This window comes from Schistocerca piceifrons, chromosome 5 (assembly GCF_021461385.2).
Source record: "Schistocerca piceifrons isolate TAMUIC-IGC-003096 chromosome 5, iqSchPice1.1, whole genome shotgun sequence".
NCBI lineage: Eukaryota > Metazoa > Arthropoda > Insecta > Orthoptera > Acrididae > Schistocerca > Schistocerca piceifrons.
The window spans coordinates 134,233,404-134,377,582 of NC_060142.1; the positions used below are offsets into that span (position 1 = coordinate 134,233,404).

The window sequence follows — 144,179 nt, forward strand, 5'->3', positions numbered from 1 at the left end:
CATTCAGTTGTAATGACTGCAAAAAAGGTGTCGGGATTTTCCAGAAGAATTTTGAACAACACTCCTTAAAACGACTACAACGCATGCAGCGTTTTCACGTGATAATGATACAGACATTTAGGGTATATATATTCTCTACTGGTTTCATTTGCAACAATCTCCACAAGAAAAAAAACTGTATACAACAAAGGATTAAAAATACATTTTCGTCAAATACGACATGCCAATTGTGGAACATTCATTGACGTTTACTGTTTCTCGCCTGTGAATATGGTTGTTATAACTGAAAATGGTAGAGAGTAAAGATGAAATTGTACACCTGATGGTGCAAATGCACTCTTTTCAGTAGTCAATAGCCGTAGACAGACACCGGTTAAAAGTTTCATAAACGTTTAGGGGTTGTGGAGTATGATAAATATGCCAGTATGATTTAGCGATAGGTGATCTGTTTAACGACAGAATCCAGATTTGTAAGAGAAGACGAGGAAACTCCCTTCCATCCAGTACTTCTTCTTACGTGTGTACCGTGAAATCGCATAAAGATGTCTCCCGTTACGTGACATGAAGTGAACAGCAGAAACGTGATAACTGCTACGATAATGCCTTGCTACTTTACCTGAATGCAAATGCTCCGCAGGACCGCAGCACTTGGGGCTCTGGAGATATCATTCCACTGTCACGACTCCACTCGCTGTGTTGCCTGAAGCAAAATTCGCTGCGTGTTATCAACGGGGATACCACTCGAAATGACTCGTTCGATAATTACCTGTGATCAGTGAGACAATCGATAGCATGGTGAAATATGTTTGTCCTCCAGTTAATGTAGATTTGGTTCACATTTACTACACACAGATTTCTGGCAGTAGCTCCTGCTATTATTCCTGACTTTCACTTTGTACAGCGTATATTTTATCCTTCCTTTTTTCCGAGGCCGGCCGCTGTGACTGAGCGGTTCTGGGCGCTTCAGTCCGGAACCGCGCTGCTGCTACAGTCGCTGGTTCGAATCCTGCCACTGGCAAGGTTAGTTAGGTTTAAGTAGTTCTAAGTCTAGGGAATGATGACCTCAGATGTTAAGTCCCACAGTGCTTAGAGCCATTTGAACCATTTTTTCCGAAGGAGCACCATACTAGCCTATGAATTTAATGTAAATGTTTCGTCATTACCTCGTTCCCACGTGGCACGGGTTTTTTCATCAGCACATATACAATAGTTGTGAGCACTGGACAAACCTGCTCCAGCTGTATGGTTACTTTATTTAACAAGCACGACCGGTTTCGTAACGTTAGTTACGTCGTCGCGTGAAGGCAGTTACAACACGATGCTGGAGTGCAATTGCTATTAATCTTTCCCCCGATTACTAGAAGGCGCTTGGTCGCCACCTGCTGTGAACACGTCTGAACTCAGGTGACAGCTGCACATGAACCACATCCGCAGCTTCACGTGCGGCTATCACCGGCCCGTAGCTTAAGTTCACAGTGTGAGCAGCCACGCGCCTCATTGTTCTTGTACACCCAAAGATGGGCTTATAACTGTGCGAAACCAGCCATGATTTTGAACCCGTAACACTATTTGCAACTGACGTGGTTAATTATCTGACTCTACAGAAAAAACATAAAAATACAGTAAATGAAGTGAGCAAATGTGGATGCTGACGGTTGGAAAATTAGACCGATAGAAAATGCAAAATGGCAAAGCAGGGATGCATAGAAGACACATGCAAGGCTGTAGGGGTATTGAAGCGATCTTTCGAGAAAACAGAAGAGACCGAATGAATATGCAGCGCTTAGATGCCAAGCCAGTACTAAGCAAATAAAGGAAAGCTGAAAGGTGTAAGGGATATATGCAAGGTCTTTACAAGGTAAATGATTTTGGAGACACTCTTATAGAAAGGAAAGAGAAAATATATGAGGATAGGATGGAAGATACGATACTGCGAAAAGAATCTAACAGGGCACTGAGACTCTAGGTGGAAACAGGACTCCTGGAGTAGATGACTTTCAGTCAGAATTATCGAGATCCTTGGGAGAGCTAGCCGTAACGAAACTATGCCAACTCACATGCAAGATATATGACATATGAGAAATACCTCCGCCTTCAGTAAGAGAGTGTCAATTGCAGTTTCAAAGACGTCAGGCACCAACTGTTATGAATATTACCAAGTTACAAGTTAGAATTTCATTCTAGAAACATCCCCCAGGCTGTGGCTAAGCCATGTCTCCGCAATATCCTTTGTTTCAGGAGTGCTAGTTCTGCTAGGTTCGCAGGAGAGCTTCTGTAAAGTTTGGAAGGTAGGAGACGAGGTACTGGCAGAAGTAAAGCTGTGAGGACGGGGCGTGGGTCGTGCTTGGGTAGCTCAGTGATGCCCGCACGGTAGCTCAGCGTGTTCGCTCAGAGGGTTAGCTGCCCTCTGTAATAAAGAAACTTAGTTAATCGATCAACATCGAACTTAAACTGATGTCTTACGACGTCCGCCCCGACCAGATGTAACGAACATAAGCGAACAACATGAGATTTAACAAAAAAAACAAAAAAAAAGTGGTAGAGCAGTTGCCCGCGAAAGGCAAAAGTCCCGAGTTCGAGTCTCGGTCCGGCACACAGTTTTAATCTGCCAGGAAGTTTCAAGTTACAAGATGCTTAAGCAGTAGTGCAGTCATTGATATTGTAAATTATCGATATTTTATTCCTTATTTATCGCTGGCTTCAGGACTTTTGAAGCTGAGCGCGCCTTTTCTCTGAGAGAGAACTGTTTTGCTGTATAACGCTTTTGCGCATAGCCCCATCGCTGACAAGCAGTATGAAGGAATTAGTAGAAAGTGTAATTAAGAGTTAATGTGTTACGTCATTTCGTAGAATATAGGTGCTCGGGTAATTCAGTTGTTCCGGGAAGAGGCGCGCGGGATTAATAATAAGATTTATGACTACAAGAGTGTCGTGTCTGAGAAAAAGTAATTTTCGTGGGGAAACACATTGATAGTAGAACGTAAATTAAAAGGCTTCGTGATCAGTTGTTACCTGCATAATCTGAGTGAAAATGCAATGTAGAAATTGTTGCTTCAGTGTGAATATTGAACAAGCATAATTGTTAACAAGAGACTCGATGGGCGTAGGCACGGTTAGTGAAGTGCGTTGCGTGACAAAGGGAAAATGAAACGAAGAAATTTTATTTGTACTGTTATTATTGAAAATTACATTTTCCTTTTTAGAACTGAACAACTTTAATATTTAAAAAGTTCACCGAAGTGACGAAGGTTGTGGGATACCTCCTAATATCGTGTCGAATCTTCCTTCGCCCGGCATAGTGCAGCACCTCGACGTGGCATAGACCCAACAAGTCGTTGGAAGTCCCCTGCAGAAATATTGGTCCATGATACCTCTATAGCGGCCCATAATCGCGAAAGCGTTGCTGGTGCGGGATTTTGTGCACGAACGGACCTGTCGATTATGTCCCACAAATGTTCGATGGAATTCATGTCGGGCTATCTGGGAGGTCATCTCATTCGCTCGAGTTGTCCAGAATGTTCTTCAAACCAATTGCGAACAGTTGTGACCCGTTGTCATGGCGCATTGTCATTCATAAAATTCCATCGTTGTTTGGGAACACGAACCCCATGAATGCCTACAAATGGTCTCCAAGTTGCCTAACATAGCAATTTCCCTTCAATGATAGGTTCAGTTGGACCAGAGGACCCAGTCCATTTCACATAAACACAGCCTACACCATTATGGAGCCGCTACCAGCTTGCAAAGTGCCTTGTTGACAATTTGGGCCCACAGCTTCGTAGGGTCTACACTACATTTGAACACTACCATCAGCTCTTACCAACTGTTACGACTTCTGCACCACTTGTTGGCAGCAGACACAGTGGCTCCGCCAAAGACTGAGACGGCGTGGAGTTTTACAATTAATTATTTAACTTTCTTTACAATTTCTCCCTCGTCGTCGCCGCCCAGGCCTGCGGATCCCTCCGCCTGGCTGCTGCTGTGTAGATTCTCCGACAATGCGCGCAACGCGCGCTGCTGATCACACTCGGGAGCCTCAGGCCACCAGTGCTCCGCTGAAGCCAGGACGCCCTGTGGTTGAGATGAACTCGTCGCCGCCCAGCGCCCCAGTACGGGCACGCCCACGGAGCCACGTCGCCGTGAGGTCAGCTGCCGACGCCTGCTGCACCGGCGGCTCCGAAACCGTCAGCCACGATGTCCGCGAAGTCCCGTCATGGACGGACCACGCGCCGTGGGGCCGGGTTGCCGTGAAGTCCGGGCGTCAGTCCCCGGCAGCGCCTGTGATCGAGACCGCGCTGCGGCCGGTCCTGCTGGAAGTTCTCGCTGTAGTTAGTCAGCCACGGTGCCGACCGAACTCGGACCGACCTCCAGAGCTGAAGTTGACATCTGGCGGCGAACGGATGACTCCTGCGAGCTGCAACAGACTTCTGGAATCGTCACCTACGAAGACTGAACATTCGGACAAGGACCAAGTCCGTCCTCAGATCCGAACTCCTTCCTAATGGCTTCTGTCTGTTGCTGCCTGTGCTCCACTATTTATATCCAGCAAGAGGCCCTTTTTACCCTCGGTTGTAGCTTTTTGTTATTACTCCTGCAGTATATTGCAGCGTAACTTAACGTGCTGACCTCACTTCCCCTTACTCAGCTCTCTCCAGGCTTGAGCCGGCCGAAGTGGCCGTGCGGTTAAAGGCGCTGCAGTCTGGAACCGCAAGACCGCTACGGTCGCAGGTTCGAATCCTGCCTCGGGTATGGATGTTTGTGATGTCCTTAGGTTAGTTAGGTTTAACTAGTTCTAAGTTCTAGGGGACTAATGACCTCGGCAGTTGAGTCCCATAGTGCTCAGAGCCATTTGAACCATTTTTTTCTCCAGGCTTTGCTTGGCGCTCGGTCTGTGTGCGTCCTTACGTCAGTCTGTTGGTAGACTGGTGTTGTCAGGAAGGCTATCTGTGCTTGCCTACTTCGCAACGCCTTGACCGCCGGCATGCCCCTGTTTTGCCATTTTTCACTGTGTGAGGCAACACTTACTACATGGGGCCGCAACACAACGGAAATCGGGACTTACATGACCACGGCTTCCCACTCCCAGTAGTCTAGGGCATAACCCATATCGTCACGAGCCCAGGAGATGCGCAGCAGTCAATGTCGTGCTGTAAGTAAAGCCACTCGCACGCCCAACCGACTAGCCGCGCCGTCTGACGCGCTGCTTCCCGAGCGGGAAGGCGTGCCGGTCCCCGGCACGAATCCGCCCGGCGGATTAATGTCGAGGTCCGGTGTGCCGGCCAGCCTGTGTATGATTTCTAAGGCGGTTTTCCATCTGCCTCGGCGAATGTGGGCCGGTTCCCCTTATTCCGCCTCAGTTATACTATGTCGGCGATTGCTGTGCAAACACTGTCTCCGCGTACGCGTACTCTGTAATTACTCTACCATGCAAATATTTGGGGTTACACTCGTCTGGTATGGGACGTTCCTGGCGGATCCATTGGGAGACAAACCACACAATAACCTGGATTCGGTGTGGGGCGGTGGTGTGGGTGGAATGCTGTGGCCTGTTGTGGGGTTGTGGACCACTGAGGGCTACGGCAGGGACGAAGCCTCTCCGTCGTTTCTAGATCCCCAGTTTAATATACAAAGGCACTCGCGTCGGTCGTCTGCTGCCACAACCTATTAACGCCAAAATACGCTGTTCTGTCTTGATGGATACAATCATCGTACGTCCAACACTGGTTTCTGTGGTTATTTCACGCAGTGTTGCTTGCCTGCTAGCACTGACAACTCCACTCAAACGCCGCGTCTTTCGGTCATTATGTGAGGGCCGTCAGCCACTGCGTTGTCCGTGGTGAGATGTAATAACTGAAATTTGGTATTCTCTGCACGCTCTTGACACTGTGGATCTTGGAACACTGAATTCCCTAAGGTTTCTGAAATGAAATGTACCACACGTCTATCACCAAATACTATTCCCCGTTCAAGGTCCACTGATTATGAAACGTCCCCTTAATACGATTATACAGGACTGTCCTTAAACTGACATACAATATTTTTAGCGCAACGCAATCTGACTTTCAAAACTCCCTACTAAAGAATGGCCCTGACACACATTAAACTATACCTTTCACAAATCACTTACCTCACAAAAATCTTCGCTGCTCAAGCTACTGCAATACAGCGAGCGCCACTACTGCCAGCTAAATAAAAGATTCAAACTACTGAAGGCACTAACTACTGATAGGGGTAGTTAGCAAATGAAAGATATTAATAGAGAGCAAACAATGTATTTACCTTAATATCATCACAAATCATAATATATATATCAGTTCATGACAAATTACAAACCTCCGCCATCTCTCTCCCCACATCCACCACTGCTGGCGGCTCACCTCCAACTGCGCAACGCTACGCGCTGTTCACATCCAGCTGCCTAACACTACAATGGCAAGTATTACAACAATGCAAAGCAGCCACAGACTGCACACAGCACAGCCAGTGATTTTCATATTGAGTGCTACGTAACGTTGCCAATAAGAAAACATAAACAGCCTACTTACATAGAGAAAACATAAACAGCCTACTTACATAGAGAAAACATAAACAGCCTACTTACATAGCCCCCATGCTCCCCACAAAAAATTTTTACAAATGGTGTTGGGCACTGGCCAATACAGATTTGACAAAAATTTTTCATAATTACAATAACAAAGAAATCAAATGCACACACTTATTGATACAATGTTGGTCAAAAGCTAAAATTTTCTCACAGTCCATAAAGATAGTCCTGATCATTCATTACAGTAGAATATCAGTGTTTTTCTCAAAGTCTGAGCAGTAAAAGAAAATGCACACGGAAGTAGTGGATTTCCATGCAGTCTTGAAGAAGTAGTGTTGTCCTTCCAACGGAAAGACAGTGCTGACTCTCGACATGCAGACAAGTATTGGGTCACAACAGAGCAAACCCACTGCAGAGTCATTCGAAGTTTTGAAGAGTATTGGTAGGTAAGTCATCACAGAGCGGACCCACTGTAGTCCTGGTAGAGAGTATGGTATTGGTGGGCCACCAGAGGTGCAGACCCACTGCAGTCCTTGTAGAAATAATGGTATTGATGGATCATCGAAGATGTAGACCCACTGTAGTCCTTGAAGAGATGGCCAGCAGCCATCTGTTGTGACTGTGCAGGTGCACAATCACCATTGAAGAGTCTTGCGGATAATATAGCAAGTCCATAAACCACCACTTGTGCACTCACAAAGTTTTTGAAATTGTCCTTAGAACCAGCAATGCTGTTATCCAGTCCCTTGCTGAGTTATTAACACACGTGCAAACACTAACAGTCCCTACTTCTCACATATTGTCCACATACTATGACCAACAGAAACGTGTGCAGTGAAATGTAACTAACAAGTTAATAATGTCATGAACTGGTGACAATTACAATTTTATAACATAAGAATACAATTACAAAGGTACAAAATACATCATTAAAAACATAACAATACAGATAACATTTGTAGTAAAACAGGCGTTACAAAAGAATAGAAATAAACATATACATCAGTGTTACAAAAATAGTGACATAAGTACGTACATAAAATAATGAGAATAGTTTTCGAAACATTAATTTCACACATGAACATTGAAACAGAACAGAATTGTAAACAACTTTACAAAGAAAATAACATATTATTAATGCAACTTATATTTGAGGATAACAGTATTCCTCCTCATAGTGAATATAGCTTAGTATTAGAAGAGAAAAAAAATTCTATGAAACAGTACACAGAGACAGGAAGAAAACAAATACTCAAGGGTACACAAACACATAGTGGGATAACACCAGTAGGAAAGGACAGGGTTCGTTTTCAGTGTAACATTTGGTACTGCAGTCCAACCCAAAACTTCATATATCTGTCCTCTTATTTCATCCTTTGTTTCCACCAAAAAAATTCTATCTAAGCATGCTTTCTGTATTTATATGTTCACACGTTTCTCACCTCAACATTTCTTTCCAAGAAAATCCTACCTAAACCTGTTTTCTCAATGCATTTCTTCCAATTCATCGCAACTCATTCTCTTAGAGGCTACCCCCTCTTAAGCTAACTTAAATCTACTGAGCTCAGATGCTAAACTAAAGAACGAGGCAATGCAGCAGCACATAAAACAGTTAATATAAACAGCAATAAAAAAACGCAGATTTGCGAAGCAAGCAGCATTAAGAAATTAGCAAAAGTCAAATTCAATAACACTATGCCTGGCAAACAGCAGCAGAAATAACTTATATCTAAACATGACATAGCTCAAGCAGAAAAAATATTACACTAAACAACAATGCAGATAAGGGAAATGTATATTCACATCTTAATGTCTATGTAATTAAAGTGGTGCACCACAAGAAGTTATTCTACCAAAAAGTTACCAATTACTTGAAAAGAAAATTATGAATGCAGTTACTAGTTCCTTCTTATTGTTCTTTCCTGTCCAAGTGCTCCTTTTTTAAAGAATGTGGATCATAAAATAATTATTTAATAGATCTGTTGACAGAAAGTGTTCACATTAGCAAATGCATTTCATTTTATAAAACCAATGCTGCAACACAGCTGGAAACCAGATATCAAATGAAATAAGCAATTACGCAAACCAAAGCATAAAAACATCATTCAATAGCTATGTGGCATTTCGTAAGTCAGTAGCTCTCAATTCTCGTAGAAAGACACTTGTCATTATCAGGTTTGCAGATGTAAGAATATTTCCAAGGATAATGGCCTCCCCTTTTTTTTTGTGCTACCTGTGCCGCTGAAAAGGGCTCGCAATAATGGCTTTTTCTCCAGGCGTCTGACACAGCTGGGTGCCCGCGACGCATTACGTGCAGGTGGTCACTTAACTTTCGTACGGAAATATTTACGACAGGAGATTCTGCTACCGTGGTAGTCTCATATAAAAATATTTCACAGGTCAAGAATTAGCGTTGCAAATCTGTAGAAACAAAATCCTATGAATATAACAGTGTCCAAAAAAATTTTCAGTGGCATTGTGATACATTCATGCATATACACACACATTTCATAACTCTTAAAGTACGATTCTTGGTTTCCAACAACCTTTTCATAAATCAGAGTCCCTAACCCCTACTCCTTATTCCTTACCTTATTACACATATACATATTCATATTCATCAACACGTCTTCAATATTTCATCATAATAGCTACATAGCATAATCAGATTCCTCATATAGCATCAGCTTATTTATCATAAACATACCTCAACAGCATAGTACACATCGTCGTCGTAATAATAACATCATAACACTTCAGTCAAATCTTAAAATCGTCGTAACTTCCTCCAATAATTTCAAAACGTAAAAAAAATTCTCTGCTCATTTCAATAGTGTCATCTACCTCAAACATACTTTAAAATCATGATCCCATACCAAATATCTCAAAGCTCTCATAGTATCACAATGAATCCGAAAAAATATGAACATTTCACAAAGTACAGACAAATACAGTTTCATAAGTGTGAAGTTATCCAACTGTAATTGCGTAAACATCTGTCACTGATGTAGTAAAAAACATGTTTATCTCTCAGTTAAATGATCAGATAGCTGTGTAATTTGTGTGTTAGAGAAATATGGTACCGATGTGTAAAGTTGTATAAGCAAATACCATATTAGCTAGGGCTCCTTGTGCTTGCCAAACACATGGTACACAAAGTAAGCGTGTACCCCCCTGAGGATTAATGCAATTATACCCTCAGGTGTTACAGATTACACCAATGGAATGAAATATATCACGGAAAACTTTCTTTGTAATTCAAAAATCTTTAAAAATAAATGTTTTAAGTACAAAATTAATCACTGAAATGCGTGTCCTGTAGCGCTAAATGTGCGTCTTGTTGCAACATAATCTGTGTAGAAGTGTCGTAGTTATCGTCCTCCGAAAGCTAAGTTCTGCAGAAGCCAATGTACTTACCTCATGATAAACAAAAGTGAAATGCTTTGCGTATAGATATCGTAGTTATAATGCTTATTGGCGTGATGAAGAAAGTACTGTACAGTAACGTAATGTTGTGCCACGAAAAAGGCTGTCTCATTGTTGCTATACCACAAAAGTTACTACTAAAACATGTTTTTCTTTCCAGAAGAATTTAGAAAACTGTGCAGATATAAAACAGATACACCGCAAAAGCAACATTGTAAATTGTCACTCATTAGTAGCGTCGTGATAAAATCGTGTAGCTGTCACATAAACTAACTATTGTCTCATCTGGTATCTCACAGAAAGTACTTTAAATCCGGAATGTATTTTCAAGTAAACCAAAATGTTGCATTAAAATCTCATTAGCAGTACTGGTAAATGTTCTAAGTATGTGAGCTTTATAGTCGTTACGTAATCGTGCAACTAACAAGCAAGAATGTACACACACAATAACACTGTGTCTCCTGTTCACTATAACAATGCATTCGTAATTTCTGTTTAAAAATGTTCCCTAGGTTCTAGACTGGATATTTAACTTCAAACATTGTTGCATGTTAACAGATTCTAAGTCTGACAAAGCATACTAGAAATGTGAAGTGAAAAGTTTTATGGCAAAGACAAAGTTAAAAAGCAGATTATCTTTCAATAAACGGTTTTACATGTGAAATATGGTGTAAACCTTTACTCTTCCTAGTATGCAGAATTTCAACTTGAATGCAATTATCATGCGGTATTCGTCCGTAAAGAATACTGGAATTTTGCTCAAGGTTAGCGTCAATGTTATTTTTCTCTGAGCCAGCCGGCGCACGCGGCTGCCTGCGGTGTGAGTCATTGTCTGTTTCTTTGTTGGCGCGCGTCGTTACTGGGATTAGGAGGTCTAACTTCCACAAATTCACTTTGACGGGAAGGCCCTGCCCTGTTTGAAGCTCGCCAGTTCTGATGGAATTCACGTCTGTCGTTTTGTCGGTAGTTTACACAGCTTCTTTCTTGTCGGCCACATGGTGGAGAATTTCTCCCTGAATCGTAACTGCGCGCTGGACCGTTGCGTCTAAAGTTATTCTGTCTCCCTTGATAATAATTGTTTTGGTTCCCATATTGTCTGTTTCTCTGATTGTCTCTGTGATAGTCATTACCACGGAGAGGTGATCTTTCCCTGTAATTATTACTACTCTGCCAACGGTTGTCATACGGGTGGTGTCTGTTTTGGTCACGATATGTGTTGTGAGAATAGCCTTGTCGTGTCCGGTTATTATTTCTTTCATCGTGGAATTGTGACAGATGTGACCTGTAATTATTGTGCTCCTGTTTCCGCGTTCCCCGATTGTCAGTGTCAATTTCCAATTCTTGTAACAGACCCTGAAATGCTTCAATGTCATCTTCGCAACGTCCTGCTAAAATAATATGTCGTAAATGTTCAGGCAATTTGAGTAAGCAAATGCGGATGAGTTCTGAGGGGCTGTATGGGTTTGAAAGATATTGATTCTTATGCAACATGTCTTCAAAATATTTGACAAGACTGGAAAATTCAGATTGTTCAAAGTGTTTCATCATCATGATGCTATGTTTTACACGGTCTTGTGTAGCTTGAGACCAATATGCTGAGAGGAAGGCATGGTAAAACTCTCCTTCACTGTGGCAATCGTGAATTACCGATCGCATTCTTACAGCTGGTTCATTCTCTAAGTAGCCATACATAAATTCTAATCTGTGTTCCAACGACCAGTTGGGAGGAAAACAATGAGAGAATTGATGGAGCCATGCTTGTGGATGAATGTCGTTGCCAGAATTCTTAAATGTTTTGAATTTACGTGTAGTAATAAACAGCTTATAGTCAAAATCATCATGTCGGCGAGTCGCATATCGGTCATTGTTAGGTCGTGTCGGCCGTTCCATCTCAAAATTCGGTGCACATTCCCAATTTCTTTCATTACTTCCGAAATGCCCTGTGTTATTATTTTGCAGCTTTTCCGTGTTTCTAAGTCCCTCTTCCCGTGTTGGAGCGCGAGTGTTCTCTGAAATACGTAATTCTTGTATTACCTGTGTCAGCTGACCTTGTACTTCCCGGATTTCTCTTTGGTGTTGTGTATTAATTCGATTCTGATTTTGTTTGAATTTCCTAATTTGTTCATACTCTTCTGTGTCAGTGAAGGCTACAGGTGTTGTGTCATTCAGATCATCATCTACCTTTGTAGATAAGTTAGTGAACTGATCTGAAAGTTCGGCTACTTTATCCGATAGTGTACTTATTTCCTCAGTGTGTTTTTCTGAACCAAGTTTCAGAGTGTCCATTTGTGTTGAAATCGTATCTACTGTGTCTTTTAAGTTTTCTTGACTTTTTGCAAGTTGCGTAACCGAATCGGTAGATGCAACTGCGTCAATTTTAGCTTGCAAGGTGTTGTGATTTTCATGAACAATAGTTTGCAGTTCTTTTATGGCTGCTTCGTGATTCTGTAATGCATTTTCATGACGCGAAAAAATAGGTTGAAAATGCTCACAAATTTGAGTTTTTACGTCGTTACAGACTTTTTGACATTTCGATTCAATGTTATGTAACTCAGCAGTTAAATCCTCACGTGTTTGTTCGAGAGTTTGTTCCAATGAGTCTAACTTTTTGAGATTTTGTTCCACTGTGTCTAACTGTTGCTGTGTTTGTCTCTGGTGTTGTTCCATTGTGTCTAACGTTTTAAGATTTTGTTCCACTGTGTCTAACTTTTGAAGCTTTTGCTGTGTCTGTCCCATTTGTTGTACTAATTGTAATAACAATGCATTAGTGTCTGGAATCTGTTCCTCTACTCTTTTCGGCAGTGCATTTGCACCGGCAACATTCACATTTTGACAAGCTGAAAATGTGTCTTGACTTATTTGAGAAAACGGTGAGGATCCAAAACCTGAATCTACAGTATTTGCGAGATCGTGTCGTGTCATTTCGGCTTCCTGAGGCGAGCTATTGCCGACCGGTCGATCGATAATGCTTCCCTCTTCACTAATTGTTTCACTGTCCACGCCATTGTTTGACGCCCGCTCCATTTCCCTGTGCACAGTTACCAAATTACTACTTTGAACATTAGTAAATTCATTACTCGGCGGCGCTGATAAGCTACGCTCGTCATCACTATTATTTCTCAGTTTAGTTTGGAGCCTAGTGTTACGTTTTTCACACGCCATTATTGTCACAGTATTTCACACGACAACACAGAAAAACACAATTTGAAGAGCAAAAATAAGAGAACACATTAACATAACACTGAAAATAATATCTAGTTAATTACAGCTGCGAAATACTTGGTGCAAATCTATATGCATGCCACAACTGTTTTACTGTACAACAATGAAAGACTGCAACTACAAAGGAGATTTTCTCTACAATTACGCGCTAGCAATAAACAAAATCTACACTAATTACACAAATTACAAGAAAAAATCAGAAGATTCCAGTGAGGTATCCTAGGCTAAGGGTCGACATATGAAACGTCCCCTTAATACGATTATACAGGACTGTCCTTAAACTGACATACAATATTTTTAGCGCAACGCAATCTGACTTTCAAAACTCCCTACTAAAGAATGGCCCTGACACACATTAAACTATACCTTTCACAAATCACTTACCTCACAAAAATCTTCGCTGCTCAAGCTACTGCAATACAGCGAGCGCCACTACTGCCAGCTAAATAAAAGATTCAAACTACTGAAGGCACTAACTACTGATAGGGGTAGTTAGCAAATGGAAGATATTAATAGAGAGCAAACAATGTATTTACCTTAATATCATCACAAATCATGATATATATATCAGTCCATGACAAATTACAAACCTCCGCCATCTCTCTCCCCACATCCACCACTGCTGGCGGCTCACCTCCAACTGCGCAACGCTACGCGCTGTTCACATCCAGCTGCCTAACACTACAATGGCAAGTATTACAACAATGCAAAGCAGCCACAGACTGCACACAGCACAGCCAGTGATTTTCATATTGAGTGCTACGTAACGTTGCCAATAAGAAAACATAAACAGCCTACTTACATAGAGAAAACATAAACAGCCTACTTACATAGAGAAAACATAAACAGCCTACTTACAATTATCGTCGTGCGGTCATTATCACATCGGAAACATTTTCACATGAATCACCTTGTAGGGTGTCAGGCAAATCCAACAGCTTCCATGAAAACCCTGACATGATAAGCAAATCCAGCAGTGCGTCACGGAGCTCCGAATAAATCCTGACATTAAATTAACCAAAGTAATACGATCAACGAGTGAGCAAATGGAATACCACAGACTAATACAAGAACGCCTAAATGCATGTCATACCTTCCCACCGTGAAACAGACGCAGTTCCGAGGGGAGAAACGAGAACAGAAGCCGAGAGCAGAGTCATGTAGGCTAGGAGGCCCTACGATAAGGGACGGACATCCACGTCGCCAGCCGACCGCCAAGACCACCCCCCAGCCCATGTTAAAAGATAGAGCGCATAAGGCTTCACTCTGAACTGCAGAAGTCTCATCTGTTACATCCCCTTTTTACGTAATACTAGTGTGGCTCGTCAATTAAACTTCGTGGTATTCACGTTTGCTATTGGAAGTTAAAAATCTGAAACGCTATGATTTTTCTTTTATATAATTATTGAGAAGCCACATCAGCCATTGTAATTTATGACAAGTTAAATAAGTAATTAACGATAATTGAGGGCCACTGTATACCATTTTCATAGTTTTCTCTTTTATGAAACTTAACTTAAATCTAGGTTATAGATGTGATATGGCATAGGTCATCCTTCGATCCATTGTAGAACTTGGAAACCCATTCAGGGAATATTCGTTCACATTTTCGTTGAACGCAGTTGGTTTTTATCATCCTGTATTAAAACATTTCCTTTTATCAGTAGTGCAATTTATAAACAATGTTTTGTGAGTAGAATAAAATTTCCAATTGTAAACTTAACTGCTTTTTCGACGTTATTTTACCACTTAACTAAAAATAGGAATGCCTTGAACCCCTTCCACTAAATTTAGTTAGTATTAAGATTCTTTTACAGGGAGTGCCGTGGAGCTGACGCTGAAATCATTAAGTATTTGATTATATCATCGCTAGTCTCACTGAACTCTTCTGAACTCTACATGTCATGTGTGGTCTGGCGTCTCCTTACCAGCAACGGGTCCCAGGTTCAAACTAGTCAATTCCCTAAAAAACAAGCCCAGAGCGTCGTTGCGCGAAAGTGGTAGGGAGACACGGCTTAGAACAAACTGACGCCACGCAGAATGTTAGAACCTGAGTACAAATGACAGCTCAGCTAATGCATTGCCCTCTTATACCTGTTGTGAGCGGTACCGCCGACATCTGTATGTGTGCATTTCGCTATCCCATGACTGTCGTCACCGCAGTGTTCTATAAAGACCAGTTACAGATGTCCCTCTAACCAAATATTTGAACAATTTGTTCAGCATCCCACTCGAAGTGTAACTGTTTGGGAAAAATCACTCGCAACAAACATTCCCAAGTAAATAGGGAGCTTTATGGCGGATACAGGGATTACTAACCACATAGCGAGACTGAATACCCACCTAAAATAAAAGCAATATGTATGTATTTAAAAAAGCAGATAAAAATATTAATTGGCGTCTTCCTATGAGACAGCCGCCTCCCCTTCTGAACTATGGAAGCGTAGGCCGTATGTGCCTTAAATTCAAAGAAATAGCATCTGAAGCAATGGACCGGCTTATACCAAATAAATTAATAAAAGTCGGAGCTGACTTGCCTTGGTACACTGTTGCAGAGTCAACGAAAAAAGCAAGATCCCTACAACGGGCGAAGTTTTATAAAAGTTCGAAATTTAGCGCTAATTTCAGTGCGATACACTTCTAATAGTTCCAACAACGATACTCTATCTAGAAATCTGATAGAAAATGCAAAGAGATTCTGGACGTGCAGTACACCAGCAGGAAGATAGAATCAGCACCTCCACTAAGGGGTAGTGACGGTAACGTTACAGATGAAGTGCCACTGAAGCGGAGGTACTAAATACAGTTTTCCGATGTTCGTTCACCAAAAAAGACGAAGTAATCAGTCCAGAATTCGAATTAAGAACTGCTACCAACACGATTAGCTTACAAGTAGATATCCTGAGTATAGCAAGCCAGTTTAAATCACTTACTGGCCGTGCGGTTCTAGGCGCTACAGTCTGGAGCCGAGCGACAACTCCGGTCGCAGGTTCGAATCCTGCCTCGGGCATGGATGTGTGTAATGTCCTTAGGTTAGTTAGGTTTAATTACTTCTAAGTTCTAGGGGACTGATAACCTCAGAAGTTAAGTCGCATAGTGATCAGAGCCATTTGAACCATTTAAATCACTTACTAAACGCAAGTCCAACAGCTTCGCACTTAATTACATAAATCTCTCGCTCGACGAAAGATTCTGTATTCAAGACCGGAAACTTGCACAGGTCACATCGATACTCAAGAATGAACGTAGGAGTAAGCCGATGAATTACAGACCCACATCACTCACGTCTATATGCTGTGGAGTTGTGCGATATCTACTGTAGTCGAACATTACGAATTATCTCGACGAAAATGATTTGTTGGCACACAGGCAGCGCGGATACAGAAAATATCGTTCTTTTGAAACACTGAAAGCTCTTTGTTCTCACGAAGTGATCTTGCTATCGCCAGGGAAACTCAAATTGATTCCATATTTCTAGATTTCCAAAAGACATTGGATGCTGCTCCTCATAATCGACATGTAATCAAACTTCGTTCCGATGTATTGTCTCAGTTATGCGACTTGATTCGTAATTTCCTGTCATAAAGGTCACAGTCTGTAGTAGAAGTGATCTCTGACGTTCCACAAAAGAGTGTTATAAGCCCACTGATACCTATATAAATGATTCCGGAGACAATCTGAGCAGCTATTTTAGATTGTTTTGGGATGATGCTGTCATTTACCATCTAGTAAAGTCATCAGAAGATCAGAATTAATTGAAAAATGATTGAGACATGGCATCTGTATGGTACGAAAGCATCAGTTCCCCATAAGTAATGAAAACCGTGAAATCATCCACATAAGAAAAGGAATCCGTTGAATTTCGGTAACACGATAAATCACACAAATCCCATAGCTTTCAATCCAATTACATACCTAAAAATTGCAGTTACAACAAATTGAAAAGCTCACTTGGATAATGCCGGTGGGAAGGCAAACCAGAGCCTGCGTTTCGTTGTCAGAATGCTTAGGAGATGCAGCACGTCTACAAAATAGACTGCCCACACAACCTTTGTTCGTCCTCTTCTGGAGCTTGCTACGCAGAGTGATCCGCACCTGATAGAACTGACAGAGGATATCCGAAAAGTTCGTAGAAGGGCAGCTCGTTTCGTATTAAAGCGAAATAGGGGAGAGAGTGTCACGGATATGATACGCGATTTGGTTCAAAAATGGTTCAAATGGCTCTGAGCACTATGGGACTCAATTTCTGAGGTCATCAGTCCCCTAGAACTTAGAACTACTTAAACCTAACTAACCTAAGGACATCACACACATCCATGCCCGAGGCAGGATTCGAACCTGCGGCCGTAGCGGTCGCGCGGTTTCCGACTGTAGCGCCTAGATCTGCTCGGCCACCCCGCCCGGCATACGCGATTAGGGGTGACAATCATTATATCAGGAGGACCATTCAGTAAGTAATGCAACATACTTTTTTCTTAAGAGTAGGTAGATTTAATTCGAGATTACAGTACACCGTATTCCCGACAAACCCTATTTTTTAAGAAAACACTATTCAACATAATTTCCGATCAGAGCGACGGCGATACGCCAGCTTACTGTGAGGACCCAAATGTGCACATCGTATCACTCTACTGGTCGATGTTCTAGCCAACAACTTTCTGAAGCAATAAACTCCCCATTCCCCACGTACTGCTTTCTGTGGAGTGCATTCTTCAATGGGCTAGGTGCGAGATCCAAGCTGTCGGCTGGATGAGGAAGAACAGTCGAATAAAGTTTTGTAAGCTCCTCTCTGGAGCGCAGACTTGTGTGAGGACCCGCGTTGTCATGGTGAAGGAGAATTTCGATTGCATTTTCGTGGAAACGAACACATGTCAGGAGTCACAGCTGTACGAGTATGCGGCCGGCCTGCACGCGGGAAATCGGGCGTATTTGAGAGACCTCGTTGTGATCACGACAGGCGTCTCGCCCAACGACTCACCGTGCTTTTGTTCACTGCCACGTCTCCATAGACCTTGTGCAAGGGCCTCTGAATATCTGCGATGCTCTGCTTTTCTACCAAAGGAAACTCACTGGCAGCTCTCTGCTTGAAACGCATCTCCGTTACAGTCGCCATTTTGAAGGCTACGTACAGCACTGCCACCTACTGGAAGTTCATGCATCTATAGGGGCTGAAGCGGGAACAACCTGCGATGTTCCACAAATTCCGCGTTTTCTCTTCCGGAACTGGGAGAAAAAAATATGTATCGCATTTATTATTGAACGCCCCTCGAACAAGATGCCCACCGGGAAACGGACGATTTTAGAATTAACGGCAAAATCTTGATGCTTAAGATAGAAGGTTTTAGTTATACAGAATCGAAGGTTAACATCTTCTGTTTGATTTATACTTTCACTTACTGATACGCTAATATTACAGTAGCAATAGGCTGCGGAATGGAAATCATCTGCGGACTTGGACGTTCAAATGCGTTTTAGCAGTCAGTACAACTTTTTTATAAAACAGAACTGAGCTCTTCTTTATACTCAAGAAATACTATAAGGAAACAATAAAACAATAAGCAAAAATAAAGCAACAACAATAAACATAATAAGGTGCTGAACTTCAGGCAAAGAAAAATTAGGAAAAGAATTAAAGGAAGGAAGTTTTAAGATATATACTTCAGCTGTTGTATACACGTATTTACTTTACACAGTTTCACATGTTTGGTGAATGTTGGTCATGTAGGCGAGTCTCAGAAGCTACAGATGCCAACATGTGTCAAGTTCTTGGGCACTTCCATACTTGAAAAACTGAATTTCATTTGACACATAGAAATAAAGCCGTTTCGGATAACATGCTCGACATTGTGTGGGAGTAAAGATGAAATACAGAGAGACACGAGTGCAATTTATTTAAGTATAAGGAAGTGGATACTTGAAGTAGTAAAGGAGTTTTCCTATTTGGGGAGCAAAATAACTGATGATGGTCGAAGTAGAGGATATAAAATGTAGACTGGCAATGGCAAGGAAAGCGTTTCTGAAGAAGGGGAAATTTGTTAACATCGAGTATAGATTTAAGTGTCAGAAAATCGTTTTTGAAAGTATTTGTATGGAGTGTAGCCATGTATGGAAGTGAAACATGGACAATAAATAGTTTGTACAAGAAGAGAATAGAAGCTTTCGAAATGTGGTGCTACAGAGGAATGTTGAAGATTAGGTGGGTAGATCACGTAACTAATGAGGAGGTATTGAATAGGATTGGGGAAAACAGAAGTTTGTGGCACAACGTGACTAGAAGAAGGGAAAGGTTGGTAGGACATGTCCTGAGGCATCAAGGGATCACAAATTTAGTATTGGAGGGCAGCGTGGAGGGTAAAAATCATAGAGGGAGACCAAGAGATGAATACACTAAGCAGATTCAGAAGGATGTAGGTTGCAGTAGGTACTGGGAGATAAAGAAGCTTGCACAGGATAGATCAGCATGGAGAGCTGCATCAAACCAGTCTCAGGACTGAAGACCACAACAACAACAACAACAACAAGGAAGTGGAATTAATGTAGAAGTATAGAAAGGCTTACTCATGCTAAAATGGTTCACCGCGTCTGCAGCTGAACTTAGACATTGATATTGCAACAAAGTAGGTTACAGAGATGCTTAGAACAGTGACAAAAGTAAAACAATTTTCTAAGATAACGCTGAAGTGGCAGTAATAAGAGATGCTTAGAACAGTGACAAAAGTAAAACAATTTTCTAAGATAACGCTGAAGTGGCAGTAATACAGATTAGAAGAAAATGAAATTGACAAGTTGCTGAGTAAAATGTTATATCATCAGATAAGAAAGAAAAAGTAACGTAATAGTTTTTGACAGGATAATATGTGTAAAAAAAGAATATGATAAAAATATAACTGGGACGGACAGGTAAAACACAATATCTGCAAAAGTGAAATCGTGCATGTAACTTGTAAGCCAGACAGTGCCAGATACATTGAGTAAAGAAATCATCGACAGTGAAGTGCCTAAACTGAAAGCACCTGTGTCGTAAACAGAACTTTATTTATTTCAATACTTTTCTTTGAATTAAAGAAAAACATTTAAGTATTACATTTGGACCACAGTAATCAAGGATAAAAGAACAGAATTATGTTTTGAAAACAAGAGCAAAGGGATAATGTTTCATAGACCGCCAAACACGTTAGTACGTAGTAGGAGAATAGTCACAGATGCAAAACTGCGAATATGAAATTAAGAGTCATCCTAAAATCAACGTGCGGACTATAAAAATGAATCTGTGGAAATCAGAAAGGAAACCAATATTATAACGGGTAGGCTCTCACTTACACACTGATCACCGTACTGAATACGTGTTTTGTACAATTCATGCAGAACTCTCTGTTGGACTTCCATATTTATACTGTAGTCAAAGAAAAGAGTCTATTTTATAATTCTAGAGATACTTTGATTTATGGAACATTTACGTCCAGATACATGGATTGCAAGGTCGTAAAATGAATATTTGTTCTTCTAGTTCACATCGTAAAAACACACTGAAGAGACAGACTGATTTGGGTAAGAGCTTCATTTCCATATTTTACATTTTACAGTTTTACAGAGCTTCGAAAACTCTACAAGTATCTATAATGTACGTGATCATCATGCCATATAACCTCGAACCTCATGTACCATCGTAGGTACTGAGAAATTGATATTGTTACTGTCGGTGAGCAGCCATACAGACATGAAGACTGTAATACGATCAAATATCAAATTATCACATGTCAAATTAATACTCGTTAAATTAACACAGTGTTTATAACTTCACTTTATAATGAGTTTTGACTAAGATGCTGACAAATTTGCAATAATGTTTGGTATACAAGATTCCTCTCCAGTTTCAAGAGAGACACCGTCGTTCTCCGTGTGGTTCCTCTTCATCGCTAACTCAAGTCTGGAATCATCTCTTTCGGCGGCACCAACGCACGACGCCCTCAATTAGCCAAGACGTCATGGCGACGAGCATCAACACAGTCAGCAGGTGAATACACAGTGGGTAGTCTCCTGTCTCGTCACGGACGTAACCTGAAAAGTGGAAGAGGGGTAAAGAATGTAATCACGACTCCACCTTCCTTAAACCAGTCACATCAGTGGGGAAAAAGCTAACCATAAAGCCCAGTTATATAATTTCCACCATACTTTTACAGCGCAGCGAATTTATTTGATACCCGCTAAAACTTCACTGATGCTTCTATCTTCACTTGAATGAAAATCGGCTCGTTTTTTTATAGAAAAAGTCGAAAGGTTCAAAAAATTAAATTAGTTACACATTATTATGAAATTAAAATAGAAACAAAGGAGAACTTGAGGAATCTGGTTGGATCTCTTCACATACGCAACTACCATCTTATCCAATGTCCCCGATTTATACAGCTTTCAACAACTTCACCATTCGACAACCAGCGTCCCAGGCGACTTCCTTCAACTCTGACCATATCGAAGGAAATATCTTTGTATGTACAGACTGAAATTTGACTCCCCGCGCTCGCATCATTCATTCAGCGTTAGATGTTTGAAAATTTTTGTCGGTTTACGCCATACCCATTTACAAACGTCTAAAGAGTGGGTGCGCCCATAGATAAGCTGCTTAGACTTCCTTAATTGCTTCTAAATTTTTACGGCTGAAAACGATGTAGAACTATACGTGCTTTGTCTGATTTGGCAATATACACTTCTATACGAATATATTTGTGCCAGAAGTGTATCGTTCGTCTCTAATACACAGTGGTTGTGCATTCACAAGGTGCGTGCAATAGATCCCTTGCTAGCGGTCAGGACATTGTTTCGGAAATAAGTTAATACGAATGCCGGTCTGTGAACACGGAATACATGAAGTTTGATTGTATTATATGAACTTACTTGCAAAACTATCAAGTAACTTCCGACTGTTAGGGTAACGCGTTTCTAAGACTTACGAAACGTTTACGGCTTTATCTCTCAAAAATTGCACTGCATTTCATAGTTTTTTTTAGTTATTTAAGAAGGAGGCTCGGTTTGTGAAATAAATAGGTTTCTTCATATGGTCCTGACTTCTGACTCAAGGTTAACTGTCGCAAGTTACTGTAATAACATTTTTACACTCATGGATAGTGAAAATTGGCAACGTATTATACGATGAACAGTAATGATCCTCTGTATGCAATAATTATTCTGCCACAACACAGGTAACGAATGGACAATCATATGTACTGGTATAACAGGAACAAAGGTTAGACACTTTTAGCCACACTCAACAGCGGCAAATTGGCTCTCACAAAACAACAATATTGGTGTCACAGGAAACGACTGATTTTTCTCCTCATTTAGCAACACTAATTAGTCTCGGACTTATGACCACAAGTATTTAATATTTACTAAAAATTTAAAAGTATCATGGGAGTTAAAAGTGTCACCAAAGAATGCTCACAAGTTTCGTTGTATCATAACGGCAAGGTAATGCCTTCGGGAGTTACAGCAGCAGTTACAAAGTTATTTCCGTCAGACTTACGAAGTTTTACAGGTTTAAGTGACAGATTTTGGTAGTTTCTGTTTTCCTTTGTCCTGGCGTGGCGGACTGTGCTCTAAGTTCAGCAAAGTCTAGTGGCATTCGAGACAATCGGACCGCATGACAATATAAATTTCCAGCCTCTCTGTTGCTTTTATTTTCAAAAATAGTCATCTATAACAAACGACAGTGTAATACAGGTACGAAAATGACACTGCAGATCATCATGTTGAGTACGATACGGCGTTAACATAATTCGCTAAATCACTCTATGCAAATGCTAATAAGCAACTGCTTAGGGTGTAGGCTACCCTCAAACTGTTTCCCACGACTAGCTTTCACGTGCGACTTATAGTCGTATGTCGTAGTTAGTCATAAGATAACGTTCAATTTGGCTCTATAGTTCTTAGGACACTGGAATAATCGGTGGAGTATGTTACTGAAATCATCAAAAGTAACGTACAAGTATTCGTTTTGGGAGTGGAAACATACCATGGTCCGGAACCGCGGGACTGCTACGGTCGCAGGTTCGAATCCTGCCTCGGGCATAGATGTGTGTGATGTCCTTAGGTTAGTTAGGTTTAATTAGTTCTAAGTTCTAGGCGACTGATGACCTCAGAAGTTAAGTCGCATAGTGCTCAGAGCCAATTTTGAAACATACCATGCTATTTGCTACATGTTATTTGGCCAAAGGTAATATTTTGTTGCTACCAGTCTCGAATCCTGTTCAGTCACAAAGTTTCATTTCGAACCGACAACTGGTAGGGGGGCTTTACGGAGGAGGAGGACATTAGTGTTTAACGTCCCGTCGACGACGAGGTCATTAGAGACGGAGCACAAGCTCGACCTAGAGAAGGCTGGAAAAGGAATGCGACCGTCCCCTTCCGAAGGAATCATCCCGGCATTTGTCTTAAACGATAGAGGGATATCGCGGAAAACTTAAATCAGGATGGTCGGACGCGGGTTTGAACCATCATCCTCCCGTAAGCGAAAAAGAAAATGGTTCAAATGGCTCTGAGCACTATGCGACTTAACAACTGAGGTCATCAGTCCCCTAGAACTTAGAACTACTTAAACCTAAGTAACCTGAGGACATCACACACATCCACACCCGAGGCAGGATTCGTATCTGCGACCGTAGCGGTCGCGTGGTTCCAGGCTGAAGCGTCTAGAACCGCTCGGCCACAACGGCCGGCCCCGAAAGCGAGTCCAGTGTGCTAACCATTGCCCCACCCCGCTCGTTGCGATTTTTACGGCTGAAGTTACAAAATAAAAAATAGCAAACATGTCGAATAATTCCACTAATCTCCACCATTTCCTTTTTCTCTAAAAGAAACTTATTGAAACACATCAAAGAAACAGCATAAATTGTTAACATTTTATTAAATAACTTTTTTTCAGTTTGTCTTTAAAATGCACACATTTTCTGCAAAAGAGAAGCGTTTTTACTAACCAGAGATGAAAATAGATATGTCGTTAGCGAACATTATTTTTTCCTCATAAAATTTGTGTCTTGTGTAATATGTACACTTTTCATTCTTGACCTACTAAAGAGACTGTTTCACAGTTCATCTTTTGTGGGAATGTCCTAATCTTCTTTTTCTGCATATCACAACCGTCTTCCAAATCTTACCACATTCGTAATGAGAACCATTTCGTATGGTGCATTCTTTGTTGAGGAATTCGCCGTTGATGGAATATCTCCTGAAGAAATTTTTCTACCGAAAGTTACCAAAGACGAGAAATTTATATTTATAAAAGAAGAAACTCACTTTGAATCAGACTGTACCTCTTCGTTTGATTGTTTTCTCCTTCATTTTCATCTTCGTCTGCTCCTAGAATAACTGTCATCACGTTTGTCTAATCTACTGTTAGAACATCATGCAAGGTTAGCCTAAATGACTCATCGGGATTCAAAGCACGGCTTATTTATAGCATTCGATGAAGAAAGACGAGCGATAAATGAAGTTTCTGGTACATTCTACCAATTTTCGATGTGTGCACCCACGGTCACCTTGCTCACATCCGAACGCTAATACAGTTCATTTCATACGTTCACTAACAGTTTTACTCTACAGCAGCAGTTGTCTTCACGGGGGTACATAAACTTTGTTCTTAATGTCACATGGCGTGACATCCGCCGACCTGTGCGACATGGCAAAACAGAGGAACATCACCTCAGAACAGAGCGCCACATCCATCGATGAGGCAGTTGCCAGCTAAGGAAGACGCGAAAAATTGTGCTCTTGTGAGATGGAGCTCCCTCCTGCTGAAAGATGGTAGTGAAGCGGTGAGCAATCAGTTCTGGCAACACCCACAGCTGCAATATGTCTACGGAGCGAGGTGGTGCCGTGGTTAGCACACTAGACTCGCATTTGGGAGGACGACTGTTCAATGCCGCGTCCGGCCATCCTGATTAAGGTTTTGCGTGATTTCCCTAAATCGCTCCAGGGAAATGCCGTGATGGTTCGTTTGAAAAGGCGCGGTCGACTTCCTCTCCATCCTTCCCTAATACGATGAGACTGATGACTTCGCTGCTTGTTGTCCTCCCCCAAACAACCCAACCCCAACCCTGCAACATGTCCAGCTACACAGAGCCTATCGTCGTCTGCTCGATGAAGTAAAGAAACCATACGCCCTTTTGTTGGATATTTCGTAGTGTGGCAAGAAGCTCAGTTGGCAGGTGAGTCAGTACTACCCCTATAGGACGACCTACGTTGAATAGCATTAGTGCTAAATATTTTTGTTGTAACTAACTGTACACTCAATGCTCTGTTTCTATTCTGTTTCAAAACGAGGAAAGGCACTACAACTTGCAGACGGCAACATCTTCAATGTCGCCGCCAATGACCGTGAGCTGGCCGTTGTTGCCCTTCGCTCAAAGTCCATCGTGGATGAGAAGATCCTATCGTCGGCTGTTATCGCCTTTCTACTAATATCAAATGAATGAATGAAATTAATCGTTGAAATGTTTTGTAATACGGGGGAGCTATGTTGGAAATACAAAAACACGACGTTGAAGAGCCGATCTTGTTTGAACTTGATAATAAGAATATCTGTGTTAGTATATGAATTCTGATGTGCAAATATACACTACTGGCCATTAAAATTACTACACCAACAAGAAATGCAGATGATAAACGGGTATTCATTGGACAAATATATTATAATATAACTGACATGTGACTACATTTTCACGCAATTTGGGTGCATAGATCCTGAGAAATCAGTACGCAGAACAACCACCTCTGGCCTTAATAACGTCCTTGATACGCCTGGGCATTGAGTCAATCAGAGCTTGGATGGCGTGTACAGGTACAGTTGCCCATGCATCTTCAACACGATACCACAGTTCATCAAGAGTAGTGACTGGCGTATTGTGACGAGCCAGTTGCTCGGCCACCATTGACCAAGTGTTTTCAATTGGTGAGAGATCTGGAGAATGTGCTGGCCAGGGCACCAGTAGAACATTTTCTGTATCCAGAAAGGCTCGTACAGGACCTGCAACATGTGCTCATGCATTATCCTGCTGAAATGTGGGGTTTCGCAGTGCTCGAATGAAGGGTAGAGCCACGGGTCGTAACACATCTGAAATGTAACGTTCACTGTTCAAAGTGCCGTCAATGCGAAGAAGAGGTGACCGAGACGTGTAACCAATGGCACCCCATACCATCACGCCGGGTGATATGCCAGTATGGCGATGACAAATACACGCTTCCAATGTGCGTTCGCCGCGATGTCCCCAAACACGGATGCGACCATCATGATGCTGTAAACAGAACCTGGATTCATCCGGAAAAATGTTATCCCATTCGTTTACCCAGGTTCGTCGTTGAGTACACCATCGCAGGAGCTCCTGTCTGTGATGCAGCGTCAAGGGTAACCGCAGCCATGGTCTCCGAGCTGATAGTCCATGCTGCTGCAAACGTCGTCGAACTGTCCGTGCAGATGGTTGTTGTCTTGCAAACGTCCCCATCTGTTGACTCAAGGATCGTGACGTGGCTGCACGATCCGTTACAGCCATGCGGATAAGACGCCTGTCATCTCGACTGCTAGTGACACTAGTCCGCTGGGATCCAGCACGGCGTTCCGTATTACCCTCCTGAACCCACCGATTCCTTATTCTTCTAACAGTCATTGGATCTCGACCAACGCGAGCAGCAATGTTGCGATACGATAAACTACAATTGCGACAGGCTACAATTCGACCTTTATCAAAGTCGGAAACGTGATGGTACGCATTTCTCCTCCTTACACGAGACATCACAGCAACGTTTCAGCCGCGCGGGATTAGCCTAACGGTCTAGGGCGCGGCAGCCATGGACTGTGCGGCTGGTCCCGGCGGAGGTTCGAGTCCTCCCTCAGGCATTGGTGTGTGTGTTTGTCCTTAGGATAATTTAATTTAAGTAGTGTGTAAGCGTAGGGACTGATCACCTTAACAGTTAAGTCCCATAAGAGTTCATATACATTTGAACATTTTGAACTACGTTTCACCAGGCAATGTCGGTCAACTGCTGTTTGTGTATGAGAAATCGGTTGGAAACTTTCCTCGTGTCAGCACGTTGTAGGTGTCGCCACCGGCGCCAACCTTGTGTGAATGCTCTGAAAAGCTAATCATTTGCATATGACAGCACCTTCTTCCTGTCGGTTAAATTTCGCGTCTGTAGCACGTCATCTTCGTGGTGTAGCAATTTTAATGCTCAGTAATGTACGTCGTTAACTATGAAAGTTGACGTGTTTCTCGGTCAAGAATGCTGATATATTGGAATAAGATAAAGATGTGTACGAACTTTTTTAGTCTGTCGTCATCATGTGACGATTGATTTGAGGATCGAATTTTATTGATGAATTTTGGAGGGTCATTGAATATTAAAGTGAGGTATCGATCGATGTATTGGGAGTTACCAGCAGAGATTTTAGGCATTTGGTGCAATTTGGGAAAAGCGAAGGCGTTTTATAAATGTTTGATGAGCAAAAAACTGGATCTTCGTGTCTCTCAACATCCGAACTTGTAGAAACTTAATCAAAGCAATCCTTTGACTTAATTCAATTTTCTTCGTGGCGACCCACTGGGAAAAAAGCCTGTTAAGGTCAAAATTTAGTGCTTTCCACATGTGATCGAAAGTGTTGATTACTGTAGCAAATATCGGTGTTATAACCTATTTAAAAAGGAGCGTTACGCCACAGTGTAACAGAAGACATTGACTTTTGGCGAATCCCTTTCCAACTTCACACGGACTTGCGGCACTTCAGTTTCCCACACTCTCACACTGTGACGATTCACGTTTTCCGGCGAATGGAAATCGCCACGGCAACGAATATCGATGTTCCTGCAAAGTCATCAACATCTTGCATAGCTTGCTGCGTTCGGGTACAGAACCCAATCCATGTGATTTTTAATCTTGGTGAGTGTGTCTCTCTCCTCATTAGTACCCGTGTTTGTACGATGTATACGTGTCGATAAACATTGCTTACAAACCCGATAAATCATTTAGGCTTAAGGTATCCCTGTGTAACGATAGTCACATACTCCGGTAGTGCTACAGACGATTAGAAATAATTTCATATAAGCCTTACAGTTTTTAGTATCAGGGTTCAGATAATTTATCTCTTGACTCATGACCAAGAAATAATGGTTGGGTGTATTAATTTCATATGATGAGACAAACTAGGCTTGTTGCTACATTCGGGTAAGGAAAACACCTATTGCTGTTAAGGAGTTCTTCTCCCACTGAGATAACTGAAATTGAACTTGAAAGAGAGGCTATCATGAACGTTGGGACTGCGTTTGACATCCACCTAATACGACTCACGGCTACTGGTATGCGAAACGATTGCCTGTTCTTCAGAATGCCGCTCCAAAATGCTCCATTGTCCTCTCTCTTTTGTTCTGATATCGAGAATTGGTGTTCAACAAATCTGTGTGGTAGAACTGGCGTCATCCGGCCCTTTCTGACGAATTGTGTACATTTTTCCTGTAAATCTTTTGGAAATAATCCACACTGTACCAGTCGTTAGACCATCAATGAGTGGAAACAGCTCTAAGACTAACTTAAAAATTTCGTGGCAGTAATGGGAGCGGAGTGGGGGAGGGGGAGGGGTTACAACAGATCACGATTAAATAATTTTTATTGATTTGTGCAGGGGCCATTTAGTCTGTCTATGTCGATTCCTATCACAAGCAAATGCCGGAATTTTGTCCGTTATGCTCTACTTACTCAGTTTTTGCTCTTCTTTTGAAGATGCTGAGGTTTCAAGAACTCCCAGATTTTTTTTTTCCTTCGTGAGGGACAGAAGTTGTGCAGAAATTTTTAAAAGAAATTTCCGCCGTTTGACTGAGGATCTGTATTCACATTTATTTCACACAATAAATGTAGGTATTCTCAAGGGCGATCTGGAATCTCAGAAGATGTTTTCTCGACTATGACATGTCATTTAGGCAATTCAAAAATATATTTTGAGGTTACAAATAGCACTTGAGTAAGATTATAGAGCTGAAATCATGATTCACTGAAATTGCTCCTTATATCCAAATGTTAGTATTATTGCCAGTATATCGCACTTTTAGGTAACTGTGAGTGCTGGGAGCAGCATAATAATAATTATTGCCAGTTGTTAGGTTCAGATTTGTGTCTCAATTCGCGATCTCACATTTTCCTAAATTTACTTTTGTGTCTTTGAAGAGAAGTAATATTTATAAGTTCGTGAAATCTTCTCGGGTGATCAGCCGAGTAAAGGCGTCGTCTTCTCGCAACTTTTCGAAGGGTTTCGTACCCATCATCTTCGCTTGAAGATGATGGGTACGAAATCCTTCGAAACGTTGCGAGAAGACGACGCCTTTACTCGGCTGATCACCCGAGAAGATTTCACGAATGGAATACGCCGAGAAAGTCTCAAATCACAATATTTGTAAGTGCATTCTATGCATCATGCCTCAAAGCTTTTTTAACAGGCATTAACATAGAAATATAATTTATGTAAATGATCTTGCAGTTATCAACTTATGAAATATCTGATGCAAAAATCAAGAAGTTCCTCAACGTGCTTGATGGAAATGATGCCAATCTTTGCTGAATGGTGAGAGATTTTTTTTACTGGAATGAGATTTTCACTCTGCAGCGGAGTGTGCGCTGATATGAAACTTCCTGGCAGATTAAAACTTTGTGCCGGACCGAGACTCGATCTCGGGACCTTTGACTTTTGAGAGCAAGTGCTCTGCCATCTATTTTTTTCTTTATTAAACAATCATATAAGCTCATAAGCATAAAAACAAAATAATGAAGTACCGGAGCTGTTTCAACACGAATTGTATCCCACAGTAGACTGAAGAACACATGTCAATATACTTAGTGCCATTTTTAAGCTTACAAAACATAACAAAATTTTTAAACTGACAATAGCATCTTCAGTCCAGACAGAGGCATAGAACCAAAACGCAAACATATTAAAGAGAAACACACAAAAAAATATATAATTGACTGTCCAAACTAGAATTGCAGCTCTGTCAGTTGATTCACAACCGTCCAAACTCTTCACAGAAAGTCATTTGGAGCAGACAAACGAAATACAAAGACATGCGTACACAACATTAATTAAGGAAAACGTCATAATGAAGTTAATAACACCCTTGAGAAGTCGGGAGCAGTCCGGGGAACCGGTGTAACCCCATATTCATTGTGTATTTTGTCCGGTACATCGTTGTGCACGTGATTTGTGTCCTTACCGATGTCGAGAATTACCCTACGCCTTGTTTTTCAAAAATAGATCTAATATGTTACTAAACATCGTCCTGAAATTTGGGTAACGTTTCATCTTCCAACGTGCCGTTCTCATATAAACTAATGAGATTATCTTCACTATTGTGGATGATGGTATATGTCACAAACTGTCCTAACATCCACATCACGGTGTTGTTCTTGGTAGCGGAAAAATGTTTCGTGTCCGGCCAGGGCAGGATGTCGGTGCAGTGGCTGGCTGGGGTGCTGCGTGTAATCAGGCCCAGCCTCTGCTGCACCCATTTCCAGTTAATGAGATGACCGCCAGAAGTGAAGCGATGGCGTAAGGTGTCGACCAGACCACAGCGGTCGCATTTATCACTGTCCCATATGCCGATTTCATTCAACCTTTCATTAGTGGGTATAACATCGTTTACCACATTATACCCTGTGGAAACCGCCTCAGCAGTGTGGACGGTTAAACTTATATAGTCCAAAACTGCCTTCCAGTGAACACTCGGGTATTTAAGTTCAATGGGATTCCAGACTATTGGAGATGTCCATCTTTTTAATAATAGGTGCGTCGTCGGTAAATCTTGCGTGAGATAGTTTCCAACTATATAGCTTACTTCAAGAAAAAACTGCTTGACATGTCGTAGTTTGTGATGCATTTTACATACATTAATGGGTGGGTGCACGTCGGTGGGTTGTAAGGTTCGGAAGAGCCAACTGGTTACGCTGAGAGGTTCCTTGTCCAACAAGTGGGTGACTCGTTTAATACATAACGCAGTACACTTTCAGTTAATGTCAGGCATGTTGAGTCCGCCGGCCTGTCTTAAAGACCTCAGCGTGGTGTATTTCACTTTAAACAGATGCCCTTGCACAGATAAATCTATTAGAGAGTTTCATCACGTGTTTGGCCTGCATCTTGGGGACTGGAAATATTTGCGCCGTATAGTACGTTTACTGAATATGTAACTGCTGAGGAATGCGTTGGAGAATGTCAACGGACCGCCAGTTGTTTACATAGATGGCATCTTGCATTTTATTGGTGACCTACTTCCAATTTTTTGCGTTCATTAATAGCGGTCATTTGTCGATAATCATCCACAGAGTGGTGTGGACTTCGACACGCTTCGCCCAAGGTACAATAACTGCGTCGAATCCTCGAATGTTGGCAAAGGTGCATTTATCGGCGATGATTTTAGCACCGGAAGCACGACAGTATTCGTCTATCCCGGTCTTGAGGGTTGATACGTCTCCGTTGATGCGCAGAAACACTCTGACGTCGTCGGCGTAAGCACGAACCACGAAGGATGTCCCGGTGATCGAAAGGCCTGCAAGTTTGTCATGAATGAAGCGTAAGAGCGGCTCGAGCGATATAAAATGGAGCGGAAGAGTGGCTCGAGCGATAAAACAAATAACGTAATGGAGAGAGGGCTACCCTGCGGCACTCCTCTTTGGATCTCGATGGCTTCAGTAAGCTGTCCATTTACTCTGACTTTCGTTGTAATGCCCGTGACGAAATGTTGCACGAAATTAATAGCCCGTTGATCAAAACCACACCGCTGCAGTAGCTGTAGGAGGTACTCGTGGCGGACGCCATCAAATGCCATACAAAAGTCGATAAACAGCAATGCGAGATTCACTTTAGTAACTGACGCTATGGCTATTACATCTCTATATTCCGAAAGGGGCGTCAAAATTGTGCGACTAGGGAAGCAAGATTGATGGTTGTTAATCACTTGCTTCATTAACGGAGACAATCTGCTGTTGAGTGCTCTGGCAAAGGTTTTGTAATCAAAATTGAGTAATGTAATCGGTTGGAAGTTATCTAACGTTTTTCGGTGTTTGCTTTTTGGTATCAATACAATTCGACCTTCCTTCATTTCGACCGGCACGTCACTCCCTCGCATCACTTCATTGAGAACATCCGTAAAAGAGTGTTCGATTATGGGCCAGAAACGCACATAAAATTGCAGTGGAAAACCATCAGGGCCAGGGGATTTATTCGATGGTGAGCCAGAAATTAGTTCATGGACTTCGTCTGGAGCAAAATCGCGTACGACCGGAGATTTCTCCGCAGGCGTTACTACGGTGGGCAGAGCACGCACGATATCGCCGCCACCATCACCATGTGCATCGCATTGCGAGTGCAGATCCGTGAAGTACCGGTAAACTGCAGTAAGAATATCACTCTGCCGGGTCAAACGGAGTCCATCATCTGTGTCCAGCTCCCCGATAAAAGCTCGCTTGCGACTGGCACCATATTTTATGAGGTGATACAGCGATACAGTTTCGTCCTCTTGAAGCGATTTTGCTTTAGAACTGATCTTCAGTCCTTCAAGCTGCGTTCGCTTTATGCCTCTAAACTTCGCCTTTATTTGTTTGATGGTCGTCAGTTGCGTGTTGGTTGGTGACGTAATCGCATGCAACTCTCGCAGAACTGTCTGGTAAAAATCAATCGTTCGTTTGACGTCTTGCGCCCGTTGCCAACTGTAGTTTCTTAAGGATAATCGCATTTCCTGTTTGACCATAACGTTCCACCAGGTTATCTTGCTCGGATATCTGCAGCATTGCTTGAGAGAATCCACCCATGTCGTGGAGATGACATCTTGTGGCGCGGCATCGGCGAGAATAGAAACATTTAAGCTCCACGGAATCCTATGCCATTCAGTTTGCTGTTTGGCCAGATTGATCGTGACACAGAGGGCGCAGTGGTCGGAGAAACTAGCCGGAATGACATCGGCGTCCAGAAAATGTTTACAAATGTTCTCAGAGATGTACAAACGGTCTAGACGGCTACATGCGGTGGAGCTCAGGTACGTGTACTTTACCGGGGTAGGAAATTTTAGTTTCCACGCATCCTTCTGCTGCAGGTGACGCACCAGATCACGTAGTTCCCTACAGTAATTAAAGAATGGCGATTGATCTTTCCTGTGGATCACACAGTTAAAATCAGCACTAATTATGAACTGGGTTGGGTTGCGGCGTAACAACTAGATGATGTTTTGTTTAAAGAAGCTAGCTCTTTCTGATTTTAGAGTCGTTCCAGATGGAGCATAGATATTAACGAAGGTGACGTCAAAAATTTGGCAAGCTATGCCTCTACCGGAGCCCAACATTTCGATACTCCTCACTGGGATTCCGTCTCGTGATAGAATGGCCGTACCTGTACCCCCGTCCGCCGCGGTGTTTACGATTGTTGCAAATCCTGATACATCAAAACTTAAGATGGGCACCTCCTGTAACAGAACTATATCACCTTCTAGCTCATAGATAAACTGCCGTAGCATTGCTAATTTTAAATCTATCCTAACTCTATTAATAAAAAAATGTTCAAATGTGTGTGAAATCTTATGGGACTTAACTGTTAAGGTCATCAGTCCCTAAGCTTACACACTACTTAACCTAAATTACCCTAAGGACAAACACACACACCCATGCCCGAGGGAGGACTCGAACCTCCGCCGGGACCAGCCGCACAGTCCTTGACTGCAGCGCCCCAGACCGCACGGCTAATCCTACGCGGCTAACTCTATTAATATTCAGGGACAAAAACTTATAAGCTTGACTCATAATCGTCAGAGACGTGTGGGTGTTGGAAAGCGTAGGAAGTCCAGTCCATCTCACCGTCGGACTTCGAAACTACATCCGCCGGTTTTGTACCAGTTTTTGCGCTGACTTTACTCTTTGACTAACTTCCAGCCACGGAGTCATTTGGTTTAACTTTATTTTGCCGTCGCACAGTCGTCCGAAGTTTCATAGAAGACGGCGTAGTCGGCGAGTCATGGCTGTAAGCAGTATGTGAAAGTCCTTGCTTCTGAACGGGTGACGGCAAGTCCGAAGACGCGGCTTCAGTAGGCTCACTGTGTTCGTTTGTAGCCGCACTGGCTGTTTGTATACAGCTTTCCGGTTCCTCGCGTTGTTTGGAAGCAGTTCCGAGGTGGCGGGTGTTTATGTTATGCTCTACACCGCATGCATCAACCTCTGTGTCTACTATTTGCCGTTGACTGACTTCCGCCTCTTGTGTGTTGACCACCAGTGGCGAGTCGAGAAGCAGCATAGGAACGTATTGCTGGAAACACTCGACTGCCCTCGTATTGACAGTTTCTGCGTCGGGAGTTTGAATGTGAATTTGGCGGGCCGTAACTGAGCCATCCGACATATGCGTGTCCTGTGTGGAGGCCCGTGACTCCGCGTCGTCGGTTTGATTTTTTACGGCCTGGTCACCGGAGCCACTACCGTCACTGGTACGGCGTCGTTTGTTACCGACAGATAATGCAACACCGGCGGCCAAGGGGTGACTGGCCACGGGTTTCCGAGGTAAAGGTGGGAAGGTGACATTACCGAGATCGTTGTCCTCTGACACAGATGCACTTGGTTGGGAGTCAATCACAGAAGGCGTCTGGTTTTGTGTTAGGACATCAGCCAGTGTTAATCTCTGTCGTTGTAGCAGCTTGTTTCTAAGTACGACAGAGGGCTGTGGGCAGTCATCTCGTCAATGGCCACTCGTGTTACAGATAAAACAAGTGCCTACTTGTCCACCGTAAATGACATGAGCCTTATAACCCCAAACCATTGTATAGGATGGGATATTAACTTTAACGGCCATGTCAATTGAGCCAACCCCACTATAACATTGGAGTTTGTGACGGCTCCACCATTTGTCGTTTCTAATCTGTCGGATGTCACCGTATTTGGCGAGGACATCTCTAAGAAAACAATTCTCAGCCTCAGGTGGCAAATTGAACCCTCGCACTTGTTTATATTAGATGTCAGCGTTAGTAATTGAAACTGTACTCACCGACTGATCACGAAGTCGGAACTGTTCTTTCCCACCAGTATTCACCAAAATTTTCTCCAGTTGTATCTGATCTAAAAACTTCTCAAAGAAACAGTATTCCGCCATGCCATAATATGCTGTGTGGATCTGGTCGGACGTGATTCCAATAATATTTACTATCCAGTCACGGATTTCTAGAGAACTCGGTTGCACATTCCTGGAAGATTTCTCAAATGCAAAACACAGGGTATTCTTACAGGTTACACTGGGAGCCTTAATTGCACTATATGAGCGGCCGAGACCTCTGTGACTTAATTAAGAAGCGTGTGTACGACGGTAGTGAAGAAGCACTTAGAATATCACAGGTCACAGTCACAGTCCAAGAATTTCTATAAACACGGATTGCGGCGCTACGACTACGCGGAAGTACCGTTACGTCCGGTCGCTGTCGCGTCCCTAGCGGAACTCTATCAAATGGCTCTGAGCACTATGCGACTTAACTTCTGAGGTCATCAGTCGCCTAGAACTCAGAACTAATTAAACCTAACTAACCTAAGGACATCACACACATCCATGCCCGAGGATTCAAACCTGCGACCGTAGCGGTCGCTCGGTTCCGGACTGTAGCACCTAGAACCGCACGGCCACTCCGGCCGGCGGAACTCTATCATCTGAGCTACCCAAGCACGACTCACGCTCCGTCCTCACAGCTCTAATTCCGCCAGTACCTCGTCTCCTACTTTCCAAACTTCACAGAATCTCTCCTACGAACTCTGCAAACTAGCAATCGTGGAAGAAAGGAGTGCTAGTTCTGCAAGGTTCGCAGGAGAGCTTCTGTGACGTTTGGAAAGTAGGAGACGAGGTACCGGCGGAAGTAAATCTCTGAGGACGGGGAGTGAGTCGTGCTTGGGTAGCTCAGATGGTAGAGCACTTGCCCGTCAAGGCAAAGGTCCCGCGTACGAGTCTCGGACCGGCACACAGTTTTAATCTGTCAGGAAGTTCCAGATTTTTTACTGTCTTCACCAGCGTCCCTGCTTTCCCTGGTTGATGTTGTATTACCCGTTTGTTCTGCACATGACTGATGTGTGGTGAAACGTTGTTATAAGGGCTCTTCAAAAGAAAAGGTACGGAACAACACTGTGGGTATACCTGAAGTCTTTAGTCAAAAGTAATCACCAGAGGCCTCAGCGTAACTCTCCCTCTACTCCAGGAGCCGAAGGATATCCTGTTCGCAAGGACCTTCTTCCATTTCGACATGGCCATTACACTTTGTGTGACCTCGGAGACGGGTAAAGGCGAGTTGTCTTGAAGCAGAATCACTATATCCATGAACAACCCATCCCGTTTGTTCTGGTTGGCCTTGCGTAGGCTACCGCATGCCTCACAGTACACGTCGCTGTTGATTGTTTTCCGTGCTTGAGGAATTCGATGGGTATCGGACCTCCGACGCGGAAAAAGACGGTGTTAGCAGCACAGCATTAAATTTTTTATGGGGAGACGATTCATGCGCACAACCACTTGGGAACTACCAGGTGATTAAAAAGTCACTATAAATTTGAATAAATCACGGAATAATGTAGATAGAGAGGTACAAATTAACACACATGCTTGGAATGACATGCGGTTTTAATAGAACCAAAAAAATACAAAAGTTCAAACAATATCCGACAGATGGCGCTTCATCTGATCAGAATAATTAGCATAACAAAATAAGACAAAGCAAAGATGATGTTCTTTACAGGCAATGCTCAATATGTCCACCATCATTCCTCAACAATAGCTGCAGTCGAGGAATAATGTTGTGAACAGCACTGTAAAGCATGTCCAGGGTTATGGTGACGCATTAGCGTCGGATGTTGCCTTACAGCATACCTAGAGATGTCAGTCGATCACGATACACTTGCGGCTTCAGGTAACCTCAAAGCCAACAAACGCACGGACTGAGGTCTGGGGACCTGGGAGGGCAAGCATGACGAAAGTGGCGGGTGAGCAAATGATCGTCACGAAACGACGCGAGCAAGAGATCTTTGATGCGCCATCTGTCTGACATTTTGAGAACTATGTTTTTTTTCTGTTCTAATAAAACCCCATGTCATTCCAAGCGTGTGTGTCAATTTTTACCTCTCTATCTACATTATTCTGTGTTTTATTAATTTTTCAAATTTATACTGACTTCTTGATCACCCTGTACATTTGCATCTCTAGATGTCTCACTACATTATCCCAAAGCGGCATGTGCTAACTTCAACCGGTTTGGTTGTTGCGACATTTCGTACTTTTCTATTTGTGAACATTTTCTTCTCGCAATTTCCATCCGAATACGAATCATAATCATTCTTCTCCGTGTTCTAGTTTTCGCTCCATACCAAGAACGGAAGTCGGTCATCCATTTAGAAATTTCAGCATTAGGTAATTCGTATCCGTGACTTTTTCGTCTGTTTCAGTGCACCTCACTAAGCTATGTCGAAGGGACCGTATATCATTTCCACAAAAAGATATTATGTCCAGTTTCCCGTCTCTGCAGTTCTTATCAAGTGTTTCCGTAAATCAGTGTTTCATCACATACTTTGAATATATTATCAGAGGCGTGATCAGTTCTTCTATAAGGAAAACATGTGTTTTACCAAAATCTGAAAGCTTTTTCAATCTCCAAGTCTGAGATGTCTTTTGTTCTAAACTTTAAGGCCGGTGGAGTGTAGAAGACAGTATAGTAGTATAATGCACTTCCACACCTGAAAGAAAAGTCCATCTTAGTTGTAAAATATACAAATGAAGCTCATAAAACTGTGAAAAGTACAGAAATTATAAAATACATTTATGAAATGATAATAATGAAACAGCAGTTCTAATGATAAAGTGATGTATTAATGATTATCAAAAATTGCAGAAAACATATAACATGAAGAGATAGGGGGTTACTTCAGAATACCTTGGCAACAATTAGCCACATGCATCTAAATACAGATATTGAATGCCAATTAGAATAAAGACAAGTCATAATGTTTTGCATTACTAGTGCTCAACAGTTGGTGCAAATCAATTATTTGAAAATATTTATCTGTAAAAATGACCTTACAGTTGAACATTTCAGAGGTTCATGGTCTTTGGGGCGTCATTTTGCAATTGTTTAATTGCACTTACGGAAAATTAGAAAGTAAGTACCATCCTATTCGTCACATGACAAATGTGGTGTAAATTACCAACAACAAAGAGCATGTGTACTGTTTCATAAGACAGGAGTCCGCGTCGGTAGCTGAGTGATCAGCATGACGGATTGCCGTCCTACGGGCCCGGGTTCGATTCCCGGTTGGGTTGGAGATTTTCTCCGCTGAGGGGCTGGGTGTTGTGTTGTCTGCATCATCATTTCATCCCCATCCAGCCCGCGGGTCGCCCAATGTGGCGTCGAATGTAATAAGACCTGCGATATGGCGGCCGGATCTGCCCAGCAAGGGGCCTCCCGGCCAATGACGCCAGACGCTCATTTCTTTTCCATAAGACAGGAGAAAAGTATTCGTAAAACATCTAAAGCAGCGTAGTCATAGTGAAACCTATGTCCATTTCACTACTCCTCAAGTCTTGAGTATCAAGTAGGTATTACGTAATATAACTATTATCTAAAATGCAATACATAATGTCAGTTAGAACTGACTAAGCCTGCATCCGGTGCGCTCGCACACACCACACACATTGATCGTGAGCGGGTCAAATATCTCACGATATAAGCGTCAAACGAAAAAGACTGCAACGAACGAAACTTGTCTAGCTTGAAGGGGGAAACCAGATGGCGCTATGGTTGGCCCGCTAGATGGCGCTGCCATAGGTAATGGATTCAACTGCGGTTTTTTTTTAAATAGGAACCCCAATTTTTTATTACATGTCCGTGTAGTACGTAAAGAAATATTAATGTTTTAGTTGCACCACTTTTTTCGCAGTGTGTGTGTGTGCGTGTGTGTACGTGAATATGTGCATGTGTGTGGACGCATTCGTGTGGTGTGTGATGATGATTTCCTTACCTATGGCAGGTCCGACAGTGAGTAGCAGGATACCGCAGGAGACCATGTTGAAGCCAATGCCGGCCGGCAGTTTGTGCTCGGGGCACACCTCGGCCACGCACAGGTTTGTGTTGATCATGGCGGCGCCTCGGGAGAAACCAGACAGAGCGTTCCATATGCACAGAGCCACCATGCCAGAAGACGTGGCTATCACTGCGGGAAAGGAGTAGCCAATAACAAAGAGGAGTCAGTGGCAGTAGTGCACAAAAGCGACGTTCCACCGGGTACAGTAGCAGAAGTAGAGTACCTGGTCCACATTATAAGATCACATACAGGTGCCAAAATACAGATGCAGGGCAATGAAATAGACGATGGACTAAACAAAAAGTGATCTCAGAAAATTCGAAAATCCAAGATTGCGGGATTAGCTCCGTTTTGCTTTACAAACCCCCTCCAATGCAACAATGCAAGGTAGCACTTGTATTAGCAGCAGTTAAATTGAAGCAGCCAGTCAGTATGAACCTCAAAACTACCATCTCGTCCACCTATGTCAAAAGGTATCCGACTGACCTGGGTTGTGTAAAGCAGCTTGATGTCCAGTAGTATACAAACAATGTGAATTGCATAGATTAGTGTAGCGTTGATAAGTATGCGAACTACCGGAACTATATTCCGATGTATCCTACAAACCGAATGGTATAAATTGGTGCCACGTTCAAAAGTATCCATGTGACCCAAATTCATAATTTAGCGCCATGTTGAAAATCATTACTTGCTCCCAAGTTCAAAACTATATGAACATCTTGAACAGCGTAAATTTGTACCAGAACCAAAAGTATCAAAATCTGAATTGCGTAAACTGGCACAGTCTTCAAAACTATCCAACTGAAAAACTTTTGTAAACTGGCGTCGTGTTCAGAAATATGTAAATGGCCTTAATTATGTATATCAGTACATGTTGCAGTAGTATCCGAATTATCTAAGTTGCATAAACGAAATAGTCAATCGACAACTTTGAAATGATAACTATCACTTTATGTTTGTTGCATTATTTTTCTGAAATTACAAAAATTTCTGCAGAAAAGAAAGGTTCTTCAAAACATGGAGAACTGTTTCAAAGTACACCCTGATCGTGTATCTAGGAACAAATATTCTATTTAATTTCTTGCAACCGAGAAAATCTTGTCAATTCAGTAATTAACAGCCTTTATATTACATTACTACTCTATTACACAACAAAAATCAGTAAGTGAAATACAATTAAAAGGAAATACTATGGACAACTGCAAGTCAAAAACATTTTGAACAGGAACTAATGGCAACTAATGCAAATTTCCATTTTCAAGGGAGGGAAAATATTAACGGAATAAAAAATCTCAGTTCGTTTTCAAATATTACATGTTCCATGATAGATGACCTGCTTCTATTTCAAGGAATACTATGGTGTATGACGAATGAAGTGCAGCTTACCTGTTTTATGTAACTGGTTCTAAGAAAATACAGAACTGAATCGCCACAAAACTGTGTAATTAAAGAATTAACAGTATCTTCCAAACAGGTTTCATACATTACACACCACTTAAATACGTAGAACTCGTAAATCTGTAAATGCTTCACCAAACATAACCTCCGTCTCACACTAAGAAAAACAGTAGAAGCTGACAGAACCTGCTTAAATCAGTTTCAAGTGCACTTTACTCTGCGTGATTCTAAAATCAGTCACTAGACTGAAACAACATCGAGGATATATAACGTGACCGTAGGTACACTTTCCTCCAGGTACAACATCCATCCCTATAATTATTTTGTTGCCCTTATCTTACGATGAAGTATGAAAGAAAGTACTGAAATAAAAAATTCAAAGTAGACGGCATGCGTTATGTATCTATCTGTGCCGAAGGAAACGTCATATCATCATCATCGTCATCATGATTATCATAGGCGATATTGTATACTACAGTATACAGACACTAAACAAGTCTGCCTCAAACAAAATCCTTCCTACTCTCGTATCACTTCCCATTTTTGCCCTTTTCTATCATATACAAGTTGTTTCCCCAGATTTTGACATATTCCTATAATCTTCGCAGCCTTATAATCTTCAATCTTCCCTCTGTGTCCTTCTAACAAAATCTAAGGTCTCTCATTTCTTTGGTATCCTTAAATTCTTCTTATTTGTCTCCATCTCTGGAGTTCTATTCATCAAGATACCTAATAGCCTTGAAATTGACTGTATGACTTTCCTTCATTGTCCATATTTCTATAGCATAAGACTAACTGACGTGTGACACTTTTCACTTTTAGGTAACTTCTGTATTCCAGATTTGGCTTCTTAGGCTTTTGAGAATAGTACCGTTTTTATACTTCTACTACCATCTTTTTGTTGCTGTCACTTTCCTCAGTCACACTGTCTACCTACTTGAACCTCTCCATATTTTCCTAGTGCCTCTCCAATGCAATATTGTTGTTTTTGTGGTCTTCAGTCCAGAGACTGGTTTGATGCAGCATTCCATACTACACTATAGTGCAAGCTTCTTCATCTGCCAGTACTTACTGCAACCTACATCCTTCTGAATCTGTTTAGTGTATTCATCTCTTGGTCTCCCTCTATGATTTTTACTCTCCACGCTGCCCTCCAACTGAAAATTGGTGATCCCTTAATGACTCAGAATATGCCCTACCACCCGATCCCTTCTTCTAGTCAAGATGCGCCATAAATTTCTCTTCTCTCCAATTCTATTCACAACCTCCTCATTAGTTATGTGATCTACCCATCTAATCTTGAGCATTATTCTGCAGCACCACGCTTCGAAAGCTTCTATTCTCTTCTTGTCTAAACTATTTATCGTCCACGTTTCATTTCCATACATGGCTACACTCCACACAAATACTTTCAGAAACGACTTTCTGTCACTTAAATCTATACTAGACGTAAACAAATTTCTCTTCTTCAGAAACGTTTTCCTTGCCATTGCCAGTCTACATTTTATATCCTCTCCACTTCGACCATCATCAGTTATTTTGCTCCCCAAATAGCAAAACTCATTTTCTACCTTAACGTGTTTCATTTCCTAATCTAATTCCCTCAGTACCACTCAATTTAATTCGACTATAGTCCATTATCCCCTTTTTGCTTTTGTTGATGTTCATCTTATATCCTCCTTTTAAGACGCTGTCAATTCCGTTCAGCTGCTCTTCCAGGTCCTTGCTGTCTCTGACAGAATTACAATGTCATCGGTGAACGTCAAAGTTTTTATTTCTTTCCCATGGATTTTTATTCTTACCCCGAATTTTTCTTTTGTTTCCTTTACTGCTTGTTCAATATAGAGATTGAATAACATCGGAGATAGGCTACAACCCTCTTTCACTCCCTTCCAAACCACTGCTTCCCTTTCACGCCCCTCGACTCTTAAAACTGCCATCTGGTTTCTGTACAAATTGTAAATAGCCTTTCGCTCCCTGCCACCTTCGGAATTTGAGCATTGTCAAAAACTTTCTCTAAGTCCACAAATGCGAGAAACGTAGGTTTGCCTTTCCTTAATCTATTTTCTAAGGTAAGTCGTAGAGTTAGTATTGCCTCACGTGTTCCAACATTTCTAAGGAATCGAAACTGATCTTCCCCGAGGTAGACCGAGCGAGGTGGCGCAGTGGTTAGCACACTGGACTCGCATTCGGGAGGACGACGGTTCAATCCCGTCCCCAGCCATCCTGATTTAGGTTTTCCGTGATTTCCCTAAATCGTTTCAGGCAAATGCCGGGATGGTTCCTTTGAAAGGGCACGGCCGATTTCCTTCCCCACCCTTCCCTAACCCGAACTTGCGCTCCGTCTCTAATGACCTCGTTGTCGACGGGACGTTAAACAACACTAACCTAACCTAACCTAACCTTCCCCGAGGTAGGCTTCTACCAGTTTCTCCATTAGTCTGTAAAGAATTCGTGTTAGTATTTTGCAGCCGTGGCTTATTAAACTGATAGTTCGATAATTTTCACATCTGTCAACACCTGCTTTCATTGGGATGGGAATTAGTATACTCTTCTTGAAGTCTGAGGGTATTTCGCCTGCCTCATACATCTTGCTCACCAGATGGTAGAGTTTTGTCAGGCCTGGCTCTCCCAAGGCTGTCAGTAGTTGAAATGGAATGTTGTCTACTCCTGTGGCCTTGTTTCGACTTAGGTCTTTCTGTGCTTTGTCAAACTCTTCACGCAATATCATATCTCCTATTTCATTTTCATCTACATTCTCTTCCATTTCCATCATATTGTCCTCAAGAACATCGCCCTTGTATAGACCCTCTATATACTCCTTCCACCTTTCTGCTTTCCCTTCTTTGGTTAGAACTGGGTTTCCATCTGAGAATTGTCTTACCAGGCAAAATAACCAGGTCATTCTGATTAGTTACCAGGCCAAAGCGTCGAAGGTGGGCACATTTGTGATATCCCTAAAAGAAAGGTACATTATCTGACAGAAACGACTATTCTTGCTTCTTACCTCGCTTGAATTAAGAGATAAAGAGAGACAAGAGATAAAAAAAATTCAAAAAAATTAATTGCACCTCATTTGTCGAAAACCTCTTTCTGTCGTTCTTCATTCACGAAATAAATGTGGTTCCATTTATAGATGATCTTCCCAGCATACGTGCACACACACGAGAGACCTTGAGTAATATGACAATGTTGCCGAAATTTCGCTGCTTACAGTCAGCATTGTTTAGCACGATATTCCTTCAGGGCTCAGTAGTTACTCTCGGTTCTATGACTCTACCCTGATCCCACAAAATACAATGTTTGATTTCGTCAGATATTTCTGTGAAAGGAATCTTAATAGAAATTCAGAAGTAATGTACATTTGTTGTTAGCGTTTTTAGCAAAGCCTGCTGTGCTGACCTGAGCGGGTGAGGCCACAGAAGACAGTACCGATGAAGAACGTGAGGCGCGGCTTGACCCTGAGGCGGTCAGTGAAGGAAGGCAGGGTTAGCCTGGCCATGAGGTCACCGGCAGCCATCATGGTGAGGCAGAGCGCCGTGTCGGACATGGAGAGCCGCAGGTGGCGCTGCAGGTACAAGGGCAGCAGCAGCGAGAAGTTGATGGCCGCCGTGATGGTGCACGCCGAGCCGAACATCACGTTCAGGTACACCTGGTTGCGCAGCAGGTCCAGGTCCATGAAGGCGATCACCCGACGCCACACTGGTTCCGGTTCTGAGAAGTCGAAAACAAAATGTGACTCAAGATTCGACATTATTCTGCCGAAAAAATCGCAATCATTGTTTCAAAGTGGTAAAAATTATGTTCAGTATTCGTAAGAGCTTAAGATGAATTGGTGTCGGGACTACGAGGAAAAGAAAGTCAATGAATACAACAGAAGAAATGAGTGAATTGGGCACTGGCAGGGCGTTTAGGTTAAAAATAGAGAAACTGAAATGTGTCTGCCTTTTTCTGGCTGACTATTTGCTGTAGATTAATTTTTTCCACCGCTTAAGATTATTTACGCCAGCTGATTCGGTATCGGAACGAGAATATATATGAAATATAACTCAAAGAACTGCAATCCAACAAGTAGCTAGCACATTATCCTGCCTCTTCTGTATAGATGTGCTTCCTTCTTGTGAGGAAGGGGTGTACGAGGTTCACTTACACCGAATTTCTGGGAGAGGCACTAACGAGCACGATCCCCTCTCATGTCGTAAGGTTTCAACAGGTCCAATGATTTGTTGACAGTACTTTAAATACGCTATAGTTTCCGCAGGGATGCTGGGAAGATAGAGAAGAAAAGTTGTTGGCACAAGGCATATAGACTCAATGAAGTCAGCACCTAGCCTGGATGAGCGCTTCTTCACCCCTATCGTTGACTTGGACCAGTAGTTTTAATCATGCTTAGTTTGATTTTAGTGTCCTCAGAGAAATGTTTGATTTGTGTAGTACCACGCCAGAGACTTTCTTTTCTTCGCAATTTGCGTTTGATCTTTATCTTAGCGAATCTTTGTGCACGTGCTTTAAGATGAATTGGTGTCAGGACTACGAGGAAAAGAAAGTCAATGAATACAACAGAAGGAATTAGTGAACTGGGTACTGGCAGGACGTTTAGGTTAAAAATAGAGAAACTGGAAAGATTCTGCCATTTTCTGGCTGTAGATTAATTTTTTCCACCGCTTAAGATTAATTACGCCAGCTGATTCGGTATCAGAACGAGAATATATAAAATATAACTCAAAGAACTACAATCCAACAAGTAGCTAGCACATTATCCTGCCTCTTCCTTCCTTCCTTTTTGTGAAGAAGGGAGCGGAGGAGGTTCGCTTACTTCGAATTAGTTGATTGATCATTACAATGCCAAATGCACGTTACTAACACCACTGCATGAGAGATTACCTCCCCACTCTCACGGTATGTTCAGTAGAACTGTATCTGCTGTTTCGGTGGGTGATTCCTGTAGAGATTATTTTTTGCAGTCCACTCGCATGTGTCTCGGAATACAGCTGCTGGGCATAGCGAGGCTGAACTAAGTGTGGGGGAGGCATCTATACCAATATATAATTTAAAGTCCCATGCCACGCTTTCCTGTCTGTATGTCTGTATGTAAAGCAAATATCAGGAACTACTGTACGGATTTTTATATGGTTTTCAGTAATAATGGACTTATACATCGGGGGTTTGTATATTTGGTTTATTTGTTTCTATATGAGGAAAGTTGTCTTGTTACATATACTTACAAGGGAAGTATCTAATGCGACATGTCGAAACCTGAGCTCAATTTTTTTATACAGGAAGAAACAGCGAAAGAAACCCTACGTCAAAATTTTTGTTGGTAAGACTCACTGCAAATATTTTTTTTTTAAGTTGAGAACTGGCAAATATGTAGCTTACGAGGTGGCTGCAGGGATGTACACCCCTGCCGTAGCTGAAGTCAAAAGGGCGTAGCCTTGGTTGACGGCAGAATGCTTAACAGATAACAAGGAACAACGCGATCGTAACATCTAAAGTGAATTTCAATCTCCATTGACAGTTTCTCTGACATAATATTTTTAGCAGTTACTATTCACTTGAATTTGCAACTCATTTAATTTATACAGTAATTAACAGGTGCCTTAGCGGAATCACTAGGTGTTAACAAAAGAGATAAAACTGAATTAATTTTCTTAGTGTATTTTCATATATGCTGGCTAACAGCATTTGTCTTTGGGCAGATTTCTGAGTTTCACAATAATGTAGAATCCAATTACCTTCAGATGAAATACACTGATCAGCCAGAACATAATGACCGTCGAACCACTATCGATATGAACCCATCCAGGCGATAGCAGCGTCATATGGCGAGGAGTGACTGTTAGTCAGAAACACGCACAGTGCGTGGAGTATCGGTGAGAGAGCTGTCCGTGTGTAGAATGGGGAAGGCGCGCGATCTACCTGAGTTTCACCGAGGGCTGATTCTGACGGCTCAGAGGTTCGGCACTAGCATTTCAGAAACTGCACAATTTGTCAGGTGTTCGAGAAGTGCTGTGGTGTATTCAACACACGTCGAAACCAAGGAGAAACCACATCCAGATATCGTGGGCTGGACCGCCACGCCTCATTAAAACTGTCGCACGTCTAGGCAAGGCAGACTGGTAAAACAGGACATGGGGTGAACTGTGGCCGAACTAATATCAGACTTTAATGCTGAGCGGAGTAGAAGTGTGTCTGGACACACAGTACATCCAACGACCCTAAAGCAGGGCCTCCGCAATCGACGACCCATGCATGTGCCAAAGTTAACACCACAAAACCGCCAACTACGACTGGAATGAGAATCTGACCATCAGCACTGGACGTTGGCGCAGTGTCAGAGCGTTGCATGCTCTGATCAACCCCGATATCATCGTCACGATGCCAATGCGAGGGCGTAAAGCCTTCATATTCCAGGGAACACCTCCTTGACACCTGTACTGTGGGACAGAGACAAGCTAGTGGCCGCTCCATTGTGTTCTGTGGAACATTTACATGAGCATCCATGAGTCCAGTGGATTTCATACAGGGCATCACGACGGCCAACAAAGGAGTTCCAATTGATGTGCTGGCCCGCCAAATCACCAGATCTGAGCCAGATTGTACACATCTGAGATGTGACTGAACGCAATGTCAGAACTCATCGCCCCCCTCCTCGGACTTTGTGAGAGTTACATGACTTGTGTATGCTGATGTGGTGTCGAATCCCTCCAGCGAGTTACCAAGGCCTCATTGCTCCCATGCCACGTTGCGTCGCCGCTGGTATCAGTGCCTAAGGACGACAGATCAGTCGTTAGGTAGGTGGTCACAATATTCTGACTGATCAGTGTATTAACAATGTGGTATTCAATCGAGATCATCACCTTCTACTGAAGACCTAGATATGTATTATTATTTATTAGCTAATGTCTTGGACATTCATCTGAAAGATGTCGACGTCTTGTTAGAAATAACGGAAATGTGAGAACGAACAGAAAATAATTGAAGATGCTGCGAATTGTGGGCCCCATGATGCTAATTAAAATCCAGAAAAAAAGGCAGAACCATCCCATCCCGAGGAAAACATGTATAGCAATAGCTTCTAGTGTCAAAAGAAAAGCTGGGGATTTTTTGTTAAGCGATGGAGAGAGAAAACACTTAAAGCCAGTTCCACGTCGTAAAATCTGAACGTAACTTGTTGAACAGTACAACGATTTACACGAAGTACGAAATACATGCCAAAATAAAACTCATACAATTTTGAAACGGAAGCTATTTAAAGATTTAGAACTGCTCACAAGGGTTAATGCACAGTTACCGACGGAGATTTACGTGACTGGGCCTTCTTAATTTGCTGAACGTTACTGATTATCAGGTTTCTTCGACCTAGCTAAACTGACGCAGGAAATTATAAGGGAAAGGAAGTCGCAAAATTACGTAGGTTACTTCAGGTAAAAGAGTAGAGGAATTGTGATTGATAACTAATACTGTAGAGAAATTCAGTCAGGTTTCGTGCAAGAGCTGCACTGTGTAGACCGCACTACATAATTTCAACTTAAACAAAAACAAAGTCACTTCTGCATTTCATGAACGTTATGATACCTTATTCTTTCCACAGCTTTATACGTGTGTTTAGGAACGTCGAGGTAAATCTTGTAATCGATGTACCAAATTCTCGAAAAGGTCATTTATTTTCTATATTACATCCGAAACGTCTTTTTACCAGATGCAGCAAATAATTCATTGCTTTTGTTGGATTCTTGCCCTGGGGATAACAGACATCTGTGTTTACGAGGATGATGGAAAGATTCAGCGTCTCGACAAAGAAATTTTTCGACACCGTAAAGAATTTTTGAGAAAATGGTGGCTGATAGCTCTTTGTCATTTCAGGTTTATCGGCGGTATAGTATTGTCTCAACTTCAGTCACTTGTACATCACCAAGTTCTACGGATCTGATCAAGTATGCCCGGTATGCAGCACAATAACAGAGCAACGGCCACGACCTTTTCTTAATCCATCCCATTTCTCTCTAAAACAAGCTATTAACTATTGTGACTTGCTCAAAATGATTAATTATCCTCTCCCAGGTGCGTCTGGTGTAAGTAATTTTTGTGACAATTACTTGTGATTATCAAGAAACTATTTCATTGTTTGTAAAATACACACTTTTCAAAAATGTCAAAATAGCTGTGCTAAAGAAATTGTTATAAAATATTTCAGGGCAACATGTAAAGCTTCTGGCTGATAGAAGTCATCTCTAATGTAACACCATACATTTTATCGATTTTCTTTCCTCTGGTAGTCAAGGGTGTAAGAATTGCATACTCAACAGTTTAGTTAACGTTGTGAGCTGGAATTATTAAAAAATTAATGATTAGAGACCGTTTTGGTACCGTAAAAGTGCTTAAATTTCGTCTTTTTGCAGTTTGCACTCCACGCTACGCAGCGTGACGTGATATTGCCACGATTGCGCCTGCTTATTCACCAATTCGAGCGCCAAGGAGTGTGGGCTGAACAAACCGGTTATAAGCCGTTCTCCGTGCGGCAAAAATGAGTTGCTTTAAAAATTTCTTTAAAACGATCTTGCTGTGCGCCTTAGCAACTAAAATTTTGACAGTGCATTTCTTTCGGTTTAATTCTCATATACGAAAAATTTCATGCTAGGTGTGTTAGGTTTCGACATGTCGCATTGGACCATTCCCTTGTTAGTGCCACCCATGCGAAGCCCGACGGGTCGTTAGAATTGTACAACATTTATTAATTTCGTGATGGTCCTTACTGACTGTATTATCTGATCTGTGACAACTACCTACCTTTGCTGCACTAGTACTGTTCCACAGGATATAACTAAACTTGTATATCGTTGACGTAAACCACAAAACTTCATACTGTAACTCACAGCTATAAACGAATCCAATACTCTCACGTCACTGCCTATACTGCATCGACAGTAAGAGTTTGTTATACCGTCACAGCTGCGTAGTACCTTAGGATACAACCTGGTTACACCAAACCAATTGATCAGAATTAATTCAAAGTGTCACGACACTATCACAGATTTAGCTCCACGCAGACTGCTTCACGTCTAAATAAATATACCTGCGAAATCGTTAGGTTGCTAGCTTTCCTCTTACAGTTAACTGGGATGTGCTACACAAAGCTCTCACATACACACTCACGTGCGCTCTTACAATTGTTGATCACGTATGGTTTTCAAGGCAATCTTAGACCATTCTTCCTGCAAAATATTGGTGTTTTCGGGTGAGGATGATGGAGAAAGATGGTGGTCAACGTATGCCGGTAATTCCCTCTAATGTAGACCACTAAGGCTCATTAATATTGATATTGGTGACAGTGATTCTCGTGCTCACAAAACCAGTCCAGGGCGATGAAGGCTGCGTGAACGGAGGCCCCTATCATCTTAGAAAACATTGTACAATGGGACGGACCTGATCTGCCAAAATAATCACATAATCCTTCGTAATAATGTGAACTTGCAGAGTGACAATGGGATCCATGGAATACTACGATATTGTTGGCCAAATCATAACCGAACCCCACCATGTTTCACTCTTGGGACTTAAACGTAGCGAGAAGATGGAAACAGTGTGAAACAAGACTCATCCGACCAGATGAAATTCTTTCATTGCTGCATAACACAGGTTTCATGGCTTTGGTATGACGTTTGCCTGTAAAGGGCATTTGCATAGATGATGAATGGTTTTGGAGCTCCATTTCCCCTTGCAACGACCCGCTTGCGGTGCTCCCTTCTTGTCGTTTTCGTGCTGACAGGGTTGACCAGTGAGATGTTCAGTTCTGCGTAGACTTTTGCAGCTAACGTTCTCTTATTTTTCGTCGCACTCATCTTCAGTGACCGTCTGTCGCGATCACTCAGCACAGACTTTGGTCCGCGTTGTCACTTTGCGGATACTGTCTTTCCGCTTTCTCTGTATGTGGTACAAATGTTCGATATGTTGCCTCTAGGAACACCAAGCTCGGCTGCCTTGGTTACGGAAGCACGCACCATAGGAGCACCAACAATTTTCCCTCGTTCTAACTCACTCTTAGCATAATGCACTCACTACTACACAGAACAGTGTCCTGACCGCAACCGAAACTTGCAATGTATCGACGACGTTGCAGAGGTGCGGCTCGTGGCGCAAATACAACAGCACAACCGGCATCCTTGGCTAGCATCTACATTTAAGTTGAAGGATCCACATCTCGCGGTTTTTCCACTTTTTTTGTCCAACTCCTTTACATATGACTTACATAAACATATGTCAGAAGGTCTGATGACAATTACTCAAATCTGTTAGTGAAAACAGCTATTCCGCCATTTACATCAATTATGCTTGATGTAGTATTATGAAAAGAGGAAGTGGAGGAATATGCACCACTGGCATGCATAGGCTGATCAGTACTGCGTAAGCTATTCAGATCAAAATTAAATGACAAAATACTGACTAATGAAAAAGCATCTAAGGTGGTGTGGTCTCCTGGCCTTCATTTCTTACATAATCCGTCCTCATAATCGTATTCTACACATCAAAACACTTCATTCGAACCCATACTCGATAAGGTAGATTCAATTTTGTATGAATTCATGTAAGTGAAATGCAAATCTAATAAATAAATAGCAAGTGCGCACAGAGGTTGAAAAAGTCGAGGCTGGTGTACACAACATGACGGCCACAGGAATTTTCGTTCTAAAAGAGGCAACCAGACCGCTGGGAGGCCAGTCCCTTCAGAGGGGTGAGTCAACACACAGCTACTTCATCCAGAGCGACCGCCCAGAGAGAGGACAGCTTTTGTCAGAGCGAAGGGATAACGACCCCCATGTTCGACTTAAAATCAAATTCTACTACATTGTGTGGGAGCGCCCAGAAGATGCATTTTTTGATGGACCAACTGCATAGTTACGGAGTTCTCACAGGAGGACAGTATATGCCTAACGGAGATGCTACATATTTCCTCATTGGTCGACTTAAACGAAACGTCATTCTCCCATTTAAAAGAGCAGCGCTGATTGGCGGAATATTTCTGATGCAAAGAGCCACAGAAGTGAGGGAAGACAGTGAATGATATACCCTTGCAATTTTTCCAGAAAAAGAGGCCATTTCGTTGTCACTCTTGGAGCAGGAACACGTAACAAGAGCGAATGTGCTCGTATGTGTATGCAAAGAGCGAGGAACAAAGTCTCTCCTCAGTACTTCACTGGGAGAGCACCTCTGTTGTTAGTGAATCGGAGCAATACTCTATATTGAGTCGCTCGATATTAAGCATTGTTCACTGTGTTGGCCGTCACACTTATTGTGTGGGGTGAACACGGACAGAGTACTAGTTAAATGCCTGCGAGAGAATATTGAGTGGCATCGCAGTGGACTGGTTATCTGACCAGTGTACCACACAGATAGGAGTCCCTGACTTCATCAAGGCATAGGGAGAGTTTTATTGGCGAAGGTTAATCCAGATAGAAAGAGATAGTTGTGTTATTTGTCAGCAGCGAGCGACGCAGGCAGCAGTCATAGCAACTCCATTACATTTCTCACACGACAGTCTTGACCGTACCTAGAAAAGTTATTCAAGTTGTGTAGGTGTGGCTCTCAGCCATTCTACTGAGTAAATAACATTCTTAAAGAAAAGGGAGAAAAGAACCTTTCCATATTTTTTAAAATAATAGCATTCCAATCCATAAGAGGCAATCTACTGTTCCGAAAAGAACCTGGAAATTTATTATATTATAAGAAAAAGTTTCACTTGATTTCTCAGAATTTTTTGCAATAAATAATATTTTTCGTTTGTTTAATGTTTTTCTTACACTAACTAGCAATACTCCAGTACCCAAGTATTCCACCAGTTACGTAAGAATATAGAATATTTTTGTGTCTTTTCCTTAGAGCGGACGACTCCAGAAGATATTTGTTGCTGAATGTTTTTCAAGCAGTTCTTGTTGGTACTTCAGGAGCGTCTGTCTGACTTCTGTAGTAGTGTGAGGTGGAAATTGTTTCTTGCGAGAGTCAAAGGGTACTTGTTGGATCAATCCATTAAGCAACTTGACAAAATAAAACGCACACACTCCCAAGCAGGTTGTGCATGAATGTGTAAATCTTGACAAGTATTAGATTTTTGCAGTTAATAACACAAATAACACAATTATAAAAGCACTTCTGAATAAAAACCTAAGATCAAAGCTGCTGGCAAACGGAAGTCATATTTTTGATAATTTCTATAGTAGGACCTGTTAAATATTGTCTTAACCTTTCTCTCTTAAGGAAAATTAATGGCGATCCTTTCAGTTTAAACCTCTAAAACGTTGAAAACAATGTGATAACTTACACACTCGCTCCAATATCTACCAAGTTTTGTTTAAACGGTATGGTTGCAAAGTCATACTGCAAGAGAGAGTCACATGTTGCTAATTTAATTAATTTTGCAATGAATTTCAGTAGTTACTTTTCTTAGGTGGTGCCAACACTGTCTACCTTTCCAAATTTATTTAGTAACTTGTCGAAATTCTACTTTCAGATCTGCAAAGCAGTTTTAAAACCGTTTTGTTGCAGGATTCGGGATTGGATTGTATCTGATAAATACTGCAAGTAGGTTTTACACTCTGAACAATGGCTACTGTGTGGTTATGCGTTTAAACACCGAATCATCTAACTATTACTCTCACTTTCACCAACACTATGTTTGGCCCTTACACAGACCAAGCTAACGTTCGAAGTAGTTCTTTGTTCAAGACGCAAAACAACTGCTGTCCTTCTCTGATCGTAACACAGTCCACGGAACGAGTAAAATTCGTAGTATCTTTCCTGCCCAACTGCTTGAAGCAATCATGATATATATTCGTTCTCTTGATGTGATTGCCTCCGGTTCTAGGCTGCTCGACGTACCCTCTGCTTCTTCTTCTCGGTATCTTATGCACTTTTCATAACTCTTCTCCCGGGCAATTCTTTTTTACTTCAAGGCTCTTCAGCTCTTGTAAAATCCTCTACTGCGTCGAGCTTAGGAACAAATTTTCTTGTCGAAATATTGGTAAGTTATTGCAGCAATGGCGACGCAATGATACTCTACAAGTTGTGAAGCCTTCTCATCTTTTCACGCTATAAATGCGTTTTCCTTCTACAAAAACTGTCCGAGATCGAAAGCTCTTTCACTTTCCACTGCTATTTTCCTTTTTATGCCCATCATTGTGATTTACGGTCTGTATGACTTCGGCCGTTCATTTACGCTAAAAATGAAACACTTGAAGCTGTCATTTTCATGTTATATTATTATATTGGAACCAGTTTCGGTGGATCAATACGTCATCTTCAGGCCTTAACTGACGCTGGCCAATGTCTATGAACTAGCTTCGTAGAGTACTGTAAAAGCAAGATTGTGTTTGCACCCATCAACTACCAACTGATTCACTCACAACACTGCAGACACAACATCGCCTTACAGTATTTTACGGAAGCCACTTCATAGATGTTGGCCACTGACAGTATCGAGTATACGATTGGTGTTCACCCTCTCAGCGTCAGTTAGAGCCTGAAGATGGCTTATTGAGCCACCGAAACTGGTTGCAATACAATGAAGTAGTATCAAAAGGACGGCTGCAGTTATTTCATTGTATTATGCTTCTAAACCTCGTCAGCCTTGCACGAAAAAATAATTTTCCACCAATTACGTCCGTCCTCACTCTCGTCCATTTAAACACATCTGAATCACGCCGTGACAAGACTTCATAGCAATATCTCAAATTCTCTTCTATAAATTTCACCTTACACTCGATACTTCCAAAAGAACTTTTCATTTTCACAAAATGTAACTGATTTTCCACTCATGACCAGACGAACCACGTCCATCCATCTGAATACAGCCGAGTCGCAGCGTAGGCTGACTACACATGTTTTTTAGTTCCCTGCCGACACCTTTGTTTATATAGACAAAAATTTTCATTCCTACCGAAAGATTCAAAGAATTCATGGAAATTACCTATAATCCACTGAAAAATTAACATTACAAATTTATATGACTTTTTTACATAAACCCAAGAAACAAATAAACGAAATTTGAAGGATTAATTAGGTACAACTTAATTATACGTAACTGCTAGGTATTACACTGAAGCGCCAAAGAAACTGGTATAGACCTGCGTATTCAAATACAGAGAGATTTAAAGAAGCAGAATAGGGCGCTACGGTCGGCAACGCCTTCATAAGGCAACAAGTGTCTTGCGCAGTTCTTAAATTGCTTACTGCTGCTACGATGGAACGTTATCAAGATTTAAGTTTGTTTCAACGTGGTGTTATAGTCGGCGCACGAGCGATGGGACACAGCATCTGTGAGGTAGCGATGAATAGGGGATTTTGCCATACAGCCATTTCTCGAGTGTACCGTGAATATCAGGAATCCGGTAAAATATCAAATCTCAGACATCGCTGCGGCCGGAAAAAGATCCTGCAAGAACGGGACCAACGACGACTCAAGAGAATAGTTCAACGTTACAGAAGCGCAACCCTTCCGGAAATTGCTGCAGATTGCTGGTGGAGGGTCTGTAATGGTGTGTGGTGTGTGCAGTTTGATTGATATGGGACCCTTGATACGTCTAGATACGACTTTGGCAGGCGACAGGTATGTAAGCATCCTTTCTGATCATCTGCATCCACTGATGTCCGTCGAGCATTCCGACGACACCCCACACGTCGATAATTTGCTACAAAGTGGCTCCAGGAACACTCTTCTGAGTTTAGACACTTCCGCTGCCCACCAAACTCCCCAGTCATGGATCTATTGACCATATCTGGGATGCTTTGCAACGAGCTGTTCAGAAGAGATCTCCACCTCCTCGTACTCTCACGTATTTATGGACAGCCCTTCAGGATTCATGGTGTCTGTTATCTCTAGCACTACTTAAGACCTTATTCGAGTCCATGCCATGTCGTGCTGCAGCACTTCTGCAAGCTCGCGGGGGCCCTACACGATAATAGGCAAATGTACCAGTTTCTTTGCTTCTTCAGTTTATACTGGGTTCAAATGGTTCAAATGGCTCTGAGCACTATGGGACTTCTGAGGTCATCAGTCCCCTAGAACTTAGAGCTACGTAAACCTAACTAACCTAAGGACACGACATCACACACATCCATGCCCGAGGCAGGATTCGAACCTGGGACCGTATTGGCCGCGCGGTTCCAGACTGTAGCGTCTAGAACCGCTCGGCCACCCAGGCCGGCGTATACTGGTGAGAGCCTGTCGTGAAATTCAGAGAGTGAGCTGAAAATATGACAGTTATAGACAGTACAAAATGTACAGTTTAGAAAATATCGTTGCCGTGAAACACAACTAGCTCTTTATTCACATGAAGTGCAGAGTGCTATAGACAAGGGATTTCAGATCGATTCCGTATTCCTGGATTTCCGGAAGGCTTTGGGCACTGTACCACTCAAGCGACAGGTAGTAAAATTACGTGATTATGGAATATCGTCTCAGTTATGCGACTGGATTTGCGATTTCCTGTCAGAGAGGTCACAGCTCGTAGTAATTGATGGAAAGTCATCTAGTAAAACAGAAGGTAGTGTTATAGACCCTTTGCTGTTCCTTATCTATATAAACGATTTTGGAGAGAATCTTCGGTTGTTTGCAGATGACGCTGTCGTTTATCGACTAATAAAGTCATCAGAAGACCAAAACAAACCTCAAAACGATTTAGAAAATATATCTGAATGGTGCGAAAAGTGGCAGTTGACCCTAAATAACGAAAAGTGTGAGGTCATCCACCTGAGTACTAAAAGGAACTCGTTAAACTTCGGTTACACGATAAACCAGTCTAATTTAAAAGCCGTAAATTCAACTAAATACCTAGGTATTTCAATTACGAACAACTTAAATTGAAAGAATACATAGAAAATCTTATGGGGAAGGCTAACCAAAGGCTGCGTTTTATTGGCAGGACACGTAGAAAATGTAACAGACCTACTAAGAAGACTGTCTACACTACGCTTGTCCGTCCTCTTTTAGAATCTTTACCAAGTAGGACTGACGGAGTACATCGAAAAAGTTCAAAGAAAGGCAGCACGTTTTTTATTATCGCGAAATATGAGAGAGAGTGTCACAGAAATGATACGGGATTTGGGCTGAAAATCATTAGAAGAAAGGCGTTTCTCGTTGCGACGGAATCTTCTCACGAAATTCCAATCACCAACTTTGTCCTCCGAATGAGAAAATATTTTGTTGACACGGACCTACATAGGGCGGAACGATCACCATGATAAAATAAGCTGCGCGGGATTAGTCGAGCGGTCTAGGGCGCTGCAGTCATGGACTGGACGTCTGACCCCGGGGGAGGTTCGAGTCCTCCCTCGAGTATGGGTGTGTGTGTTTGTCCTTAGGATAATTTAGGTTAAGTAAATTGTAAGCTTAGGGACTGATGACCTTAGCAGTTAAGTCCCATAAGATTTCACACACATTTGAACATTATTTTTATTTTTTTATTTTTTTTTAATAAAATAGGGGAAGTCAGAGCTCGTACGGAAAGATATAGGTGTTCATTGTTTGCGCACGCTATACGAGACTGGAATAATAGAGAATTGTTAAGGTGGTTCGATGAACCCTCTGCCAGGCACTTAAATGTGATTTGCAGAGCATCCATGTAGATGTAGATGTACTGTCGCCAGAATGGCTATGTTGGGAAGCGTTACCTATGGCTGCTGCTGACAAGCTGTTCTCTGCGAGAGCTCATGGAACTGCAATCACTGAATGAGACTGGATGCTCAAGAAAGTTCTAGTAATTCACAGGAATCTGTTCGGTGGTACTCACTCTGTCGAACTGAGCTCGTGTCCTCTTCGCTAGTGGTGGGCAGACGCTTGCTGTAATGGACAGGCACGGCTTCGTTCACGTCGCCCAGTTCGGAGTTGGCTAGTGACGTCACGGAGGTGAAATGCCTCGGTTGCCGCAGCTTAGTGTGATCCACATCCACTGTAGCGCCGTCCGTGGACCCGTCTGGCTCGCCCTTGAGCGGCTTCAGCTCGCTGGCGACTGGTCGGCGCTCGGCGTGCCATTCCAGCGGGTGGAAGAGGAGGCTGCCCATGGGACCGTGCATGGCCACGGCTCCCAGAACCATCATGGTGCCGGTGAAGCCGTAGTTCTCCAGCAGGAAACGCACCACGTGCGGCATCGCCATCTGGCCCATATTTCCACCCGACATGTACATGCCGACGGCACGCCCTCGTGCCTTCAAGAAGTACGTTTTCACTACCATGAAGCCGGACGGAGCGACCAGCCCAAAGCCGAGACCTGTCGAAAGTGACCTGAACATAAGTACGTTTCCCGAACCCTGTAGTCCCACCAATATCAAAAAACATTATTTACAAAATTTTGACATAATTAACGCTCATTATCATAGTAAGGATGGTCGAAGTAGAGAGGATATAAAATGTAGACTGGCAATGGCAAGGAATGCGTTTCTGACGAAGAAACATTTGTTAACATCGAGTATAGATTTAAATGTCAGGAAGTTGTTTCTGAAAGTATTTGTATGGAGTGTAGCCATGTATGGAAGTGAAACATGGACAATAAATAGTTTGGACAAGAAGAGAATAGAAGCTTTCGAAATGTGGTGCTACAGAAGAATGCTGAAGAATAGATGGGTAGATCACCTAACTAATGAGGAGGTATTGAATAGAATTGGGGAGGAGTTTGTGGCACAACTTGACTAGAAGAAGGGATCGGTTGGTAGGACATGTTCTGAGACATCGAGGGATAACCAGTTTAGTATTGGAGGGCATTGTGGAGGGTAAAAATCGTAGAGGGAGACCAAGAGATGAATACACTGAGCAGATTCAGAAGGATGCAGGCTGCAGTAGGTACTGGGAGATGAAGAAGCTTGCACAGGATAGAGTAGCATGGAGAGCTACATCAAACCAGTCTCAGGACTGAAGACCACAACAACAACATCATAGTAAGCAAACCATACAAGAAAGAATTGGTAAAACCTTAGCACTCAGTTGTTTTAAGTTGGTCATTTCATTTTGGAATATAATTTTAAAATTTATTTCTCAAAACTAATATTACCATAACGAACAAAGAATGTGAGATGAAACTGGCAAAAAGTAAACAATCAGTATATTTTAAGGAGGTGGTTTCACTTCAGAACCTCTGGGATATACAGTTCTGAACTACCCATCAATTCATGCTATACATTTGAAAGCATAATCTTCTTTTGCACAGACATAATTCCACATCTCGTGGGTGCCGTGAACTTATAATGCCTAAAACAAGTTATAGTCCAAAATAACAAGCAAAAATGGTTCTAAATTTTAAATAAATTGTCTGTCAAAACTATATACTGACCCAGTGGTTTCAAATCGAAACTACTCATAAGAGCAGTAGTGCATAATTAATATTACAATAGCTTTAGACATACTTGGCAACGACCTTACCACAGTGGATACACTGGTTCCCGTCAGATCACCGAAATTAAGCGCTGTCGGGCGTGGCCGGCACTTGGATGGGTGACCATCCGGGCCACCATGCACTGTTGCCATTTTTCGGGGTTCACTCGGCCTTGTGATGCCGATTGAGGAGCTACTCGACCGAACAGTAGCGGCTCCGGTCAAAGAAAACCATCATAACGACGGGAAGAACGGTGTGCTGACCACATGCCCCTCCTATCCGCATCCTCATCTGAGGATGACACGGCGTCGGATGGTCCCGATGGCCCAATTGTGGCCTGAAGACGGAGTGCTTTTTTTTAGACATAATTTCACTGTCAATGATCTCCTAAAATCATGAAGCACATTCTCTGAGCCGACCCTATAAGTGTCTCCCACAACACATTACGTTCATAAGAGTACCTCAGCGTACCACTGGATGTCTCTTTACTGCAACGGCGTCGGTGATTTCATGTTAAAGGCACGGGTACTTCAACAAAAAATGAAATGGAAGTTTCAAGCGAAAACCACTGGTATCCAAAGGGTAAACAATATCGCTACTTCAGGAGATGGAAGTAACTAATATTGATCTATTCTGTTTGCCATAAAAGATTTCATGAAAGCCTGAAACACAAAATCAGTCATGTTGTTTATAAAATTAAGAGCGAATAATCAGGATAAACGATTCAGTTGTTGTCAAAGAGCAAGAATTATATAAGAAGCTGACTAGCGCAGAAAAAAATGGCATTCATCGCTAAAAGTAGTCTACCGTATGTGAATAAGGGCTTCAGTCTACACTAACAAAAAAATTATAAAACCGTCGTATCTGTCTGTTTGTGTATTAGAATACGCTGATCCCCGAAATTAACTGACGAATTTTTGTGGGTTTTTTGCAGGTACCGTGAGAGTAATTTGGAACAGCATATATGCTTTATTTCATCAAAACTGGACTGCGAAAGCAGATACCGTGGTTTAAAATTGTATCTAAAAACATCATGTCTGTCTATTTGTCTGTTTGAACAAGCTAATTTCCAATAGTACTACTCGAATTTTCATGGGGTTTTCACAGTTAACGGGAGCTTAGCTTGAGGCAACACACAGGCTTTACTTCATCAAAATCGGATCACGCAAAAAAATATACATGAATGTGTGTTTGTTTGTGCCTATCGTGTCTAACCGCGGAAACGATTTTGATAAAACGTAGTACGGATGTTGCTTGAACACCGACGAAGATCATAGGCTACTTAAGAAAGCAGTATTGGGTATTTATTGATTTCTAGAATATTACACGAATTAGGTAAATATAGTTAATCTTTGGAAAAGCTATTTCTTCTTTCACTTTTGAACTTCATCATATTTGTGAAAACGCTTTTGATGATTGGTATGTGCTACACAGTAAGTTCCAATATAATGTATACAATACTTATCTGGCCTCAAGGTGTTTTATCCATACTTCCATACTATAAGAGGAAGACTGCACTGTAGTTCCGTCTCTAGGTTGTCGCACAGATGAAAAAATGGTAGATATCGAAATAGACGACAGAGGGATAGAGAAAAAATTAAAATCGCTCAAAAGATGAAAGGCCGCAGGACCTCATGGGATACCTGTTCGATTTTACATAGAGTACGCGAAGGAACTTGCACCCCTTCTTGCAGCGGTGTACCGTAGGTCTCTAGAGAGCGTAGCGTTCCAAAGGATTGGAAAAGGGCACAGGTCATCCCCGTTTTTAAGAAGGGACGTCGAACAGATGTGCAGAACTATAGACCTATATCCCTAACGTCAATCAGTTGTAGAATTTTGGATCACGTATTATGTTTGAGTATAATGACTTTTCTGGAGTCTAGAAATTTACTCTGTAGGAATCAGAATGAGTTTCGAAAAGGCGATCGTGTGAAACCCAGCTCGCGCTATTCGTCCACGAGACTCAGAGGGCCATAGACACGGGTTAACAGGTAGATGCCGTGTTTCTTGACTTCCGCAAGGCGTTCGATATAGTTCCCCACAGTCGTTTAATGAACAAACCTTCACCGAGGAGTCAAGCAGTATATTGCTCCCTCCTATGCATATCTCGCGAAGAGATTGCTTATTTGCTTACCATCACTCGTCATAAGAGTACTACTCATATGCGAGCATAGCTGCGAGTATTAGCTAGATACATATAATTTGAAACCTTTAGGAAACCCTCCTACATTTTCGCTATTCATGCCGCAAAACTTCAGCATCGGAAATGATTATTTAATTTAACTTAATTTATTATTTCTTTAGTACAAACTACATTCGCAGCACACTTTGGCCCAGTGACATGGTGCATTGTCATGCATCTACATCTACGTCTACATCTACGTGATTATTCTGCTATTCACAAAGTGCCTGGAAGAGGGTTCAATGAACCACCTTCATGCTGTCTCTCTACCGTTCCACTCTCGAACGGCACGCGGGAAAAACGAGCACTTAATTTTTTCCGTGCGAGCCCTGATTTCTCTTATTTTATAGTGATGATCATTTCTCCCTGTGTAGGTGGTTGTCAATAGAATGTTTTCGCAATCGGAGGAGAAAACTGGTGATTGAAATTTCATGAGAAGATCCCGTCGCAACGAAAAACACCTTTGTTTTAATGATTGCCACTCCAGTTCACATATCATGTCCGTGACACTGTCTCCCCTATTTCGCGATAATACAAAACGAGCTGCCCTTCTTTGTACTTTTTCCATGTCATCCGTCAGTCCCACCTGATAAGGATCCCACACCGCACAACAATACTCCAGAATAGGGCGGACAAGCGTAGTATAAGCAGTCTCTTTGGTAGACCTGTTGCACCTTCTAAGGATTCTGCCAATGAATCGCAGTCTTTGGTTTGCTCTACCCACAATATTATCTATGTGATCGTTCCAATTTAGGTTATTTGTAATCGTAATCCTTAAGTGTGTAGTTGAATTTACTGTCCTCAGTTTTGTGTGACTTATCGAATAATCGAAATTTAGTTGATTTCTTTTAGTAATCATGTGAATAACTTCACAATTTTCTTTATTCAGGGTCAATTGCCGCTTTTCGCACCATACAGATATCTTATCTAAATCATTTTGCAAGTCGTTTTCATCATCTGATGACTTTACAAGACGGTAAATGACTGCATCATCTGCAGACAATCTAAGACGGTTACTCAAATTGTCTCCTATGTCGTTAGTATAGATCAGGAACAATAGAGGGCCTATAACACTTCCTTGAGGGACGCCGGATGTTACTTCTGTTTCAATCGATGACTTTCCGTCTATTACTACGAACTGTGACCTTTCTGACAGGAAATCACGAATCCAGTCGCACAACTGAGGCGATACTCCCTAGGCACGCAGTTTGATTAGAAGACGCATGTGAGGAACGGTGTCGAAAGCCTTCTGGAAATCTAAAAATATGGAATCAATTTGACATCTTTTGTGGATAGCACTTATTACTTCATGAGTATAAAAAGCTAGTTGTGTTTCACAAGTAGGATATTTTCTGAATCCGTGCTGACTGCATGTCAATAAATCGTTTTCTTCGAGGTACTTCGTAATGTTCGAATACAGTATATGTTCTAAAACCCTACTGCAAATCGACGTTAGTGATATAGGCCTGTAATCCAGCGGATTACTCCTACTTGCATTTTTGGGTATTGGTGTGACTTGAGCAATTTTCCAGTCTTTAGGTACGTATCTTTCTGTGAGCGAGTTGTTGTATATAATTGCTAAATATGGAGCTATTTTATCAGCATACTCTGAGAGGAACCTGACTGGTATACAATCTGGACCGGAGGCCTTGCCTTCATTAAGTGATTTAAGCTGCTTTGTTACACCGAGGATATGTACTTTTATGTTTCTCATCTTGGCAGTTGTTCTTGATTGGAATTCAGGAATATTTACTTCGTCCTCTTTGGTGAAGGAGTTTCGTAAAACCGTGTTTAATAACTTAATAATAGTGGCACTGTCATCATTGACTTCTTCGTTGTTATCGCGCAGTGAAGGTATTGTGTCTTACCACTGGTGTGCTTTATGTATGACCAGAATCTCTCTGTGTTTTGGAGACAGAATTTCGTTGTGGAAATTGTTAAAAGCATCTCCCATTGAAGTACGCACCATATTTCGAACTTCTGTAAAACTTTGCCAATCTTCAGGAGTTTGCGTTCTTTAAAATTTGGCATGCTTTTGTCGTTGCTTCTGCAACTACGATCTGACCCGTTTTGTGTACCATTGGGGATCAGTACCATCACTTATTAATTCATGTGGTATATATCTGTCAGTTGCTGTTGATACTATCTCTTTGAAAATATTCCACAACTTTTCTACATTTTCATGATCAGATCGGAAGGAGTGATGAAGACTGTCTCTTAAAAAGGCATTAAGAGCATTTTCATCAGCTTTTTTAAATAGATATACTTTGCGTTTCTTTTTGATGGTTGTTGGTGTTACGGTATTCAGCCTAGCAGCAACTGCCTTGCGGTCGCTAATCCCTGTATTCGTCACAACACTCACTATTTGTCCAGGATTATTTGTTGCTAAGAGGTCAAGTATGCTTTCGCAACCATTTACGCTTCGAGTGGGCTCATGAACTAATTTTTTTCTGAGAAAGCATTAAGTACAATTTCGGATGATGTTTTATGCCTGCCGCCGGCTTTAAACGTATAATTTTTCCAGCATATCGAGGGTAGATTTGTAATGTCTCTTGCAGCGGTCTCTCCGCGATATTTTCAGAAATTTTATAAATTATATAACTCAGTACATATCTCGAAATATCTCTTCTTATCTTACCGATTATCAATGCAAAGTAGTTTCAAGCCCAATTATTCCTTGGAGCGTCCATTTACTCCATGGAATAGCTTCTCTGCTGTCTATGTTTTCTCTTATGAAAAGAATAAAAACTTCTTGCCGATTAGTCGTAAAAGAAGGATCTACATGTACGTATTGTTGAGCGAGTCGCCATCTTGATGAGATTCTGTATGAGAAGGAATTTAATACATGAACTAAACTAAAGTAAGTGTGTCTGCGTATTATTTAACGGATTATTATTATTGACAGTGTCTGCTTACTACGCTGTGTTGCACGGGATCAGTGGGGAACGTCTGATTTACACTGGACGAACCTGCCGTTTTGAATGCTCAAGATATCCAGTTACTTCAAATAAATAGGCTAACACGGTCTTACCAGCAGATCTCCGGTATTCCCCATGTGATCACCGAAAGATAATAATTATTACAAATGTTTCCATGAGATCGACTGACAATTTTCGTCGCACCGAGACTTCGAAATTGCTTCACTGCCTTATGGAATTTAAGTTAAGCTTAATTTAATCAGGACGGAACAGTATTGAACTGTGTGAATGTGATAAGCCTGCTTTGTCAATGAAAATTACCTTAATATACGCATGTTTTTACTATCCTGATCAGTGAAGCTAAATCAGGCCGGTGTGAGAGAGGTTCTTTAAATTTAAGAAATATTAAAGATTGAAATCACCACCGACTATAATTATATGAGTGGGGTACTTATTTGAAATGAGACTCAAGTTTCCTTTGAACTGTTCAGTAACTATGTCTTCTGAGTCGGGGGTCGGTAAAACGATTCAGTTAATAGTTTAGTTCGACAGTCAGGCATAACTTCTACCCATACTATTTCACATGAACTATCTACTTCAGTGTCGCTACAAGGCGAACTACCTCTGACAGCAATAAATACTCCACCACCAACTGTATTTAATCTATCCTTTCTGAACACTGTTAGATCGTTTGAAAAAATTTCGGCTGAACTTATTTCCTGCTTTAGCCAGCTCTCTGTACCTACAACTATTTGAGCTTCAGTGCTTTCTATTAGGGCTTGGAGCTCTGGTTCTTTCCCAACACAGCTACAGCAACTTACAAAACCAATCGTTTCTACAACTACCTTACTGTGTTTTACCTGCCCACTTTCTGACGGACGCCCCTTCTGTGGTTCCTTGAGGCCCTCTAACCTAAAAAACCGCCCAGTCCCTTGCACACCGCCCGCACTACACGTGTAGCCGCCTCCTGTGTGTAGTGGACTCCTGAACTATTAAGCGAAACCCGGAAACCCACCACCCGATGGCGCAAGTCAAGGAATCTGCAGCCTACACGGTCACAGAACCGCCTGAGTCTCAACTCGGCTCTGCACCAAAGGACCACAGTCAGTTCTATAGACGATGCTGCAGATGGTGAGCTCCGCCTTAATCTCGGAAACAAGACTGGCAGCCTTTACCATTTCCGCTAGCCGCCCGAAACCAGACAGAACCTGCCTCGATCCAAAGCGACACACGTCATTGGTACCGACATGAGCCACCACCTGCAGTTGGTTGCACCGTGTACTCTTCATAGCTCCGGGAAGCACCATATCCACATCCGGAATGACTGCCCCCGGAATGCACACAGAGTGCACACTGGCTGCCTTCCCTTTCTTGGCAGCCATGTTCCTAAGGGGCTCCATTACGCGCCTATCGTTGGAGCTCCCAATTACCAGCAAACCCACCCTCTGTGAATGCCCAGACCTTGGGGGCCGAGAAGCTTCCTCTGGAATGGGGTGGACGACTGCATCCGGCTCAGAGATATCGTGAGCCACAGCTAACGCCCGAAACCTGTTCGTCAAACGAACCGAGGAGGCCCCACGATCGGTCCCTCGGAAAGTATTTCGCTGCCTGCCAGACTTTGGAATGATCTCCCACTCGACCACGGGTGAGGGGTCAACCTCAGTGCAGGCAGTACCCGGGGACGTCACAGTAGTGGACCGATCGGAGGACACGTGGGACGTGCTCGACGTCCCTCGCATCCCCGCGTCCGAACCCCCAACAGTGACGCCCCTTGGCAACAGCCTCAAGCTGTGTGACGGAAGCCAACGCAGCCTGCAGCTGTGAGCGATGGGTCGCCGGCTCAGCTCGCATCTCTACACAACAATCACAGTTCCTATCCATTACTGCACTCCTCCTGTTTGAAGCTCGTAACAATATGTAACAAGCGAACGGTGTACTCGCCTTAGTAGTAGCAGGAACTAGCGATGCGATCTCGCTGACGGTCTAACTGACCATCTCGTCTGGGAATATTAAGGCCATGAATGGCTACAAATGGTCTCCAGACTGCCGCATGTAACCATTTCCAATCAATGAACGATTCACTTGGGCCAGAAGACAGAGTCCATGCAACTACAGCTCACACCATTATGGAGCCACCACCAGCTTGCACAGTGCCTTGTTGACAGGTCCATGGCTTCGTAGGGTCTGCGCCACACGTGAACCGTACCATCAGCTCTTACCAACCGAAATCGAAGTTCATCTGACCAGGACACGGTTTTCCAGTCGTCTAGTGTCAAACCGACCTTGTCACGAGCCCAAGAGAGGCGCGGCAGACGATGTCGTGCTGTCAGCAAAGGCACTGGCGTCGCTTGCCTGCTGCTATAGCGCATTAACGCCGAAAGTCGCCTCACTGTCCTAGCGGATACCTCTGTGGTACGTCCCACATTGATTCTTGTGGTTGTTTCACGCTGTGTTGACTGCTTGTTAGCACTGACAACTCTACACAAACGCCGCTGCACTCGGTCGTTAAGTGAAGGCCGTCGGCCACTTCGTCGTCCGTGGTGAGAGGAAACGCCTGAAATTTGGTGCTGTCGGCACACTTTTGACACAGTGGATCTTGGAATACTGAACTCCCTAACGACTTCAGAAATGGAACGTCCCATGCGTCTAGCTGCAACTACCATTCCGCTTGCAACTCCGCTAATTCGTCGTACGGCCGCAGTCACGTCGGAAACAATTTTACATGAATCACCTAAGTATAAATGGCAGCTCCGCCAATGCACAGACATCTCTACACGTTTCGTATTAGGCATATGGTCGTGTTTATTTCGTAACGAAGCGTTTTCCCTAAATAGAACTCATATAGAAGAGTCCGATAGGAGCAAAATAAATCAGAATATAAACCGAGAAGGCCTTTAATGGAGGTTTGCAGTTGGTTGCACAAACAATGACATGAATTACTTACAGAAGAATGGAAACAGACTACTCCACTGTAAAATGTAAATGTAAATGCCGTGTGACTAGGGCCTCCCTTCGGGTAGAGCGTTCACACGGTGCAAGTCGTTCGAGTTGACGTCACTTCGGCGACTTGCGTGTCGAGGGGATGAAATGATGATGATAAGGACAACACAACATCCATACCCTGAGCGGATAAAATCTCAGACCCAGCCGGGAATCGAACCCGGGCCGTTAGGTAAGAAATTCCATCGCGCTGACCAGCTACCAGGGGCGGACTACTACACTGTGATGAATATAATTAGAAATGTTGTGGTATAGAGGAACACTGAGGATTAGATGGGTAGATTTAGTAACTGACATGTAGTTACCGAACAGAATTGAGGAAAAAGAAATTTATGGTTTGTTGGATAGTACACCTGAGGCAAGGTATAATAGTAAATTTGGCAAAGGAGCGAAGTGTGTGGGTTAATAATGGTAGAAAGAAGTCGACACTCGATTACAGTGTGCAGATTCTATTGGACGTATGTATCAGTAGTTATGCTGAGATGAAGACTTGCACAGGATAGACTAACCTGGAAAGCAGCATCAAACCAGCTGAAAGTAACATACCTCATGCTGTCAATCCAAGACGGAACATCGTTTAGACTTGAGCCAAAAGACCTCACTTCTGAGAGAGATCATCGATCTAATAAATACGCATGTAATACTTAAGGCCCGTTATTGCTCTTATAATACTCTCTAAGCATCTAATCTTAAAAATCTGCAAACTAAAGCCAGTCTGAGAATGTCACATGACTACGAAGAACGCATTAGTAAAAGCAAATGGTGCCGAGGACATGTAGCTTAGGCCAATTACAATCCGAAAATACTAACGTGGCCCAGTGAGTCATCGTTCAACCTGTTTCCAACAACAGATGGGTCACATCTATCGCAGACGATCCAAATGAAAACTAAAGTTGGACGTGGCAGTGTCTTGGTGACGGTTACATGTCGGTCGAATTACAGCAAGAATTTTGTAGAGACCCAATCATCCATAGGTATCCAGCAGTAGTACTCACGTGATGGCTTGCGCAAATAATTTAGTTTAATTTTTATTGTATGGTTCTGGACTAGCCTTTCATTATGTCCAGTATGGTCGTCTCCCATAGGGTTAAATAACTCTTTTCGAAATAATACCACTGCTAAGGACTTGTAATATGCCTTGTTGTATTATATGCTTCGGGAGATATCAAGAAAAATTTTCTCTACTAAGCTTTTGATGTCGGAATTCACATATCTTCTTGTCGTCTAATGAACATGTGGTTGAAGTTAAACAGTGTCCCTGGCACTTTATTCACCAAATGCATCATTTTCGATGACTTTCAGTATCTTTTAGAGGATAAACTCCACTGCATTCATTTAGAATCATCTTTAAGCAAACAGACTACTCTACTGTGTGACGAATTACATGAAACTGGTGTTACTAATATATCCCGCAAGTGTATTTCAAATTTTTGACCGAGAAATGTATTCCAGATATCTGTCAAAATAAATGTGGATTAACATGTGAAAGACTAATAGTGGTCCAACACACTAAACCCTCGTAGATGGTAGTTTTACTTTAACAGTCATACGTAACTGACAGTAGTAAGATGAAAATCAAACATCCTTTTAGATATCAAATGAAGAGATTAACAGAAATTTCAGGACAGAGCAGGCAAACATCGATAGATTCGCGGAGACTGCAAACCTCAAACACACACACACACACACACATACACACACACACACACACACACACACACACACACCACTGTGGGAGAGAGGGGGGGGAAAGGGGGGGAGGAGAGAGAGAGAAGTACGGAAAGAGAAAGAGAGAGAACAGAAAGAAGCACAGAGGATGTTAAGTAAATAGAGAAAGGAAAATTGCATTCAAAGATCAACAATATAAGAAGGGACACAGAACTGTTGATAATGACAGAAAAATTACCATTCTTCCTCACAGAGACTCTGCAGCAAACGCAACGCAAAGTAGGTCAATATGAAAGAGATATCGGACCAAATTGATCTTATCTACAGCTCTCAGACATTAAAAATTTATAATAATAAAGCAGTTTCTACAGTTGTAATTTTTTTAAAAATATTCTTAGATTCAGTTGGCCACAAATCTTTTTTCCAAATTCTAAAAGAACGAAGCCTTTACTTGGAAACCTCTGTAGTTATCAGTGAAACACTACATGGCACAAAATGAAAGGTAAATTTTAGTTGGATAAATTTTAAAATTAAAAAAAAAGGAGCCAGCAAAGGCAGACTCTCTCCATTATTTTTCAGCACAATCTTAGAGAAGGTAGTCCAAGCGCCGGAGAAACTAAAATTAGAGATTAGAATCAACGAACGAATCGAATCACGAAATTTTATTAATTCATGAGACTGCTTGTCTCTTGAAAAAGATGCGGAGATCCTACGTCAAGACATTTCAAACAACACAAAAACAAATAGAAATTACTAATTGTAGTGTTGGCAGAAGAGCCAACACTGTTTTTCTAGAGGAGGCCGAAATGCACGCGTTTAATTACACGCTGACTGGCGTGAGGTCTGGAACAGGACAATATCTTGAGAATTGTAAGTAAAGTACGTAGATGATGTAATACTTAACTTTAATCCACAATTGTAGAACATCTCTCTTGACGGTACATGTTATAACCACAATATATATATATATATATATATATATATATATATATATATATATATAGCAAAGGATTATGGCGCCTTGCTAGGTCGTAGCAATTGACGTAGCTGAAGGCTATGCTAACTATCGTCTCGGCAAATGAGAGCGTATCGGTCAGTGTAGCTTCGCTAGCAAAGTCGGCTGTACAACTGGGGCGAGTGCCAGTACGTCTCTCTAGACCTGCCGTGTGGTGGCGCTCGGTCTGCTATCACTGACAGTGGCGACACGCGGGTCCGACGTATACTAATGGACCGCGGCCGATTTAAAGGCTACCACCTAGCAAGTGTGGTGTCTGGCGGTGACACCACACTAATGAAACGGCAAAAGAGTAGGTCTCAGTGTATCATTACGAGGATTGAATAAAAAGTAATGCCTCGATCTTCGTTAACTGGGGTTTGGATAGGAATATTTTAATAGATCAAACGCAGAAATAATCCTTAGAATGTGATCTTTAATTACCAATATTGACTTTTCCACATAATTCCCAGCTAATTGGATACATTTCTGCCAACGATGAACAAGGTTTCTGAAGCCGTCACGGAAGAAGTCGACACTTTGTTTCCGCAACCACAATCTCACAGTTCTCTCAACGTCTTCATGAGAAGAATAATGATGTCCCCGCAGATTGTCTTTCACTATCGGGAACATGTGGAAGTCAGACTGTGCTAAATCTGGACTGCATGGAGGATGCCCCAAGGTGTTGAGATTCAGTCTCTGAAGTTCTGCTGTGGTGGCACGTGAAGTGTGTGTTTTTGCATTGTCATGCTGCAGGAAAACATTTCCCTTTTCCTTTCGGCCCCTTGTTAGCCGTCGTTTCAGAGTTCGCAAAATTGTGATGTAACGCTCTGAATTTATTGTTGTTCCACGATCAAGGAAGTCAACATGGATAACACCATCTGCGTCCCAGAACACTGTGGCCATAATCTTTCCACCTGACGGCTGCATCTTGAATTTCTTTTTCTGGGGCGAGTCTTTGTGTCGATATTCCATAGACTGACGTTTCGTCTCCGAGTCGTAATAGTGAACCCACGTTTCGTCTCCTGTCACAATTGAATGGAGAAAGGCATCACCTTTATTCTCGTAATGTGAGAGGAGTTCGTTGCCAATTTCAAGTCTTTGCGCTTTCATTTCGGGAGTCAGCATCCGGGGTACCCATTGTGCACAGATCTCCCGATAACCAAGCAAAGCAATAATATGACCCCACACGTTCTTGTGGAATGCCGATTGTGCATGCAGTTTCTCTGTGAGTAATACGACGATCGTCGTGAATCAATATGTCAACATTTTGCTTGTGAAACTCGGTGATTGCTGTCACAGGACGTCCAACTGTTTGTTTGTCATGTCGTCCAACGACGCACAGAACTCAAATCAACAGAATCATCATAAACTGCTTTCATTCTCTGATGAATCTCCTTTGGGGTGACAACTTCTGCTGTCAAGAATTCAGTGACTGCACGTTGCTTAAATCGCATTGACCGACCATCTGCGCAGGGTTTCATACTTTACACTGTAACAACTGTTCCGTGATAAGGTTTCCCGCCAACTGGAACTGTAGAGAAGAGGCTATGGAACAAGCCAGTACCTGCCGCATACAATGCTGCCAACTTTCATTCAACCCTCGCTCGGCAGAGTGGCCTTTACTGCCGGAGTCCTGCTGTATGTCTGCCCCTGACGCGTCTTCACAGAAGGAACGTCTGGAGTGGAGTCATCGACATGGCACCTGGGCGGTCGAACAGCCTGATCGACGTGGTCCTTCAGATTCTCGACTCGGTTTAAATGTCGAGAGTTCGGTGACAGGGGAGTACCGTAAACGCATCCTGGTTCTCTCCAAACACCGCACGTATACTGGTAATGGTGTAACACATAGCACTTTCCTGCTGCTAGATGCCTTCGTGCTGAAGAAAAAAAACTGCATGTAGGGCTGAACATGGTCCCAAGGATACATACGCATTTTTGTTGCTCAGTTGCGACTTCCATAATGACGAGACCACCCAGGTAGTGCCACGAAAGCATTTCCCAGACGAAAATCTTGCATCCACTGACCTGGACCAGTTACGACAACTTTTGCAGAACCATGCTCGCCAACAGATATCTCTCTGAGTGTAAAACATGATTCAGGTAAAATGGCCGCAGTCAGCATGGGTGCATGAACCAGGCGCCTATTGTGGAGGTCCATACGCAGCAGTGTTCGTTGAGAAGTCAACGAACACTGCTGCGTATGGACCTCCACAATAGGCGCCTGGTTCATGCACCCATGCTGACTGCGGTTGACTGGCGACGAAGACTGGCATTTGCTCATTAATACCGTAACTGGACGTTCACTGAGTGGTGACATCTGGGTGGACTGTTAGTCAACAGTTGCACGTCTATTCGCCTGTACACACATCGTCGTTCACCCCTCAACGTGACCTGACGATGGTTTTGGATGGCGTCATTTTGCCATGCACGGTATATTTTAATCACAGTGGCACCCGAACTGTTTAGAAAGTTAGTCGTTTCAGAAATGCTTCCACCCTTGACCTGAAAGCCAATGATATGCCCCTTTGGGCGTTAGATAAATAGCCTCGTTTCCGCATTGCGACAACGGCTACACAATAACAAGAAGAAGAAGAAGAAAGAAAGAAAGAAGGAAAGGAGAGTGTTGCAGGGAAAGATTAACGGGACAGATCCAACTGCAAAGAACGAGAATAATCGTGGGAGAAGCGTATTGACAAAGTTGATAAGTCGAATCACTGACCTATGAAGATGCTGTAGGTGATAATGATGTGGATGAACGAATTGGCAAAACTGGTGAGAAGGAGCCCCGACACTATTAGACAGCCCCCGCTGAAAGCCACTTGACGTATACTGAATTTCTTCAGCAGCGGCCCCGTGAGAAGACCTGAAAAAGACGTACACAGTTTTTAGAAATTTGTGGACATGATTTCTCATTAAGTGACGACAGACGTAGTGAAATAGTAGTGAAATATGCTAATTAACCGACCGTAGCGGTCTCGCGGTTCCAGACTGTAGCGCCTAGAACCGCTCGGCCACCGCGGCAAGCCCGGGAACACAAGCAGGACGTTGTGGGGTTTCTTCATTTTACAAAATAAGAGTAACAGGTTACAGCGTTACAGTTAAACCAGGTAATAAGTTCCAGAAACCTGTTAATTATTTAAAAACTTTCTCGTAGTCCGTGAAACATGCTGTAACCTGCGAAACACCAAAGCAGAAAGCGAAAAATGTATGGATACTGAACAACGACTTCCTATTACAAGCGTCTCTTTGACCACAAATAACACGGACGGCACCAAAGTGAACACAAACAAACGTGCAGTAGGGAACGATAATTCTCTCTGGTGTAAATGCTTGGCGCGTGGTGTTCGGCCGTGCACGGGTCACATTCGCAAGTGTTCGCTTGTGATAGCTGTTCGTCGATTTTAGAGCGAACCATCGAAGGTAGTTCTCGTCCTTTCCGCTTCGGCGCTACCTTCGACGTTGGTTGTCGACTTTAGAGCGAACCATCGAAGGTGGTTCGCATCTTTTCCGCTTTGGCACTACCTTCGACGATAGACACAGTATACTCGCTCTGCTGCAGTGTGTCGTTTTCCCGCGCGAACTATTGTTGGTATTCTTTGGTGTAAGAGTTTTTTGTGTTGGTTGGAAGCGTACTTCTGTTGACAGAAAAGTGTAGATTCCACAGGTGCTTGTATGATTCTAAAGATCCCCTGTATAAAATACTCAACAAAAAATTTATGCTTGGCAAGAAACTGTCCAAGTTCTGGTAGCGTCAACAGGGCAAGTTAGGGAGGATATTAATTCACTGCTATCTTGTAGGTGTGAAAGGAGTAAACAACGTACAACATCGGGAATGGGTGTAGTGAAAAAAGATAAGTCTCTGTGGTGTGAAATATTCTTCCTCCACGTCCACATCTATAGATACTACATAAGTGACAGACAATGTGGTGCATAAACTTTAGCGTATCATCTATGTCCATTTATTTGTTTCACATAATACCTATAAGAGAGATAAATGTCATCAAAATAAATAGACAATTTAAATGTCGGAACAGAATAAATGAAAACCGTTTTTCTTCCGATAAAGATGTGGCTGTACTTCTGTATAGTTTTACATTACGTTACTCATTTACCTTCATAAATTACTGAAGTGTTTCTCACATGACACTAATTACTTGGGAAGAGATGCGATTGGTACACGAAATAGATATTTGAGGCTATTTTATCACCTGTTGCTAAGAATCGTAGTGTTAGTGCTCCCCTCTCTTCTGCTGATATGGATCGTCTGCAATTTGTATCTTGCTCTGAAATCTTCGGTTTCATTTGTTACTAGGAAAGGGCGAAAATAGTCAGTCAAGATGCGGATATAGTTTTGGAGTAAAGCAATCCGTGATTGCAGATGCAAATCACTAATCGGAGGCAAGCCACCAGGTCTTTCACGCCTGTGCAAAAATTCAGACACTCAGTTTTCTGTGACTACACCGTTTTGCTTCCACTACCAACAGCGTGCCTCCTATTCAAAATAAATCATGTTGTATGTGTATTTTCTCCATTCCGCTGTGCTGATTATAAGTTCAGCAACTTTGTATCACGGCAGCGTTTTTGCACCAGAAAACAAAGCACATTGTATACTATTCTCTTGCGTTCGCTCTAGTGTGAATGCTTATTCGCTAGTACAAGTCAACGATGGCGCCAGAAAGTGAACATCCTGCGCATTGTTTGCGAATGTGCATTCGCTTGTTTTCACTCGTGTTCGCTTCGACGTAAAGGGCGCTTACAAGTGATGAACGTTATCTGTCTGTGACAGTGCATTTCATAACATGTACCTCACAGTCGTTCTGAAACAAAATGTTTGATCACAGATGTGGAGATGTTGCGCAGTGCAAGTTTATTACATTCCTCTCCTACAGAAAAATATGCACAAAAGAACGCACATCACACTTGTTGCCGTAACGTGTCACTGATTGCGCTTTGGAACGGTGGTACTGCTTTTCCAGTGGAAGCACTTCGCATTCGACATTTACTATTACCCAAAGAACGAATATATTCCAGGCACTAGCTACATCCTCCCAGGGTGACGTATTAATGAAAAGGGTTGACAGAACGTTGAGAAGGAACGAATACGTTACAGGCACGCGAATAGCACCGTGACCGCACAGAGCTATCTGTGCATAAAAAGTTGCGAGATGGAACTCTAAAGCTATCTACTAGAGCAACAACGTACCAATAGAATTGATTTGTTTGAAATTACTGAAATTTTAGTAGCAAGAAGAGAAAAATTGTAATAAAAAGTAAATAATTTTCTCATTCTTATTCAGAAACAAGGTGAACAGCGAAATTCGCTTTTCTTCAGATGAACCCCAAAATATTAAAAATTTACCCTAAAATATTAAAAATTTAATAGGGTCCCGAGTGGAACGTATTAATTGATTAATAAGTGCGACTCACTAACGGTATTACTTTAACAGATTCGTTAATAATTCCACACCCTACCATGTTCGCAGTTCATAAATCTCTTCGCACGTCATTACTGCTAAGCAAACTCGATCCTGCTCTTCCCTAGATTATGCGCAAACTGCTACTAAGGCTGCGTTACATTGGCTGACTTTTGTTTTGTTCTGGCTCTGAAAGTATTCATCTTAGATACTCACGCCTGACAATCTAGCGTAAAATGGACTTGCGCATGATCGCAAGGTAAGTGCCCCACTAGTTACTCACGCGACGGGTATTTAAGTGCACACAGTGGGATACTACAATTTGACTCTGTGATTAATGCTCCATACTTGATTGTAATTAGGAGAAACCATTGCCCAGGGTTAGGTATGGTGTCAAAACACACAAGTCTGACCATTTAGTTCGAAATCGGGACACCTAATGTACGAGAACGTACTGGACACTCATCATTCAGATACAGAATCTGTGACAGTAGCGGAATGTAGACTTGCATCATAATACCATTGCAGAAGTTTCAGATGTGGAAGGGTAAAGGAAAATAATGGGAGTCAGACTTTCGAGTATATGGAAAATTTGTGCGACATACTTCTGGGAAGCATGCACTCTGTCCTACTTACGTCATCACAGTTCACAAAAGAAAAGTATGTTAGGTAAATTAATACAGTGCAAGCACAAATAATGGATTGAGAACTAATGAATACTACATGTAATTGACATACAGTGGCATGAGGAAAGTTCAATGGACATTCGGTACCAAATACACTTGACTATCGCTCAAGAGGACTTACCTACAGGGACAAACACGTGACATCACCATACCCCTTCCCTCTCCCAAAATACACCCCCGCTCCCATCTTCTTCACACCAGTCTTCTTGTGCCTCATATCGCCCTTTCACTTTACCTTCCCGTGACCTCTCCCACTGATGACCGCTCTTACTAGCAGTTGCATAATGTATGAAAGAACTGTCGCTAATACAGGTATGGACCACAAGCAAAACACTGAGATATGCAGCTCAATATATTATGAAAGACTTTGCTACATTCTCATAAAATAAAGAATAAGAAAGAAAGAGAGAGAGGGATGCTCGGCGGTATGGCAGGAACTGTAAATTGAAAACGCTCATTTAATAATACCTTTACATAAAAGGAATTTTATCACATTTTTTCCCAGTCGTATAATAGACGTTGACTTCTTGGGTCGCACTGATACTTGGCTTTGCACCGCGCCGCATGCGGACCACCGATTGTTCTAAAACCTATAAATCTATGATAATATGGGCTGGCTCTTAACATACTAATCCTATAGCTGTTTGAAAATTCAAACATTGAGACATTGCAAAGGGCTCAAAGAAAAATGTGTTCAACAGTCAGTTAGTTAGTCTGACGTTAAGTATTGTTGTTTGTTTGCATGAAACCAAGTTAAATGTTAATCGGTAATATCCAATACAATACCATACTGCCCTACTGCTTAGCACTGAAACAAATATTTAATTGATGTTTTATGTTACCGAGACACGTTATATCTAGAACAAGGCTACATCTGAAACAGAACTTCGATTGCAGTTGCAGTAGGTACTTTGACTTGTTGGAAATTAGATATTATCTACATCTACATGGATACGCTGCAAATCACATTTAAGTGCCTGGTAGAGGGTTCATCGAACCACCTTCACAATTCTCTATTATTCTAGTCTTGTATAGCGCGTGGAAAGAATGAACACCTACCGTATTTACTCGAATCCAAGCCGAACTTTTTTCCGGGTTTTTGTAATCCAAAAAACAGCCTGCAGCTTAGAATCGAGTGCAAAGTAAGCGGAAGTTCTGAAAAATTTTGGTAGGTGCCGCCATAACTACCTTCTGCCGTTGAATACATGTAGCGCTACACAGGCATGCTTTGCAGGCACAAAGATAAATACTGGCGCCAAAACCGCTGCGTCAGTAAATAAATTAAAAGAAAAGGTAGAAGAATGTAAACATTATGCTAAGCATTCTTTCGTGTTTGCTGTTATCTCATTTAAATCCTGTCTGCCTAATAAACTACGAAACTAGAGTGAGACAACAGCAAACGCAGAAGAATATACATATCATGTCATGTTTATATTCGTATTATTCTTATGCTGAATAGTGATAAAGGCAGAAATGAAGCACGGCAACAGACTAGATTTTTAAATCTCTAATTTCTGTGCAGAATGTAATGTACTAAAGATGCGTCTGCAAAGATTTTCAAACGGAGAAAAATGTTCACAAAACTCTCGTTCAGAACATCTTCTATCATACGCAGTCTATTATTTTGTTCTTGTTGACCATTATCAAAGAAAGCAGCAGTGTAAGTAACAACAAACAGCGGTCTCTTGCCATTGATTCGCTTATGAGACAATTCATCTCTTTTTTATATACAGGGTGTTACAAAAAGGTACGGCCAAACTTTCAGGAAACATTCCTCACACACAAATAAAGAAAAGATGTTATGTGGGCATGTGTCCGGAAACGCTTAATTTCCATGTTACAGCTCATTTTACGTTCGTCAGTATGCACTGTACTTCCTCGATTCACCCCCAGTTGGCCCAATTGAAGGAAGGTAATGTTGACTTCGGTGCTTGTGTTGACATGCGACTCATTGCTCTACAGTACTAGCATCAAGCACATCAGCACGTAGCATCAACATGTTAGTGTTCATCACGAACATGGTTTTGCAGTCAGTGCAATGTTTACAAATGCGGAGTTGGCAGATGCCCATTTGATGTATGGATTAGCACGGGGCAATAGCCGTGGCGCGGTACGTTTGTATCGAGACAGATTTCAAGAACGAAGGTGTCCCGACAGGAAGACGTTCGAAGCAATTGATCGGCGTCTTAAGGAGCACGGGGCATTCCAGCCTATGACTCGAGACTGGGGAAGACCTAGAACGACGAGGACACTTGCAATGGACGAGGCAATTCTTCGTGCAGTTGACGGTAACCCTAATGTCAGCGTCAGAGAAGTTGCTGCTGTACAAGGTAACGCTGACCACGTCACTGTATAGAGAGTGCTACGAGAGAACCAGTTGTTTCCGTACCATGTACAGCGTGTGCAGGCACTATCGGCAGCTGATTGGCATCCACGGGTACACGTCTGCGAATGGTTCATCAAGTAATGTGTCAATCCTCATACCTGTGCTGCTAGAACATGTGCCTTTACAAGTACAACACAATATGTGGTTCATGCACGATGGAGCTCCTGCACGTTTCAGTTGAAGTGTTCGTACGCTTCTCAACAACAGATTCGGTGACCGATGGATTGGTAGAGGCGGACCAATTCCATGGCCTCCACGCTCTCCTGACCTCAACGCTCTTGACCTTCATTTATGGGGGCATTTGAAAGCTCTTGTCTTCGCAACCCCGGTACCAAATGTAGAGACTCTAAGTGCCGTATTGTGGACGGCTGTGATACAATACGCCATTCTCCAGGGCTGCATCAGCGCATCAGGGATTCCATGCGACGGAGGGTGGATGCATGTATCCTCGCTAACGGAGGACGTTTTGAACATTTCCTGTTACAAAGTGTTTGAAGTCACGCTGGTACGTTCTGTTGCTGTGTGTTTCCATTCCATGATCAATGTGATTTGAAGAGAAGTAATAAAATGAGCTCTAACATGGAAAGTAAGCGTTTGCAGACACATGTCCACATAACATATTTTCTTTCTTTGTGTGTGAGGAATGTTTCCTGAAAGTTTAGCCGTACCTTTTTGTAACACCTTGTATATATATTGTAAGCCGCGGTAGCGCGCACAAAATCAAGCCATGCCGTGAGCGGCGACAGGTCGTAAACACTCACTATCAGAATGCAACAAACAATGCATGACACAGTACAATAATGCAGTTTCAGCTTAGAGTGACGTAAACACCTATAACAAAGAGGACGGCACTTATCAGATCAAATCAAAATAAGCAATCGATTCAAACCAGACGAACCACGTGAAAAAGGAAGGGTACCCGTACAAATCAGGACGGAGCGCCTGACACATAGCAATGGCTACTTGGTAGAGCTTAACTGTTAAGCTTATGACTCGAACCAAACTACTGTAGCTTTATCTTCATCCATTCGACCTAAATTGTGTCTCATGTTACAATGGACCGACTTTGTGTCGATTTGGAGGTGAGGTCTAAAAGTTTTCTCTCCCGTTGAATTTCGAGTCTCAAAGTTGAGGTGCGGCTTAGACTCGGGAAATTTATTTTTCCTTGATTTCGAGTTTCATTTTTCAGGTGCGCCTTAGATTTAGAAAGCACTGAGAACCTTAGATTTAGAAATTTAAGAACAATATGAATGGCCTGAGAAGCTAAGTATAACGTAAGAAAAAGAAAGTATAATTAATCTCTGCAAAAAATGTCAAATAAAAGGAAAATTATGAGAACTTTAAGGAGTAGAAGAAATGTAGATATACTGAAAGATAGCCTTGTGATCTGTTGCAAGTGCTTTGTATTTCAGAAATTATTGCTATATTAACAGCTAAGTATGAACGCTCGTTTAAATGAAACTATAATGCTTTTAAGAAATGCCTTTCGGTGGATCATATGTTAGATATGATTTTCATGAATGTAACGGCACCTACGCTTTTGGAATTCGACCCACTGCCGTAGGTGAATTCCTGGCAACATCACTTTCAGCCTTCCGGAAAATTTTGAAGGACAAGGTGAGTACCGCAATTTTAATTTTGCATCTGAAGCACTGCTGGGAACACAGCAGTATGTGATTAGTAATATAAAATGGCCTCCGACTGCAGGATGGTTTTTGTTACATGACAGATTTCGGGAATTCCACCACTATCTTGAGATGCACCTCAAGCACATGTATAATCGATGTTAGGTATTATTTTCCCAATCACAGTTACATGCCAATCGAAAGAAATCATGCAACTCCCACGTCCATGACGCCGCTTTGAAATGACATCTTACTGCTGGGCAACAGACTACCATAATGATAAATCACCGTGAGCTTGATAGACTTTTTGGATGTTCAAGGTTTTCTTCGCTAATGTAAGACGTATCAATAATCTGGTTAATCTGGTACCCTCATGACATCAAAACAATGCACCATTTCCGCAGGCAGAAATTTTAGTTGTAATCCCTTATATTACAGTGCAGCAGACACAGTACTCTAACACAGTCTGTGTAAATAGTGATTAATGTTCTACTCTGACTTCACACACACCAAATTGTAATTGTTCCATGTCTGTAATACGTTGGAATTTTATATTACAAATTTTCAGCATACCATCCCACGCTACAGCAGTTGAACTCACATAACGGGTTGGATCCAGTTCCTAAGTTTTGAGACAGATTGAGCGAAAATTTTCAACGGCCGCGGCCTGTAGCAAGTTATTGATTGTCAAATATAGGTTGGAATAGTTATTGGATTCAAATAATCACTGCACCTTGCGTGTTATTATTTATTCAAATTCTGTTATAATGGCTCTATCAGTCGTCAAGTTTCTGAACGTTTCAATTGACAGCGACTGTTCGTCCAACAATGCCGACCCTTCAGTAACATATTCATATGGAATCAAATCTTTCTCATTATTAAACTGTTCACTGGTGCGGAATTTTTTTCTTGTTATTCTCAGTTCACACACTTTTCTAGAGAACACGCCATATACTTCATGGAATTACAAACCGAAATTTTTTGTCGCAATTATATTACGCTGTGATACCTTGAGTAAACGAATTATACTTCTTCATGTTCGTTGCAATCACAGAAACATGGACTGGATTTATTTTGAACGTTCCATTACGCTCAGTTTCTTTCACATACTCACGTAAGTTCGTAATTAGAAAATTAACATCGTAATTCCTTACATTATGAAACGCAACTAGCATTGTAAAATTGGGTCCGTGATTTAAATAACAGTAAGCATGGGCAGTTCCTTGGAAACTGCAGCCAACATGATAATGATCTCTCTGTTTGAAATCAGTTTGCTTCCAGCATTCCTTGCAAATGCTGTAAATTTCTGGTGTTCGTAACGGTACTGCCTCTTTGAGCCTAGTATTTAGACCTTTGTTTCGTATCAAAAAATTTTTAAGCATTCAGCTACAGGATAAAGTTGCCTGTTAAGTAACTTTCCCATTCAATTAGCACCCTGCTGTAAAGCCTAGTGGTATAGCAGTAAGACGCGTGCCAGAAAACAGGGATATTGATGGACTGAATACCGATCGGGTCACTGAGATTTTCAGTCTGCTAATAATCTAGCTTCTACCTCTCAACTACTTTAGGAGTCGTCCAGAACGATAAGTGGCTCGAATTCCGTGTTAAATTGTAGGCCACCATTCCCCAGTTGGATAACCGCGTTCAATTAGGAACACACAGCTTTCTGAAATCATGTCCAATTGAAAGAATTGAAGACCACAACAACAACAACATTAAACCTACGATACTATTTACACCCCAGTAAAACTGAATCTCTCGATATATGTCACAGTGCAGTTCATGTAAAAACCAATATTATATTGTTCATGCACTTGAATATAGTCAATAGCACTTGGCTGTAATTTGCACTCAGTTCTGCATGTATGACAAACAGTAGCTTTAATACTGCCCATTAAAATTGCTACACCACGAAGATGCCGTGCTACAGACGCGAAATCTAACCGACAGGAAGAAGATGCTGTGATATGCAAATGATCAGCTTTTCAGAGCATTCACACAAGGTTGGCGCCGGTGGCGACACCTACAACATGCTGACATGTGGAAAGTTTCCAACCGATATCTCATACACAAACAGCACTTGACCAGCGTTGCCTGGTGAAACGTTGTTGTGATGCCTCGTGTAAGGAGGAGAAATGAGTACCATCACGTTTCCGACTTTGAGAAAGGTCGGACTGTAGCCTATCGTTATTGCGGTTTATCGTATCGCGACATTGCTGCTCGCGTTGGTCGAGATCCAATGACTGTAAGCAGAATATGGAATCGGTGGGTTCAGGAGGGTAATACGGAACGCCGTGCTGGATCCCAACGGCCTCGTATCACTAGCAGTCGAGATGACAGGCATCTTATCTGCATGGCTGTAACGGATCGTGCAGCTACGTCTCGATCCCTGAGTCAACAGATGGGGACGTTTGCAAGACAACAACCATCTGCACGAACAGTTCGACGACGTTTGCAGCAGCATGGGCTATCAGTTCGGAGGCCATGGCTGCGATTACCCTTGACGCTGCATCACAGATAGGAGTGCCTCCGATGGTTCACTCAAAGACGAACCTGGGTGCACGAATGGCAAAACGTCATTTTTTCGGATGAATCCAGGTTCTGTTTACAGCATCATGATGGTCGCATCCGTGTTTGGTGACATCGCGGTCAACGCACATTGGAAGCGTGTTGAAGCTGCATGGGCAGCTGTACGTGTACACCCCATCCAAACTCTGTTTGACTCAATGCCCAGGTGTATCAAGGCCGTTATTACGGCCAGAGGTGGTTGTTCTGGGTACTGATTTCTCAGGATCTATGCACCCAAATTGCGTGAAAATGTAATCACATGTCAGTTCTACTATAATGTATTTGTCAAATGAATACCCGTTTATCATCTGCATCTTGGTCTAGCAATTTTAATGGCCAGTAGTGTAGCTTACTACACCTGTCAAAATTTGTCTTGACATTAAACTATGGTCACGATACTGTTGTCTAGTTTTAGTTGCTAAAAATCAAATAGATGTGCAACCTACTTCCCTTTAGAATGAATGGGACTCAAACACAGCTCATAGGTCATTTGAAAGACGATGAGGAGTATTGTTACTACAAGGATGAGGAATATTGTTCTTACAAGGAAGTTTTGGCGTTTATTTAAATGCAGGAGATCAGAAGATTACCCTGGCCATTATTTGAAAACGAATAACTTGCTACTGGCCGATGTCTCTGAAAAATTCCGCATACTCTGTCCAAAACCGCTTGAACTGGATGTTATTTTTTACTGTTTTCAGAGGCATTCTGCTGAAAACAATAGGCAACAGCTTAATAGCTACTATAATGAAAATAACAGCCAATCGTTTGTTATATACCTCGACGTTAATCGTCTCTACAGCTAGACAATGAAGCAGCACATTCCGGTTTCTAATTGTGCGTTGCTGTCTGCAAAAATGGTGGACAGTTTCGATGTAATGAGCATACTAGGGATGACTCAGACATAGATTACATTTTAGAAGTAGACCGCGAGTATCCTAAAAATATCCATGAATTTCACTCTACCATTATGCCAAAAGAAATCAGAGTGTTCATAGACTCTTGAGCATGGCCAAAAATACTGCGAGTTATATCCTTTACGTAAGTTCTGGATGTATTCTTTGAATATAACGCAAATAAAAACCAGACTGTTTGAATTCTTCCGAGCATTGCGAAAAATACTGCAAATTATGCCCTTTATATAAATTTTGGTATACTTTTGAGCAACACACAGAAAAAAATTAAGAGCGATTGGATACTTTTGAGCATCCCTTCCAGTACTATCGAATATTGCAAGTTACCTCCTGCACGTTATTTTTTGGATAAATACGTGTCCATGTATTGATGCCACCAATATACGCAGGTAAGTTGAAACTTACATAAGTACATGGGACGAAAACATGAGAACATTGAAATACTTTTGCTACTTTGTGATTGACTTTTCATTTTAATGACATCTAAAATACTAAGCCGTGACGCTGATTTTAATAGTACACTGTGATTCGTCAAAGAGGAGAGGAGGGTAGGTAGGAAAGGGCACCGGATACATACCACAACTGCTGTAGTTCTGTCACCTTAATTTTTGATTTTCCATTAGGTAGTGTACTTAGTTTTAAAATTACACACTATGGCCGTCTGGAATATTTACAGTTTCTCACAATTGCCATCCTTCATTTTTTCAATTTCCCACCGTCTGCCATCTTGGATTTTTAAATCTCTCGCCATCCACCATCTTTATGTCACGTATTCAGTGCCACTGATGACGTCATGGCCCTTGGATACAGCCAACAATTATTTTTCTCCCGGGCACTAGGTATGTGGGAAGAGTTCCCATTAGTTCATAGAATATACTACTCAATGGCATCATCTCAAAAATCTGAGGAAGTTGGACAACTTTCACAGCTTTTTCACCAAGAACTCACTGTAACGCATTGACTCCATGGAATACAATATTCACTAATAAGAGTCATTTATCATAATATAACCTTCATTTATGTAGATCGAGAGTTTATGAGATTATATGATTGGTTTCTAATTTTTTAGCTATCATCTTCAGATCATAAAATATGGTTACAGAGTGTAATCTGTTACATGTTGTGCATCCTAGTAGCGACTTTATCTAACGACAATTTACTTGATTGTACAAGATGAGTCGGAGAATACCCCGTAACATTATTTTATAATCTGAAGACGACTGCTAGCACAATCGAAATAGGTCATATCGTTTTATGATAACACAATCTGTACAAATAGAGATATCATGGAAAGTGAAGTTTGCTTTTCCACATTACTGACCATGTTCATCAACGTAGATTAGTCAAATGCCTTTAGATTGACATTTCACATTTTCTCTTTTCAGATATCGCCGTAGTATCGTCAGTCTGGAGACTCAGTGAAACAGCTTTCCAAAATAATTACTGCCACTAAGTAACAATGGCTGCAGTGTTGGAAGCTGACTGCACACTCACCAGAGAACTGCATGACTGCCATCATAGTGTTCATGATGACGGCAGCGCTCGTTGTGTTGAATCCTAGGGCTAGCATCTTGTCTCCAAACAGTATGCTGAATATGGCGACCAGGCACTGACCAGTCATCTGGAAGAAAACAAGAAATATCATCTGGTTCTGAACATGACACGAATGTACATAGCCAAAGTTACTCAGATAATAAAGACCTAACGTTACAACAAGTAAGGATTATAGAGATGTAAATTGGAAGGGTAACTATCTCTGTAACTATCTGTGTGGGACACAGAGACCACCAGTCACAGAGTTTACAATCTCTTTCCTAATACTTTTCACTAGTATGAAAGCACTGTAATTAAAGAAAGTTACCAACATGAAGACGATAAAAATAAAAATTTATAACCATTTCCCATCAGTTCTGTGTGTTCGCTGTTCTTGTGCATTTTATACCCCAGGATGTATTCTGTTATATAACGTTCCAACCGAAAGAATTCCTATATACAATTACAATCAGTGATAACTTCACTGTTCCCGAAATTGTTACCTCAAATAATCGTGAATATCAATCCATCAAGAGAAATATTATATGGGCTACTGTTAATTTTCTGTGTGCTTATGGAAGATAAGGAGATGGACAATATTTAAGTCTATACTCATCCTTAGCATGACAGTGTATGGGCTGAAGGTAATGGTATACAGGATGTTACAAAAAGGTACGGCCAAACTTTCAGGAAACATTCCTCACACACAAATAAAGAAAAGATGTTATGTGGACATGTGTCCGGAAACGCTTAATTTCCATGTTAGAGCTCATTTTAGTTTCTTCCACCTACGCTCAATGGAGCACGTTATCATGATTTCATACGGGATACTCTACCTGTGCTGCTAGAACATGTGCCTTTACAAGTACGACACAACATGTGGTTCATGCACGATGGAGCTCCTGCACATTTCAATCGAAGTGTTCGTACGCTTCTGAACAACAGATTCGGTGACCGATGGATTGGTAGAGGCGGACCAATTCCATGGCCTCCACTCTCTCCTGACCTCAACCCTCCTGACTTTCATTTATGGGGGCATTTGAAAGCTCTTGTCTACGCAGCCCCGGTACCAAATGTAGAGACTCTTCATGCTCCTATTGTGGACGGCTGTGATACAATACGCCATTCTCCAGGGCTGCATCAGCGCATCAGGGATTCCATGCGACGGAGGGTGGATGCATGTATCCTCGCTAACGGAGGACATTTTGAACATTGCCTGTTACCAAGTGTTTGAAGTCACGCTGGTACGTTCTGTTGCTGTGTGTTTCCATTCCATGATTAATGTGATTTGAAGAGAAGTAATAAAATGAGCTCTAACATGGAAAGTAAGCGTTTCCGGACACATGTCCACGTAACATATCTTCTTTCTTTGCGTGTGAGGAAAGTTTCCTGGAAGTTTGGCCGTACCTTTTTGTAACACCCTGTAGTGGGCATCGGTCAAGCCAAAAGGAAAGAAGGCAACCATTTGTGGTCAGACGAATATAGAATACGAGGGTCGTTCGATAAGTAATTAATTTATTTTTGTTTAATTGACAGTACAGAGTAACCGACCGCCTTGAAATGTAAGGCGGGCCGGATGCTTCTGAATCCAACCGCAAAATCTCGTTTATGTATTTGGTTAAAACAAACTTGATTAAAATCAGGGGAGAGTGAGTCCTTCAGGTCAATCCAGTTCATCATTCCGAGGTACTGAGATAGTAGGTTTATGTGAAGAATTTCGTATAAGTATTTGGTTAAAACGATCTTGAATAAAGTCAAGAGAGTGTGTTTCGTATTTCCCCACAAAGGGAGGTTTTGTATCTCTTCCCTTCTTCTAACTACCGATTCGATTACTCTTAGATACTTTACGGTTATGGCTGAGCGCGGTTGCTAATAACTGATTGCGTAGTCAAACGACATACAGATTTTTTTTTTCCTTTCCTTATTTGTAGGCATTACGTTATTCTGTACGGGCGTGTTTTGTTTACTAGACGACGATGCATAACTGCACCAAAAGCTTTCTGGATGTCAAGAAACGTATAGATCCTAATTTGAGCGTACCTATGACGAAATAGGAGTCTTGAATGAAAGAAATTAGAGGTAACACGTATATGTGAGAAATTTTGCTGGTAAACTTTAAAAACCATGTATCCATAGATGTTTAACACATTATAATGAAGTGGGTGACGTCCGGCTGACCATCAACAGAAAATACTGGAAGGGAGAGCGGAAAACATAAGAAATGCACAATAAAAAGCAAACAGACGTGCGACGACTTTATCAGACAACCATTAGTTACAAGAAAGGATACTGCCAGAAGAAATTTGGGTACTTCGCAGCTTTGTAGCTTAAGTTAAAGCTTTAATGAAAACTAGGTGCTATAACAGAGAAGCAAACATAAAAAGCATGAATAGGACGGTCCCAGGCGGGAAATGTTAATGACATATAACAGAATACATTGTGAGGCGTAAAAATATGCAACAACAGTGTGTACGTAGATTGGAAACTGGTAATTAATTTCAGTTTTTATTACTTTTATGTTACTGTAAGGTAATAGATTAATTATGTTTGAATTTCGTTCGGATGCACTGATGCAGCCAGAATAGGAAACTTTCTGCAGCTTCTCAATTAGTTTTACTAGATAATACTAGGAAGGCAATAGCCACTTTGATCACGAGTGGAGGGCAATAGCGACTTCGATCACATTTGTCCATGACGTCTCCTCCTCCGTTCTACCTCCCCCAACCATGCCCTCCAGTCATCATTTCTCCCTCTATCTCACGTCTCCCCTTCTGCTGCATCACTTCTTCAGTCCCTATTTTATTTCTTAGAAACAAAATTGCAGAATTTCGTATGGCATGGAAAGCTAATTATGTAACTGTAGACCAGATATGGCTCACATTCAAAGATACAGTATCGACAGCAATAGATAGATTCAAACCGCATAAGTAAATAAGAGACGGGACTGATCCACCATGGTACACTAAACACGTCAGAACACTGTTGCAGAAGCAACGAAAAAAGCATGCCAATTTCAGAAGAACGTAAAATCCCCAAGACTGGTTAAGTTTCACGGCAGCTTGAAATTTGGTGCGGAAGTCAATGCGAGATGCTTTTAATAGTTTCCTCAATGAAACATTGTCTCAAAATGTGGTGGAAAACCCAAAGAGATTCTGGTCGTATCTAAAGTACACCAGTGGCAAAAAACAGTCAATACCGTCAGTGCGCGATAGCGATGGAAATGTTACCGATGATGCCGTCACTAAAGAGGAGTTACTAAATACAGTTTTCCGTAGTTTCTTCACGAAAGGATACGAGGAAAATATTCCTGAATTCGAAACCAGAGCAGCTGTAGCATTAGTTATATAAAAGTAGATACCTTAGGTGTTGCGAAGAAACTCAAATCACTTAAGAAAGGCAAGTCTTCCGGTCCAGATGGTATACCAATCAGGCTCCTTTCAGAGTATGCAGACACAATAGAGCCTTTTTTAGCAATCATATACAACCGTTCACTTGACGAAAGGTCTGTTCCTAAGGACTGGAGAGTAGCACAGGTCATACCAACACTCAAGAAAGGAAATAGGAGTAACCCATTGAATTACAGATCCATTTCACTGACCTCAATTTGCAGTAGGATTTTGGAGCATATACTGTACTCCAACATAATGAATCACCTTGAGGAAAATGATTTATTGATACATAACCAACACGGATTCAGAAAATATGGTTCTTGTGTAACGCAGCTATCTCTGTATTCCCATGAAGTAATGAGTGCTGTCGACAAGGAATCTCAGATTGATTCCATATTCCTAGATTTCCAGAAGGATTTTGATACCGTTCCTCACAAGCGACTGTTAATCAGATTGCTTGCATATGGAGTATCGTCTCAGTTGTGTGACTGGATTCGTGATTTCCTCTCAGAGAAGTCACAGTTCGTAATGATAGACAGTATATCATCGAGTAGAACAGAAATATCTGGCGTTCCGCAAGGTAGTGTCACAGGCCCTCTGCTGTTCCTGATTTATATAAATGGTCTAATTGATAATCTGAGTAGCCCCCTTAGGTTGTTTGCAGATGACGCTGTAATTTACCGTCAAGTAAAATCATCAGACCATCAGTTCCAATTACAAACTGATCTAGAGAGAATTTCTGAAGGGTGTGAAAAGTAGCAATTGGCACTAAACAAAGAAAAGTGCAAGGTCATCCACATGGGTACTAAATGTAATCAGATAAATTTTGGGTATACGATAAATCGCACCAATCTAAGGGATGTCAGTGGGACTGAATTCCTTGGAATTAAAATTACGAGCAACGTAAATTGGAAAGACCACATAGATAATATTGTGGGGAAGGTGAAACAAAGACTGTGCTTTCTTAGCAGAACACTTAGAAGATGCGACAAACCCACTAAAGAGACAGCCTACATTACACTTGTCCGTCCCCTGCTGGAATAATGCTACCCGGTGTGGAATCCTTACCAGGAGGACATCGAAAAAGTGCAAAGAAGGGCAGCTCGTTTCGTGTTATCGCGCAATAAGGGTGAGAGTGTCACTGATATGATACGCTAGTTGGGGTGGCAGTCACTGAAACCAAGCCGGTTTTCTTTGCGGCGAGATCTATTTATGAAATTTCAATCATCAACTTTCTTTTCCGAATGTGAAAATATTTTGTTGACACCCTCCTACGTAGGGAGAAATGATCATCAAAATAAAATAAGAGAAATCAGAGTTCAAACGGACAGATTTAGGTGTCCCTTTTTCCCACGCGCCATTTGAGAGTGGAATGGTAGAGAAGTAGTATGGAAGTGGTTCGATGAACTCTCTGCCAGACACTTAAGTGTGAATTGCAGAGTAACCATGTAGATGTAGATGTAGATGGTAACTCGTCCAAGTAGGCATCGCCAACGTTAGTTCGTTTTCAGTACGTGGGGGGGGGGGGGGGGGAGGAAGATACAAATGTAAAATATTATACTACGAGCAATTCTGAGTAAATATAATTGGCTGTTTGGCTGTTCTGCTAGATTTTCTCCTTTCGATAAAGCTGTTGTGAACAGCGTGTACCTAAGCATATGTATGTTGACAATGTAGGCGCCACAAACAGGTAGTAGGATTATTTCATATTTTGACGTTCGATGAAAAGAAGGTTTAGTCTTTAGTCCTGTCGACAGCTAAACCGATATTCTATTTGATTGCTTGAAACTGGTGCTATATCTGGAAGTGAATTTCAGATGTTTGTGAGAAAAATGTAAAACCGTTTGTTTACTTAGTATTTACTACAGTTATGTGATGTGAAGCCAATATATAACAAGTAAAACAGGCTGAATTTTGATCATTGTGTTGTCTACGATGTGGGCAGCATATGTTGTTGCAAATACTTATCAATAAACTGTGTGTACAGAAGTTGATCTAGCGTCGTATGACATTTTTAGAAACGTTTCAGGACTGATACCACTGCATCGACCAACATTTCAGATAGGAGATGGCAATGCATAATGTTCTACGTTAGTAACGTAATAGGTATTGTTGAATTGCTAACATAGCTTTTTATTTCGCAGGAGAACTTTTGTAAAGTTTAGAAGGTAGGAGATGAGCTACTGGCTGCAGTAAATCTGTGGTCACAGATCGTGAGTCGTACTTCTCCAGTTCCGGCACACAATTTTAATCTTCCAGGAAGATACATATTTGCGCACACTCCACTGAAGAGCGAAAATTTCATTCTGGAAATTTTTTGTTTGTTTCGGTCGTAGGTCTACTTGAGGTTAACATTTGTTCTTATATACCTGGTAAAAATTATTGAAGTAGCGACAGAGGAACAATAGTTGCTTATACTACCAATATTATTGCGGACGGTCACGCTTTTCTCATCCCTGACCTAAACAAATGCAAGAAATAAATCATCTAGTTCTTTAGCACAAGAAACGTATTAAAATTAAACAACAGTGTACTCAAGATCATGTAACTAAAAATCACTTTTTGTAGCTATAACTTCTGTAACATTTCTCCAGAAGCACATAAAACTAGTTAAGAAGCACAGAGATCTTGGTTAGATAATGAAATTACGAAGCAGTATGCAAAAAATTTGAAGCAGAAAACTATAGAACTTGCACTTGCAGATAGCAAAAAGGTTACAATCCAGTGGTGCATGTTAAATGAAACAGAACAGACACCTCAGAAAACAGAATAAACAGAAAACAAAAAAGACGAAATTCATTGTCCTCATGAGAAAAGTGCTGAAGGAGAACTATTTCACACACACATCCATATAGTCAAGACATATGACACTCACATTTTACCCAAGAACAATCAATCTCACTCACGCACTAATGTATGAAGTTGAAAAAAAAATACAGCAAGATATTAAATATTAAGAAGAATAAATTACCAAATGCTGAGGGAGAGGAAAAGTAGATAATGTAGCACAAGAATGAAAATATAATTGAGATTTAATCAGGAAACTGATAGAAAACAAGTAAATGGCATCATCAAAAGCAAGGAAACTCATAAAAACAAAGAGAGATAGTAAGAAAGCACTAGCGCTTATGTCATCACTGAAAGAAAAGTAAATAGTTGAGGAATGGCTACAAACGAAAGTAATACTCTGATACTCATTAGTATACAGGGGTATATGGATAAACCAACAGAGCTATTAAAAAAATGTTGAAGTACATCCTCTCAGAATCGCTCATAGTATAATGTTTCACCTTTTTTTCCAGCTCCCCCAGGGTATCGATAACGAACTAACATTGGCGATGGCGTGATGACAATATCCGATGCCATGCAGATAATACGCAATTCCCAGTACCACTGGACGAGGATGATATTGTCCTCACCGGTCCACGCCGTAGGAAGTTCTTTAATCCTGTTTCCTAGATATAAAATATCAAAGGGATGTTTTTTTCAAACAGCAGTTTTCAATAATCTGTACGTTACGCCACAGAGATTCCGCGTACAAGCAATGTGATCTTTGGTTGTCAGTATACTGTCGTTGCCTGTGCAGCATTCGCGAGTGTTAAGTGAGAGAGTCTGGTTTTGGTCACGCTGCTTAGCGGTCTGGGAATAACTTGCAGAAGACGGAGATGCAATCATAGAGGATGTTGATTTTTGGAATTAAGTTTTAGTAAAGACTGATTTCAGAAATGTGAAGATATTCAGGTAACGCTATCGCTGTATTGCTTGCTGCTTGCTCCTGCGTCATTTATGATAAGTTTGAGATAGGTAAATTTTTGGTGTGAATTTTCATTGTTGATTCAATACGGTTAGTTTGATTTTCGAGACGGGATTAGCTGCTCACGAATTAGCTGCTCACGCGGCTTGTACCACCCATAAGATATTTTAGAAGGGGGGAGGGCAAACCTATGGCTATGAAGTAGTATGAAGTACTTTTAATATTTGGGAAGAAAAATATCGACTTGTAAGTAACCATTAAAAAAACTCAGTTTTGACCCTGTTAAAAATTTTCGAAATACCAATTTTTAATTCATTTTCTTGAAAGAAAAAACACCTGATTGCAGTATATTTTCCCAATCCGTGAGAGCCAGGGGTGGGGAAAGGAGGGGGTATACGGCCTCCATTGCCTCTGGGTACGGGAGCCTTTGACTGTGAGCTTTAGATTCACCACTCCTACACCATTTCATTAACGAATTACATGACAGAGCTATATTTTTATTAGAAATGAATTTTGTAAGGTTTGTTGCAAATGATGAAAATCATTTTCATAATTTAGATTTTAAATGTTAGTCTTTTTATACCAATCTGAAGGTTCAACTTTTCATCATAACCTTACCAAATTTATTTTGTAATTCAGCGCCACGAAAGTTTATTAGGGCCATTTCAACATCATTGTTAGGACGTAATAAAATTATTTACCTTTCAGCATTGCATTATAACTCCTTTAGAATACAATTTTTGGTTTTATAATTATTTTTAATATAAGTTAACTGGAAATAGTAGCACAATTTCATATGAATTTGGCTATTTTTTTCATACGATGAAGTTTACGTAACCACGCCATTTGCATTATTCGGTTGAAAGCACGTTCACATTACAATACATACCCACATTAAAGTTAAGAATACAAAACAAACCAAAGAATCGTAAAATATTTCCTTTCCTCTTACTGTAGGTGCGTAATGACATATAGAAAATTATTAAAGTATTTGCTGCATCAAATCACTGCCAAAAATTGTCCCCGTGTGATACACGGTGTTATGTAGCATAGGATATGAGATGTAATAGAAGCAGCTATTACAGAGAGAACACGCTCTATGTTATAGATTCTGAAAATCGGTTATAAAAACCCTATTAATTAGATAAATACGAAATGTCACAACCATGATTGATGGGTTATTGCATTCCCATTAAACGCTTGCTTGTAAATTAATTGGCGCGGTTGGTTCAGATCCCTGCACACAAATACTTGCAGAAATTTAAATGGGTAACATTTGTTCGATTATTGTCAGTGAAGAGCAACATGCCTTAATGCAAGCAATTACGTAACAGTAATCCTCGTTATGAGTGACGAGTCATGGTTACACATGTCTGGGTGCATAAATTGCCAAATGAACCGGTATTGGTCGACAGAAAATCCACACGCGATCCACCAGGTACCCTTGCTTAACGAGAAGATTGGTGTTTGGTGTGTCATCTCCGACAAATGTGTTATGGGGCAACATTCTTTGAGATGACAGCGAACTGTGACCTCTGTTTGGGAATCGTGGAGGGGTTTATTTTAATTTTAACGGAATGTGAGTGTCAGTTATGTTAAGGGCCGGTTTTAAGTGCCACACCCTATACGATAGTCCCTGAGCTGTCTGCGGAATACACCGCACTGGACGGTTCTTAAGGAGATAATTATGCGTTAGAAATTTAGAACCGTAGCTAATAGTACTATTTAGGATTGGTTGCGTACGAGAGTGTAATATTTTCAAATCATGTGAAGTAATAGATCAATGAGATAACAGCGGTATGTATTTTCGATAATTTTGAAGAACATATAATAATTCCAGTTTAAGCAACACTTGGACCACCAGCCTATTTCTTTGACAGTTATTCATTTCGAGCCGGATTTGTTTAGTGCCTGGCTTAGTGCTGTGTTTGTAGACCTATTTTGCTTTGCTTTAAATAATTTAGATATCTGCCGCAATCTGCCTTTACAGTGCGTTTGTCTACAATTGATTCAAAGCATTACTCTAAAGTATTTATTCGTGTTTCAGCTTTTAACACTTTCAGATAATTCGGTGTGTTCAATCTCTCTCATTCCATGTCGCAGTGTTTGCTTTCCAGTTTTCGATGTTAAGAGCAATGTACACTAGTGGCCATTAAAATAGCTACACCAAGAAGAAATGCAGATGATAAACGGGTATTCATTGGACAAATATATTATACTAGAACTGACATGTGATTACATTTTGACGCAATTGGGGTGCACAGACCCTGAGAAATCAGTATCCAGAACAACCACCTCTGGCCGTAATAACGGCCTTGATACGCCTGCGCATTGAGTCAAACAGAGCTTGGATGGCGTGTACAGGTACAGCTGCCCATGCAGCTTCAACACGATACCACTGTTCATCAAGAGTAGTGACTGGCGTATTGTGACGAGCCAGTTGCTCGGCCACCATTGACCAGACGTTTTCAGTTGGTGAGAGATCTGGAGAATGTGCTGGCCTGGGCAGCAGTCGAACATTTCTTGCATCCAGACAGACCTGTACGGGACCTGCAACATGCGGTGGTGCATTATCCTGCTCAAATGTAGGGTTTCGCAGGGATCGAATGAAGGGCAGAGCCACGGGTCGTAACACATCTGAAATGTAACGTCCACTGTTCAAAGTGCCGTCAATGTGAACAAGAGAAGACCGAGACGTGTAACCAATCGCACCCTATACCATCACGCTGGTTGACACGCCAGTATGGCGATGACGCTTCCAATGTGCGTTCACTGCGATGTCCCCAAACACGGATGCGACCATCATGATGCTGTAAACAGAGCCTGGATTCATCCGAAAAAATGACGTTTTGCCATTCGTGCACCCAAGTTCGTCGTTGAGTACACCATCGCAGGTGTTCCTGTCTGTGATGCAGCGTCAAGGGTAACTGCAGCCATGGTCTCCGAGCTGATAGTCCATGCTGCTGCAAACGTCGTCGAACTGTTCGTGCAGGTGGTTGTTGTCTTGCAAACGTTTCGATCTGTTGACTCATGGATCGAGACGTGGTTGCACGATCCGTTACAGCCATGCGGATAAGATGCCTGTCATCTCGACTGCTAGTGATACGAGGCCGTTGGGATCCAGCACGGCGTTCCGTATTACCCTCCTGAACCCACCGATTCCATATTCTGCTAACAGTCATTGGATCTCGACCAACGCGAGCAGCATTGTCGCGATACGATAAACCGCAATCGCGATAGGCTACAGTCCGACCTATATCAAAGTCGGAAACGTGATAGTACTCATTTCTCCTCCTTACACGAGGCATCACAACAACGTTTCACCAAGCAACGCCGGTCAAGTGCTGTTTGTGTATGGGAAATCGGTTGGAAACTTTCCTCATGTCAGCACGATGTAGGTGTCGCCACCGGCGCCAACCTTGTGTGAATGCTCTGAGGAGGTAATGATTTGCATATCACAGCATCTTCTTCCTGTCGGTTAAATTGCGCGTCTGGAGCACGTCATCTTCGTGGTGTAGCAATTTTAATGGCCAGTAGTGTAGATCAGTGACAGAGTCATACGGAACATTTTGCGAAATTTTGCACACTCCAGAGATATAAACAAAATAAGTTTATAATAAAACACAATTAGCCTTACAACGTGGACTGTAACAGTTTACAGTAAGTTAAGAGACAAACAGTAGAAGGCAGCACCAGTGATAGCAGAAGTCTGTCGTTTGTGCTTGCCGATTATTCGAGCGATGATAAAAACTTGTAACAGCAGCTACCTTTCTTGTGTGCGTGAGATAATGATTCAAAGATGAAAGTATATAGCATCTGATAAGGCTTAAATTAGTGAACTGACTTTTTGCATTCATGTCATCCACCCGATCAGGTCTCGGAAGGCAAAAAGGTACAGTACGACCGCTATGTCATCCTCAGCCGATAGGCGTCTCGCGATACGGTTACATAGGGCATGTGGTCAGCACACCACTCTCCCGACCATTGTCAGTTTTCGTGACCTGGGCCGCTACTTCTCAGTCAAGTAGCTCCTCAATGCTCTTCACAAAGGCTGAGTGCTCTCCACTTGCCAAGAGACCCAGACGGTCACCCATCTGTGTGCTACCCAAAAACGACAGCGCTTAACGTCGGTGATCTGGTGGAGATCACCGAAGTTAAGCGCTGCCGTTTTTGGATGGCGAACGGTCTACCCGACGGGAGGCCCTAGCCACACGACATTTCATTTCATCTGGTGGAGATCGGTGTTACCACTGCAGCAAGGCCGTTGGTTTCACTTAGTATACACGAGAAAAATAACATATTTAAGGGATACGAGTATATACTGCTAAACAGGAGTCCAGGCCCTCCTTAAAGTGGGACTTTCCTGTTCATAACTTTTTCTGAAGAGTGGTTTATTATTTTCCTTTTAGCATCCCCCCCATCCCCCCCCCCCCTCCCTCCATCGGCTTCTACGTTCTGCATATGGGAGCAGCGTGGCATCCTTTCAGTTTCTGGGTGTATTATTATTATTATTGTCTGTATTTTGTTATTAATTTGCGGAAGGGAAGCGGCGGACGTAGAATGCAGCCTGCGGTGATTGTCTTGACTAGTGTACTGAAACGCAGTTCCAGCGTTCAGATAAAAGTAGTTTTCAAATGAAAAGTTTCGAAACGTAGTAACGTCCAAATCGGATGAAATTTGCGTCTGCCACTTTCGGATGACGTAGTTATACATCTAGAGATGCAACTGTGGTGTCGTCATCACCAACTGAAAAATCTGAAACTGTGCACTCAGGAGGCTAGGTGACGCTCCCCGTCTTTTTCCATGTCCAAGGTTCGATGCTCCTTGAGTCTCCGTAGCCTATGCAAGTCTATCAGGAGCAAACGGCTGGGCTGCACAAGGGAGGGGCGATTCTGCTCCACGATAACGCGCATCCACATGTCTCGAATGTCACACTTAGTGTAATGGTCAAGATCTAGAGGGAGCAGATTGAGCATCCACCAACAGTCCGGACATGTTTCCCTGAAACTTCAATCTGTTTCGTGAGCAAAAATAGAAGGAAAAAAGCCTGTAAATGAGAAGAGCTTCCAGTCGGACGAAGAACTGGACACTGTCGCGGACTGGCTCCTGTCACAGCCACGGGAAGTATGAGACCAGCCAATACTTCGGCTCATGAAACAGCAGGATAATTGTACACAGGTTTCTGGTGATTAATTTTGAATAAAGACTTCATCTGTTACCATAACGTTCTTCCGTGTCTCTTCCTTTGAGCACCCCTTACAATTTGCTGTAGAACACAGAATGTACTACAAATCAAGGGTTCTATACTTCTTGAGACATTAATCTAAATTGAGTGTGGAAGGCATCGTTCTTCGTGATATCAACTTGCTTCCAACTGCTTAAGGTCTCTGGCTGAAGGGAACGTAGATATCACGATATAATGCGAATTTTATCCATAATTTAGGTAGTTTATATCCGAAATTATGCTAGAGAAACTGCCGTATTAGGTTACTTCAGGCGACATTACACCATAATCTTTTGCTAATTGTCTCTGAAGAACAATTGGGATAATTAACGTCGCTACAAACTATTGGTTTGATCATGTACCGCTTGTACAATCATACTTCCTTCGCATCATGTCAGTTATATAAGTTTTTCTAAAAAAATTAACCCAAAACAATGGAAAAGTTGTCACTGGTGGACGGGTATGCAAATTGTTCAGGGAATGCCACGTTAAAAAAATTTCAACAGGTGTTGAGCATTTAGCTTTGAATTCCTTTACTCACATCTAGATCGGTAATATTTTGTAAAAACCTAGTAAAAATCTCCTCGGTAATATCTTGAGAAACTGACGATTCATATATTCTTGAAATTAAATGTCTTACGTTCCACTTGACGTCAGGAAACGACAATGTCATAAATGACGGAAAAAGTTAACTATAAAGAGGGTCTGTGTCACCCGATTACTGCCGAAGACCTGTCAGAGATCGATTAGCGGCAGTATACAAATTCCCATCGGTGGGATTGCTCCTATAATGAGAACACATGTCTTTTCGATGTTCACGCTTCTCATCTGGCCAAAAGAGATAAGTTTTCCATAGTTTCTAAAGCTTTGAAGCTACAAACCGTGAAAGTAATTCTGAAAATAATACGGGAGTACAGCCGATTTCCTTCCTCATCTTTTCCCCCGTCTCAGATTGCTACCCCTATATTGACCTCGTCGTCGACGGGACATTAAAGCCAAATCTTCATTCCCTCCTTCCTTCATCATCTAAGGGTTCACATCATTCCATAATTACCTTTTCTCAGCTGGAAGAAAACACAGTCGATTCAAGAAAATACTTCGTTTAATTTATGACTTTCCGCGGGAAGTCCTAAGGACAGTGAATTTTATAGTCATAGTAATTTCACTGTTGTACCTGAAGCAGCAGTTCACAAGATCAATTTGATAACTATTTATTTAGCGATAAAGCGAAAATATTCATTGTGGTTGTTTCAGGACATTTCTGGCAACCGTTGACGAACAGTAGTGGAAAGCTTAAGTTAAAACACAAAGGGTTTTTTAACCGGTCTCCTACAAATTACAACACTTTCGTATTGTTATAAACATAAATAACGACAGTTGTACACAAACTCTGGTTTATTAAATTGTTCGTATGTATTTACAACACATATTCGAACAGCCAGCCACGAGTCTCGTTACTCGCTTCATGTCCTCACATCAGTGACCGTCGCACTTCCGTCTTTCTCCAGCTTACACTCAATCTATATTGTGTTCATTTTATCTTGTAATTCTACACTTTCACAGGCAATGGGAATGACGTTAGCGCATCTTAACATTGATATCCTTTCGCCTTGAATTCAAAGCCCACTCTTAAACCATTCTTTTACTTCCGTCATTGCTTCTTCGATGTATAGATTGAACAGCAGGGGCGGAAGACACATCCCTGCCTTACGCCCTTTGTAACCAGTGCACTTCATTCTTGGTCTTCCACTCTTCTTGTTCCCTCTTGCTTGTGTTACATATTGTATATTAAATGTCTTTCCCTACAGGTTACCCCTATTTTTCTCAAGATTTCGAACATCTTGCACTATTTTACACTGCCGACCGCTTTTTCCAGGTCGGCAGATCCTATGAACGTGTCTTCATTTTTCTTCAGTCTTACTTCCAGTATCAACCGCAACGTCAAGACTGCCCCTCCGTGCTTTTATCTTTCCTAAAGCCAAATTGATCGTCATCTAACACATCTTCAATTTTCTTTTCCGCTCTTCTATGTAATATTCTTGTCAGCAGCTTGAATGCATGAGATGTTAAGTTGTTTGTGCGGTAATTCTCGCACTTGTCAGCTCTTGCAATTTTGGGAATAACGGAAATTGTGGGGATGATGATTTTCCGAAAGTCAGATGGTGTATATCGCCAATCCCATACATTCGACACACCATTGTGAATAATCGCATTTTTGCTATTATCCATACTGATTTTAGAAATTCCGATGGAATGTTATCTATCCTTTCTGCCTCATCTAATTTTCAGTCTTCCAAAGCTCTTCTAAATTCTGATTGTTATTAGTGGATCCCCTCTCTCTTCCCTACCATCTCTTTTTTCTTCTTCTATCATGTGACACGCTTCAGATATGTCCTTTACCTGACAGAAGAGCCTCTCAAAGTACACTTTCCACCTATCTGTTCTCTCCTCTGCATTTAAGAGGGAATTCCCGTTGCATTTTTAATATCACCATCCTTGCTAGTAATTTCACCGAAGGTTTCTCCGACTGTTGTATATGCTGAGTCGGTCCCTCTGACAATCATTTCTTTCTCGACTTCATAACACACAGCGATTTCGTCTTCTTCTGCTACCCGTGGTTTCTTTGCAGTTACCTTCCATCTGCGTTTGTTTTTTCTTCCCATTTCTGTGATTGCCCACTTTAGAGATGTCCATTCCTCTTCATCTGAACTGCCTAATGAGCTATTCACTATATCAGTATCTACAGCCTTAGAGAACTTCTTTCCTTAGTACTTTCGTATCCCAATTATTTGTGCATTGATTCTTCACTACTAGTCTGTTAAACCTCAGCCTGCTCTACATGATTACCAGATTGTGATCTGAATCTATATTTCCCCGTGGGTACGCCTTACAATCCAGTATTTGATTTCGAAATCTCTGCCTGATCATAATATAATCTAACTGGAATCTTTTTTGTATCTCCTTGCCTTTTCTGAGCATACCTCTTGCTCTTGTGGTTCTTGAACAGAGTATTCGCTATAACCATCTCGAATTTATTGTGGAACTCAATTGGTCTTTGTCCTCTCTCGTTTGTACTACGAATCCCGTAATCTCCTGTAACCATTTCTACCATTCCTTCCTTCTTCAATCGCATTTCAGTCCCCCACAACTATTATATTTTCATATCCCTTTATGTACTGACCTCCCCCCATGAACCATGGACCTTGCGTTGGTGGGGAGGCTTGCGTGCCTCAGTGATACAGATGGCCGTACCGTAGGTGCAACCACAACGGAGGGGTATCTGTTGAGAGGCCAGACAAACGTGTGGTTCCTGAAGAGGGGTAGCAGCCTTTTCAGTAGTTGCAGGGGCAACAGTCTGGATGATTGACTGATCTGGCCTTGTAACACTAACCAAAACAGCCTTGTTGTGCTGGTACTGTGAACGGCTGAAAGCAAGGGGAAACTACGGCCGTAATTTTTCCCGAGGGCATGCAGCTTTACTGTATAATTAAATGATGATGGCGTCCTCTTGGGTACAATATTCCGGAGGTAAAATAGTCCCCCATTCGGATCTCCGGGAGGGGACTACTCAAGAGGACGTCGTTATCAAGAGAAAGAAAACTGGCGTTCTACGGATCGGAGCGTGGAATGTCAGATCCCTTAATTGGGCAGGTAGGTTAGAAAATTTAAAAAGAGAAATGGATAGGTTAAAGTTAGATATAGTGGGAATTAGTGAAGTTCGGTGGCAGGGGGAACAAGATTTTTGGTCAGGTGAATACTGGGTTATAAATACAAAATCAAATAGGGGTAATGGAGGAGTAGGTTTAATAATGAATAAAAGAAATAGGAGTACGGGTAAGCTATTACAAACAGCACAGTGAAGGCACTATCGTGGCCTAGATAGACACGAAGCCCACACCTACTACAGTAGTAGAAGTTTATATGCTAACTGGCTCTGCAGATGATGGAGACGTTGATGAAATGTATGATGACATAAAAGATATTATTCAGGTAGTGAAGGGAGACGAAAATTTAATAGTCATGGGTGACTGGAATTAAAGAGTAGGAAAAGGGAGAGAAGGAAACATAGTAAGTGAATATGGATTGGGGCTAAGAAATGAAAGAGGAAGCCGCCTGGTAGAATTTTGCGCAGAGCGTAACTTAATCATAGCTAACACTTGGTTTAAGAATCATGAAAGAAGGTTGTATAAATGGAAGAACCCTGGAGATACTAAAAGCTATCAGATAGATTATATAATGGTAAGACAGAGATTTAGGAGACATGTTTTAAGTTATAAGACATTTCCAGGGGCAGATGTGGACTCTGACCACAATCTATTGGTTATGGACTGCAGAATAAAACTGAAGAAACTGCAAAAAGGTCGGAATTTAAGGAGATGGGACCTGGATAAACCGACGAAACCAGAGGTTGTACAGAGTTTTAGGGAGAGCATAAGGGAACAATTGACAAGAATGGGGGAAAGAAATACAGTACAAGAAGAATGGGTAGCTCTGAGGGATGAAGTAGTGAAGGCAGCAGAGGATCAAGTAGGTAAAAAGACGAGGGCTAGTGATATCCTTGGGTAACAGAAGAAATATTTAATTTAATTGATGAAAGGAGAAAATATAAAAATGCAGTAAATGAAGTACGCAAAAGGAGTACAAACGTCTGAAAAATCAGATCGACAGGAAGTGCAAAATGGCTAATCAGGGATGGCTAGAGGACAAATGTAAGGATGTAGAGGCTTATCTCACTAGGGGTAAGATAGATACTGCCTACAGGAAAATTAAAGAGACCTTTGGAGAAAAGAGAGCCACTTGTATGAATATCAAGAGCTCAGATGGAAACCCAGTTCTAAGCAAAGAGGGGAAAGCAGAAAGGTGGAAGGAGTATATAGAGGGTCTATACAAGGGCGCTGTACTTGAGGACAATATTATGGAAAAGGAAGAGGATGTACATGAAGATGAAGTGGGAGATATACTGCGTGAAGGGTCTGACAGGGCACTGAAAGACCTGAGTCGAAACAAGGCCCCCAGAGTAGACAACATTCCATTAGAACTACTGACAGCTTTGGAAGAGCCAGTCCTGACAAAATTCTACCATCTGGTGAGCAAGATGTATGAGACAGGCGAAATACCCTCAGACTTCAAGAAGAGTATACTAATTCCCATCCCAATGAAAGCAGGTGTTGACAGATGTGAAAATTACCGAACTATCAGTTTAATAAGCCACGGCTGCAAAATACTAACACGAATTCTTTACAGACTAATGGAGAAACTGGTAGAAGCCTACCTCGGGGAAGATCAGTTTCGATTCCGTAGAAATGTTGGAACACGTGAGGTAATACTGACCCTACGACTTATCTTAGAAGAAAGATTAAGGAAAGGCATACCTACGTTTCTAGCATTTGTAGACTTAGAGAAAGCTTTTGACAATGTTGACTGGAATGCTCTCTTTCAAATTATGAAGGTGGCAGGGGTAAATACAGGGAGCGAAAGGCTATTTACAATTTGTACAGAAACCAGATGGCAGTTATAAGAGTCGAGGGACATGAAAGGGAAGCAGTGGTTGGGAAGGGAGTGAGACAGGGTTGTAGCCTATCCCCGATGTTATTCAATCTGTTCCAGATCTGGGCACATATTTCTAAGAAGGCTTTCTGATAAAATGCTAGTGGTAACACGATTGTAACTTTTTCAGTATCAGTGCAGTAATTTTAACGTTGAGAGATCTTAGTTGGTGTATTGTGCCTGAACTCACTCATACTTGGATGCATCGCCTAACGACACACATCACCTTCAGGTTTGCGAATCAAAATTTTTTGCTACGTGGGAGAATACAAGCGCAGTGAATTTAAGAGTCAAGTCACAATACCCCAGTGAGCTTTTCTTGCGTGCTGTTGTAGTGATCGACAATGATGAAGGAAATAGGCAAAAACGAGAGAAACGAACTCCCAGTGTCATGCTAGCGTGTAATCGATGCGTTAAGAGTAAACAAAATACTAAACAAATTTAAACTGCTATTAATTGTGGTTTACTGAACAATGGCTTAAAGCAGGAAAGTCAAAATTTTGGCCTTCCTTCAGTAGGAAGGAAGCCTTCCGTGTGTGCGTGTGTGTGTGTGTGTGTGTGTGTGTGTGTGTGTGTGTGTGGGTGGGTGGGTGGGTGGGTGTGTAAATAAATTAGTCTTTCTCCTTAATTATCTGAATTAAAGAATCTTTCATAGTTGTCCCTTACAGACCTTGTCATGCAGTCTTAAAGTAAATCTATTTACTTACATTGGAGAGCGCTGCCCCTAAAACAATCATCCAGCCCCACCCTCCATCGGGTGGAACTAGTTCATATTCCACAGTGTCTGTTCCTGTCATCCCTGCATCTGAAACAAAAGAAAATAAATATCCACCAAACATTCCTAGGAGAGGACATACGTGGTTGAGCTCTGACTTCCTGAAATATCTGTTGCAGTCATTTGCATCCATTCTTCGCTGATCATTATGAAGTGGTAGAGAGCGTTATTCATTACATCATGTTTTAAAGTCTCTTGTTGTTCCATTTGCGGATGTAGTATGACAACAGTTACTTATAAGTATGCTCTACAACATCAGTCTGCGCGTATTAAAACCAGTGGTCGTTACACCACAGTTACATCCTAAAGAGTTTTCAGATTTACTGTTCAAGACCGATTGTGTACCTGTTTTAGTCTTTCACTGGAAGGTAGTTATAGATTATTAAAAAGAGGTAAAGTATCTCTGAAATCTGTAACAAAGCAATGACGTCTTTTAATAGGTGGAATAATGTAACTTCGTAGTTGATTATCGATTATTAGAGCAAATCCGATCGCGACCACTAGCAACAGACTCTTTGATGCTAAACTAATTTGATCATACGTAAACCCTATTTTTTTACACGTAAGACATGTTTATAACAATAGCACAGATGGGTAGTTGATTCCGTAGACACCATATAATACTTCTGAAATTGTATTTTAGGTTTTATGTAGAACTGAATTTATCGAATGTTGAAACCTGGCGTAGGCGGATAAATAAGATATTTGCAATGTCTGAGTTGTTCAGAAGTAAGACGCAATGCTCCTTCATGCATGCATGTCCGAAGCAACAAGCGCTGCGGTGACTACAGCCGTTATGAAATACACGAGATGTATTCGCAGTTGCGAATACGAACAACCACCAGCTGTATAAGGGAATAATGGCAATGGAAATTTGTACCGGGCCGGGAGCCGAACCCGGATTTCCAGCTTTACATGCACGAATGTTCAAGGAAAATTTCATCGTTCTTTTTAAGAACACAGGCACTCCAATATCATACAAGTCAAATTTGTTATTGCGCTGAGCATTCTTTTCATTGGTGCTACTTTTTTAAGCATGAATTTTTTTTGGAATGATGTGTGTTCAAAACCCATTTGTACTGACGACTCAGCCCAGCCCTGTCATTTTCCTGTTCCACTACACTACCGAATATAAATTTCAATGTTATGACTTCTTTTCGGAAGGTGTTTGCATGAAGGGTAGCGTTGTACGGAAGTGAAACGTGGACGATAAACGGTTCAGACAAGAAGAGAATAGAAACTTTTCGAATGCGGTGCTACAAAGGATTGCTGAATATTTGGTAGTTAAATTGGACAATTAGCGAGGAGGCGCTGAATGTAATTGTTGAAAAATGAAATATGTGGCCCAAGGACTCATTCTGAGGCATGATAGAATTTGGCATCTGTAACAAGTTCGGTGGGCGGTGGGATATAAACTCTAGACCAGGGGTCACCAAACTACGGCCTGCGGGCCAATACCGGCCCGCGAACACCATCAAACCGACCCGCGGTAATGGGCCAGATTTGCGTGGTATCCGGCCCGTCGTATTTTATTTTTTTATTACTTTCAAACCTTGCTTATCGAGCACATCCCATGACGAGTGATGAACACAACGAGCGAAAAAAAAGAAAGAAACTAACCTCCTTAACGAACATTACTTCGCATAAAGAATCTGTTTAGAGGTATTTTTTCAGTCTCGAATAATCATTTCAAAAACAACTTCCTGGCTTATACGTCTTGGAACATTACTTAGGAACAAGTGCAAATAACACAGGTTGGTGAAACATGTCATGTACATAAAAGCATTTAAGCAAATAAAAGAATCAAAAGATTCCAAGTTAAACAGCACACTTAAATTTGACATAATACACAAAGTGGGGATATCACAGTATTTGTTAATGGTTGATGAGATATAATTACAGACGTGAGTACACCGTGGTATTGATATATATGACTGTAATCCTGGTGCTATAAATCTTATTTACATGTTATAGTAGTGACATCATATTTATATGACGTAAAGATGACATACTAATGTTAACAACTGGATCAGCTACCACATATGAAAGCCATCTTAGGCAATATATAACACTGGTAAGTAAACTTTACAAATATGGATTGTTATACGATTATATCACTTGTTATGTATTTCACTGTTATTGTCTAACTTGCTTTCAGAAAACACTTGATAATGGCACTTTGAAGCCTAAATCATGATTGTGTAAGTGTAAATGTAACACTGTAAATAAACATCAGCCTAATCGCAGTGCTGACTTTAAAGAAATATGTCATGACTGTGGCTCTGCATTATGAAAAAAATTATATAGTATTTCTTTGTACCAATGTAACTGAAATGAACTAAGTCCACAGCTCAAGATCAAACAAAAAACAATTCACTGCGTAATGCCTACTTGCAGTGCCACTCAATATCAGCTCGTAAAGAATGGCAGAAGTGGTAAGCGCCACAAAAGCTTCTTAACTGTACCGCGAAGTTCCCAGCGGTACTGGGGTATCAGGCCACAAGAAAACTTAGACAAAATGCAGCTAGGCCACGGCTCTTGCAGCTTGGGAGAAAAGCCAGTGTGGCCCTTAGGCTCAAATGTTTGGAGACCCCTCTTCTAGACAGTAGAGGGAGGTTAAGGCTAGAACACAGTAAGTAGGTTCAAATGGTTGACGATTTCAACAGTTATGCAGAGGTGAAGAGACTTGCACAGGATAGCCTAGTGTTGAAACCAGCATGTAACCATTCTTTGGACTGCAAATCACAACTACAATAACCTTCGATTATGTGTCAGTATTTCTAGCCACTTTGCGATCAAAATGGCGCTGTCAAGTGGACAGTATTTCACCGTAGGTCGAACGAGTGTTTTGAAACAAGCTAGTTCTCAGTAATCTTGACGAACTGCCCATCTAGCAACCAAGCTTGTTTCGATTAACAACTGCCTGCCTGAAATTTCATGCATAGTTTTTCAAGTAGTTCCTGATGTTTTTGTGCGTCAAATTTAGCGTACTCTGCCACTTAGATACGCAACGAAAACATCTACACTACTGGCCATTAAAATTGCTACAGCGAGAAGAAATTCAGATGATAAACGGGTATTCTTTGGACAACTATATTATACTAGAACTGACATGTGATTACATTCTCACGCAAATTGGGTGCATAGATCCGGAGAAATCAGTACCCAGAACAACCACCTCTGGCCGTAATAACGGCCTTGATACGTTTGGGCATTGAGTCAAACAGAGCTTGGATGGCGTGTACAGGTACAGCTGCCCATGCAGCTTCAACACGATACCACAGTTCATCAAGAGCAGTTGGGATGGGCTGGGTTGTTGTGGGGCAGGAGACCAGACAACGAGGTCATCGGTCTCATCGGATTAGGGAAGGAAGGGGAAGGAAGTCGGCCGTACCCTTTCAAAGGAACCATCCCGGCATTTGCCTGGACCGATTTAGGGAAATCACGAAAACCTAAATCAGGATGGACGGACGCGGGATTGAACCGTTGTTCTCCCGAATGCATCAAGAATAGTGACTGGCGTATTGTGACAAGCCAGTTGCTCGGCCACCATTGACCACACGTTTTCAATTGGTGAGAGATCTGGAGAATGTGCTAGCAAGGGCAGCAGTAGAACATTTACTCTATCCAAAAAGGCCCCTACAGGACCTGTAACATGCGATCGTGCACTATCCTGCTGGAATGAAGGGTTTCGCAGGGATCGAATGAAGGGCAGAGCCACGGGTCGTAACACATCTCAAAGTTCCGTCAGTGAGAACGATAGCTGACTGAGACGTGTAACCAATGGCAACCCATACCATCACGCCGGGTGATACGCCAGTATGGCGATGACGAATACACGCTTCCAATGCGCGTTCACCGCGATGTCCCCACACACGGATGTGACCATAATGATGCTGTAAACAGAACCTGGAATCATCCCAAAAAACTACGTTTTGCCATTTGTGCATCCAGGTTCGTCGTTGAGTAAACCATCGCAGGCGCTCCTGTCTGTGATGCAGCGTCAAGGATAACCGCAGCCCTGGTCTCCGAGCTGATAGTCTGTGCCGCTGCAAGCTTCGTCGAACTGTTCGTGCAGATGGTTGTTGTCTTGCAAACGTCCCAATCTGTTGACTCAGGGATCGAGACGTGGTTGCACGATCCGTTATAACCATGCGGATAAAATGCCTGTCATCTCGTCTGCTAGTGATACGAGGCCGTTGGGATCCAGCACGGCGTTCCGTATTACCCCCCTGAACCCATCGATTCCATATTCTGCTAACTGTCACTGGATCTCGACCAACGGGAGCAGCAATGCCGCGATACGATAAACCGCAATCGCGATAGGCTAGAATCCGACCTTTATCAAATTCGGAAACGTGATGGTACGCATTTCTCCTCCTTACACGAGGCATCACAACAACGATTCACCAGGCAACGCTGGTCAACTGCTGTTTGTGTATGAGAAATCGGTTGGAAACTTTCCTCATGTCAGCACGTTGTAGGTGTCGCCACCGGTGCCAACCTTGTGTGAATGTTCTGAAAAGCTTATCATTTGCATATCACAGCATCTTCTTCCTGTCGGTTAAATTTCCCGTCTGTAGCACGTCATCTTCGTGGTGTAGCTATTTTAATGGCCAGTAGTGTAATATTATTCCGGGTTCTATAAGCTCCAGAAGAAGAGAGTTTTACAATGATCAAACGAGCACTTCACCACCCACATGTCTTGGAATGCGTTTTATTATTATTGTTATTATGTAAATCTCTTTCCCAATACTTGTGAACAGGACAACGCTTGCTGTGTGTAATGTTCAGTCTGTCGACGTGCCTTAGATCGTACACGCATTCTCAACTTACAAGGGGAGGCCGCCAATTGTGAAATTCAGATTCGATTCATACTGCGCATAATAAAAGCTCATGGCCAGAGGTGTAATGTGGCAAAGCACCAAGATGCACTTCTCAGCCGTTGTCGAGAAAATCGACAGTTAAAAGAAACCGTTGCAGTGAACTACTATCTACGATTAATAGTTTTCTACAGCGTCGTAGCGCAGCGGTAAGCGCTCGGGTTCGTAATCAGAAGGTCGCCGGATCGAATATTGCACCATGCAATTTTTTTTATTATTTGTTTCTTTGTAATTCAAATGTATACATATATATAATTCCCGGCAATCAGTTGCAACAATTATGCATATAATAAGTTGGTGAAAGTCTTTTGTCGTGGAAAAATAAAACTTTGAAATAAAACACAATATCACAAATGATATTCAAGTGGATACAATTTATTGATAAGTTCGGTATACACTCGCATATAATTAACAATTAGTGACCAGAAGTAGCTGGAGTATCGCACGAACCAGAGTGATAGTTATAGAAACATGGAAAGCAGAAAACAGCACGACATCGAGCACATCTGATAAACGATGCGTTTTTACAAGAACAATTATTTTTTAAATTATCTGTTGGGAAACACACCTGATTGACATTCTGAAAAATTGTTCCATCGTTCGTCAGGTTTGATGCATACCACGCGTATCGTATCATATCGGCAAAAATCGGAGAAGACAATTGGTGGTGGACGTTGGATTGGATTTATTTCAAGTATATATATATATATATATATATATATATATATATATATATATATATATATGTGTGTGTGTGTGTGTGTGTGTGTGTGTACATACATTTGAATTACAAAAAAAAACAAATAATAAAAAAAAGTAACAAGGCGCGAGATTCGATCCGGCGACCTTCGGATTACGAACCCGAGCACTTACCGCTGCGCCACAACGCTGCAGAAAACTAATAAGCGTAGAGAGTATTTCACAGCAACGGTTTCTTTTAACTCGATTTTCCCGACAACGGCTGAGAAGTGCATCTTGGTCATGAGCCATGAGCTTTTATTATGCACAGTATGAATCGAATCTGAATTTCACAATTGGCGGCCTCCCCTTGTTAGTACAAGAAGGGTCGTCTGCACGCAAAGTTGCCCGACGAATTGGCGAACACTACAGCGACGTCACATTATATCTTGAACGTTAATCTGAGACACATGACACTAGGGAAGAACATACACTCCTGGAAATTGAAATAAGAACACCGTGAATTCATTGTCCCAGGTAGGGGAAACTTTATTGACACATTCCTGGGGTCAGATACATCACATGATCACACTGACAGAACCACAGGCACAAGACACAGGCAACAGAGCATGCACAATGTCGGCACTAGTACAGTGTATATCCACCTTTCGCAGCAATGCAGGCTGCTATTCTCCCATGGAGACGATCGTAGAGATGCTGGATGTAGTCCTGTGGAACGGCTTGCCATGCCATTTCCACCTAGCGCCTCAGTTGGACCAGCGTTCGTGCTGGACGTGCAGACCGCGTGAGACGACGCTTCATCCAGTCCCAAACATGCTCAATGGGGGACAGATCCGGAGATCTTGCTGGCCAGGGTAGTTGACCTACACCTTCTAGAGCACGTTGGGTGGCACAGGATACATGCGGACGTGCATTGTCCTGTTGGAACAGCAAGTTCCCTTTCCGGTCTAGGAATGGTAGAACGATGGGTTCGATGACGGTTTGGATGTACCGTGCACTATTCAGTGTTCCCTCGACGATCACCAGTGGTGTACGGCCAGTGTAGGAGATCGCTCCCCACACCATGATGCCGGGTGTTGGCCCTGTGTGCCTCGGTCGTATGCAGTCCTGATTGTGGCGCTCACCTGCACGGCGCCAAACACGCATACGACCATCATTGGCACCAAGGCAGAAGCGACTCTCATCGCTGAAGACGACACGTCTCCATTCGTCCCTCCATTCACGCCTGTCGCGACACCACTGGAGGCGGGCTGCACGATGTTGGGGCGTGAGCGGAAGACGGCCTAACGGTGTGCGGGACCGTAGCCCAGCTTCATGGAGACGGTTGCGAATGGTCCTCGCCGATACCCCAGGAGCAACAGTGTCCCTAATTTGCTGGGAAGTGGCGGTGCGGTCCCCTACGGCACTGCGTAGGATCCTACGGTCTTGGCGTGCATCCGTGCGTCGCTGCGGCCCGGTCCCAGGTCGACGGGCACGTGCACCTTCCGCCGACCACTGGAGACAACATCGATGTACTGTGGAGACCTCACGCCCCACGTGTTGAGCAATTCGGCGGTACGTCCACCTGGCCTCCCGCATGCCCACTATACGCCCTCACTCAAAGTCCGTCAACTGCACATACGGTTCACGTCCACGCTGTCGCGGCATGCTACCAGTGTTAAAGACTGCGATGGAGCTCCGTATGCCACGGCAAACTGGCTGACACTGACGGCGGCGGTGCACAAATGCTGCGCAGCTAGCGCCATTCGACGGCCAACACCGCGGTTCCTGGTGTGTCCGCTGTGCCGTGCGTGTGATCATTGCTTGTACAGCCCTCTCGCAGTGTCCGGAGCAAGTATGGTGGGTCTGACACACCGGTGTCAATGTGTTCTTTTTTCCATTTCCAGGAGTGTATTTGTTAGCTGCAGAGATGACCGGTACCTGCAAAATACAGTATGTATAGGAAGCACAGCGAGAAATGCATATTTGAACATAAATGCAGATACTAGCCAAGACTGCACATTGCGCTGTTGTATTCGGCCATGTGTGGCACCTATGCAATGTCTTAAACACGTTGCAAGTGGCAGTCAGGGTCAGAATAGTTTTCCGCGTAGTTGTGGATCCGTTATGTCGGAGTCAAAGTAATTCGTACGTGGGCAAATAGTCGTTGCTCTTATGGTGGTTAGTTCTGTAACCAAGTTGGCCGAAGCGTTTGGTGATTCAAGAGGCACCGTAATCAAAGATTTCTACCGCATACAGGGAGAGCGGAGAAACACCATTTGCTACGTCACAACGCGTAAAAGTATGTGTATCCAGTGACAGCGATAGAGTACCACTGAATAGGATTGTTATGAAAAATACGAGGACGACAGCTACCGAAGTCACTGCAGAACTGTGTGTCCCACTCGCGAATCTTGTCAGCAACAAAAGAATTCATATCAGCGCACACCCCGCTGCAGAGTAAAAATCTCATTCTGGAAACATCCTCCAGGCTGTGGCTAAGCTATGTCTCCGTAATATCGCATTCGGGAGGACGACGGTTCAATCCCGCGTCCGGCCATCCTGATTTAGGTTTTCCGTGATTTCCCTAAATCACTCCAGGCAAATGCCGGGATGGTTCCTCTGAAAGGGCACGGCCGTCTTCCTTCCCCATCCTTCCCTAATCCGATGAGACCGATGACCACGCTGTCTGGTCTCCTTCCCCAAACCAACCAACCAACCATCTCCGTAATATTCTTTCTTCCAGGAGTTCTAGTTCTGAAAGGTTCGCAGAAGAGCTTCTGAGAGGTTTGGAAGGTAGGAGACGAGGTACTGGCGGAAGTAAAGCTGTAAGGACGGGGAGTGAGTAGTGCTTCGGTAGCTCAGGTGGTAGAGCAATTGCCCGCGAAAGGCAAAGGTCCCGAATTCGAGTCTCGGTGCGGCACACAGTTAACCTGCCAGGAAGTTTCACATCAGCGCACACTCCGCTGCAGAGTGGAAATCTCATTCTTGAATATGAGGGAGCTCCACAAGCAATGAACTGCAGGAGAACTGGAATCCAAAACTAGTTATTACTGATACTCAAGCCTGTAAAAGGAATCCGTAGTGCCCGGAAGCCATAAAACGTGAAGTATGGACCAGTGGAAGAATGTCATTTGATCGAATGTGTCTTGTTTCTCATTGTTTCAATCTTCTGGCCGAGTATACGTTTCAAGATTGAAACATTGTTGGGGTTCAGCGATGATTTGGGCAGCCATATGTTAATATTCGATTAGTGTCACGGTTACTCTGCATAATTTACTGCCCAGGTTTATGTGACCATTTTGGTTGATCAGTTCCATCCCTTGGTACAATGTTTGTTCAGCAATGTTGCAGCTGTGTTCCGGGACGACAGGGCCCCCATTCAGAAAACTAGTATCATTTGTAAGCAGGATGTAAGTATGCTGTTTAGGAAGTAGGCTGTTTAGGTTTTCATGTTGGTAATACTACGTAGTGCTGTGCATGAAAATCTCTGACTGCGCTGTGTGCAGTCTGTGGTTGGTTGGACTCATTGTTGGAATATTCGCTAGTGTATTGTTGGGCTGTTGGATGTGAACAGCGCACAGTGTTGGGCAGTTGGAGGTGAGCCACCAGCAATGGTTGATGTGGAGAGAGAGATGCCAGAGTTTTGAGAGGTTACTATAAGCGGACGATCTGGACGTGTCCTCCAGAAAAAGGAAATTCGTAAAGATAGATGTCATGAATTGGCAGTTATATATATGATGAGTTTTGAACATTATTAATGTAAAAAGATAGTCTGTTCCCTATCAAAATCTTTAATTTGCTAACTATGCCTATCAGTAGTTAGTGCCTTCAGTAGTTAGAATATTTTATTTAGCTGGCAGTATTGGCACTCGCTGCATTGCAGTAGTTCGAGTAACGTAGATTTTTGTGAAGCAAGTGATTCATGAAAGGTATAGGTTATTGTTAGTCAGGGCCATTCTTTTGTAGGGATTTTTGAAAGTCAGATTGCGTTGCGCTAAAAAATATTGTATGTCAGTTTAGTGATGATGAGAATAAGTAAAGAGAGAAATCTCTGAGTACGTTTAGTTTTACTCAGCTGTTTTTTTAGCACTGTCATTCATAATTGTTCAAAGGGGACGTTTCACATTCAGGACTGGTTTTGCGAGCACGGGGTGAATTGTCGCCAGCACCCTGGGCACCACAGTCATTAGCCCTCTGTACTGACTCGCTTATCTCGTCTACTTTGGAGAGAAGAGTGCGTGATCGCTATCCACTTCCATCATCTTTGCCTCAACGTGCCACCATTTTGCAGGAAAAATGGTATAAGATTCTGTTGAAAACCATACAGGACCTGTATTTATCCATTCAGTGACGACTTGAAGCTGTTTTGAAAGCAAACTGGTTCCCTACATCGTATTGGGTATGGTAATGTGACGTATTTTTGTCCACGACCTGTTGGTAATGAGGACACTGTAACAGAACTTTACGTTTTGGAGGAAAATGGAAGGACTGTGTGGATGCAATCGTGTCCACGTGATCAATGCTGTCATTGTCACCCCTTGGCGTCTACCACGTAGAACACGAGTGGGGCATAGCAACACCCGTACAAAAAAAATGAGGGCAATGAAATACCTTGAGTGGAAGCTGGATCAATGGTGTCCAGTTCTTATCACCGACGGAAGCGGGATATGTCTGACGCCTGATGATCGTTGTAGAGTAGTGTAGTGGCGGACACATACCACTGCATGTTTCGGGCATTCCGTCTCAAGGATTCAGTGTGGAGGTGGGACACCCATGTTTTGGGCCAGTAACATGTATTGATGTTGAACTTCTCGTATCACTGTCGAGATTACTTTGAAGGGTGAGTAGTACCCAGAAAGAAACTTCAACCTACTGTTCAGCACAGACGTCAACATTCTGGCAAAGGCTCTGTCTATCAAAACGAGCGCTCCGCCTCGAAGTCGTAAACAGATTTCTCCAGGAGCCAGACCCGACTGAGTATGTGTGGTATGAGTACTGTAAGACCTTCGGTACACACACCATCAGATTATTTGACTTGTTGCTCTAACAAAGTAGGCGAGTGTCAGCAATAGGTGGCGTGTTTATCTTCTGCCGTTAGGTCAGATGATAGAAATGCCACTTGCACGCTTAGAGTAGCAGATCGACGGTGGCCAACTTTAAACAGAACTTGATTAATTTTCACACACATTTATTAAAATAATAACAGGCATAAAAATAACTTAACTTGGTTCTGGATGCTATTTACAATTGACAGTCTGAAGTTCCTTTGGTCTTGGTACGTTAATCTTATTCTCACATATCTCTGATACTTGACAAAAGTGTTTATACATTTATCTTCATGGCTAGGTACAGGAATATGGTAATCTTATTAGGCACAGACTGAAACTTGACTATAGACTGGTACAGACAAATGCAGACTAATGCAGACTCGTACAGACTAATGCAGACTGACTAATCGGAGGTCTGTACACTCGTTATAATACCTCGTGCGTTCATGTATCACTGCGCGAGTGTGATCCGCGAGGAGAAAAGGTTCTACGTTAGCAGCAATCTCATTGGCTGCGTTACATATTAATACGCGGATCGGCGGAAGCAGAATTTGGTCCGTCTTTATGGCAGCGCCATCTCGTAGAGTGGAGACGCACGAGCGCTGCGCCTGCGCTGTTGTGCTTAGCGGGGCGCGCTCTAGTGGGAAAGTTGCGTACGCGCTGACTACGCGGAACTATGTACACAACAGTATGCTTGTCTTCAAATGAACTTCGTCGTGCGAACCCTCCTTACAGAATGAACGAACTAAGAAGGGCCGCCGCCGTCGACGAGTGAGACGTTTAGATGTCCGCCACATTCTACATAGCATCCTAAGGAGTATCCAAGCATGTTACGCGCACAAATCATGAGGAGTATCAACACGGCATTGATACTGTTTCACAATCATGGACTTTACAACAAAGTTTGTCATTTTATTGTAGACACCAGCACTTTTTATATTTCACTGTCACCTGTTATCAAATGTTGTCATATGATGAAGGAGATCATTTCGTTCTATGGATGAAAATGTGCGATAAAAGGTGAAGGTGATGTATAATAGATGTGGAAAAGTATAAAAACGTAGAATAAAACCACAAAACGTACCAATGATGCATGACAGAACAGATAAAAACGCTTAAATCCAAACGAGTTTCGGAATTAACGTAATTTCAGAATTAAACAGAGGTCTAGAGAAGATGAAGCAGGTATCGAAAATTTCTTTGGTAGATATGAAAGGAAATACATTGTCTCTTGCAGAATGCAGAGCTTGAAAACCCAAATGTTAATATTTATTTATGGAGTAGATCGATGTCCAGAGTAAATAATTTCGGATTAGATTTTAAATTTGCTTATCAGCTGTAGATAACCACTGGATTGACAGCAAAAACGTGAGATTGAAATTGGTGAGGAAGGTTTCGGTGAACGAAACTGAGTTTTTAATTAGGAGATTGGGATTTATTTTAAAAGCAAGTTTATAGTGGATATGTATTAACAGTTCTGAGTTACGGCGATCAAGGCTAACACGAAAAGCGTTAGAAGTTGAGCAATGGAGAGTTGCATGTTGGAAGATACTAGGAGCGCCGGACAACAAATAACTGCATCAGGAAAGAGACTGTGGTGAATGACATTGTTATGAATGTAATAAAAATCATGTGTATGGGATATGTAACCAAGAAAATTGTTCTTTGGTGGGTTCTAAGAGATTGAAACAGTTTGGCGGAAACTGAGTAAACGAAACTGTAAAGCATGCAGAAAAACATAACTGCGTGAAAGCAGTAAATCGTGGAGAAGTCTGGAGCAACCAGCTGGTCTACAATAATTGCGAAATGGCTGCCGGTCGTGGTGATTGTGCTCTAAATAGTCTCGTAATAGCGTGGGTAAATATCACTGCAAACCGTTGCGGCACGCTGTCTGTTACACGTGCTCTCAGACTTATCATTCAGGTGCTATTCAAAGTCTATAACGAGCCTCTCTTTTGGTGATCAGTCACCGGTAGCAGCTTATACAACTGCGATTACAGATAGTGATAAATTCATAATACGCTCCAACCTCAGAGAATCGAACTGCAGTGAGATCTGTGCATCGATGTTTTCTATCAGCTGTCGAGTACGCATTACACCAGAAGCTACTGCTGAGAATGTGCGTATTGTTTCTATCAAATCTGACATTGATGACAAAGTTTTCTACACAGTAAGTTTTCCTTCATTTCCACAGTTCGTCATAGATATTGCAATTTTCACAGCGTTAGTCTACAGCAGATGTCTCGTTACATGCAGGAAAGAACTACTACTGATAAGTCTTAATATCTTTAAACACTATCAGCCTTTTGGTAGATTAATCTTTTACTTCTACCTATTTTTCTGTCCTACTTGGCACGTGCAAAACGCAGTTTACGATCACTTAAACTGCCGGTGACGTAGAGACTGGTGGAACAAACAGGAGGTTCCTGTACTCAATGCTATCAGAGTTCTTGAATAGAACGGCTAGCCAGAAGCTAGTAATTGACCGCCAACAGGTCAGGGAGCAACCCGGATCGAAACCGTAATCACAGACAAGGTGAACCCTATCGGTGGGGTGTCACAAAGACTTTAGGAAGTAGCGGGATTTTATGGGCAAGTGTGGAGCCATGGACACAGTGGATGGGCCCACGTAACACGTTAGAAGAGGCAGCGGCACACTCTGCGGAAGCAAGTAATGGCTGCGTTTTGAATCACAACCATCTCCGAGCATTCCTCCATATCAACGCTCGGAATGAACGGGAAATCTGAATCACTGTCATATATTAACAGATACTAAATCCATCATCTGCTTGCGATAACAGACGTATTTTATCTAATTTTTCGTAGTGTCTCAGTCATTGATTTATTCTAGCAGAGTAAATAAGCTAAAAAAAAAAGACATATATACATATGCGGGCAAGCAAATGTTTGCAGTTTCAGGGACACTGGATGAGAAGTTATTGAAGAGAAAGACCTTCACAAATTTAACAACCCAATAACGCGTTCGTCCACCTCTGGCCCTTATGCAAGCAGTTATTTGGCTTGACGCTGAGTGGCAGAGTTGTTGGATATCCTCCTGAGAGGTATCGTGCCAAATTCTGTTCAATTGGCACGTCAGATCGGCAAAATCCCGAGCTGGTAGGAGAGGCTTGCCCATAAGGCTCCAAACATTCTTAATTGGAGACATATCTAACGATCTTTGTGGCGAGGGTACGGTTTGGCAAGCACGAAGACAAGTAGCAGAACATCTCGATGTAAGGAGGCGGGTACTATCGTGGTGAAACGTAAGTATGGTTTGCCATGAAGAACAACAAAACGGGGCGCAGAACGTCGTCGACTAACCGTTGTGCTGTAGGAGTGTAGCGGATGACAACCAAATGGTCCTGCCATGAAGTTAAATAGCAGGCCATCGTTCCTCGTTGTCGGGCCGTACGATGGGCGACAGTCTGGTTGGTATTCCACCACTGTTCAGGGAGTCTCCAGACACGAATCAACCCGGCACTTGTCTTAAACGATAGAGGGATATCGAGGAAAACCTAAATCAGGATGGTCGGACACGGGTTTGAACCATCATCCTCCCGAAAGCGAAAAAGAAAATGGTTCAAATGGCTCTGAGCACTATGTGACTTAAACATCTGGGGTCATCAGTCCCCTAGAACTTGGAACTGCTTAAACCTAACTAACCTAAGGACATCACACACATCCATGCCCGAGGCAGAATTCGAACCTGCGACCGTAGCAGCCGCGCGGTTCTGGACTGAAGTGCCTAGAACCGCTCGGCCACCGCGGCCGGCTCCAGACACGTCTTCGTTGGTCGGCGGGGCCTGGAATCTCTTTGACTTCAGTAGAATTGTCCTCAGTGTTCAATATCGCTTCGAACTTGGCCTGATGACCAACGAAGATGTGTCAGGGGATGCCCCGGACAGCAGAGGTATACTAACCTGAATTTTGCTCACCATACTGCCCAACAACCAGAAGCGATGTAGTAAAGAGTACAGGAGTCAGTAGCAATGATGTTTATTGCATATCCATACTTCGGTCAATGTGTGGTCTCCTGCAGTGCAGTAAATGTAAGTGACAAAAATCTGGATATGCAATAAACATCACTGCGACTGACTGCTGTACCCTTTCCTATTTGAAATGAATCCTGTCGCTAAGCCCAACGGTGTCCCGATAGAAAAAAAACATGATAAAACCAGGAGTGATGGTTTGGGGCGCAATTTTGTTTTGCTAGAAGGATCTCTATGATTGTTATCCGCAGCACCCTTACAGCACAACGATACGTCGATGATGTTCCACGTTCCGTTTTCTTCCCCTTCATCGCAGGTCATCTTGGGCTTACATTTCAGAGAGATAATGCCCACCGGCACACGATGAGAGTCTCTACTGCTTGTTTTCGTGCTTGCGAAACCCTATCGTGTCCAATAGTCTCGCCAGATCCCGCCCCGAATAACAACGTTTGAAGCGTTATGGTCAGGGCCTTCCAACCACCATTATCACGATCTATCACGCCAGTTGGACACATTTGGCATGATATCTCTTAGGAGAACATCCTACAAGTCTATCAATCAATGCCAAACTAAATAACTGCATGCATAATGGCCAAACGTGGGCCAACACGTTATTGAGTTCCTCAATTTCGGAATCTCTTTCTCTTGAATAAGTCATCCAATTTCCCTAAATCTGCAATCATTTCTTTGTGTGTAGAAGTACGTCACGCCTACCAGTTTGTTTCCATTTCGGGTAATTCCTTCGTGGTGCGTCGTTTTCTGATGTTTGAGTGTACTTTAACTGCGAAGTAAACTGTCGTCATCTATAAATCATGCTAATTTCACGAGATATATGTGGAACGATGTAATACGAGCTTCTCTGTTCTTGTTGCCGGCCGGGGTGGCCGAGCGGTTCTAGGCGCTACAGTCAGGAACCGCGCGATCGCTACGGTCGCAGGTTAGAATCCTGCCTCGGGCATGGATTTGTGTGCTGTCCTTAGGTTAGTTAGGTTTAAGTAGTTCTAAGTTCTAGGGGAATGGTGCCCTCAGAAGTTAAGTCCCATACTGCTCAGAGCCATTTGAACCTTTGAATTTGAATTTCATTAGCTAACAGCACTGTAATATGACATGCAGCACTTAAGGCGTCTGCCACTGTGGGATGATGACCACTTGTTTAATAGTTTCCCACTTGCTAAACGAACCATTGGCCTTGGATCTTCAGTGTCTCTTCCATTAATCCAACCCGATAAGTGCATCGGAGTGCAGACCAGTGCTCAAGAGTTGCTAGTATGAAATTACTTCGTCCGTGGCTAACCTACATTTGCTTTGGATATTGACCTATTGTGGCATGTGCCTTCCACTATAATTACCATTTTATAGCCGTACCACTCGTGCAACACGCGTAATCATACACATATTATGGTTTTGTCTGCTTCTAGTTATTTTAAGTGATCAGTATTAACCACAGTTATAAGGAGCATTAAAATGAAAATAAGACAGATGTAAAAAAATAAGTGAACTGTTTATTATTTCAAAATTAATCTGCGTAACTGTTACTGTCGTATATTTATCCGTCCGTGAGACAAGACTTCCGATGCCTTCATGGAAAAATGTTTGCACCTACCTACTGAACCATGAATGTACACGGGCGTGCACCTCTTCATGCGAAGCTATTTGACTGCCACGAATGTCTTTGTTCAGGGCTCCAAAAATATGGAAATCGCATGGGGAGAGATCGGGACCGTACGGAGAATGTGTAAGAGCTTCCGCAATGTAATCAATACAATCTTGACAATGTGGGCGGGCAATGCCGGCAACATTCCTGGGCATATGACCTTGGTGGCACGGTTCAGCTTTTGCAAAGAGAGCACCTACCTCTGTGCTTTAATTATGGCGTCGTGGTCCAAAACGTCAATGAGAAGCACGCCCTTGCAGTCAAAGAAGGTCATCATGACTTTCCCAGAGCTGCCGAGCCTATTGTTTTGACTGCGCTGCAGAAGTTCCGCTGGAAGCCCTTCCTTACGCATCCTCCAAACAGTTCCGACTCCGCACTAAGCAATATTAATTTATTTTTAGAGTCCTGAAGAAAGACATTGGCTGCCGTCGATGTGCAGCGGACGAAGAGTTGCTCACCTGGGTACAGTCCTGTTCGATAGGACGCAGAAAATATTTTTCCATTCAGAAGTTGGACGCCTCGTCTCAAAGTGGGATAAATGTATTAACAATTATGGCAAATATTGTTGAAATAACAAACATTTTACGATCTATTTTCATCTGTCTAGTTTTCATTTGACTGCTCATAGAATGATGATAATAATTCTTTCCTGCAATTTACGCACCGTTGTTTCATTTTCTGACCGATGGTCAACAGTGGCATGTATCGATCCTGTTCAGGGGGTCCCAAAATACATCACAGTTTTTTGGCTTTATGGTTTCCTTGTGTACATCATCCGTGAAAAGTGTGAAGGAGCTCCCAAAGATATAATTTAGATCGTTAAAATATATCGAGTACTATAGCGTTACTTCAAAAAAATGGCTCTGAGCACTATGGGACTCAACTGCTGTGGTCATAAGTCCCCTAGAACTTAGAACTACTTAAACCTAACTAACCTAAGGACATCACACACATCCATGCCCGAGGCAGGATTCGAACCTGCGACCGTAGCGGTCGTGCGGTTCCAGACTGTAGCGCCTTTAACCGCTCGGCCACTTCGGCCGGCTATAGCATTACTGTAACACATCAAAGATCCAGTCATGTACTACAGTCAGATCTTTTTCGTGTGAAAATTGGATAGCGAGTAATAAAAACAGATTGACTTTGCTAGATGTTTCACACTAAATTTCGCAGTACTATAATAAAACTTATGTACTCGCAATCATCAGTTTAGGAAACTCTAAGAACAAATAGGACGTGAAGAAGAAAAATAAAGGGAGGCTATCAAGGTCGTTATATATGGTACATAAAGTCGGTTGGACGAGGAAGGAGAGAAGAAACTGGTCATGGCGTTGAAGAAACCATCCCAGATTCCGTTGTAGTTACTGCGATAAACTTTGTGAGTTTTCAAACACTATTTTCCAGCTGACATTGTAACAATACCCCCTAAAACGAGTACAGGGCAATATCGTGGGGCCATGATAGTGGTACAGACATTTAAGTATGACGGAGACAGGTAAATATATGAGTTTAATGTCGGGAAGCGGGGTCTGATTAACGACAGACTCAAAATCTGTAATGTAAGACAAGACAATTTCTTCGCATCCAGTATCGTCTCTTTCTTCTGTGCCTTGAGCTGTCGCACAGATGTCAAGGGAAGACCATATAGTGCCTAGTGAAGGGAACAGCAAAAACGCTATAATTACGACGGTAATTCGTTGCCATCTTACCTGGAAGTAAATTTACAGCTGGCTACATCAGTGTGGGCTCTCGAGACGCCATTCCACTGTGATGACTCTGCTCACTTTGTTGCCTGAAGCAAAGTTCGCTGCGTGTTATCAACGCGGATTCCACTTGAAGTGACACGTTCGATAATTACCTTGGATCACTGAGAATAATCGATAGTACGGTGAAATTTCACTGTTCACAGTACATACCGTTTACGTAAGTTTACTTCACACATGCTACAGACAGATTGCACGAAGTAGGTCTCGTAGTTTTCCCTCACTTTCACCGAGGACAGCGTATAGCTGTATTCCTTCATGTTTAGAACGTGTAGTGTGGCAGCCTATAAATTTAATTGAAATGTTTCCAGTTTAACTCTTTCGTAGGGGAGTGGAGGTTCTTCGCCAGCCCATATGATTATGATAGTCGTTAGCGTTGGACACACCTTCACTGTTGAAGGTCGCTTCGTCAGTGAACGACAAAATCGCAGCGCAACGAGTTTGCATGGTGCCACACTCATAAAACTGCTGTCCAAATTCGACACTGGGAGAAAATTCGAGCATCATAGGATGAATCTTCCTGTATGTGACAACAATTAAATTCTCCAACCCATGGTCTCTACAACGTCTTCCATTATTCCATGCTCTTTGAAAACATTCGTTTCACTCAGACACTGTTGAGTAACGACCAGTGTACTGGGATATGGCCGATGCCTGTTTGCATACCTTCACCCACAGAGTTAGTTAGTTCGTTAAGTGTTCCACCGATAAATATAACGGTAACCGTTATGATGTGGAACGTGTCGGGTGCATAAGAAATGCACACATGAATCAAGATTTTTTTAAGCTTAAAATTTGTGTTACCTACCCCATTCCTTTAAATGGCATAGAATGCATATAATATACCTATAGATTCATTTATTCATATTCAAGAATTCATCTATGGTATAGAAGGAGTTGTCAAGGAGATATCATTTCAATTTATTTTTGAAACTATTACTGCTATCTATCAGATATTTTATTTCATCTAGTAATTTATCGAAAAGTTTTACAGCAGCTTATTTTATCCCTTTCTGTGCCAAAGCTAGCTTAAGTAGAGGATAGTGCCAGTCTTTCTTTCTTCTGGTATTATAATCATGAATGTCACTGTTGTTTTTAAACTGATCCATGCCGTTGAGAACAAATTTCATTACTGAGTAAATGTACTGTGAAGCTGTTGTAAGAATTCTTAACCCTTTAAACGGACATCTACAAGATGTGCGAATATGAGCTACACATATTATTCTTACCACTTTCTTTTGAGCAGTGAATACTTGCTGCCTAAATGTTGAGTTATCCCAAAATATTATTCAATATGACATCAGAGAATGAAAGTATGCAAAGTATTTTAGACTGCCAATTTCTGTATCCTCAAAATAGGGAATTATTCTGATTGCAAAAGTTGCTGAACCTTGTCACTTTAGGAGATCCAAAGTATGAATTTTCCAATTAAGATTCACTTCTATATATACACCCAAAAACTTAGTATGTTCTGCCCTGGATACTCACTTCTGTTGGTGTGTTACATTTATTGAAGGAAATTTACTTCTTGCGGTAGAAATTTGGATTTACTTTGTTTTTTCAAAGTTTAGAGCAAGCCCATTAGCAGAAAACTAACCAATAACTTTTCCAAAGACATTATTTGTATCATTTTCTGTTGGAGGTTCTTTCACTGGTTTAATAATGATGGCTGTATCATCAGCAAACAGTGTCAGTTTAGCTTCTTGTTTCAGATAAGAAGAGAGGTCATTCAAAAATATTAAGAACAGAAGGGGATCCGTGATAGAACCCTGTGGAACACCTAATGTAATTTCACCCCAGTTAGATGTTCAGACAAGCGTACCCATTTCGTCTCGTTTCACTATAAAATCTTAGTTCAATAGGCAAAATACTAGACGCTGTCCGCTATGGAGCGCTAGTATGAGACAGGTATTGGGCGGACATGTGAGTCTACACAGCTGACGGAAGAGGTGACGGTGACGTGTTGTGTATGTGCCAATCTGTCGTATGAACCAGCACTATCAATCAGACGAGTCGACGTGGAGATAAATAATAGAAGAAAGGACCTTCCGTGTGTAAGTAGGCTGTTTAGGTTTTTACACTGGTAACGCCACGTACCGCTCTCTATGAAAATCACTGGCTGTGCTGTGTCCAGTCTGTGGCTAGTTTGCATTGTTGTCTGCCATTGTAGTGTTGGGCAGTTGGCTGTTAACAGCGCGTAGCGTTGGGCAGTTGGAGGTGAGCCCCCAGCAGTGGTGGATGTGGGGAGAGAAATGGCGGAGTTTTAAAATTTGTAAGACTGGATGTCATGAACTGCTATGTATATTATGATTTTTTCAACACTATTAAGGTAGATACATGGTTTGTTCTCTATTAAAATCTTTCATTTACTGACTATGCCTATCAGTAGTTAGTGCCTTCCGTAGTTTGAATCTTTATTTAGCTGGCAGTAGTGGCGCTTGCTGTACTGCAGTAGTTCGAGTAAACAAGATTTTTGTGAGGTAAGTGATTTGTGAAACGTATAGGTTAATGTTAGTCAGGGCCATTCTTTTGTAGGGATTTTTGAAAGTCAGATTGCGTTGCGCTAAAAATATTATATGTCAGTTTAAGCACAGTCATGTATAATTTTTCTAAGGGGACGTTTCATATGTCGACCCTTAGCCGAGGATACCTCACTGGAATCTTTTGATTTTTTTCTTGTAGTTTGTGTAATAAGTGTAGCTATTGTTTATTGCTAGCGCGTAATTGTAGAGAGAATCTCCTTTGTAGTTGCAGTCTTTCATTGTTGTACAGTAAAACAGTTGTCGCATGCATGTAGATTTGCACCAAGTATTTCGCAGCTGCGCTTGCAATTAACTAGATATTATTTTCAGCGCTATGTTAATGTGTTCTCTTATTTTTGCTCTTCATATTGTGTTTTTCTGTGTTGTCGTGTGAAATATTGTGACAATAATGGCATGCGAAAAACGTAATACTAGGCTCCAAAGTAAACTGAGAAATGACAGTGAAGACAAAAGCAGTGTGTTAGCGCCACCATGTAATGAATTAACTAATGTTCAAAGTAGTAATTTGGTAATTGTGCATAGGGAAATGGAACGGGCTGCAAATAATGGTGTAGGCAGTGAAACAATTAGTGTACAGGGAAGCATTATCGATCGATCTGTCGGCAACAGCTCGCCTCAGGATTCCGAAATGACAGGACACAATCTTGCAAATACTGTAGATTCAGGTTTTGCGTCCTCACCGTTTCCTCAAATAAGTCAAGACACATTTTCTGCTTTTCAAAATGCGAATATTGCCGGTCCAAATGCATTGCCGAATAGCACTGAGGAACATGTTTCAGACACCAGTGCACTGTTATTACAGTTAATGCAACATATGGACAAAGGCTACAAAAGTTAGACACAACGCTTGAACAAAATCAGAAACAAATGGGACAAAATCTTCAAAAGTTAGACACAATAGAACAACACCAGTGACAAACACAGCAACAGTTAGACACAATGGAACAAAATCAGAGACAAACACAGCAAAAGCTTCAAAAGTTAGACACAATGGAACAAGTTAGACACCACACTTGAACAAACACGTGAAGATTTAACTAATGAGTTACATAACATTGAATCGAAATGTTAAAAAGTCTGTAATGACGTAAAAACGCAAATTTGTGAGCATTTCTAACCTATTTTTTCGCGTCATGAAAATGCATTACAGAATCACGAAGCAGCCATAAAAAAACCGCAAACTATTGTTCGTGAAAATCACGACACCTTGTAAGCTAAAATTGACTCAGTTGCATCTACCGATTCGGTTACGCAACTTTCAAAAACTCAAGAAAGCTTAAAGGACACAGTAGATACGATTTCAACACAAATGGACACTCTGAAACTTGGTTCAGAAAAACATACAGAGGAAATAATTTCACTATCGGATAAAGTAGCAGAACTTTCAGATCAGTTCACTAACTTATCTACAAAGGTAGATGATGATCTGAATGACACAAGACCTGTAGCCATCACTGACACAGAAGAGTATGAACAAATTAATAAATTCAAACAAAATCAGAATCAAATTAATTCGCAATACAAAAGAGAAATCCGGGAAGTACAAGATCAGTTGGCACAAATAATACAAAAATTACATATTTCAGAGGACACTCGCGCTCCACGGGCAGAGGAACTTAGAAATACGGAAAAGCCACAAAATAATAACACAGGGCATTTCGGAAATTATGAAAGAAATTGGCAAAGTGCACCGAATTTTGAGATGGAACTGCCGACATGACGTAACAATGACCGATATGCTACTCGCCGACACGATGATTTTGACTATAAGCTGTACATTACTACACGTAAATTCAAAACATTTAAGAATTCTGGCAACGACATTCATCCACAAGCGTGGCTCCATCAATTCTCTCATTGTTTTACTCCCAACTGGTCATTAGAGCTCAGATTAGAATTTATGTGTGGCTACTTAGAGAATGAACCAGCTGAAAGAATGCGATCGGTCATTCACGATTGCCACAGTGAAGGAGAATTTTATCATGCCTTCCTCTCAGCATATTGGTCTCAAGCTACACAAGACCGAGTAAAACATAACATCATAATGATGAAACATTTCGAACAACCTGAATTTTCAGTCTTGTCAAATATTTTGAAGACATGTTGCACAAGAATCAGTATCTTTCAAACCCATACAGCCCCTCAGTACTCATCCGCATTTGCTTAATCAAATTGCCTGAACATTTACGACATATTATTTTGGCAGGACGTGGCAAAGATGACACTGAAGCTTTTCAGGGACTGTTACAAGAATTGGAAATTGACGCTGACAATCGCGGAACGCGAAAACAGGAACACAACAATTACAGGTCACATCCGTCACAATTCTGCGATGAAAGTAATAATAACTGGACACGAAAAGACTATTCTCACAACACAAATCGTGACCAAAACAGACACCACACATATGACAACAATTGGCAGACTAGTAATAATTACAGGGAAAGATCACCTCTCCGCTGTAGTGACTATCACAGAGACAATCAGAGAAACAGACAATATGGGAACCAAAATAATTATTGTCAAGGGAGACAGAATAAATTTAGACGCAACGGTCCAGCCCGCAGTTACGATTCAGGGAGAAATTCTCCACCACCTGACCGACAAGAAAGAAACTATGGAATCTACCGACATGACGTCAGACGATTTGATCGTAACGACAGACCTGAATTGCATCAGAACTGGCGCAATTCAAACAGGGCGGGGCCCTCTCTACAAGGTGAATTTGTAGAAGTTAGGTCTCCAAATCCCAATAACGACGCGCGCCAACAAAGAGAAAATACGCAATGACTCACACCGCTGGCAGCCACAAAACGTACTTCTGAAACTGACGACACAGCTGCCGTAGCTAGCAATTACGTAAAAATGGAAGACATTATGGACATCTTACTCCAGGAACACGACGTAAAACATAACATCATTGCATATCCTGTGATTCACATTACAGTAAATGACGTAAAATTTACGGCAGTACTTTACCCTTGCAGTCCCATTTCAGTAATTAGTGAAACAGCCTTTATCAAATGCAACAAATCGAACGATTGTCCCACACTTCCGTTACGTAAGATTAAATTACAAGGTGCAATCTTTGGAAGAAGTGTAGATGTGCGCCAACAAACCAACTTAGAATTCTTCTCTATGAACTTTCTTATTGTTCCATTATTGTCGACGGAAATTATATTGGGAGTAGACTTTTTGAATGAATACAAAGCAATCTCATACTTTCACGATGCTGAAATAAGTTTAGAGAAAGAAAGTAAGTCAATAGCTGTGAAATTTGAAGATTGGCTCTCAAACCATGACGAAGAAATTAATCGGCTTTACCTTCTGTTAGACAACAATTCGGAATATTCGACGGAACTTGACACTAACAATCGCTCTGAAAGTACTGACAGGGATGATATCGACGGCACATTTGATACTAATGAGTTAATTCTGAATAAAATTCAAACAATTGAGAATTGTAATGACACTGATAGGCAAGACGTTTTTGAGATTTTACAAGCACATTCCACAGTTTTTACTCACAAAACAGGAACAATCAAGGGATTTCAATACCAATTTCGTGTTCGTGAGCATACTAAATTTTGTGTTAGACCACACGTAATTCCGGCGATTTATAGGGAGCGTGTTAGAACAGAAATACAATCTATGCTTCACGAGGGCATTATTGAGCCTGCAGTAAGCTCATACAACAATCCATTACATGTTGTTGAGAAGAAAAATGGATAGATCAGGCTTGTCTTAGATTCGAGACAAATCAAAACTATCATTATTCCTGAAACAGACAGGCCGCAAACGTTGGAAGAACTTGTTCAAAATTTTAATGGTGTAAAAGTGTTGTCTTCCATTGATCTGAGATCCAGCTTTTATCAGATCGAACTTCATCCAGAGTGTAGAAAATACACAGCTTTCGTTTGTTTCGGCGTTTGTTATCAGTTTCGGAAACTTCCTTTTGGTTTGAACATTTCTTCGACAGCATTCATTCGCGGACTAAATTCCATATTACCTAAGTTCTTAAAACGTCACATCACCTTATATGTGGATGATATTCTGATAACAGAAGCCTCATGGGAACACACAATCGCATCCACAACAGCATGTTACATATTTTTGCAGAATCTGGAATTTCACTCAACTTGGAAAAGTATGAATTCGGTAGGACAAAGGTGAAGCTTTTGGGTCATATTATTTCTTCTGAAGGCATTCAGCCGGATCCTGAAAAGTTAGAAGCAATCAGAGCCATTTCAGTTCCATCCACAAAAAAACAAGTCTGCAGTTTTCTAGGTCTCATAAATTTTTCCGTCGTTTTCTGAATATGCAAATTCTACTTACACCAAAACTTTGTTCTCTCACTGGATTAAATACTATTTGGAACTGGGACGAACAAGCACAGTTGGAATTCAATTCTTTGAAAGAAGCCTTACTTAACGCCCCAATACTAGCTCATCCAGATCTGTCACAAGATTTCTGCCTTAGCACGGATTCTTCTAAAGTCGGTCTTGGTGCCCATTAATTTCAAGAAGCCATAGGAAATGACACTACCGTTCAGAAAACCATTGCTTTTGCTAGCAGAGTGCTAACAAAATCTGAAAAAAAATTTTCATTACTTAATTAGAAGCTTTAGCTATCGTTTAGGCATTTAACAAATTTCTTTTATTTCTTTCTGGTAAGCACATAAAAGTATACAGTGATCATCGTGCATTACAATTTCTTATGTCTTCAAAATTAAATCATGACAGGTTAAAACGTTGGGCATTGTTTCTGCAAGAATTCCACTTCACAATAGTCTACATACCCGGCAAGGAGAACATTGTTGCGGACGCACTGTCACGTGCACCGGCTGGGCTTGAGAAAAGTAACGCAGAAGGCAACCTCGAGAAAAATTTTAGTATTCTTTACATTCAGAAAGTCGCCTTTGAAAACTTCATCTCCACATCTTTAAAGGCCATTGCTCATGAACAAGATAAAGATTCGATTTGGAAAGACATCAAAAGCAAATGGCATGAAAAGACACACACACAGATTCGGCATTATTATCTGGTTAGAAACAACATACACAGTGTCATTGTGTGTGTACATTCTTGCTTGTTAGTTGCACGATTACGTAACGTCTATAAGGCTCACATACTTAGAACATTTACCAGTACTGCTAATGAGATTGTAATGCAACATTTTGTTTTACTTGAAAATACATTCTGGATTTAAAGTACTTTCTGTGAGATACCAGATGACACAATGGTTAGTTTATGTGACAGCTACACGATTTTATCACGACGCTACTAATGAGTGACAGTTTACAATGTTGCTTTTGCGGTGTTTCTGTTTCATATCTGCACAGTTTTCTGAATTATTCTGGAAAGTAAAACATGTTTTAGTAGTAACTTTTGTGGTATAGCTACAATGTGACAGCCTTTTTCGTAGCACAACAATACGTTACAGCACAGTACTTTCTTCATCACGGCAATAAGCATAATAACTAAGATATCTATACGCAAAGCATTTCACTTTTGTTTATCATGAGGTAAGTACATTGACATCTGCAGCACTTAGTTTTCGGAGGACAATAACTACGACACTTCCACAGAGATTATCTTACAGCAACACGCACATTTAGCGCTACAGGACATTTATTTGAGTGATTAATTTTGTACTTAAACCATTTATTTTTAAAGATATTTGTACAATGATACAAAGGTTTTCCGTGATACATTTCATTCCATTGCTGTAATCTGTAACACCTTAGGGTATAATTACATTAATCCTCAGGGGGTACATGCTTATTTTGTGTACCATGTGTTTGGCAAGCACAAGGAGCCCTAGCTAATATGGTATTTGCTTATACAACTTTACACATCGGTACCATATTTCTCTAACACACAAATTACACAGCTATCTGATCATTTAACTGAGAGATAAACATTTTTTACTACATCAGTGACACATGTTTACGCAATTACACAGTTGGGTAACTTCACACTTATGAAATTGTATTTTGTCTGTACCTTGTGAACTGTTCATATTTTTTTGGAACCATTGTGATACTATGAGAGCTTTCAATGATGTATTTGGTAAGGGAGCATGATTTTAAAGTACATTTGAGGTAGATGACACTATTGAAATGAGCAGAGATTTTTTTTAGGTTTTGACATTATTGTGGAACGCTACAACGTTTTTGAGATTTGACTGAGGTGTTATGATGTTATTTTTATGATGACGATGTTTATTATGCTGTTGAGATATGTTTATGATCAATAAGAAGATGCTACCATATATGAGGAATTTGATTATGCTACGTATTTATTATGATGAAATATTGAAGAAGAGTCGACGAATACGTATATGAATAATGAGTAGTGGTTAGGGACTCTGATTTGTGGAATAGGATGTTGGAAACCAAGAATCGTGCTTTAAGAGTTATGAAATGCGTGTAAATGCGTGAATATATCACAATGCCGACGAAAACGTTTTGAATACTGTTACATTCATAGGATTTTGTTTCTACACATTTGCAACGCAAATTATCGACCTGTGAAATTTTTTGTATGATACTTTCACTCTAATGGAAACTGGTGTCGTAAATATTTCAGTAAGAAAGTTAAGTGACCACCTGCACGTAATGAGTTGTGGGCACCCAGCTGTGTGACAGTTGCCTGAAAAAAAGCCATTAGTGTGTGCCTTTCAGAGGCATAGGCAGAGAAAAAAAAGGGCCATTATCCTCGCTATTGACATTCCTTTGTAGAAAGGAAAACTTGAAAACATATGATAACACTGTGGAGCTCTTAATTTATGATATTTACTGAAATGCCTAATGAAATGACGAGAAATATTTTTATGTCTATACACCTGATTGTGACTACTGTCTTTCTAGTTGAGAGATTTTTTTTTACTACCTTATGAAATGCCATATGGCTAATGAATGATGTTTCATGCCTTCCTTTGTACATATTTGCTCATTTTCTTTAATATCTAGTTTCTAGCTGCACTGCAGCATTGGTTATTATAAAATTTAATAGATGTTCTAATATCACTATTTTATGTCTACAGACCCAGTAAAGAATACGTTTATGATATACTTTCTTAGAAAAGAGAGCACAAATAGACATTTCCCTTCACAGTAATTGCATAAATAATTTTTTTAATGACTTGGTAACTTTCTTGCAGAGTAAGTTTTTGCGATGCATCACTCTAGTGTTAAGATGTGACATAGGTATTAGACATGGCCATTTTTAGTGTAAAATTTTTTATGCTTGAGCTTTGTCATGTTTAGGTATAAGTTATTTCATTTGCTGCTGCTGTTTGCCAGGCATAGTGTTACTGAATTTGACTTTGTATTACTCGGTTAAGCCAGTTTTACTACTGATTTATTTTTATTGTTTGCTGCACATTGCCTTATATTAGTTGTGATATTGCAATTGCTCTGCTAATTTATTTTAGTGCTGCTTGCTTTGCCAATTTGAATTTTTTTGTCATTGCTGTTTGTGTTAATTTGTTATGTGCTGCAGCATTGCCTCGTCCCTTGGTATATATATCTGAGCTCAGTAGATTTAAGTCAGCTTAAGAGGGGGTAGACTATATAAGAAACTAACTATGATGAATTGGAAGAAATGCATTGAGAAGCTATAAGAAAATGGTTTAGCAAAAAAAAGTAGTGTACAGTGGAGAAAAACTATTTTTGAAAGTGGATGTGAACAAAATACAGAAATCATGTTTGGATACGGCTTTTTGGAAATAATGAAGAACGAAGGGAGATCTCCAAGAAGTAAAGAACGTTTTGTTTGCAAAATACTGCAGTAAAACAAACCCTGTCCCTTCCTTGTGTTATCCCACTATGTGTTTGTGTACACTTGGGTATTTGTGTTCTTCCTGTCTTTATGTGTTTATCTGATGAGAGTTACGTTGTAGAATTTTTCTGATAATATGTTATTTACTTTGTAAAGATGTTTACACATTAATTATTCTGTTTTGCTTTAATGCTCATGTGTGAAGTTGATGTTTCAAAAGTTATTCTGATCTTTTATGTATTTACTTACGTCATAATTCCTGTAACACTGATGTACATGTTTATTTCTATTCTTTTGTAAAGCCTCTGTACTACAAATGTTATGTGTACTGTTCTGTTCTTTAATGATGTATTTAGTGCCTTTGTAATTGTATTCTCATGTCGTAAATTTAAAATTGTAATTGACACCAGTTCATCAAATGAAGTAACTTGTAAGCATTCATTTCACTGCACACATTTCTGTTGGTCATAGTATATGCACAATATGTGAAAAAAAAAAGAGGACTGTTAGTGTTTGGACGTGTGTTGATAATTCAGCAAGGGACTGGTCAACAGCATTGCTGGTTCTAAGGACAATTCAAAAACTTTGTGAGTACACAAGTGGTGGTTTATAGACTTGCTATATTCTCCACAAGACTCTTCGATGGTGATTGTGCACCTGCAGAGTCGCAACAGATGGCTGTTGGCCATCTCTACAAGGATTATAATGGGTCCACATCTTTGATGGCCCACCAGTACCATTGTTTCTACAAGGACTACAGTGGGTCTGCATCTTTGATGGCCCACCAATACCATTATTTCTACAAGGACTACAGTGGGTCTGCATCTTTGATGGCCCACCAATACCATTATCTCTACAAGGACCATAGTGGATCTGCATCTTTGATGGCCCACGAATACCGTAATTTCTACCAGGACTACAGTGAGTCTACTCTGTGATGACCTACCTACCCAATATTCCTCAAAGCTTCGACTGACTCTGCGGTGGGTTTGCTCTGTTGTGGCCCATTACCTGTATGCATGTCAAGAGTCAGCATTGTCTTTCTGTTGGAAGGACATCACTACTTCTTCAAGACTGCATGGAAATCCACTACTTCCGTTTGCATTTTCTTTTACTGCTCAGACTTGGAGAAAAACACTGCTATTTTACTGTGATGAATAATCAGGACTGTCTTTATGGACTGTGAGAAAATTTTAGCTTATGACAAACATTGTATCAATAAGTGTGTGCATTTGATTTCTCTGTTATTGTAATTGTGAAAAATTTTAACAAATATGTATTGGCCAGTGCCCAAAAACAATTTTTTGTGGGGAGCATGGGGCTATGTAAGTAGCCTGTTTAGGTTTTTATATTGGTAACGCCACGTACCGCTCTCTATGAAAATCACTGGCTGTGCTGTGTCCAGTCTGTGGCTAGTTTGCATTGTTGTCTGCCATTGTAGTGTTGGGCAGTTGGCTGTTAACAGCGCGTAGCGTTGGGCAGTTGGAGGTGAGCCCCCAGCAGTGGTGGATGTGGGGAGAGAAATGGCGGAGTTTTGAAATTTGTAAGACTGGATGTCATGAACTGCTATGTATATTATGATTTTTCGACACTATTAAAGTAAATACATTGTTTGTTCTCTATTAAAATCTTTCATTTCCTAACTATGCCTATCAGTAGTTAGTGCCTTCCGTAGTTTGAATCTTTATTTAGCTGGCAGTAGTGGCGCTCGCTGTGTTGCAGTAGTTTGAGTAACCAAGACTTTTGTGAGGTAAGTGATTTGTGAAACGTATAGGTTAATGTTAGTTAGGGCCATTCTTTTGTAGGGATTTTTGAAAGTCATATTGCGTTGCGCTAAAAGTATTGTATGTCAGTTTAAGCACAGTCTTGTATAATTTTTCTAAGGGGACGTTTCATACGTGTTTTAAACTACCTATGAACGAAGTTAATTAACTGTCCAACTTGTCTTTAACGACATGGAACATGACGTATTACAAGTCGTCGTGAAGAGATTCCAACCAACGGGGAGTGGAGACGAGTGTCACGTCTTGTCAATGAAATCGGTTTCAAAACCGACATGAATTGCCGTTCTCAATAAATGCAGGCCCATCTCAACCAGTTTCGGAGCGATAGCAAGAGAACTGTTTGCAAAGGTCCTTTGGACTCGGATACCCTGCATAAGACCAATGTTCATAGCGGCACTGAAGCTGAACGTTTGCAGTGCGCCAAGGAGCTATCTGTGGGCGTTGAGCTTGGTTTGAAGACTCTCGATCTGGCCTCTCTTCCAATAGTGCTAAACGTCTAGTGCACCGGTAGCTCAATGAGGCATTCAGCCGGCAGTGTGTGAAATGTTAGCACAGGTTGGATATGGTCCGATGATCTTTCGTTGATTTCTGTACCAAGACTTGAGTCCACCAATTCAGGTTACAGTCAACATGAACCAAAAAGCTTATGTCGTCATTCGCGTTGGCCAAGTGTTCCTCTTTATTCCGTAGCGTCACACCTGCCTTACGAAATGACAAAATTTTTGTTGTTTTGTGCTAGTGAGTGACAGTAAGCTGGTGGTAGAACGTACCACTGCTGGACTAAACGATACTTACAAAGTAGCTGTTGAAATGTGTATGAGGAACTGAATATGAAGGTAGATCGACTGGATGATGGCCTGAAACAGAAACTCGGAGACACACTAGTTGTAGAAACTGAAGCAAATGCAGATCAAACAATCCCATCGTCGCAGAATGTTCCATCCTCCGAATTAGGGCTATTTATGAAATATCGATATTTTTCCTTAAGCGTATCCGTATATAGTCTTTATACTTTCCTCCAGTATATCGATATCAGAATGGCAGTATCGAATGCCGATATTTTTACTTTATTTTGTATTTTTTTAACAATTTTTGGTAAATATTTTATATTTTAGCAGAACATAATTTTACTTTCACTGTGACAAGGAGTCCTAGTACCTTTTGAACTTTCATCGCGTCCAACCTTTCTCTTTGACTGTGTGAAGCAAGTATATGTGGCACAAAGTAAGCCGGATTGCACTGGGGGGGTGAAGGTGTGAATGGAATAATAAGGTTTCCGATGTGAAGAAATAGTACACTAGCAGCATTAAAAAAACCATTTTTAATTCAACTAGTGTGCTATTTCTTCACATCAGCATTCTTTGAAAACAATTGCTGAAAATGATAAACTAAATGACAAGAGTGGTCTTTACGGTGGGCGGAGACGTTTGAAGGGAAATGCTGACGTAATCGGCAGTCGGCGCTATAATCTGTCCACCATAAGAATAAACCTGGCCTAAACAAACACAAACGCAATGATTGGTCAGAAACCGCAGCACACGTGCACTGGTGTTGTTACGTTCTTGGAAGCAGGTTCTACTTATGTATTAGATCTCTTATTACTAAATTATTCGTACATTTACGTAGAAAACGCTTGAGTCAATTTACTAAAATAGCTAATATGGAAGGACTACAGAGCCCTCTACTCCTTGTGGTGAGGACGCCGTTGCCATGGATTATGAAGCGTATATCAGGTGCCCTCTAGTTCGTGCAGCGAGGACGCCGTCGTCATGGTAGCAGCTGGTGTGTTCGTATGGTGTTATCTTTGCCTTGGCCACGGCGTCCGTTGCCGTGGTAGCGGTATGTCATGGCTCTTCATCCACTGAAAAGTTGTCACTTATTTGAGGCTGTGGATATATCGACAATCAAGGATTGTCGGATCGTGCAGCCACGTCTCGATCCCTGAGTCAACAGATGGGGACGTTTGCAAAAAAACAACCATCTGCACGATGTAATGATCCCGATAGGAGGGAAAAGAAGTATGGAAGTATACGATACTAAGGATAAATTACGATTTTTCAGTAAATTAAACTCAAATTAGTTATATTTCTTGTGTGTGTAATTATGATGCAATGTTTTTCAATGTCATTAATATACAATATTTCGATCCAAGAGAGATTGAAAAAGCAAGGTACATTTATTTAAACTGTTTTAAGACGAATATTTCATTAGGAACTGTTATGTTTCGCTCACATAGGCTTATTCCAAATGTCAACGTAGGTGACTAAGAAATTGCATGTTACAAAATTTTGCCACGAAAACCTGATTATTCACTACACTTAGTATGAAAAACAAATAAGTTTAATAATACTTTTGTACTGTATACTCACGTAATTTACCGATTTGCACTTTTTAACCCCATTATTATGCAAATGAGAAAGGTCATACTCAACACTTTGTAATCCAGCTATTTCACTTGGTTGACACTTGTAATTATTTGTAAAATGCACCATTTATGGTTTTAATCCAAACACCTGAGCACCAGAATCATTTGTAACTATTTCATGTAAATAATTCATTTAATAACAATTTAATTGACTCTAAAAAAGAGATAATTTGTTGATCTCTTTGGAAGGTTATAAATACGAGCACTGTCAAAGACTGGCAGGAAGTTGGCTCAGTGTAGTTGTGGAAGTCACGTCGGTCAGTGTTTTTAGTGCCAGCTAATTCCATTGTATGTAAACATATTTGGATCGCAGAACCAAAGAGGTTGATGCACAAGATGTAACTGTTTTGTCAGAGATGCCATGTAAACTTTACGTGTGTTTTTTAAAGAGGAATAAAAACGTGTGATGACTTTTATAAAACTACTAGGTGTCTCCAGCCTTACCTTTTTTTAAAAATCCGGACCTCTTATAAATATATGATACCCTAGACAACAAAAGTGAAGAGCTATAAACTTTACCTTTGAAACAGTATTATTCAGCGTTATGACGACCACCCTGTAAACATCTTTGAAATGTTTTGATGAGAAGTTATATTCTCCTAAAGCATGTGACATTTTATTTACTAACATAAAACTGAATTTTCATCATATTAAGGTAGGGGGGCCGTTACAATGAACAGTTCGACGACGTTTGCAGCAGGATGGACTATCAGCTCGGAGACCATGGCTGTAGTTACCCTTGACGCTGCATCACAGAATGGAGCGCCTGCGATGGTGTACTCAACGACGAACCTGGCTGCACGAATGGCAAAACGTCATTTTTTTCGGATGAATCCAGGTTCTGTTTACAGCAGCATGATGGTCGCATCCGTGTTTGGCGACATCGCGGTGAACGCACATTGGAAGCGTGTATTCGTCATCACCATACTGGCGTATCAGCCGGCGTGATGGTATGGGGTGCCATTGGTTACACGTCTCGGTCACCTATTGTTCGCATTGACGGCCCTTTCAGCAGTGGACGTTACATTTCAGATGTATTACGACCCGTGGCTCTACCCTTCATTCGATCCATGCGAAACCCTAAATTTCAGCAGTACAATGCACGATAGTATGTTGCAGGTCCTGTACGGGTCTTTCTGGATACAGAAAATGTTCGATTGCTGCTGTGGCAGCACATTCTCCAGATCTCTCACCAATTGAAAACGACTGGTCAACGGTGGCCGAGCAATTGGCTCGTCACAATACGCCAGTCACTACTCTTGATGAACTGTGGTATCGTGTTGAAGCTGCATGGGCAGCTGTACATGTACACTCCTTCCACGCTCTGTTTGACTCAATGCCCAGGCGTATCAAGGCCGTTATTACGGCCAGAGGTGGTTTCTCAGGATCTATGCACCCAAATTGCGTGAAAGTGTAATCACATGTCAGTTCTAGTATAATGTATTTTCCCAATGAATACCCGTTTATCATCTGCATTTCGTCTTGGTGTAGCAAGTTTAATGGCCAGTAGTGTACTTAGCGATGCAGTCTAAACAGTATACCGTACATAAAACTTTGTATACAGAATTGTAACTGAGCAAATTAAAGTATAAAAACAACCTGGAATCGAACCCAGGACCTCTCCAACAGGCAGATCCGCAAACTATCGCAACCGCTGCACAACAACTAGCTCTTAATTTCTGTTACTAATCAGTGTGTTAATGTGTCCATTTAGGGTAGTTAGTCATGTAGTCAGTCATTCTTCCGCATTTATTGGCTGTAAAAAGTTCTTGATCATGTACAAAGCATTCCTATTTCATTTTTTGATGACAAAGTCGAATGCTCTTCTGCCCACTCACGTGTATTCGAAGAATGTGTCTGGTGATCTTCGGAATTGGTGATATTTATGAAATTCTCCATGGAGATTCCTCCCTTTGTAAATTTGATGCACAGCTTTCCTTTTCCCTTTATATATTTAAGTAAATCTAATTCTGTAGCCTTACTCTCCAGCTACAGTATTCTACAGGTTAAGGATGCCGTTTTATAGAAACAGCTGGTTGACTCTAAGCAGCCATCTTGTAGAGCGACATGGTCGCTCGTACGCAGGACACCCGAGCTTTTCGCTCAATGTTGCTGCTTGTCGCTGGAGTGTCGCATGTCCAGAAGTCGCTCGCTGTTGGTCGCTTCTATTGCTCACGTAGAAAACGGCCTTAGGTCCACTCCGACAACACGTCTTTCTATTCCAGCATCTCAAGCGATAATAAAAAGTATTATAAATCTATGGTCAGGGATGCTTTATCAGCAATGAGTAGCATCGCCCACAAAGAGTTTATTCTCGCAATCAATTTCTTTGGCTGCCGCAAGTACCTTAATTCTCAAGCGCGCTAAGTGCGAAATTCGTTGAATTACCATCTGTGCCATGGAGCAGTCAGCATAAGTGATATATACAATCCATCTCTAAAAAATGGTCAAAATGGCTCTGAGCACTATGGGACTCAACTGCTGAGGTCATTAGTCCCCTAGAACTTAGAACTAGGTAAACCTAACTAACCTAAGGACATCACAAACATCCATGCCCGAGGCAGAATTCGAACCTGCGACCGTAGCGGTCTTGCGGTTCCAGACTGCAGCGCCTTTAACCGCACGGCCACTTCGGCCGGCAAATCCATCTCTAAATCAGCACATTGGTTAAGTCGTTTTGTGTCAGTACACTCATCCGTTTTGCGTCCTAAATCAACAACAACGAAATGACAACAACCACGTTCACATGGTGCACGCTTAGCTTCCCGGTTCGACGAACGTTCAGGATCCCTACTGCATATCGAGTGGTACTTAATGTCACCTGATCTTAATCTCATGGAATACGTCTGGAACTAATAGGAAAAGCGATGATACGAAGCAGCCAATATTCCTGTGATGCAACACCTTTACTAGATGCAATACTTTCTGCTGAGTATGTCATACATGCAGAAACTTGTAGACTCTGTCTTTCACCGATCTGAGGCCGTTATCAATGGTAACAGAATGGTACAGTACAGTAAGACGACCCAACCTCTTAGGCGAATAAAAAAATGGGTAGCAACTAATTTCAACGGGAAAAATGTGCCGTAACTATCGCGGCATAGCTGAGATCATGCCGTGCTCCGCAGATGAGGATAATGCTGAAGGACCTTTCTCGCTGCCAGCGAGAGGGCGCAGAGAGCAGCAAAGGAGCATGCTGCTAGCGCAACTGGTGTCGACGAAACGATAATTAAACCAAGACCCTAGGCTGCCGACAGGCGTCGATATACATCAACGGAGACGGTTCAAGATGTGTGCTCCGATCGGGACTCGAACCCATGATCTTCTGCTTACATGGCAGACGCTCTATCCATCTAAGCCACCGAGGGCACAGAGGACAGTGCGACTGCAGAGATTTATCCCTTCCACGCTCACCCTGAGACCCCCATTCCCAACTTAATGTCCACACACTACATTCGTAGTGCCCCTGTCCATTACACTCATTACTCGCGGCAGGCAATCTTACTGAGTCCCGTAAGAGTTCGGGCAACGCGTGTGCATCCAGCACAGAAGAAGAAGGTCAATGGCCAGTTAGCCTTGACTATATGAAGATGGAACGGGCAGGTACTTTTTTCAGTTTCTATAGTAATGTGTTACTACAACTTTAATCTTGGCACAATTCAGTGCACCTTTAACCCATACGGACACAGACTCTGATTTATTTACTTTACGGCGATTCCTCGTCCTAAGAACCAAAGGCATTGTAGACATGTAATAAGATGAAGCTTTATACACTGTAAGGCACGAACGACTTCGCCCCCTAAATTTAAGCGGCATTACACTTACTAATGCCATCTTCATATACTTCAGACTAACAGACCATTGACCTTCTTCTTCTGTGCTGGATGCACACGCATTGCCCGAACTCTTACGGGACTCAGTAAGATTGTGTGCCGCGAGTAATGAGTGTAATGGGTAGGGGCACTACGAATGTAGTGTGTGGACATTAAGTTGGCAATGTGGGTCTCACGGGGAGCGTGCAAGGGATAAATCCCTGCAGTCATACTATCCTCTGTGCCCTCGGTGGCTCAGATGGATAGAGCGTCTGCCATGTAAGCAGGAGATCCCGGGTTCGTGTCCCGGTCGGGGCACACATTTTGAACTGTCCCCGATGATGTATATCAACGCCTATGTAGGGTCTTAATTTAATCATCATTTCATTCTAGAGCGCTGCATGGTCGCCGATGATATCTGTTCTTTCGGACATGTCCGAAAGAACAGATACCATCTTCATATGGTGTTGACGAGCTGATGACCGGACAACCGAGTGTAGTGTGGGCTGGAGGAGCGGAACAAGTCCTATAGTTGGAGTAACGGCCGAGGAAGGCGCTTGGAGGCTGGCAGCTGAGTGGGAAGACGACAAGGTGATATCGGCGCCTACTGTTGCTTGAGAAACAATTAAAATCGCTCAAAAGAGGAAAGGCCTCTGGACCTGATGGGATACCAGTTCAATTTTACACAGAGTACGCGAAGGAACTTGCCCCCCTTCTTGCAGCGGTGTACCGTAGGTCTCTAGAAGAGCGTAGCGTTCCAAAGGATTGGAAAAGGGCACAGGTCATCCCCGTTTTCAAGAAGGGACGTCGAACAGATGTGCAGAACTATAGATCTATATCTCTAACGTCGATCAGTTGCAGAATTTTGGAACACGTATTGTGTTCGAGTATAATGACTTTTCTGGAGACTAGAAATCTACTCTGTAGGAATCAGCATGGGTTTCGAAAAAGACGGTCATGTGAAACCCAGCTCGCGCTATTCGTCCACGAGACTCAGAGGGCCATAGACACGGGTTCACAGGTAGATGCCGTGTTTCTTGACTTCCGCAAGGCGTTCGATACAGTTCCCCACAGTCGTTTAATGAACAAAGTAAGAGCATATGGACTATCAGACCAATTGTGTGATTGGATTGAGGAGTTCCTAGATAACAGGACGCAGCATGTTATTCTCAATGGAGAGAAGTCTTCCGAAGTAAGAGTGATTTCAGGTGTGCCGCAGGGGAGTGTCATAGGACCGTTGCTATTCACAATATACATAAATGACCTGGTGGATGACATCGGAAGTTCACTGAGGCTTTTTGCAGATGATGCTGTGGTGTACCGAGAGGTTGTAACAATGGAAAATTGTATTGAAATGCAGGAGGATCTGCAGCGAATTGACGCATGGTGCAGGGAATGGCAATTGAATCTCAATGTAGACAAGTGTAATGTGCTGCGAATATACAGAAAGATAGATCCTTTATCATTTAGCTACAAAATAGCAGGTCAGCAACTGGAAGCAGTTAATACCATAAATTATCTGGGAGTACGCATTAGGAGTGATTTAAAATGGAATGATCATATAATGTTGATCGTCGGTAAAGCAGATGCCAGACTGAGATTCATTGGAAGAATCCTAAGGAAATGCAATCCGAAAACAAAGGAAGTAGGTTACAGTACGCTTGTTCGCCCACTGCTTGAATACTGCTCAGCAGTGTGGGATCCGTACCAGATAGGGTTGATAGAAGAGATAGAGAAGATCCAACGGAGAGCAGCGCGCTTCGTTACAGGATCATTTAGTAATCGCGAAAGCGTTACGGAGATGATAGATAAACTCCAGTGGAAGACTCTGCAGGAGAGACGCTCAGTAGCTCGGTACGGGCTTTTATTGAAGTTTCGAGAACATACCTTCACCGAAGAGTCAAGCAGTATATTGCTCCCTCCTACGTATATCTCGCGAAGAGACCATGAGGATAAAACCAGAGAGATTAGAGCCCACACAGAGGCATACCGACAGTCCTTCTTTCCACGAACAATACGAGACTGGAATAGAAGGGAGAACCGATAGAGGTACTGAAGGTACCCTCCGCCACACACCGTCAGGTGGCTTGCGGAGTATGGACGTAGATGTAGATGTAGAAGTCTGTGATTGGAGTGCACGGGCATTCACTAGACGTTGCGCAGTGTGCGTTGGGCTCAAAACCACTAAAGCGAAACTTTCGTATTTACTATTCATATGTATGTGTGGCGTCTGTTCTGTTGGACATGTGCGACAGAAAAAACACCAATCTGTTGATTGATAATGTTGCTATAAGTATAAAATTTCGACTCCAGCCGCTATTGGGCACCAAAATAGTTCCATGGTGATCGTTGAATGTTTCAGATGAATCGGGGCTCGAACCTGGATCTCCCGCTTAATGAGAGAGGTTATCTTAACCGCCGTGGCCCCCTGGACACGCTTCTCATCCGAACCAAATTCTTAACTTGTCACACGCTAACAGAATCCACTGTCCATTCACCTATTTGCTCACAACGACTCCTGTATTCCCGCACGCGGCTCAGAACCTGCTGTGCATCCGCAATGACGTTACTAAGACGACCATACCTATAGATATATTATATACACATCTGTGGTGTCCATTTGTCGGGGATATCCTCTTGCGAGAATCCAGGCGTCGCTGTAGCAAGTAGGTGTTTGGACAGAGGACGCTGTTAGCATGTGACAAGTTGAGAATTTGGGTCAGATGGAAAGCGCGTCCAGGTAGGCCAAGGCAGTTGAGGCAATGGCTCACATTAAGCGGGGGATCCGGTTCGAGTTCCGGTCCAGCACAAATTTTCAACATTCACCATGGGATTAATCCGATGCTCGACTGTGGCTGGTGTCGGTCTTTCCTTCAAGACACTCGTATATGTCAGCCCTCTGCTTCGTTGTTTTGACACTGAATTGCCTGAATGCGCCACCCGAAGTGCATGTGGAATGTTATGGAATTTGGAAATTTGTGATAAGGTCTTATGGTCCCTAAGCTTACACACTACTTAATCTAACTTAAACAAACTTACGCTAAGGACGACACACACACCCATGCCCGAGGAAGGACTCGGACCTCCGATGAGGAGAGCCGCGCGGACCGTGACAAGGCGCCTAAATTCATGTGCTGCAGTGCGTTCGCAGTGCAGCACTGGTTTAAAGTTCCAGTTTCTCAATATGTTGCCTCCTGGTCTTTTGTTCAAGGATTTCTTTGCCTGAAGTTTACCCTGTGTGCAAACCTCATTATTACATTGTTGTTTATTGTTTATTTTATTTGCGAATAAGCCCATTAGGACTAAGCCAAGTTCTTTGAGGTGGACTTCTGTCCTCCTTTGTGCCCATGTTTCTTTAGTTCTCCTCCTGTGGGCTTTCCTTCTCTCTACAGACCAAGTTATGCCAGTCTTCTTCGGTTTTTCCTCATGGTCAACTTGACATTTGTAAATTTTGCACCAGAAGACTTCGCTGTTTTGGAAATATTGTGGAGTAATACCAACTAATTTCATATAAGTTTTGATCTCGACAACCCATTCCATTGCATTGTGTCGGTATTGTCTTTGCTGCTTTTATCACAAAAATCGGCTGTTTGTTTCGTAAGTCCATCTGGGGTTATTCTTTTAATGTCTCCTTAGAGTATTAATCTCTGTTTTTTAATGTCCTTATGGATACTTGTGTATTGTTTGATTTCCTAGTAGCTTCTCAATCGATATTGTTCATTTAGAAGATCTGAATCCAGATCTTTATTTACAGTTACCCTTTCCTTTTTCTTATTGTCTTCAGTGTGTGTTTCCCTGATCAAAATTAGTGTTTCTGATACATAAAGGAATTCTAGTTTAACTACTGTTTTGTAATGTCTTAGTTTAGTGAGCTTGGAAATATACCCATTGTTGTAGATATTTTGGAAAATTCTCATGTGGTTTCCGTCGTTTGGCATCTGCTTTCATTAGCTCTTGTTTCAGTTCCATTTCCCTGAATGGTTTCACCGACATATTTGAATTGTGGAAAACGTTTTATTTATCATATTTCGTTGCCATGAATTATGGTGCTTTTTGTTGCAGGTCATGATCTTTGACTTTCCAAGAGATATACTGAAACTTTTCCTGCAGTTTCATTCAAGAGTTCAGTCTCTTGTTGGGCTGACGAACGGTCGCGAGTTAATTTTGATAAATCGTTTACATATGTTAGGCGG

At 41.9% G+C, this 144,179-nt stretch overlaps 1 protein-coding gene, 1 non-coding gene and 1 pseudogene across 2 annotated transcripts; 2 read left to right on the forward strand and 1 right to left on the reverse strand.

The window, feature by feature from the left end:
• Nucleotides 1–20,991: 20,991 nt before the first annotated feature.
• On the reverse strand, nt 20,992–103,644 carry LOC124799244 (monocarboxylate transporter 2-like). Its single transcript, XM_047262789.1, has 7 exons — nt 103,553–103,644; nt 84,893–85,019; nt 72,525–72,668; nt 57,466–57,942; nt 44,087–44,398; nt 39,224–39,415; nt 20,992–21,250 (listed from the first exon to the last, which is right to left on the reverse strand). The coding sequence occupies exons 1-7, from the start codon at nt 103,640–103,642 to the stop codon at nt 21,126–21,128; spliced, it is 1,467 nt and encodes a 488-aa protein (XP_047118745.1). The 5' UTR covers nt 103,643–103,644; the 3' UTR covers nt 20,992–21,125.
• LOC124799663 lies at nt 59,074–59,191 on the forward strand (annotated as a pseudogene).
• Nucleotides 103,645–140,229: 36,585 nt separating the features above from the next.
• On the forward strand, nt 140,230–140,304 carry Trnat-ugu. Its single transcript has one exon. It is a non-coding gene; the product is annotated as a tRNA-Thr (tRNA).
• Nucleotides 140,305–144,179: the final 3,875 nt, after the last annotated feature.

What these genes read in the sequence shown, in the direction of transcription:
- LOC124799244 (XM_047262789.1), bottom strand. Translation starts at nt 103,642, where the DNA reads ATGACAGGAACAGACACTGTGGAATATGAACTAGTTCCACCCGATGGA. An exon ending in CACGAGCTCAGTTCGACAGA is followed by an intron (nt 44,399 to 57,465) that starts GTGAGTACCACC and finishes TCGACTTCTCAG; the next exon opens with AACCGGAACCAGTGTGGCGT. An exon ending in CACTGTCGGACCTGCCATAG is followed by an intron (nt 21,251 to 39,223) that starts GTAAGGAAATCA and finishes TCCACTTTTCAG; the next exon opens with GTTACGTCCGTGACGAGACA.